Consider the following 144,179-nt stretch of genomic DNA (forward strand, 5'->3'; position numbering starts at 1 on the left):
ATGGAGCCCTGCCTTCCTGGGAAAATCTGAACACCCACCTGTCCATGTGAAGGCTTGAATCAACTCCTTGTTTTGCTTTGCTCATGTGCACAGTTTTGCTTTACCTAGTAAGCAGTCTTTGCCTCAGTCCACACAAGATTTCTCACTTTAACATTTCCTGTTCTTTCCACCATCCCATCAGGGAGGGCTGATTGCGTGGCTGTGTGGGACTGAGCTGCCAGCTGGGGTTAAACCATGACACTTCCCCACCATCTGCTGAACCAGCAGTCCTGGGCAGGTCTCAGAAGTCCCCCAGTGCATCTCAGCTGTGACAACAGGACCAGCAGGGTCTTGCTTGGGCCTTGTCAACAGCTGAGGGTCCCTTCTGTGTGAATGTGCAGATCAGCAAAACCTCCAGTCACTGGTTTTCCTCCACTCCACAAGTTCCCAGAAGTGGCAAAAGTCCCAGTGAGAGCTACTGAGAAGAGAGGATCTGCTTCGTTGATGCTGTGGATGCTTCATGGCTAATAACCTTTGACTAACAACCTTTTGGCAGCCACCTTTTCCTTTGCACCACAGTGGACAGCAGTTGTCTATTCTTGTTGAAACTTGAACAAATTTAACATATTTCTGCAGCTGCTGTTACTTTGATGAGCAATTTATCCCAGGATCTTTTCACCATCAGTTTCCCTCTTCCGGCTGTTTGCTCACATCTCTTGGAATGATTTCATTAGATCAGCTTCAAGCTCATAGTAGTCAATACCCCAGTTTCTTTTACAGGTCATTGAGATGTGGTTCATTTTCTTGCTTGTAGCTTTGGAGACTGAAATTGAGATGCATCAACATTCCTTTAATTTCTGATTCTTTTCTACCAATCTTTTCATTTAGGGACATCCTACCTTTTCTAGGCCAATAATAGACCATTTATCCCCCTTCTTTTTATGCATTTTTTCATTCAAAAAATTGCAGAACCAACTCATAGGGCTTATCATCTACAAGTACAAATATTCAGCTCTGGCTAGTTGTTTTGGTTCTGGTTCAAATTAAAAAAGTACCAGATGTAAATATGATACCTGTAAGGCCTGGGAAATCAAAAGAGAAAACCAGAATTTTTTCTGAGAGTGCACACAGTAAGTGTAGGAGCTTCCTCTCTAAGATATGAAGTTTGGACTGTGCAGCCTTACTTTGTACTGGGGCACCCGTCTTGGAGATTTCTGTGAGCAACAGTGAACAGAAAGGGTGCTGAGAAAGAAAAAATCATGCTACAAAAAACATGGGCAACAAATTGCAAAGTTCAATAATAGCATCAGATAGCCGGGATGGAAAATGCCCTAAGAATATATGATTACTTTCTGCAGAGGCTTGCAGTTGAAATCTCAATAAACTAAGTGGACTATTTCCTTATCAAATGTGACAGAGGGCAGAGCAGACTGTACAAATAAGCCATTATTTAAAGTCACCCTACTGAACAGTCTGACACCTGAAAATTCATCTACCAGCAAGATACCATGCCTAAGTCGTTGTCCATGCCTAAATCATATTTCTGAACCTTTTCTACCTGTCAGTTATTAAGTCAGAAATCATTATGAGATTGAATAGTATGTTACCGGAAAAATAAATGGTATGAGGAAAAGGTCATTTTCCTCTACTCAGCTTTGTTTTCCATGCTGCTTTCTGTGTTTTTCCTCTTTCTATGTATAGGATGGATTCATCCTAATCTGAAGAGTCCAGTGGGCACTTTTATATGTGCATTTCTGATTCAAGGAATCACAGAATCACAGATTCAACTAGGTTGGAAAAAACCTTTCAGACCTTATCAAGTTCAACCTATGACCAAACATCATCTGTCAACTAGACCATGGCACTGAGTACCACATCCAGTCTTTTCTTAAACAACCTCCAGGGATGGTGACTCCACCACCTCCCTAGGCAGCCCATTCCTATGCCCAATCACCCTTTCTGTGAAGAACTTCTTCCTAATGTCCAACCTAAACCTTCTCTGATGCAGCCTGTGTCCTCTTGTCCTATCGCAAGCTGCCTGCAGCTGCCTGACACAATAAACCAGCATGGTGGATTTTATTGAAATGGATTTTATTGCAAAGAATAAGCAAGGGAGTTCATTTTTAAGGCAGCAAGGGTAAATCTGCTACAATTTTTCAAAGTTAATTAAAAACTGAACAATCTCATGATTGCATCAGTGTTCCTATTAAGACTAAATCAATAAACCAATGGGTTCGAATCACGGAATTGGTAAATTAATGCAGTGAATAATCAAACTGGAGGTTGGAAGTGAAGGAATTACTTTATGTTAGTCCTGTTTTCAGTTCTCATGACAAAAAGGAGCAGAATTCAAGGAAAAGGCAGCTTCCTTTCCATCTCTGGTTGCAGGCTGCAGTCTAACCAACTCATGAAACTATTTAGTCAGTGAGGAATCATTTTGGTTTCAGGGCCATGCCAAGGAGACATTGCAATCCCATCCTGTTTCACTTTGAGCAAATCTGATTTAGAGAGTTCTCAGAGGTCCCTCTTTAACACGGCCTCTTCATGCTGAGCTGCTGCCAGTGGTTTTGGGTTAACTGCTCTCACAAAAGTTATAAACTTCCCAAAGATGAAAAAAGACTCCTTCCATGACTTGCAAAATAAATGTTACTAAGAAGACCCACTGCCTCCAGGCTATCTGCTCTTTCCACTCCCCAAGCACTTCTTCCCATCAGCAAATTGCCAGGTACTGCTCTCATGACCCATCTGCCTTGTGGAAAGGCTATTCCAGCACAGAGCTAAACATGTCCTGTAGCAATTATTCCAGCTGAGTGGCTTTGGAAGTGGAAAAATTACCTGTGATTAAAGACATTTTCCTTGATTATATGCATGACTCTGAATTTGCTGTTCCGGTACAAAATGTCCATCTAGTTATTTGCAGCACATGAAAGCCACTCACATGGATGTCACAGAACATCCTCCCTCCAGACCTGGACTAAGTGCCCCTGCATGGACCTGCTGTCCCTGCCCTCTGTGCCAATGATGAGCCAAATATGTGACAAAACTTCAGAACAATTTGAAATAATGACTTTGTTTTATTTAAAGCCCCTTTAAAACTCAAGCTGTCTTATTTCTCAGAAGAGAGACCTAAGCCTCCTTGCTGTGTCTGACTTGCTGCCCTGTCTTTATCCAGGCAATTTCAGGAGGCTATACTCTGTAAAACTAGATGCCTTGCTATTTTCCAAACATTTCATGCACTTTCTTGTCAATACAGAGTAATGCAAGGAAAACAGTGAATTTTTCCTGGTGGAGATTTAATTCAGGCTTCACTGGTAAAAACTGAAGAGACACATTTTTAAAGATACTTCCTGACAGGATTTTTAGCACTATCTTCACGTCTGATTTGTAAGCTTTTGAGTTTCTAGCTCTCACTCAGATGAGCTCCTTCAGAAATCAGGTGTAATACCAAATTACACCTGATGGTGTGGGTGGTGGGTGCTTTGAGAAAACGTAAAATTGTTTTTTGTTTTGGTCCTATTTGTTTACCCATGTTTCAATCCTTCTGTTACTCAAGCATGCTACTGTGCAAAGTGTCTCTGTAGATATCTTGTCCTATGTTTGTCCTTTTTGGTGTATTGCTTCAGTTGGGAGGGTGACTGTCAGATCAACACTCTCTTTAAGAAAGGATTAGGATATTATGATCAACACAAGACAAGGAGACCAAAATGCTGTAATTCTTATCCCTCACATGTGAAGTTGAAAAGAGACTTCTGCTTTTGTTTTCTTGTGTATAACATAGGGTCAGGAAAGGTTTGCCTCCCATGTCCATTAGCGCAGGCTATTACAGAACAGAGGGTCAAATCCCGGTCAGGGTGGCTCTCCCCTGATGCAGTACTATCAATATTTTTCCTGTCCAAGTGCAGTGAAGTCCTCTAGGGTCACTGGACCACACCAAACAGTCAGTATAACCAAATTATTTCCTCCTGCTGAAATCACTGTTATGGTCTAACAACTGAGGGTTCAGCCTGCTGGGCACAACCTCATCACATCTGGCAGGGCAGCCAGGGCTGTGCCACCACTGAGTAATTCCAGAGAGCTGGGTAGGCCATGCTATTATTGTCAGACTTCTGTGGGAGAAGGGAAAAACATACAGGCAGGTTAGTGCACTTCACTGGATTTGACATATTTTTAATAAATTGGAAAAAATGCATGGTAAATTCATTAAGACTTTTCTGTGGGGGTCTCTAACCAGAATCCCCTAGCTGGGATTTGAAGGACTTGAGACAAGATGTAGTTTTCCCCTTGGATGAAGCCCAGAGAACATACTGGAAATATAAATACATGCTTCTCTCCTCATCTTTTCTTTCTCTGTAAAACGTTTAGGCTTAGATCTTCCCCGGAGATAAACTGGCACAGTTTCAGTCGTTGCAGCAGAGCTGCAATAATTTACAAAGGGCCTGTGCATTTTAAATCACGGCAGTTATGGCAGAGAGGGAAAATCGCAAACCGCGGTCACTCCTGAAGGACCACGGCCTCTCCAGCCCCGGTCCCTCGGCGGCTTTCCCCGAGCTCACTGCGAAGCTGGGCTCGGCGGAGTTTCCCTCATGCACAGCACCCAGCAGTGTGAGCAGGGCACACAAGTGTGTGTGGACCAGAGCTCACCAAGGCCAAGCCGTCCTCTCTGACTGCGGAGCGGAGCCCCGGGACCCCAGCCTGGCCCTGAGCCGCCCCCGGGACCCGGGGAATCCGGGCTGCCCCTCTCTCCTTCCCCAGCACAGCGGAACGGAGCCCCGGGACCCCAGCCTGGCCCTGAGCCGCTCCCGGGGCCGGGCTGCCCCGCTCCCTTTCCCCAGCACAGCGGAGCGGGGCCCGCCCGCGGCCTCCCCGCATCCTGCGCAGCCCTCCGGCTCCCCAGTTAGCGTCCTTCACAAGTAATTAATGCACAGGGCCGTATGCTGATTCCGCAGAGCCCATTAATCACTTTTGCTGAGGCACGGGGACTGTTTGTACAGAGTTTGCAGAGATTATCGCCCTGGCTCCGGGATTTGTCACGCTGCATTACAAATGGCGCTTTAGTGAGCTCCAGGGATCCCGGGGGACATAACCTGTCTGAGGCAAAGGCAAATATTGTCAAGCAGCCGAGGTTTCCCAAGAAGGGGCTTATCTGTTCCAGATTGCTTGATCATATAAATAGGACTTCAATATGAGATACATATGCAATTAATTCCTCAAGGGTTACATTTGATAATGGCACAGAAATTAATCTTCAGTCACAGAAATAACACTAGCTGTTTCAGAGGATTCAAGTAAAAGCCTGTAGAGATATCCACTATCAAGAATATTGCTTTATATTCCCTTTTGATAGAATATTGTTATTATTATTATTGTAACCTGCTGAGATTTCTGTTTTGAACATGTTCTGACAGGGATTAGTTCATTAGTAACCAAAGGGAAGGGCACAGCAGCCACAGAGCAGCCAAGCCTCAAGCACTGTCCCCCATGAGAGTCGTGGCTTTGAGATCCAGTCTCCTGTCCACAGTCTGGTAGAAGGATGACACAAGATGGGACACACTCAAATGTACAAAAAAGGGGTGCTTATCACTAGGCAGGTGAGCACAATGCCAAGAGAAATGTGCCCAGGGACTGGGATGTACAGTTTTGGACTGGAAAAAGCCATGCTGAGAAATCCTTCAGAAAAAAATGTGAAAGCAGGGCATCAGCCTTCTTCTTCAGCATAATACTATCAGATATGTTTGTGGTGGAGGTAATGTGTGTAACTGGAGGGTAGTTGAGAAAGCCTTAAAATCAAGTGTGATTTTATAAAAGTATGCATGAAAAAAAGTTTTGTTACTTAGAAGTTTGGTAATTATGTATTGTGAGCAATCCTAGCACCTGCAGCTCGAGTCAGCTAGCTACTTCAGAGAGTTCTGGAAGGCACAAGTGAACAGATGGTGTGTTTGTTGACACCATCAGGTAGTGGGCAGTGAATATTTGTAAACTGGCAAGTGCCCACCAAAAATTATTCTAAAGCACATAATTAAATAAGTTATAAATAACAACAACAGCAACAACAACCTTAAAAAATAATAATTAAAAATCTCATTAGTTGAAAAGGAAGGAGTGAGGGGAGGAACCAAGAGTTTTTTCAGATTAATTATACAGCCTTATTTCTTACCTTTTCCTAGTCCATTACACAGAGAGACCAAGTAAAAATCTAATAAATTAAACAGCCCTCAGATACTATACATAGCTGAAGCTAATTGCCTACCATTTTTATATTGTCAAGCATATGTAATAACAATGTTCTAGTTCTCACTATCATTAAGAAGTAAATACAGACTTGAAAACAAGTCCCCCAGAAATCACAAAAGGCCAAATACATGGAAGAAAATTCCACTGCCTGGCATAACTCAGTGATTTGTATGAATGCCATATCCCCATTTTAATTTTACTATCTTCTCAGAAGTTTGGCAGGCCTGCCTGTGTTCTGATAGCACCAGTCTTGGTGCAAATTTATCTCTGACTCAAGCTTAACACCAGTGGTGTTGTTTGTGTTTAGGGCAACAATAAATCTGACTTCTTTACTACACAAAGAAAAAAGAAACACTGCAGTTCTGTGGGCATTCTAATGATGATGCAGAACTCTTTTTATTTTATATCCAGTTTAATTAATTAAAAAAATCTAATATAAGTAGGCAACTCATATTTTGAAAAGTCATAATGGATACTGAGAGGCAAGGCCTACAAATGGGATGAAAATACAAACATGGGACTTGGGGGAAGATTCTGGCTATGGACATGCAGACATGAAGCCTTTGAGGACTATGAGAAGCATGGCAGGGCATGCAAAGAGGCAGTCAAGAAAGCTAAGGCTTGGCTAGAGCTGAAATTGGCCAGAGATGTCAAGAACAACAAGAAATTAATATTCAGACACATGACCAATAAGCAGAATCACAGGTAAGACATGGGACCGTTGCTAACCATGGCAGGGACATTAGCTACTTCTCAGTGCAAGGCCATTGTCTATATTAATTGAAAAGTCACAGAAATCAGGGGTGGATCCCCCAGGGATCAACACTGGGCTCCATGGTGCTGAACATCTTCATAAATGATCTGAATGATGGGACTGAAAGCAGCCTCAACAAGTTCACTGATGACACCAAACTAGATGGTGAGGGGGACACATCAGAAGGGAGAGACATCTCAGAGAGACCTGGGCAGGCTGGGAGAGCAGGAGAACAAGAACTGGATGAAGTTGAACAAGTGCAAGGTCCTGCACCTGGGACAGCGTAACCAAAGAGCCCAGAACAGGCCAGGATCTGTGCTTGGGGAGCAGAGTCACTGAAAGGGACCTGGGGGTGGATGACAGGCTGACCACAAGTCAGCAGTGTGTGGCTGCAGCCACAAAGGTAAATTGGGTCTTAGGCTGCATCTGCAGGGACTTAACTTGCAGTGGTGGGGACTTCACCATCCCACTCAGTGCTTGTCAGACTGCACTTGGAGTAGTGTGTCTTGTTCTGGCCCCCACAATTCAAGAAAGATGTGAGCAGACTGAGGAGGGTCCAAAGACAAAGATTATCAGTGAGCTGCAGAACCTGCTCTGTGAAGGAAGACTGAAGGAGTTAGGGCTTTTTCCCCTGGATGAGGCTTAGAGAGAGCTCATCAATATGCATAAGGGGTGACTACAAGAGGACACTGCCTCTTCACAAAGATCCACATGGAGACTACAAGGGGCAACAAGAACAAGTGGCACTACCAGAGGTTTCATATCAACAGAAAAATAGACATTTTTTACACAAAGAGCAATCATTCAGTGAAACAACCTCCCCAGGGATGGGGTGGAGTCCCCATCACTGGAGGTTTTTCAGACATCATTGAACAGGGAGCTAGATAATCTCATTTAGGTTCCCTGTTCTGTGAAAGGCTCTACCAAATGATCTTCAAGGTCCCTTCCAACCTGGGCTGTTCTATGATTCTTCCTTATTCAAGTTATCATTTACATCTTAATTTTAGGGTACAAGGACACAATCCTAAGCCTAGTGTGCCGCTGAGTTATATTTAGGGTTTATTGTGTATTGGCTGAAGACTGGGCTCTCGGAACAGTCTAAGCACAGTAGCCAGCTGAGCTGTGAATGCCAGTCTCTGGAGAGCTTGGGAGCCCAGGGAAGTGCATTCACTGGCATTCCATGGGCAAGAAGCCCAGACATGTTCAAGGACAGTGGCATTTGGCTCAAGCATCCAGGGAGTCTATGACAAACAAGAAGCTGAATGCAGAGTTCCTGTCCTTCACCTTTTCTTACAAGACTCTTCCTGTCCACACTCTTCCTTGAAGAACATCCATCTGAAGGCAGAGACTGGTTTTCTCAAGTGTGCCTGACTAAGCTGAGATCTGCTTTTCTTTTAGGTACTGCTGCTTGTGATGCAGAAGATACTTCAGCTTGGAAAAGAGATGAATGAGGGGAATATCACAGATGTCTATTCAGGCACAAGTGGCATGGGAAGGATGACTAAGGAATGACTCTTAAACTTTTACCCATTATAAGGGCCAGCTGGTAAGCAGCACATTCTTTATTGACACATGAAAGTATTTTTCACAAGATGTGTTCAAGCTATGCAACTTCTGGCCACAGAAAATTAGATGTTTAAAGTTTACATGGTTTCAAGGAGAGATTGAACAAATTACTGAAACAGAAAATCATTGTCTGCTGTTAAAAACAAAATATTTTTCTTGGGTCAGGAACTCCCTAATAAATTGTCAAAAGTTGGAAAGTCATTTGGGGAAGCACCAAGAAGATGTTTTGTCAGTTTTCATTCTACTCCTGAGAACAACATTCAGCCACTATTGGAGGCATGATGCTGGCTGAGACAGATTTTTGGACCATCCCAGAACAGCCCTGCTTGTATTTTTCAAGCTGAAAGAGAGGTCAGGGTGGAAAGGGGAAGCCAGGAATTCCAGAAAAGTGTTTGTTCTCTTAGTTTTTTTCTGAAAACCTGGCTGTCAAAGAGGATGCCAATTCACAAAGTGAAAAATCTCCTGTGTTTCTCCAAGTCATTCTGAAAGAGTATCCACCCTGAGGAGTCAGATCAGTAGCATCTTTGGCCCCAGAGGAATTAACATGGCAACAAGATCATTCTGGATCAACCGCAAGTCAAGACTGCAACAAGAAACTTTTGAGGTCCCCTACTGAGTTCTTGGAAGGAGATTAGACTTTAAAAGGAACCCATACCAAGCCAGAACTGCTGGCTGGCTATCCCAGAGCATTGCTGTGAGTACCCTCAGGAGCAATTAACCCTATCAGCAATGGCATGAGTAGGGTTGCTCCTGGATGTAATATCTGCATGCTGGGCAGTGAGCCACGAGCAAGGTCAGGCAAACTCTACAGCAGAATGACTTGGCTGCTAACCTGCAGTGCTGCAAAGTGAGTGATATTGAAAAACCAGAAAGAGACAAAGGGTTTGGTGGCATGAGACTGACATTCTGCAGGACTTCTTGGGCCATCAGCACAGGATCTGCGAGCAGTTTAGTCAGTTCAGCTTGCTGTTTTGAAAAGGCAGAAACTAAGCCACAAAGGATAATGAGGTTTTCTTAGGGTAATTAGAAAGATTTTTTTAAAAAACTTGTTTATGTTGTATTATTGTGTTCTCTACTCTCCTTGACTGCTGAGCCATTTCTGGTTCACCTTTCACTGCTGACCAATTCTTTACTCCAGTTAACACTGTGAAACCCTCATACATATTTTTTTCTCTCTTCCTTGGTTTCTTTAAATCTCAGTGACTAATATATTGTCTTTTTTCTTTCTTCCAGCTCTTGGCTCTGGGTTGTTTTTAATTGGACCCTTGTTAACAGCTTCCTTGTTTCCCGGTATCCATACACAAAGCACAGCTGCATGCTCTCCCTCTCAACCACAGGAGAAGAAATCAGAAAACAAAGTCCCCCCGAGGGAGCCCAGCCTGTCTCTTCTATAACAAGCTGTAGCAACTTTTACAAAATGACTGCCTCTGTGCGCAGACAGCTGAGCTCTCTGAGACAGATCTGGGGCTTGGAGTGCACAGACATAATAATTACCAGAAATACATCACAAGCCCCTTTCCTGGCATTAGTTAGGCCATTCCTAAATCACAAGGTGCAGTCTCTCTCTCACTCCTGACTCTCTGGGTACAAAAACTTTTGCTTTCTGTCATTCTGTCTCGGAACACTGCAATTTTTCTCCCTTAAATTGTAAATGATAACACCTGCTGGGGCTCTTATTTGTTCATTCCCGTATCTCTGGCTGCTCCCTGTGTGAGATATTACGCCCACACAGAGGTATGAAATATACAGTAGCTGTTTGTGAAACTTCTATATGAAAGATGCAGTGAATATAAATAATGGTATTGTTCCGATGTTCTTCATCTTGTACCTGACAGAACATGTTCAAGAAACTCCAGAAGCGCTATAAAGCTGATGGAGAAGTCATTCACACTGTATCAGTGTAGCTGAAAACAAATGAGCAGGACTGATCTGGACATCCTATTTTCCTTTCACCACCAGAGTGTATTTATTCCTCAAGTCATACCATATTCATATTTACTTTAATGATTCATAAACATCCCAGGTTCCAGAAGCTTCTAATTAACTCATCTATTTAGTGTCATTAACAGATGCCCAGGGAGTGATTTATTGTACACTACCGGATCACACTAACATATAAATCCAGCCAATTGAATTGGCAGGCAGTCTAGGTAAATATCTTCTGCTGCTTGTAGATGAGACTCCATCCTAAATTCAACATTAATGCCCTGCAGACTGTGGCTGATGTGTTATTGTTTTCTTCCTCTATTACTCTGCACATGTAGCATACAGTGTATTGTATAACACTGGTTATTTCCCTGTCTTTTTAAAGAATAAAAATACTTAGTGAGCTGCTGCCTCAGATTTGGGGTATATGTTTATACTGTCTGAGAAGAGAGGAAATCAACAGCCTCAAAGAAGTTTTTGGTCAAGCTCCTTTTGATTTACCTCTGGCTTCTGTAATTTCAAAACTGAAACCAGTCTCTCTAACACCCTAGAGCAAAACAATCCTAAACTTCATGAGGAAGTTATATTGGGAACCCTGCCTGTAGCAGAGTTGTGGCCACAACTCCAGCCTTTTTATTGATAAATAAGGCAGTGACTTTTTGGGCAGTACATGGAGTGAACACCTATGACAGCAGAGTTGCTCTGTGAGTGCTCCCACAGTGATGAGCCTAGGGATGCTCCTAGAGATTCACATTGCTGAATTCCTAGAAGGACTTACCAAGGCTCACAGCCGGGGCCAGCTAAACCTCGCTGAGCCTGGCAGGCAGAGGCAGAGGGACGGCTCAGCCGCAGCGGTGAGAGCTGCGAGAGCCCAGCCGGGCAGGGCCCGCCCCGCGCCCGGGGCTCCGTGTGAGTGCTGCTCCCGGGGCTGCTGCCCGAACAGCGTCAACACAGCCAGTCAGCTGGACTTGCTTCACTTGGAAATTGGCGGGCTTCTCTTTCAAATTCCAACCCACTGATTGACTGTGCTTGTTGCCTGGGTGGGAGCTCTCTCCCAAAGCTCACAAACAAATTACTTACCACGCAGGAGGAGAGTTGCACATATGTGGCAGATAAATTTTACAGTTTTTCTCTTAAGAGCTCACTCCCTTTGTATTCCAGTTCTCTGCAATGGCAGCGCCATGAACCAGTTTGTGTTCAAATGCTAAGGAAACACAGAAAAATGCTGTTTTAAATTCTTTCAGGTAGGAATCATTAGAGGACTGTTAAAATATTATCTTTTTTAACAGAAATTATGTTTGTGTCTGTTCACAGTCTTTAAAAAAAGGTGAATTTAAGCTTTGTGTTTCAATGACACTGAAAGGGATTTCTGTAAATAATCAGGGTGTTTTCTGTTCTATTTTAAAAATATTTTTAGTAAAGTGACTGGATTTTAATATACTTTTGACTCAGAATGAGATTTTGATGGCGAACCAACTCTGCTCCAAATTTTACTTACAGCAGTGATATCTGTGGGGGGAGTTTCAGGAGCAGGAAGAAATATAAGCAATATTTATAAAATGGGAAGTAAAACAACATTAATATGGGACTGTGCCCAAAGAAGTGAAGGTATAGGGACTATGACAGTTTGAGAAAAGTGTCAAACAAATATGCTGCATTAAGGTATTTCTAGGAGTTACTAAATTTCTCCTCAGGACTCACCTCAGCAATCAGTGTGAGAACAACACCACAATGAGCATGACTGTTTTAAATTTCAGTTAAAGCTTTCATCTTGACTATAGTACCCTTCTGCCCTGCTTCTGTCTCTCACAGTCTGTTCCAAAGATGCTTATGGTCTCAAACAGAACAGTGCAGGCACAGCCTGCTCCTAGCAGCTGTGTTGTGAGGAAGGCCTGGGCTGGGGCTGCAACAGTGTCCTGTGCCATGAGCACAGAGCACACACACCATGCATCTCCTGTGCTGGGCAGATTCTCAGTTCTCAAACTCTGTGACACAACTGTCTATATAATTTGAAAAGCCAACAGAAAGCGTCATAGATGATAGCTATGTGCTCCAGACATTCAAGAACCTGTGCAGACAGTGCACAAAACTACTTTGCAAATGCATGATAAACAGGCTAAGGAATTGTCTAGAACACACAGCTTAAACCCATGTAGGTCAAGAAGGAGAAAGGTTTCCTTCAAAGAACATCTCAGTTAAGAAGAAATGCATTGATAAAAGTTAAAAATTTGGCCACAGATGACAGGAACACTGAGAGCACACTGATGCCACAGCACGTGTTATGCCACACATCTCTATTGTCATTTCGGTCACTCACTTCACTCTAATGCCACCAAACATTTAAGGAGGCACAGGAAGCAATAGCTATTAATGAAAATCAGGTACTTGAAACCATTTTAGAAACTCTCTCCTTGTGTTGCTTTAGGTTGGGGTAGTTACTTTACTTCACAGTAGCTGTGTTTTTGGATTTGTGCTTATGTGTAGGTCAAGCCATTTTCTGCTTCTCCCCTCACCAGCAAATAGGCAGGGGGCACACAAGAAGTTGGGAGGGGACACAGGCAGGGCAGATCTTTCCAACTGACCCAAGATATTCCATAGCATATGGCATCAAGCTCAGCATATAAAGCTGGGAAGGAAGGCTGGAGGACATTTGGAGTGGTGTTTGTCCTCCCATGTCACCATTACAACTGATGGAGCTCTGCTTTCCTGGGTGTGGCTGAACACCTGCCTGTCCACTGCAAGCTGTGAATGAATTCCTTTTTCTGCACTGATTGTGTTTTGCTTTGCTTGTGTCTTGCATCTTAACCCACGAGTTCTCTCACTTCACCCTTCCGATTCTCTCCATCCCAACGCAGGGGAAGCTGAGTGCGTGGCTGCATGAGGCTGAGTTACCAGCTGGGGTTAAACCACAACTCTCCTCCAACCCAGTTCTGATCTGTTCCTAACCTTACAGAACAGCAGAACAGTCATCAGGGCCCAAGTCCCATCACCCCCCTCAGCTGTTTGTATTCCAGGAGTCCTGCACAGCTCTGCTACACTGTGATGGCATTGGGTGCTACCAGTGCTTTGATTCAGCAATTTTAAGTTGCATTTTTCCTATTAAAAAAATAATAAACTACAGGTGAAATAGGTAAGACTGAAGATGCTTTTATAATGTCAGGAATAACAACACAACTGCACACCCTCCATGATTTTCTTAATAAATAAAGATCAACATCAAGAGAAGTATTGGTTCACATGGTGCTTACAGAGAAATTTAGGCGGGACAGGGCTTTTGAGGGCATGAAGTCTATTTGCAAGAGTTAACTTTTGTATTCAAACAGAGATAAATAAGCTATTGTATTATATTAGGTCAGTTTCATAATCTCTAACAGGCCAACTGTAAAAACTAGTTTTATGAAGATCAGCAACCTTGATTTAGAAGAAGTCTAATATCCCACTGAAATCCATATCAAGGCCAAGAAGCATTTCTAAAAAACTTCTACATAGCATGTGAATTTTAACACAAATCATGATGCTGGAGAGAATAATGAAATATAAGGGCTCTTAAATATTTTGTTACGAACCCAATACTAAATAACAGAATAAATTATTACGACAATAACCTACAAATACCGAGATACAGTAATAAGCAGTACCACCTCATAAAAATAAATTTTAATATTAACATCTCAATTTCATATGATTGCATATTAATCTATCTTTTTTTTTCCAAAGTTCAAAAAATGTTTGAGTTCTGTATTGTCTGCAAAGATGGGTTTACTCTCCTTCATTCTTCTGCACTGACTGCGTGGCTTCTGCTTTAATTCTATTTCGTTTTCTTTTTCTTCTTTTCTTCTTTTCAGCAGAAGGCTCCTGACCCTCCTGTGTTTTCTTCTTTTTCTTCTTCAGACAGCTGAGAGGATTGGGGCCTCCTGCCCTTTTGCGTTTTCTTCTCTTTTCACCTTCTTGCTTTACTAGTCCTTCTTTTTCTTTAAGCTCCACAATACTTTGTTTTTGGTACTCTGGAACAAGCTGATTTGTCTGCAACTTTTGAACAAATGCCAAAGATTTAGGAGAAGGTTTGTCTAGCACCATAGTGTTCTGAATAATAAAGAGGAGAGGAATGCCAGGCTTCCTTTTCACTTTGTTTGATAACTCCTGGTCCTGCAAGATTAAACACTTTAGTCAATATTTTCAGATGGAATGGTATTTGCAATTCAAATGCACCTACTTTTAATACAAAACTATGAAGATAAATTACATTATGAAAAAGATAAGAAACTTAATCTAGCAGATATACATGGCAGTGCCTTTCAGATCACCTAAATTACATTTTCTCTCCTGATTAGCTGTATTTCTGATACAAAATTTACCAACATTTTCCCTTTTCCTGCATGTATATGCATACATACATTTTTTGAGGAAAAAGTCCCAATTCACTTGTATGCAGACCACCACCCCACAAGAAGTAACAATTTTTTCTGTAATAAGTAATTTTTTAACTCTTGTAACCTACCCAACTATAAAGAATTCTACTATAAACTCTTTTATATATATATTGTATATCATTTATACATGCAGTGCCAATAACAAACCAAAGAAAAAAAGGCTTTTTTAATTTGTATAGTTATTTATTCTTTAGTTAGTTCAAAATGTCTTAAAATTGAAGCTATATGGATGTTAACATTTAATTTCATTTTTCAGACGACTGTGCAAAGCAGTTCACGGAAGAGGATGCACACACAAACAATATGCAAATTAACATTTATGAGTTGTTTTTTACATGTCAATAGGTAGTCAGTATGTTTCCATACTCTTTTACCTAAAGTAAGCAATATCATTACAAAGTAAAAAAAAACACCTAGTTGTTCAAGTAGGAGAAAAGAGTCCCTGCTTTGTAATTAGGAAATACATTAAAGAACAAGTAAAGCTTTTACATGATTAATTCCCACCAACTATTTAAAAACCTCATAATCAAAGTTACTGTAGGCTTCTTCATCCTTACGTATCAAAACATCACTTCAAAAGAAATGGAGCTACATTTCCCATGAGCTTTTACCTGTGTGGCAATAAAGAAGTGATGAGGGTTGCCATCTTCAATCATGGAAAGTAAACAGGTTGAACCACTCACAGGATTCTTATGGTGAGAACAGCTTCGAACTTGAAATCTCTGGGCAATTAATTTTGCTCCATACAGTGCTTTCCCCAGTGATTCAAGTTCTTTTATGACACATCTGAAAACCAAAAGAGACAATTTTTAGGCAGAAAAAACCCTCATATTTTTTACAACAGCAAAAGGCTGATGTGAGTTACTTAGGAATAAGCAATGCCCAGTTGTTCAGGCGCTGTGATTTGTAAATGGCACCCACAACTCCGAAAGCAATAGACATCAGCAAGGTTTCCTTGGCTGTAAACATGACTAACCAGTAATAACATTAAGATATATTCAATGATTTAAAAATAATTCACATCAGTGACAATGCTGAGTCCTTAAATTTATGCTTGAATACCACCAAGCGTATGAACCACTACCTAACAAATAAAATTATTTTTAAAATTTAATTTATTTTTAAATTAACTTATTATAAAACTTGAAAATGTAATTTATTTTTTAAAATGGAAATAAAAGATCTGGGGAACAACAGGCCAGTCAGTCTCACCTCTGTGCCTGGCAAGATTATGGAGCAGATCCTCCTGGAAAATATGTAAGACATGAGGAAAACAAGGAGTTGACTGGTGACAGCCAACATGGTTTCACTAAAGGGAAATCATGAAAAATCTGTTGCCTGCTGTGTCAGAGTTACAGTGCTGATGGATAAAGAAGGGCTGGACTGGACTTATGCAAAGCTTTGCACACTGTTCCACACAACATCCTTGTTTTTACACTGGAGGCATGGATTTGACAGATGTATCACTGGGTGGGTATGGACTGACTGGAGGCTTGCATTGAAGAGTTGCAGTAAACAGCTCGATGTCCAAGTGGAGACCAGTGACAAGTGTCATTCCTCAGGGGTTGGTATTGGGACATTTGGCGTCTTTGTCAGTGACATGGACAGTGGGATCCAGTGCACCCTCAGCAAGTTTGCCAAAGGCACAAAAATACGTGGTGCTGTTGACACTCTGGAGGGAAGGAATGCCATCCAGAGGGGCCTGGAGAGGCTTCAGATGGAGGTAATCCTTGTGAAGTTCAACAATGCCAAGTGCAAGGTCCTGTATATGGGTCAGTGCAACCCAAGCACAAATGGACTGAGATGGAAGAGAATGGACTGAGAGCAGCCCTGACAAGAGTGACCTGGGAGGTGTGCTGGTGGACAAGAAGCTCAACATGAGCTGGCAGTGTGAAAGCCAACTCAAAAGCAGTGCAGGCAGCAAGGTGAGGGAGAGGATTCTCCCCCCCTACTCTTATTGAGACCCCACCTGGGGTCACAGCAAGCCAGCTCATTGCCCCTGCAAGGCTCTTTTCATAACATTGAGGTGCTGTCTCAGCAGCTCAGTATTGTGACAGCAGAGAAAACATGTCCATTCACCTGGCCTCAGTGGAAGCTGTTGGTCAAATGATGAACAGATACTGCTGACAAAGAAGCAAGAAGTGATGTTTCAACATGACAGGAGTAGTTTGGATCACTGCAGTTCCCAAACCTTTCACACCAAACGACATGACTCAATACTTTATACTGTTTAGAAGTGCAGGCCAGTTCCATACACTGTGCAAGAAGGTTCAGTGTGTTTTTTGAGCCTAGGATACACCTCTTCCTGGTACTTTCACTACATGCCTCCATAGTGGGCAGTTGGCTATTCTGTTATGGCAGATATGCAATGTAAGTGTATTTTTGTATTTTAATCTATACAATATACCTAATGAAGTAATAACACAGGCAACTTGGAGGCAACTTCAGTACGTAGTGTGCATGTTTTGCATGACCATATCTTTGTCTAGCTCATCCTTGTCCTCCCTTGCGAACAGCAGCTTCGGAAACAACCCAGCACTGGCAGGCTGCAGCTGCGGCCAGGCAGGAGCTCCCTCCCGGCCCACATCTCCGCTTGCCCCTGCTGCTACCACCCCGCCAAGCAGACGCTGCGGGTGGGAAGAGACCCAGCGGGCCCTCCCTCACACAGCGGGGTCACCGCTGGACCCGCAGTCCGTGCCGCTTTCGGGACGGCAGCTGGGCCCGAGGATGCTCCCAGTCTCCTGCAGGTCACCCCCAGCCCTCCGCCCCCGGGCGCCTTCGCTCCCCGCCGTACCGCGTGGTGCAGAGCTGCGTGGCGCCGCCCAGGTACCCGGGCAGCTGCTCCCGGATCTGGATCTTGTTGCGAAGCGCGGCCTGGCAGAAGGTGCCATCCAGCAGCACCTGGAAGGGCTCGCGGAACTGGAAGCTGTGCTTGTAGAAGCCCATGATCTTCTTCGCGTGCTTCTGTCTCGTCACCCCCATGGCGCCCGCGCCGCCGCCCGGAACGGCCGCGGCTGCCCCGGAAGCTGCGCCAGGCCCGGGCGGGGCCTCCCCGGAGAGCCGGGACCGGCCGGAGCAGCGCCAGGGCAGCACCCGGAGAGCAGGGACCGGCCGGGCCGTGCCGGAAACTTGCCCCCGAAAGCCGGGACGGGCCGGGGCAGCGCCAGGGCAGCACTCGGGGAGCCGGGACCAGCCGGGCCATGCCGAGATCTTCCCCCGAGAGCCAGGACCGGCCTGGGCAGCTGCCCCGTCCCCGGAGGGTCCCGCCTGCCCGTCCCGCCCTGCCCAGGGGTAACCTGAGGGATGATTCACTGCCCCTTGTTCTGCGGTGCTGTGCTGGCTCCTGCCGTTTGCTAAGATAAGAAATGCCGAGTTTTTTTTTTTTTTTTTGCAGTTCACTGTACTGATAAAATTATAGTTGCTGTCGCAGAGACTGTAGTTTAATCACACCTCAGCATACAGAATCACAGAATCCATTTGGTTGGAAGGGCCCTCTGAGGTCATCGAGTGCAACTCAGGATTCAGCACCACTTTGCCAAGCAGACCACGGCACTGAGAGCCAGGTTCAGTCTCAAGCATCTCCAGAGACGGTGATTCCACCCCTCCCTGGGCAGGCCATTCCAGTGTCTCGTGGCCCTTTGTGTTATGAAAGTTCACCTAATGGCCAATCTAAACCTCTCCTGGCACAGTTTAACACTACATCCTCTCATCCTGACACTTGTTACCTGGAAGGCTTAGGAAGGCTTAGTCAGTGCCCATTTATATTTGTGCCTATATTGGTTACATCAATCGTCAATGTGCACAAAACCGAAGTTGAAAAGCACATATTCTACATTTTATTTTTTTTCCAAGACAATTTAATTGCACTGCAATCTGGGGACACAGCTGTCATTGACAAAGTGCACAAACTCCTCCCTGTCCAAGACAAAACATGAACACACTAGGCATCTGGCATTAAGAAACCAAACTTAATGCCCCTGTTTTAGGCAGGCAAGAGGATGTGATACCTTAACACTATCAAAATGAAAACTGGAGACATCTGTCTTACTATGCAGGTTCCACAGGAGACATCTTTCTTCCTGGGACAACTGTACTGCAAGCAAAACCATGGCAAGAACCTTCCAGTTTGTTGTAATCAGTCAGGCTGCTCTAAGATCATTTAAGCAAATACTCAGATGTCATATTGGCCTTTTTGCTAGCAAATAGACATGGAAAATAAGTGCTTCCAAGTAAGTTAGTTAGTGTCAAGAGAAAATGAAAAATAAAGGATTTGTTTACTATTCTAGGAATTCAAATGTTTACATGGAAAAGTATTTTAAAGCACTTAGGATGAAAAGTGCATAGAACAGGTGATTAAGAATATTTTCCATGGATCCAATTGTGGTGTTGACAGTATTTTCTGCCATTAAATCCTTCTTTCCAGCTGTCTTCAGGGGACTGTTGTGCATGCTCCTGAGTATCATGGACATACATGGATATATGCCTTATTATCCGCTAAGTGACAGGTTGAATTCATTATTAGACATAGTCCTATATATAAAAGTCTTCATTAAACTTCAGTCCTGTAGCTGATGTGTTTCCATAATGCCATGCTGATTCAGTTCTCCTATCTAACTGCACAGTTTAATTATTTAAGATGTTAGACAAAAACACTCAGCAAGACTCCAAAGTAAAACCTTACTGGAGAAATTATTTTTTCTTCAAGTAGGTTTTTGCTTGGTTGTTTTTGTGTTCTGTGTGTGTGTGATGACAATTAAGTAACTGCCCAAAGACAGACACTTATTCCATGATAAGAACACTTTCCACACCTTGCCTTAGAATGAGGAATCTCCAGTGATAACAGCTGCTATTACAGCTATTACACACTGGAGATAAAAATTTTAAAAAAGGAAATAAGAGCTTGAACTAGTTTTTGAACAAAGGGCAAAGTAAGATATAATCCAGAGTAGGGTGTTAAATACCATTGTGATGAGATACTGTTCTCCTGGTAAATAGTATGATCACAGACAAGTTGTAATGTAGCTGGTATATGTGGAATATGTTCCAAAGGCTGGCTAGCAGGCAAAAGACAGCACAGATTTCTCCTTATTCCTCAGAAGATGGCATTAATTGGATGATAAACTACTTTCAGTACAATTGTTTCATGTGTATGCAATTCTCTTAAAAAATTTTTTTAATAAATTTAAAATATTAAAAATAAGGTCTATAAGACTACTATAGCAGAGAAGTACAGTTCTTTCAGCATTTTCTTTCATATTTTGACAGTATTTTTCATAAACTAAAATTTGCCATATTCCTTTCAATTTCAAATCTTGTACTATTCCCATGAGCCATCTGTAAAGTGGATTTAAAAAAAAAAAAAAGTAAGTCTAGGGATTTTATGAGAGGTGTTGAATCCAGACTTCTCTGGTACCTGTGGTTTGTTGCTTCTGGCAGCTGAAATCCATCCATGTACAATCTCTGGACCCAGCAGGATTCTTGTGCTCCCAAGGGTCCTGGACAAGCGTGGCACACACCGAGGGCACTAACAGAGCCAGCACACAGAGCTCTGCCAGAAATGACCCAGGATGCACATTCAGGGAGTGAAGTGCTGCTCCCCCAGTCCAGCTGAGCAGGACTGAAATGCCCAGGTTATCCTCACACACCCTCACTCCCTTTACTCACCAGAACCCCTCAGTCACAAATCCCCATGGCCCCTCGGTCCATCCCATGCCCGTGCCTGGACCCTGGCCCTCCCATACATGTACGTGTGTCTCCTGCTCACTGCCTAGTCCAGTTCAAATCTGATAGATTACACATCCACAGAATTAAATTCAGTGAGGCAGGCTATTTAGGTGCAAAAGAAAAGTTAGAAACCATCTTCATAAAAAGATAGGACTAGTTGCTGTGATCAGGCAGAGAGCTCAGTAAGACAAATGTACTGAATGCTGCCAGCTCACATGTGAGTCCCCTTACATCTCATTTTCCCATGAGTCTTCCTAGATCCTCACTTTCCCTCTCTTTGGCCTGTTCCGTGAACACCCCATAGAAAATTTTGCAGACTCCTGCTGATACACCATAAGAAATTTTGCACAAATATCTTGTGGTACTCATGGATAATCAGGTTTTCCTGTTCTCACCAGAGACAAAGCTCAGACAAACCCTATTCAAGGTGTCTTCCTGAGCAGCTCCTTTAATGGCCTCCAAGCTTCTGCTCCCCACTCTTGTCTTTGTTACCACCTACTTACTCAGCAAATTTTGTGCACCTGTGTGTGTTTCATAGAGCACTTGCCCTCTTGTCTTCATTTATACCGAACAAATGCAATGAACCAGGTGCTTCTGCATTCCACATACCCTTCAAAGACTGTCAGTAGCACAGCAAAGCTTGTCATAGAGCTCGGGGGAAAGTTATAGCCCTTGTATTTCATTAAGAAGTCTCATCAATTATCTGGCTGCACCACCAAAAGACTCTGAGTTTGGGGTTTTGCGTGTTTTAGTGTTTTGGGGGGTTTGGTTTTTGTTTTTGTCTTTTTTTTTAAGTGAGCATTTTATTGAAGCACTCACAAACCACTTGCATCTTCAGTAGGCTGCCCAACAGCAGTTCCATTGTGCAAGGGAGCCTGAGAAGGAAGATGGAGGTTGTTTTAACATTACCTTTATTAATGTGACTTGCTTTGTCCAAAGACAGGAAACAGAATTAGAAATGGGGAACTTACTTTTCTGAAATACAAATCCTTGTTTGCTGCCAGACACAGTACAGGTTTCTGGGTACAGTTCTGATAAAACAGTTCCTGTGTCTTTATCAATAACATTAATACCTTGAAGGTAAATAGACATTATTTATGAAAAAAACATGTCACCGAAGAAGGAGCCCTTTCTCTGTATCCAAAGTGGGAGGAGATGTTCATGCTGAACTTCCCAAGCCTGTGCAGTGGTGAAAACCAGGCATCACAGGAAGCTGGGCTTCACCAGACACACTGCACACAAAATCTGCTCCAGCAGAAAATTAGCCCTCTGCAGAGCAGACTATCTCTTGGCATAAATGAGTTCAGCTCTGGTTTTGAGTGCTAGGTAATGCAGTAGTAGAATTAAATAACAAAATTGCTGTGACATGGATTACTTGAAGTGAAAGCTGTTCTTTATCAAAGAAGCTTTGATGTAGGCCTAGTAACAAGGATTTCCCCTAATAGCTGGCACTTGTTAAATGCTTGTAGCTTGTTGAGAAAATAGCTTATGATTCTCCCAAAGTTGTCCTGTGTCAGACCTTTTTAATCTGAATGTGTTGCTTTGGGCAAATGTGCTGGGTGGTTATCTGCAGTAAGTCTTAGCACCATGCTTAAATATGGGAAATGAACTGATTTACAAAAATAAGAAAAGGCTAAGGTTTTCAATTTCAATATTTAAAAATAAACAAAACTGTAATAAACACAGCCCATAAATCATTGTTTGAGGGTATCTGAAAATACTTTCCTAGGTGTATTTTTTATTAATTTTTCTGAGGTATGTATAGGCCATAGAAGAAAATTCAGATGCTTTTACTGCTAAATTGTATCTGTCAGAATGTATATTATTCATTGCTTGCCCCACCTTTCATTACCTTGAGGCTGGTATTGAGCTTTTGAATTTTAGTCTTTATCATGTGCATTCTTCTTTTACAGTGCCTATTTTTCTGATATTTCATGGGAATGCAGTATATGGATTTATAATAACCATGGCTGTGACAAGTTCTGTTTTTCCTGCATGGGTTAGTATTATTTCAGCAGATGAAAATTTTGTGTGTGACAAAGCTTTCTGCTTTTCTGGCTCTACCATTACCATAGCTAGAAAATTATTTCTGGCTTAAATACCATAACAGCTCATCACAGTATGTCCCACATAACTATCTTTTAAATTGTGTATCATAGGAAGCACACATTTAATGTAGAGATCAGCATATTTAGTTTCACAAGGGTAGGAAATAAAATACAGAGAATATCAGTGCAGGTTTTAAGTGACTGCTTATAGTAGCATGTATTTTGAGAATGCTCTGGAGACCAAAGATTTTGCAGGCAACTTTACCTTTCTTACTAGAGCTGAAAGAAATTACAGAAATGAAAATAAGCAGTGGGATTCTTGACAGTTTCTCAAATGTTAAGCCAGCTTTGCTGTCTTTTTTGACCTTGAGCTAAATTCACATGAAAGATCAGAACAGAATCAGATCTTATCCAATGTAACTAAACTTTCTGAATAGACACACATCTCTGATGCACATAATTTAGTTTATGCAGCATTTTTGATTGATGCAGCTCTTTATGATGTACATGTTAAACAACTGGCTTCATACTCCTGTAAGGACACACAAGGACATTGTTTTGGAGCAGCCTTCCCTCCCTGCACTGTTCCTCAAGATCTGCACCAGCTAGCTGCCATTCTGCACCACGTGGGACATTCTGCAGCGCTGCTCCTTCTGTACTCACTGGTAGAAGCCCTTGAAGGATGTAAAAGTGCCATAATGTAAGAAAATAGGAAGTCTGAATGGAGTATTCAGGACTGGAATTGTAACTTCAGTTTGTGAATTGTGAAGAACACAGGAGACAGGAAGATACTTTGCCAAACCCTGACTATCCTACACCTGATATGAAAGGTAGGTAGAGGGGAATAACAAGAGTGATGCTTTACACATCATCTCCTGTTCTGCCTTCATTTTGAGCAGAACATCCCTCTCCCCCTTTTACTATTTGTGATACAAAGTAAATATAAGTCTAAGTTAGATCTCTTAAACACCTAGATGGTCTTACCTTGGAGATGACAGGAAACTCAGAAGACATAAAACATTTTTGATTTTTGGTATGCACACTTCCATTTCCTCAGTTCTTGTTCTCCTTAGAGAAGGTTGTTATATTCATCATGGTAGGGCTTGTGTGTCATCAAGAATTAGAAGGGTCAATTACTTGATTGATTAATTAAGTGATTATGAAGAGAAGGCTGAACAAATTGACATCAAAAGAGAAATTATGTGAGAAGAATTCTCCAACAAGAAATTAACTTGTGGCCAAAATTCTGATTTATGCCAGAGAACTCACTTCAGTTGCCTGAGATACGATATGTATCTTTTCACCTTTTCTTTGATTTCAGGGAGAAATCAGTTTACTGGGAACAGAGAAGTAGAATTTTTACAGTGTGGTAATAAATCATACATGCTCCCTACACTTACATAATTTTCTATCTTGATACTCTAGAAAAGAGTTTAGCTCTGCTTAGAAATATACAGTAACTCTGTGAAATACCTTGTCTTTGTTTTACAGGCTAAAATTAGCACTTAAAATGTCTGAGTTTGTTTTATCAAATGCATTTTCAATTAGGCAATTTTTTCATTAATTCCTTTGTCTTTTTTTGTTCCTGTTTGCTGTATGCTAATGGGTTTGAGATGCAGTAATAAATGATCCATTAATAGTAAAAAATAGCTATAAACACTGGAAACATAAAAGTTAATAAGAATAGAAGGTAACTAAAAACACTTATGGGAAAGCATCTATTGAAAAAAGCAGAGAAAAAAGGTTGAGTGGTGGAAAACCCCCAGACTTTCCCAAGGAAAGAGCTTATATTTTTTAATATTTCCTTCACATACAGAAATACCTTATTATGCTACTGCCCATTTTTTAAAATATAATGCTTATACTTCTAGTCCAGTAAATGCTAAAAGGTTGCCTGTGTAACAGCATGGCTGAAACCTTCCATGGCCTCTGAAACCTCCATTCTTACAGAAAAGAAATTGAATTTTCCAAGTTTATATTCTAGTCCCGTAGTTCCTTATTGCATTTGATGTTTGTCCCTGGGGGGTTCTGTGCTCTTGCAGCTCCCACTTTTACAATTTTTCTCTCTCTCCTACACCTTATTACTTTCCATTTCGTACTTCAAATTAAAAAAAACCCTCAAACAGCAACAATAAAACCAATTCTTTCACTTTGATTGTCTTGAAGAAAATTAGAAAAAAAACCGTGGAATGGATCTGAGCATTGGTATCATTAACTTCTAAAATCTCAAGTAGCCTCTTGAGAAATAATAGTAATGAAAAATCCATCTGCACAAAATGCCTATGCATTTATGTAGCCTGATCTTAAATTTTCCCATTGAGCTCCTCTGTGGAAAGTAGTAAACATTAGATGAATACCTGACACTTCAGAGGGTGATTATTTATCAGTGAAACAGAACCCTGTAGATGCTGTAGAAATAAGTATGCAAAGGTCCTGACTTCAGTGGGTTGCAGCTGGTGGTCAGTGATATCTGAACAAACTGGGAATGGAGTGCTGCCTCATTTATCAGGGAGAACCTACCTTAACATGGGTTGGTATGCCGGGTGATATTTGATTTCTTTGAGTCTTAAATTGCTGTGGTCAGCAGGACACAAATAGCTGAAACTCCTGAATTTCACAAGGCTTATACACAAAGCTGCTTCCTGAGGCTGGGGCTGGAATTTGGAATTGCCCTGCACGTGGCAGACAGCGCTGCTGAACATAACTGCAGCTATGGGTTCTGTACTGTTACAGAGGCATGCACCTGGCTAAACTTCATCTGCTGGTGAGACATGACGGTCCCTGAGGGTTCCCTCTTTTTTGGGGGGAAACAAAAGTAAGAAAAGAATGAGCATTTAAGAGATCTTGTCTGTTCCATGGCTTTGGAAATGTTACTCACAGGTCTTCTTGCCATCTTTCTATTCTCCCCCCATGCTGGGGGATGAGAGCTGAGTAGGTGTTTGGCTGCTGGCCAGGGTTAACCCACCACAGATACCTTCAGATACACAGAGGGAATTCTTGTCATTAGGGTTTTCACTCTCCCAAAGGGATGTGACAGTGGCATGTAAAGGAGAGGCTCCTATGAAAAGATAAACAAGAAAGGGATTTCAAAAGGAGCAGAGGTCATGCCAAGCACAGAATTATTGTAGAATAGCTTTATACTTGAACATGAGGATTAAGTACAGCCTTAAAATCACTATACTCCTCCCAAATACAAGCCTTGCTTTACATGGGAAAGGTGTTGGATTCTTACTTCATTTGTGAGCAGTGCACTGGCCTGCTGAGGCAGTGTAAGAGCTCATTCCCTTTGTGGCACACTGAAAAAGGTCACCAGTGTAGTCATACAGAGATGGGCCACAAGCCTTTCATGCCTTTCACATGTGTTTCCCCATGTTTGAAAGCTTGAGCCTGAATATATCACCTCTCTCAGAATACCGAGATTTTCTGAACTTGAAACTTCTGTAAACTGCAAGACATTACAAGGTGATTTTAAGTTTGTGTTAGTTTTGCCACCTAGTTTTAGAGATTATTTTACTGGAAGCAATTATTTATTTTTTTAACATAATTAATGTTTTTTTAGGCAACTCTAGTTATTTGTACAAGTTTGTATTTGGGTGTTGTTATGTCTCAGTGCAAGTACAGACTGCTATGTGAATCTTAAGTGATTCTTCCCTATTCCTCTACACTTTGTGATAATGAAATTAAAGTATTCATTATGCCTAGAAATATTTGGAATTGCTGAGAGGGCCGGGAAGAAAAACAGAGATTTTAGACATGACCTATTTCCCAAGTGGTAACAAGTCATTGCAGGCTAGCCCATCTCGGGTGCATGGTCTTAGCCTGCAGCATACACAAATGAAACTCAAGTTGGTTTAGCCCTTAAGGTAAAGTCAGTCTGATGATTTGGAAGGGATTATATCTTTGAACCATAATCAGATAATTTCTGTTTAGCAACTCTAGTTCTGCTTATAGCCCTGATATGGTGCAGAGGTGCTTTGGGGGATATGACACATCTCAGTTTCACCAAGGTTTTAACTTAAAGAGGACTGGGGTTTTTGGTTGGTTCCAGCTGTCTTTTGATTTAAGAGTATAATTTAAAAATGATTAATGAAGATTGTGCACTACTTGAATTTTCTAAAGTATTTTGTGATGAAAGTCTTCTGTTTTGTGGTTTTCCTGAGTAGCTTGGGCAACATTTCTAAATTCTTCACACTGACATCCTTTTTGTGGCCTCCTTTTCAAGAATTCATAATTTTCAACGGTGAAATTTTTTATGGCCTCTTGCCCCCAGTGATTTGGTGAGTTTTGTAAGGTAGAAAGTTGATATTTGCTTTTCATTTTTCATGTTAATCATAATTATCAAAATTTACTCAATTATTCTGGCAGTGCATTAAGTAGTAAGCCCTATGCCAGTCCCTTGAATAGGGATATTTTGGGTGCCCACAGCAATATCTCTGAACATGGTAATGTTCTGTGCTGTAGTTACTTGTTGGGGTTTTTTGGTAGTTTTTTTTGGGTTTGTAGTTTTTTGGGTTTTTGTTTTTGTTGTTGGTTGGTTTTTTGTTTTGCTTAGTTTGATTTTGTTTGGTTTTGGTTTTGTTTTTTTTTTTAATTAGATTGATTTTCTGTTCAGAAATTTCATAGGCCAGGGTAATACATCACATTTGTATTATCCCAGGAGTTTTCATTCTTTTTCAGATCCCTAAGAATTTGCCAGTGTTAAAGCATTGTGCATTTCAGAAAGTATGTTCTCCTATTTAAATACCCTTCAACAACATCTTTGAAATATTCCACACATCTCCAGCAGTCCATGGATGGGAGTTGAAAATCACTGTATTACCACAGTACTGCTTCCTACTCTTTGTTTTCTTTAATTAAAACTATTTGACCAGATTTAGTTTAACAAGGGCAAGTGCTGGATTCTGCACCCAGGACAGGGCAGCCCTGGCTGTGCATAGACAGGAGAATGAGAGGCTGGAGAGCAGAGCCATGGAAAGGGACCTGGTGGATGGCAAGCTGAACATGAGCCAGCAGTGCCCTGGCAGCCAGGAGGGCCATCCCTGTCCTGGGGGCATCAGGGGCAGCATCGCCAGCTGGGCAAGGGAGGGGATTGCCCTGCCCTGCTCTGCTCTGCTCTGGGGAGCCTCACCTCGAGTGCTGGGGGCTGTTTTAGTTACCACAGTACAAAAAAGATATTAAACCATTAAAGAGCATCCAAAGGAGGACAACCAAGGTGATGCAGGGCCTTGAGGAGATGCTGTACGAGGAGCAGCTGAGATGACTTGGTCTGCTTTGCCTGGAGAACACTGAGGAGAGACCTCACACAGTTTACAGCTTCCTCAGTGGGGGAAGTGGAGGGGCAAGTACTGATCTCTTCACCCTCATGACCAGTGACAGCACATGAGGAAACAGCATGAAGCTGAGTCAGAGGAGGCTTAGGTTGGATATCAGGAAAAGGTTCTTCGCCCAGAGGGTGTTTGGGCACTGGAACAGTCCCCCAGGGAAGTGGTCATGGCATGAAACCTGACAGAGCTCAACAGGCATTGGGACAACACTCTCAGGCACATGGTGTGAGTCTCGGGGATGTCCCGTGCAGCCAGAGCTGCACTCAATAATCCTGAGGGGTCCCTTCCAACTCTGCGTATTCAATGATTCTATGACTCTTTATATTGTGAGTTAAAACTGGATATTCATGTTAATATAACAGCTAAGTGAAACAATAATATTGAATTAAACAACTTCATTCTCTAGAAAAACTTCAAAAGGCAATGCCAGTAGGAGTGCAGCCTTCAGTCATGGAAACCTAAGGGCAGGACTCAAATGTTCAACACCTACATGATGGCTGAGCTTGCTGGCCACAGCACACTGCCCTGAAGCTCAGGGTTGTTATTGCATCAGCCTCTCTACAAACTGCTTGTAGAAAAAACCCCCAATCCCACTGCACATGCACTTCAGTCTCTTTGGGGCACAGGCCCTATTTACCTCAGTGATGCTGCCATTGTGAACTTCCCCTTCAATCTCCATTTAAGAATTATTTTCCCAATGGAAAATGTGAAGTGAGATTCATCATACCCTCCTTTAGACATCTATCACAAGGTGTCCTTAGCAGAGCTGGGTGTCCAGATTTCTTGCTAGGGTCAATGCAGTTCTAGTCAGTGATATCAGTGGCATTTAGGATACATTTTGCCTTCCTTGGATGATTATTATACTGGATTCTTTGCTTGAATTTGTTCCAGCAGCAATGCAAGGAACTGATACGGACTATTCTAAGTGATGTTAGAATTGTTTTATAGGAATAGGCAAATGTTGGGTCTGTGGCTGCAGGCAAATACACATACATTTTAATATTGGTGTTGATAAATATGTTCCTCACCCTTAATTAGAAATGACTGTTAACTACATTGTTGAAAAGATAAATTTTTATGAAGTCACATATTTGGCAAAGTGTCTGAACAGATTTGGGGGGTTTGGTAGGGCTGCCTTTCACAGCGCATTGCATTTTTCTGAAGGAATATGAAGAGTAGAGTTTGAAATTAAATTAGAAAAAAGCACACAAAAAAACCCCTAACCTCAAACAAAATAAAGCAGCAAAAGCAACTGTTTTAATGCAACACAAACAATTCCCGAGAATTGCATGTGAAGTTTATAGTTCAGAGATTAGTGTAATGTTAAGAGTTTGCACTGATGCCTCGCTATTCATGCTCAGGACAGAGATTCACGTCACTCCACAGCAGTTTGGTTTTTGTAAAGGTAATACACAAAGCCTTCAAATCTCTTAGAAGTACATCTCCCTCAACACTTGCAGGTTTATTAGGTGAAAATCCAAGACTAGAGTCTCCTCAGCCATGCTGGGGAGCCCTTACTGCAGCCCAGGGCTGGGAATTCAGGCCCCTGTGGCATCAGAGCTGCCCGCTGTGGCCATGGAATGCACAGATGGAGCTTCCTGGGCTGCCAGAGATGGTTTGCCAGGGGCCAGCTGGCAGCTGGACCAGGGCAGTGACCCTTCCCCTCCCCTCAGCACTGGTGAGGCCACACCTCAAACCCTGAGCTCAGTTCTGGGCCCCTCACTACAACAAGGACATTGAGGGGCTGGAGTGAGTCCAGAGATGGGCAATGAGCTGGGAAGGCTCTGGAACGCAGGGCTGATGAACAGCAGCTGAGAGAGCTGGAGGTGTTTGGCCTGGGGAAAAGGAGGCTCAAGGGAGACCTTATTGCTCTCTACATCTCCCTGAAAGTGTTGCTCAAACAGGTTCTTTCAGCCAGTGTGCAAGAGGCCAATCCACACAGAGTTCAGGTATTTGATTTATTTACAGTTCTATGCAGAAAAGGGTGCTGGGTGGCAAATCCACAAAGCCAGCACAATGACTACCAAAACTTTTCACTATTTATACATTTTAGCAAAGACACTAATGTTCATTTGTTAGAAGTTACTTAGTTCTCTTATTAATTAGCATCCTATCTTCTATTGGTTAATGATTCTCTTGCTTCCCACGTTAATTAGTCTGCATGCTAAGTCCTTATCTTCCTTTGAGTTGGTGGCTTTCTTGAGTCATGATTTTCCACTGCTGAATTACTTTTTACCCCATGGGAGCTGATGCAGCACAGTTGCTGAGTTGTCCTTATTAGTTTCTTCCTTATCTTGGGGGTTCTGCCAAATATCCTTGTGGCCCATAAATTCCACATTCTTTGTGTCCACTGCCAGTGGCACATCCTTCCCAAGCTCTTTGTTAACCTCCCCCTGGGTCTGAGATCACTGAAGAATATCCAGCACTAAACCTTAACAAGGCAACAAGTATTTTTTCTTTCTAATGCCTGGACATTGCTTAGACCTTGTTAGCTGCTATCTAATTCACAGAATAAATCTCCTTTTTTGTTGATTAGGCTTGAAGTCAAACAAAGAACAAATGTCAAAGAATATCCTTTCTTAATTTTTTTTTTTACATATTCCACATTTTGAAACCAAAGAAGGTTGTAGCCAGATGGAGGTCCATTGAAACAGGTCGACCCCCACAGCAGGGAGAAATGATGAGGAGGACTCCATCTTATCAGAAGGCTAATTAATTACTTTATTATATTAAATTATATTATATTATTCTATATTATATTACACTATATTGACTTACATCTAAACTGAATCTGCCAAGCACTCCACTCTGCACCCCAGCTGCACAGAATCTCGTGACTGTGGCTAAACAATCTCCATAGTGCATTCTACTTTGGCACAACACAGGCACAGCAAATGAGATAAGAATTGCTATGATCATTCTCTGAGGTTCAGAGAATGTGAATCTCAGAAATATTCTTAGGAAGATTGCCTTGCTTTTCTCTGTGAGGACAAATGTGGCTACAGAGGTTGGCCTCATCTCCCAGGTAAATAGTGACAGGATGGGTGACAGGAACAGAGGACATGGCCTCAAGCTGTACCAGGGGAGCTTTAGGTTGGGCATCAGGGAGAATTCCTTCCCAGCAAGGGCGATTAACCACTGGATGGGCACTCAGTGCCATGGTGTAGGGGACAAGGTGGTGTCTGCTCATAGGATGGACTCGATGATCCTGGCGCTTTTTCCAAGGTAAATGATTCTGTGGAGAGGAAAGCCGGCAGGGAAAGGTGTCTCGGCTGTCGCATGCCGGATGAGCTGGCACAAGGTCCCAGACCCAGTCTCTGCGGGCACACCCGGGCCGAGCCGAGCCCGCAGCCCTGAGCCGGCACCGCCGCCATGCCGGACCCCGCGCTCGCCGCTCCGCGTTCCCGCCCGGGGCCGTTTGGCCGCACAGCGCCCCGGCCGCGCCGCCGCTTCCGGGGTGGCGCGCTTCCCTTTCCGGCCGTGCGGGGCAGCCATGGCGTCGCGCAAGGAAGGCTCGGGCGCTACCGGCGGCGGCTTCGGCGCCTCCAAGGGCAAAGGCAAAGCCGCCGCCGCGGGGGACTCGGCCGTCAAGCAAGTGCAGATCGACGGGCTGGTGAGCAGGGGGCCCGGGGCCTCCGCGGGCGGGGGGCGGGCGGGATCGCCGCGTGGAGCCGCCGGCGGGGCCCGTGCGTGGGGCGGTGCCGCGGCGGAGCCTCGTGTCCTGCGGGGAGCGGCGCTTCTCGAGGGGCAGGAACGGCTGTCTACCCCTGTCCGGCTTCTCGCCCCTGCCCGGCATCTTACCCCCTGCCCGGCTTCTTACCCGTGCCCGGCTTCTTATTTACCCCTGCCAGGTTTCTTATCCCTGCCCGGCTTCCTGCCCCTGCCCGGGCTCTCCGTGCTCGTCCCTGGTGTGTCAGCCAAGGCCGGGCCAGCGCAGAGTGATTTGACTATAATGTCCCATTCCCCCGTTCAGTTCTGCCGTCCCTGTGCCCGGAGTTGCTCTTTGCAGCTTTCATAGCTCACACTCGTACCAGTTACCCGGAAAATGCCGCAGGTGTAAGAGCTGAGAAGCACGGTGGGTTTTCTCTCACTCTTTGTGCTTTTTGCCTTCTCTGTCAGGACTGTCAGAACCTCCTGCCTTTGCTTAGTGAGAAATAAGTTGAACTAAAGGGGTGAAGTGGCTTAGCAGAGAGTAGAGCCATCCTAATAAAGACAATCCATGCAGGCCAAAAGTGGAAGAGCATCTGCTAAAGTTGTTTCTTGGCTTTGCTGCTGGTTCTTTTCGTGTTGGTTCAGGCCTTAGAGATTTGGGAATACTGTTAGTGACACAAGGAGAAAAAGTTACTTCTTAAGGATAGGAACATTGTTTTATTACTTCACCATCTTTGCCAAGTGTCAACAGAACACTGTACAGCTGGAGTGTGAAGGGGAGAGTTGGCACCCTGGTTATGAGAAAGAAGATCATAGTTTTGAGACAACCTTTGATGCTTGCTTGACACTTCTAGTGGTAAACTTCTGCACTTATCCTGGAGATATACAGTGTAGTAAATATTTGGGAAGATGAAGAATAATTTATTTGTGTGTAGTAGGTCTTGTGAAAGAGGAAATCTGAATCACATTTTTGCTGCCCTGTTGTGTCCAGCTATCTGTGTGCCTGTGGCTTTGGGGTATGGAGCGTTTTCAAGGAGTGGTGAAAACTGACCACTTTTTTTGAACTGTGAAATGTTCCAAAAAAGCCAGCAGTGGATAGCAGGCTGCTCCTGCTGCAGGGTGGTGCCATACACTTTGATAACAACTGGTAAATTTGATTCATTTTGCTCCTGGTTGTTCTCTGTCAGGCATATAATCTGCTTTGTGAGCTGCTGTTGATTCAGATCAGCTGTGACCTGATGCTCTGCTTCTGACAGTCCAGCAAATGCTTATGATTTTGTTTTGTTTCATGGTTTTTTTTCCCTCTCCTTGTATTTTCTTCTGGTCCAGCACAGTGGTGCCTCTCAGATGGAGTCAGTACAGAGGGAGGTGATTTATTGAAAACTATGAAAGCTTTCAACTTTCCACCTCCTGCAGATGTCTCCTAGACAGAGAAAGTGTTCTCAGGATATTGGCACTGGTTCATAAAGTTCTCTGACATCTGTGATGGAGAGAAATGTTGGCATAAATTGGCATGCAAACAATGTGAATTGTGTTATAAGTCCTTCAGATGTCTAACTGAAATTCTTCTGAAGTGTTCCTGATACCTCACTGGTTTAAATGTCTGCTCTCACAAAGTAACAGCACTTCTTCCTCATCTTGGTGATGGCCAGGGTGATTGCACACCAAGAGTTGTGAATTCAGGAGGGCATCAGGGGAGTTGGTGATCTCTTTCTCTTCACTGGTGTCCCATCTCCTGGCAGTGTCACAATTAACCCTTCAAGTGGGGCTGCTTTGAAAGCAGAGGAATGTGTAGGTGCCTTGCTTTGGAGTCTGTGAGTGCAAAGTAGAAGATGCATCAGTAGTCTCTCTGCGTGAGAGTGTGAAAGTATATTTAGAAAGTTTGGTGTTTCAGAGAAATAATAAAGTTAAAAAACCTCAGTATTTGTAATGAAAAGAAGTTCTGAATGCCAGGATGTTACCATAATGTGTAATGGTGCAGCAATGTCTGCTTCTTGGTCCTCTTTTTAAAATCTGGTACAGAAAAAGCATTCTGGAGTCAACTTCTTTCTTATTTTAATCTGTTCAATTTCTTAAATAAACTTAGAATGAAAATGGATTCCAGTGTAGGTGGTGTGGTCTTTCTAAGAAATTAGAAAATGCAGGATAAAAGATAACCCTCTATAAGCACGTTATAAAATGTGCTTTTTCCTTCAGGTGAGATGTAAGAATTCACATATTTGTTTTTGACCATCCTGACAAAAAGATCAGTTTAAGTGCCACGTATGATATCCTGTTGTCTTTGCTTCCTGCTGTAGAAATTTGAATGGATATTCCATCGTGTGTTCTCCAGTCAAGGAGCCCAGAGAGAGCTTTTGTTTGCAGCAGTGCACAGGCTTGGGGAAGAGTGACTGCTCCTGGGGGTGCTGGTTGACAGCAACCACACGTGCCCAGCGTGTGCCCAGGGGGTGCCCCGGTGTCCAGAAGGAGCAGTGGCATCCTGGCCTGGGGCAGGAGCAGGGGAGTGACTGTCCCCTGGACACAGCACTGGTGAGGCTGCACCTCAAACCCCGTGTTCAGTTTTGGGCTCTTTGCTACAAGGAAGTCCTTGAGGGCCTGGAGCTTGTCTGGGGAAGGGTCTGGAGCACAGCTCAGGTGAGGAGCAGCTGAGGGAGCTGGGGCTGTTCAGCCTGGAGAAAAGGAGGCCCAGGGGAGTCCTTGTCACTCCCTGCAACTCCCTGAGAGGAGGCTGCAGCCAGGTGGGGGTTGGTCTCTTCTCCAAGGTAACCAGTGATAGGACAAGAGGAGATGGCCTCAGGTTGGTACAGAAGAGGTTTAAGTTGGATATTATGAAACATTTCTTTACTGAAAGGGTGGTTAAATATTGTAACAGGCGGCCCAGAGTGGTGGAATCACCATTCCTCAAAAGTCTTTGAAAATACATGTAGATGTGTACTTAAATACGTGGTTTCATGGTTGATGGTGAGACTTGATGATCTTAAGAGATCTTTTCCTAAACAGTTCTCTGATTCTATAATTACTACAAGCTGTTAGAAATAATTATACAGAATTTGCTTACTATAATTTGCTTACACCTTTTTTTTTTTTTTTTTTTTGCAAGAGGTGGTGTTGGACTGTGTTTTGTTCTATTCTGGAAATTCTGCAATGGGAACCAAATATTTGGTAATTCAGCTGATAAAATTAATCAGATTTGGTTCACTGATATTATAGTATTTTCCTTCAGTAAGAAATTTCATCTATAAGCTGATGTATTTTAGGACAGAAGAAATAATTATTCCTTTGAATGATTTTTGGGTTAACAGAAAATTCTGGATTTCCATCAAGTCTTGGAGACTTCTCTAAAATGCTTCCCTGGTGAAACTTCTAACCCTACTACACTGTCTAAAATTGCACCTAAGGAGGATTCCTTGGCATATTTATGCATTTCTGATGATTTTAGTAGTGATATCTGGCAACATAGAAAACTGTGAAGGCAGAAGTGAGCTGGTGTGTCATTCAAAGGCACAATATGATTGGTAGGGTAAGTAAGTAGCATTTTTACATGATGAGCATCAAGTCTGTGTCACTCAGAAATTGAACTAATATCCAAAACCAGATACTCCATGTGGGATTGCGGGTTGTGTCAGACCAATAAAGTGTGGGTGATGGATTTATGGAAAATTTCTTCTGGAAAATAGCAGCTGTGGGATGGGAGGTGGGGAACTCTTAGCAAGGCAGGTGTGCTGCTAGGCCAGATAAGTGTTATTATTAATCACATTTGCCTTCGGAGTAGTTACAAGGGACTGTGTTTTTACTACAAGGGAAGGTGTTTCATTCTCTGCAAAGCTTCTGCATGAGGTTATTCTAGGGAAGAAGGTAAAATTACCTAAATTCATGTAACTAAATTCTTGAGCTCCAAAATTACTTTTTATTTTTAAATCTTGCCCTTGCATTTATTTACACATTCAAAAAACTACACACCCAGAAATGCTTCTGAAGAACAGTGTTACCTGACTGAAGAAGGTTTGCTTATGCATGGCTCTTGCAAAGTAATATAACAAGATCCTTAGCTCATGCTAAAGCATTCATATGTGCATTGCTTCTATCATTTCACTAATGGCAATGATGGTTCCTTCTTTACTCAACCACTGCGTGTGATTTCTTTTTACACATATGTCCATTGCACACAATTTTTACATATTGTAGGAAGTAGCAAAAGTTATGTAGGTTTTTATTCTTATATCTTCATAACTGCTGATGTGCAAACCCCTCAATACGAATAAGAAATTGCCACTACACCTTAAGATATCTTTGTAAGTTTGTTTGGAGTAAATAGAAACATACATTGGCCAAAACATAAATATGCCGAGGGGATGGTTAGAAGTTGTAGGCCTTGTCTGCCTGTGTGCAGTGGGGCTATAGTGCCACATTCTCTTGTGTCAGGTATGAGTGATTTAATCAAAGATTATTACTTCAAGCTTCATTACATCATCCCTGATTTGGTGATGCTCTGGTGTGCCTAGTGCTCTGTATTCTTATCTGTGGTAAGTATATATAGAGGATTTATTTACTTACTTACAATAACACAGATAAGAACATATGAGTCTACATGTTCCAAAAACCTCTCACATAATTTTGGAATTCTTTTTCAGTAGTTGCTCTGTTCATAATTGTGATATTTAAGTTGCTTGTGTGTCACAGACACATTTTATGAAAAATCCTTTCCCTAGAATTTTTTCTTCTGAGAAGCTGAGAGGCCTCAGGATGTAACCAATGGTTATCTGCTGCTGTGGAATGCAGCAGGTGCATCTGTGATTGGTCTCATGTGCTTGTTTCTAATTAATGGCCAATCAGTCAACTGGCTTGGACTCTGTCTGAGACACAAGCTTTTGTTATCATTCCATTCTTTTTTTATTCTTAGCTAGCCTTCTGATGAAATCCTTTCTTCTATTCTTTTAGTGTAGTTTTAATATAATATATATCATAAAATAATAAATCAAGCCTTCTGAAACATGGAGTCAGATTCTCATCTCTTCTCTCATCCTAAGACCCCTGTGAACACTGTCACACTTGTGCCTTTTTTTTAATTACCATCCATTTTTGCCATAAAGGGGTTGGATACATTGGACTGTACCCTCAGCTGTTTGTAGGGAGGACCCCTTCAGGATGATATGTTTGACCACAGTAAATGAAATAAGGTACCATGATTACTGAAAATCAGTTTCTAAGACTTTTCTTGTAAATGCTTGTGTAAGGACTTTTTAAAATGACAACTTTTGACACTATAGAAAGAAAAGAATCAATTTCCATAGTAAATTTTGTAATTTTGTTGTACTGGTGAAGCCTGTATTGAGCTGGCTGAAATCTCTGACATTTCTTGAATTGTGAATGTTGTGCTTTCCCTAGCATTTCTTGTGTTTCTTTTTTACCTTCTTTACCCTTTCTGAAGACTTTGCAAGAATGCACAGTGGTGGGTTCTGCCTGCTGTCATTTGTAGCGTTTCTGACATTGCAGAGCTGTAGAGGAGTATTTTAGGATATAACATCCTTCAGGCTGTATTGTATTTTGTGTTTCTTCCAAAGGAGTTAAAATGGAATTTTAATTTGAAGTTTAATCTTGTTGACTTTTCCTTGACCTGTTTCCCTAAAGACTTAGATGACATTGTGCTGGCTCTGAGAGTTGGTGTGTGGATTGAATACTGGCTTGATGTATTCATGGATACCTTGAACCATGGAGAAGGTAGTAGAGCTTTGTTTTATATTCTATTAATCTTCATGTATTAACAATGAGTTGCATGAATCTAACCCAGAAGGGAACTTCTGACATATAATCTGTGCTTAAATTCAGAAGAGAAAGCATTAATATGTGCTGCTAAGTTAAAAGGGCAAGAGCCTCCTTGGAATATAACAATTTTCAGGCTTAGTGAAATTTCTTGAACTGCAGTGGGTAAAGTACCCATATCATGATGTTCTGAGAATGCAAATTTCAGTATTTTGTCAGTGGATAGGAGGGGATATGTGCTAGCAGAGCACAAACTTTAAATGATTTGTAAGAGTGCAGTGGTGCACTCAGCATCTCCTAAGTGTCATGGTAAGTGGACCCTGGTGAGGCATTTGGAACTGCAACATCTGGTATCGCTTCATGCCATCAAACTTGTGTGCTGACAAAAGGAGTTACTCTGAATGTGGAGGTGCCTTAAATGTGTTCAGCAGTGTTACACTTCTAAACTTCAAGGGGAAAATCTTAGTTCAAAACAGGCTTTTCTTTTGCTGCATGCAGGGAGGAATAATGTGTTGCGCTTTACATTGCTGTCATTTGCAGTTCAAATTCTCTGATTTTTGGCCCTCTTATGTGCATATCAAACTGGTCTCTGGCATGGTAATTGTGAATTCATAGCTCCTGTGAAAACAGCAGATTGTGCTCTTGTGGTTCCTGTTTGTTTGTCTTGATACTGAGGACGAGTATTTCCATCATATATCTTTCAAATAAATTCCTAACTTTTAGTGACTAAAATGTTACATCTAAAATGCAGCAGGTAGTAATCATGGCCTTTTGTGCTGATTGGTGTTAGCTTTGACTTTGTGTGCTGGGAGGTGACCAGTGATGGTTTTGTTGCTGAGTGCAATTCAGTGCATTATGTCTGCTTGCACACTGAACATTGTGAAATGTTCTCCTTTGGTTTTCAGTTTATTGTAAAAAAATCTGAGCTTTGCAGCTGGCATTCAGTGTGATGTGGGTGAGAGAAGTGTACACAGAACTGCAGGCCCCAGGGAGAGACCCAGCGGGTACAGATACTGAGAGGCCCTTGGTGGTGTGTATGGAATGAACACCTCCCAGACCCTATTCAGTCTCTGGACTTTTTCTTCCACCTTTTAAATAAATCTTACAGACTGTATGAAAGATCTTGTAGGAAGAGGAGCAAACTTTTTTTGGTCCCCTAATCTTTGAAAAAGGATTGTGTATCTTCAGGTTATTGTTGCTATAGTATTTTATCATTAATCTTTCTTTGCCAGAGATATTTTTTGGATATGGTTCCTTTTGGATGTTGTTTTTCCATATTTACACACAAGCTCAGAATACCTTCTCAGTGATGGTATAGTTTTGAGCATACTTTCCTTTCATATTATTTTTAAATTTCCAGCAGCATTAAGATTGCAGAGATGTGATACTGACTTTACCAACAGTGTACAACAGTTTAATTACATTACCACATAACAAAATTATACCAGCTTAATGGAAAGTAAATTAATTGTTAATGTACCAAATGGAAAAAATTTAGACTCATATAATAAATATTCTTGTTAGTATTTTGTATGATTATTCAATAATCCAAAACAAAGGCAGTAGAGCTTAACTTTGATAATGTCTTTTTTAATGTGCATACACAAAGTTACTTCAGCATAAGTGTGGGAATATTTTTGAATGACTTGTGTATGGATATTTATTTCAGATAAGCATTCTATTAATTTCTTTTGGCTTTATCAAATTTTAAAGTTAATAGGCAGGCTTATTTACTCACTGGAGTTTGAAGATGTGCCTGAATTTTGCCTTGTGCATGCAATAACAGGCTAATTCTCTTTTGTAAATATTTGGGTTTTTTTCTGGACAGAGAGTGTGTGGATGTTGCTTTGAGCATGTAAGTCTTGTTCGTCTTTGTTCTGCTCACATGTTGTATCCTGCTTTGCAGTGTGTTAGCTGCACATCCTTCCTGTTCCTTGGAGCCCATATCTGGGCAAGAAGCAGTGTTCATACCCCTTCCTGTTTAGCAAGTTTTTTGATGTTTGGGAACATGGAGGTGTAAATCACTTATCATTATTTGGGGGTTTTTTGTGCATACCTGAGGAAAGTATGGAGTCTGACAAAATGCTTCTTCAATGTAGGGCTGAGTTTTGAATACTTGGGTCTTGGGATTTTTTACTATTACATTATTATCAATGCAAAGAAAATTAGCTGTTTTAAAGCTTTTTAAACTTTAGATGAGACCTAGGATATTTACTGCAGCTGTCATCACTCCTTGGAAGCAATTTGAAAGCCATACTGCCTTCTCCATTGGCACTCTCAGTGATAAAATTTAGAATGGTTGTTTTTAATCTCTTTGTCACAGTAGCTGTTATTAGAAATGGAACTCTGCTGGAAGTGATTTTCATGTGGCAGTGTTCAGATGATGACACAAAGGCAAATCTCTGTTCGAAAGATGGGAAAGCTGAAGCAATAACTGACGTTCATGGTTTGGGCTTTTTTTTTTCCCCCTCAATTTTATACTTTTAAGTCAGCAGGAAAACTGAGACTCCATGCCGGCTTGGTTCTCTGGATTGCACTGGCTGTTACTAGGAGGATCTGTCTCTGTTGCAGCCCCTTAGCACATAACCAAGTGTTTGCCAGGAAGGCTGAGTGTTTCAATGTGGAAAAAATCATTGTGCAAAAAGTTATAAATTATTAAAACGATATGGAAGTCATTCCAGTAGGGATTTTACTGGTTACTTGGAAGCATCTGTTGAATGCATATGGAAGTCATGCTTTAAAGACACACCCTTAAATAGCATATTCCAGTTTTGTTGTGCAGGGTATGTTTTTTGGAAAAGATCAGTAGTCTCAGATGAACTCCTACTCCCTCATCCCCATCTAGGTCTGCCTTTGCTGATTTTTGAAGGTCAAATAGATAAGAGTAACTGTCTTGCAGTTTTTCTTCAACTTCAAAATGGTAGCAGTCTGACACAATCTGATTAAAGAATAGACTGTTAAATAAAATTGCTACTGCTGCTTTTGGCTATTATCTTTAAATCTTTTTGTAGGAAGCTGCTAGAAGTTGATGCTGAAGAAAACCTTGTACTTGCAATACACTGCTTGTGCACCATGAATGTGAACACTGGTATTCACTAACACACAGAACATTTTATCCACTGTGTGCTGAAGGATAAATACAAAGTTCTGGTGTTTCAAGCAGAAAATGTTGAAACTGTGCCTGTCTATACCACTTGTATATAATTTCCATATGTTGTGCTCTGAAGGAATATATTCCTTAGCTTTCATTCTTGAAATGATGGCTAGATATTGAATTCATTAAGAATAATAAATATGAATTGTATTGGCAATTTGCAAAAACTGCCTGAACTACTGAATGTTTTCAAAAGTGTTTTGTTCGCTGAGATTTGGGAAACAGAAGAAATAATATACTAAGTAGTCCTGGGGAAATGCTCCATCCCTCTTGCAACCAGCAGAATTTTGGATGCTAATCTCATCCCATCCCTACCTCGGCCTCCTGTCAGTGTGCTGGCCATGTCTAATGCCCTGCCCTTGCACCAGGAGGTCTGGGGCTGTCCTATGGAAGGGTTTCTGTGAGGAAGTGATTCTGCAGTGCCCGTGGCCTTGATGGTTTCCATGGGAATGTGCAGGAATCCATGTGCTGTGAAATGTGGTATGAAACTTTGCATTGCAGAGAACTGTGTTTTACCAGCATGTGAGCACAGCAATGGCTGTGCACATGTAATTCTGCATTTTTACTTACATTGAGGCAATATTAAAGTGTGCTAATGGCTTGTGATTAACCCTGGAGATGGTTAGATGGTTGTTAGCCTGAACTACTGTAAAACTCAAATGTAGTGGGACAAAAAGGGAGAAGAGATGGGTCTATTTGGTAACACACACCTTGATTACCATTCAGTATTTTTCTGTTTTAATAACCTTTGCTTTTCTCCACTATTTAAATAGTTTTTCCTTTGATGTGCTGCAGTTTGTGTTTAACTGCTTCCTTTTGCAAGAACAAGCAGCTCACTTGGACATGAGTAAATAAATGACTTAAACAGATATTTCATGGTACCTACAAGACATGATGAATGTAAATTCCTGGCAGAGTCAAGGAAAACCACAGCCTATGAAAACCCAACACGCCTCTAGCCAAAACCCAGTAATCCTCCCTTCTAATGTTTAACTTGTGCAGAAACAGCCTTGGTGTCTGTACTATTTCAGTTCTTCAGTCTGAACTCCACCTACCTGTGGAGTCTTGTCTCAGTTTGTCTATTCCATTTTATATTTTGGATATTAACCAGTTTTAGTTCTAGGTATTGAGAAATGTTTCATGTTCTGTGTCTGGTTTTACATGAAATCAGTAAATTTTGTAATTTGAAGTAGCTTTTTTAGTAGGTTATGATTTTTTAAAAAAATCTTTATGACTTTGCAAGTGTCCCAGTAATAGAATGAGGGAGCAGCTAGCCCATGTTTGCAGCAGCTCAGCTTGCTTCCAGTGGGTGAATAGCCTGTGTGTCAATGACTTGGCAGTGCCTGTAGGATCTGGGCTTGCACTGTGGGAACAGCCACCCTGACTGGAAGTGGGGTGCTGTTGGCAGGGGCAGCCAGGCTGTGTCCCTGTAGGGAGGCCCCCTTCTTGGTAGAATGGTTTTCCCTTCTGCTATTAGGGAAATTCTAGAGCTCTCGAGTCACAGCAGTTTGGAAGTAATTCTTCTTAAAAAGAGAAATAAAGCAACTGAAAGAGCAGGTGCTTTACAAGTGTTTTCTGTGGAATATTTTGGTGGTGATTGAAGCTTTGCTTGCAGTTTGTGTTGAGCATGCTGCTGAGCTACACATAATCTATGCAAGAGTGTTCAGAAAGTGAAAAATTAACAGAATGTCTATTTTTTCTAGACTAAGCTTCAAGATAAGCAAGGTACAGCTTTTTCAGCCATGCTACAAACAGTGCACATAAGCAGTTAATGTTCAGGAAGAATGACAAAATGCCTTTTGGCCAGTCACTGACTAAAAATTGTGCTTTGAGTCAGCCACTTACTGAAATAAAGTGACAAGGGATGTTATATCTGATTTATTGCTGTATATGGGTCTTATCACCTTCTTTGTCCTGTTGGAAAGAAGCCCTAACCAAATGCTGAAGGAAAGTGAGATGGCTATAAGCAAGAGGTGGTCTGGAAAACCATCTAGATTCCTGTCATTACAGGGGAAAATGGTTCCTAAACCAAGCAGAAGTGACAGAAAAGACTTGTTACATCAATAATCTGTTATGATTTGGGTAGTTTTCTTTAGCCTCATGTAGATATTGTGGAGCAGAAAGGTTACTGATATTCCCTCTTGCAGTTAAATAATTTGAAGTCTTGAGGTTTACAAACTAAGCAAGTGTTATGGTACTAACTGATGTCATAAGACACCCAGAGACCAAAAAGCTTTGGATGCTTCTCATGTGCTTCCTAATACTCAAAAATATTAATGTAGTACAGAAGCATGTAGTATCATCCCCCCATATTCAAGGTGGACAATTTTCTGTTCAATTTAACCTGGGTTTCCAGAATGGTTTGGTGCTGAGCACCTACATGAGACAAAGTTGACAAACTCCTATAATTTATAATTTCAGTGTAAAAAAATCTATGTAGCATTTTCTGCTTGAGGCCCACATGAGATCAGTGCACATTGTTCAGTGCTGGTGAATTTAGGCTCAGCTCCAAGAAACCTCTGCTCATATCAAAAGGATGTTTTGCTATTTGCACCCAATTGAGATGGTATGAAATTGCATGCATCGTTCTGTTATGCTCCTATGTAATTATTGTTTTTAAGCCCCAAATTTTTGTCAAGTTCAGAAATAAGATTTTAACATCTGGTGTTGAATTAGGTGTTGAGTGACATAAAATGTAAGCTTACTATTCCAAGAACTGTATTTACAAAGATTTCATAAATGTTGCTGTTTTGACTCTGGCAAGTCAAGATAAAGGAAAATTATTGTGGAGTGTTTGAGGTCTTCTGTCCAAAGGATGACTGCTACACTTGCTAGATAGAACAGTGAGGGCTAAGGCTTGTTGTTTCTGAAGTTGCTGTTCAGAGCTACATTCTTCTGAAGTTACCTTGCTTTTAAGTCTACTCAGTCTTGGCCTTAGGTTTTTCAACAGAATGTTTAGATTAAGTAGATTTTTTTTTGGCCACCAAACATAGTTAGAATTGAAGATATCTGCCAAAATAATTACTTTAAGATGTTGAAGGTCTTAATAGAAAATTATTTAAAATTTTTTTTTCTTTTACTTCTTCTGAGATAAAATTGGTCTAATAGCTTTAAGAACTTTTATTCTAAAGTTGAGTATGATGAAGAAAAGAAAAAATGTCTAGACATCCATCATGTCAGGAATGGTCAAAAATGCAGTCCTGTTCAATAAGAGAATCTAGAAAAATTCAAAGATCTCTGCAAATAAGCTGGAATATGCATTTAAGTGAATTCTGTGTTTATCAGTAGAAATTGTCATATTTATTGAGATTAGTATAACATGCAAAATTCAGTTTCACCTCTAATCTTTAGTTTCATACAATGGTTTGGGTTGGAAGGGACCTTAAGAATTATGTAGTTCCAGCCCCCCGTCATGGGCAGGGAAACCTCTCACAAGAGCAGGTCACTCATAGCTCCATCCAACCTGGCCTTGAGCACCTTCAGGGATGGGGTGTCCCTGTGCCAGTGCCTCACCATCCTCACAGTTGAGCATTTTTTCTAGTATCTGATCTAGAACCACTCTCTTTAAGTTTGAAGCCATTCCCCCTTGTCCTGTCACAACATGTTCTTGTAATTCCTCTCCACTGTCCTTGTAGGCTCCCTGCAGGTGCTGGAAGGCCACAGTCAGGTCAACCCAAGGCCTTTTTTTTCCAGGCTGAACAAGCCCAAATCTCTCAGCTTTTCCTCTCAGGAGAGGTATTCCATCCCTCTGAGCAACTTGGTGGCTTCCTCTGGATTCACTCCAACAGGTCCCTGGCCTTCCTGCACTGGGGAGTCCAGAGCTGGACCCAGCACTGCAGGTGGGATCTCATGAGACTGGAGCAGAAGGGACAGAGTCACCTGCTTGACCTGCTGCCCCCTCTGCCTTGCATGCAGCCAGGAGCTGTCGGCTTTGTGGCCTGGGGCTGCCCAGTGCCAGCTCATGCCCGGCCTCACATCCAGCAGCGCCCCAAGTCCTGCTGGCCAGGGCTGCTGTCCGTGTGTCCATCCCCCAGCCTGTGCTCTGAGCCAGCTGCAGCACCCTGCCCTTGCCCTTGCAAAATCTGATGCAGTTCCTGTGGCCTACTTCTTGAGCTTGTCCAGATCCCTCTGGATGGCATTCTGTCCCTCAGGACTGTCAGCCACTCAGCTCAGCTTGGTGTTGGGCTCATGCCATGACTTTATGTGGTGGCAAGTCTTGTGCCATGAAGGTTCATATCCAGCACTTCTGAGACCAGGGTATCAACCTGTTGATTCTGTACTTACTTCTGACATGTTATCTGTCACAGTGCTTTCTAGAACCCATTTCTGTGCACTGCCCTGATTAAGGTGGAATTTCCAATGTGTGTGTAAACATCTGTCTCCTTAATCATGTGGAAGAGTGTGTCGTGTATCAGACATATGTTCTCTTAATGTTAATCGTTGCAGTAATATCTTTAATTTACTTCAGAGTTCCTTTTCTCCTGGCAGGAAAGTTGAGAGTCTCTGTTATTGTCTTATCAAATGGTGCTGTAGCCAGGAGACAAATCAGCTCAAGGCAAGTTTTTTTGGTCAGCTTCCAGAACTTGTCTTTTGTAACTGTAGGATAAGCACTTATCTGTAGTGTGTAAAAACCTCATCTGGAGCTATTAAAATGTTAACATTGCTCATGTTTCATGATATCTAGGGTTTTTGTATTTTTTCCCAAGTCTTGGTTTAAAAACAAAGCCATTCCATGCTTACTTGGGTATTTCAGAGCTGTTTAATTAAATTTCATTTTTGCATAGCTAATTGGTTGTTTCAGCACACCACCAGCTGTAGATTTGCTTTTGGTGTAGGGCTACCTGGAGAAGGAGACATGGACTCTAAATTACAGTAAAATGTGGTATATCTTCATGTGGATATTAATTGCTAAACAGTTCAACTCTTTATCCAGAGGTGGCATATAGGCCATACATATACACACCATTTAGGTATATCAAGAAGATGTTGATTCCAGGCAACTCTGGGGTTAACACAATTGCCTGAGTCATTGTTAGTCAATGACTAACATTGTTATGTGTCCATTTACAAAGCTGTGTTATCAGTTCTTTCTTGAATCTGGGTTATGCTAGGAGTTTAAGTAAAATATCTCATGCTGAAACACTGATATATAAAAGTTCATGGTTTGAGTTTTAAGGGTTTGTGTGGAGAAGGCACATGTGTGATATGGATGCATTCAAAGTGTGTCACACATGATTGGCAGTCACAGCTTTGAGACCCTTTTGCCAAGCTGACTGTGGGTCACAGTGTCGTGGTGTTAAGCACTGAGAGCAGTGAGCCAGTCAGTGCTGACGCCGGCTGCGTCACCCAGAGTTATTCAGACTCTCCCCATCCTCTTCCCCAGATGCTGGCAATTGATGCCAGTGGTTGTGACCACAAAGCTTTCTTGGGTGGCAAAAAATGTTAAGCATTTAAAAAGATATAAATACTTAGTTTAAGACTGTAGATCAGTGTGCTATATCATGTATTCACTGGGCTAACAGGAGCTCTTTCTTGTTTGATTTCACATGTGCAAGGCAGGGCACAGGTACTGCAATCTGGTTTCAATGTGGTGACATTCAGCTCTCTGGGACACTGCTGTAAATGAATCCTCAGTGCTTTGATTTGCTGTTGTTTCTCTTTAGATAAATGCAGAAATGTGCATCTTGGTATATTCATGTCCCTACAGTGGGATCTTCACAGAATTTTCCCCCAAAGACTCGTGATACTTCAGCTGTGGGTTCCTGTTACATGTATTTCTGTAGTGAATTACAAACTTTTGAAATTAGCAACTATGATGTTGGGATGTAGCCCAATTTAAAATTTGGCAGTATGCAGTTAAAATATGTATCTTTGATGTTCTTAATAGTTTCAGAATGGCTTTTACATTTTTTTAATTTTTTTTTTTTAGTTTAACTTTATTCTTAATGTTTGAGCAGTGCTTTGAAGATTTAGAAATTATAAGCACTGCAGAATTGCAAAGTTGGTTTTTTTTTAATTAAGGATTAATGGTCATTAAAATCTGATAAGTGGCTACTCCAAGTGATTAAATTACTTTGGTGTTTTGAACACTAAATGTACAAGGCTGGGGGGACTGTTGAGTTTTATTTAGGAATTACTTGTATATTCTTTTCTAAAGAGTCATTATGTACCTGAATATTTCTTACATGCTGATTTACTAAATTGTGCTGCATATGTTTATTGACTTGTGTTCAGGGTATTAGAGTTTAGAAATCGGAGGGATTTTTTGTTATTTGATACATTTTCTCCTTAAAAACATAACCTTTCCTGGCTGGCCAGCTGCATTGCTTTAGTAACAGCAGCAGTTGAAATGGTTTGGTTTGGATAAATGTTAATTTTGTGTAGCTATGGCATAGCAGTGAAGGGTCTATGGGTATTTAAAATAATTTATAGCTTGTACAAAGGAGCAATATCTCCTATTAGGAGAATAATTGGATGGGAATTATAAATGGTGTTTGGAAGGTGAGTCAGCATTGACTGAAAGATGCTTATACTGGTGTTCATTTAAATGTCTTTGGGATTTTTTTTAAGTGTTATTTGGAAAAAACTGATACTTTTCAATGTGCTGCATTACTTGCATTATTTATATTAACATTTACTACATTTATTTTCAGACCAATATAACTGCTCTGATTCTGTTCCTATGCTTCACAAACATAACATATTTTTCTTTTAGGAAATGTCTAGATAGAAGTTAGTGCTCATTTTTCTTGAGTATATGTGGTTTATTCAGTATGAAGTATTGAAATGTTATGGCATGGGTGTTTGCGTAGTGGTCAGCTCTTCCTGCTGTACCTAGACTAGCAAACAAATGGAAATTACGTTTTGTGTGTTGTAGCTGATGTTATTACTAGAGAAGTAGCTCTGCTTTACACCTGCAGATCTGTTTTTGGTACTGAAATACAAGTTTCAGAGCACATTTCCTGCTTGGTCATATGGTAGTGTTTTGGTGGCAGGTTTTTCAATCTGAGCTGAAGAGTCTGCTGTACAAAAGACTGGTGTCTTAAGTGCTAATAAAACTGTCCAGAACAAAGAACAAAACGAAAACAAAAATCCTGTGTCGTTGGATGCATCTTTTTATAAGTGATTTCGGTAGCTAATGTATTTTCCAGTGCAGTCATAAACACAAACTTCTGTAGTGTCCTAGTGGCTGTGAAATTTGGAGTATTGAGTTCATGAACTTCTCTGCTCCCTTTCTCAGACTCTGCTGGAAAATGAGGTTGCAGGTAGGCTTAAATCCCTGGGGTCTGTGTCTCCCTGGATAATGTCTGCTCTGGTCTTAGGCTGGAGATTGAAAAGTGCAGGCTTGTGTAATAACTTCATTGTGTATTGGGGTACGTGGTTAACATTTAAGAGCTTTGAACTCCTAGTTTTCTTCCTCTGAAAAGTCATTGATACTCTGTGACAGCCCATGCTTGTTTCATTTGTGACTGCTTTCTGTGAGCAATTATCATCAGAAACGCTGCAGCAAATTGGCATTGTGTCACAAATGCTCCTGAAATGAAGTCAAACAGGCAAATAATACATTAACAGGGACACTCAGTGTGCATAGAGAGCTCAAGAGAAAACGAGAAAACTACTGGAAAAGGTGAAGCTTACAAGACTGTGAAGATGCTGAGAGTAGTTGAAGACAACTGAGTGCCCTCTGTGCTGTGTTCTGGCAGGGTAGTTAGGGATGCCATGGCTGTGGAAGACAGGGCTTATGGCAAATGTATAATTAACCTTAGCTTTACACTAAATGCAAGCTGAACATTATTTATGTGCTGACTCATTTATTCATCTGCTGTGCCCCGGTGATCTCAAACTGGTGGTTGCTGTATTGTTTCCATCACTGTTAAATACTGCTTCACTGCCCACTGATCCTAATTTCCTTGCTGTTTTCCCATGAAATAACATGTATATAACCAAAGTATCTCTTTGTGTCTCTGCTCTGTAGACCTGTTTTAGCAAATTGAATAAAAAGGTGTGGCTGCAAAGGATTTGAGTGACAGATGTGAATGAGTATTGGAGTGAAATGTTATCTATGATTGAGAAGCTTCACTGCAAGTATATCTAGATTAAAGAGGAAGCACAAATGAGTGATACTGTAAATGAACAAGGAGTCAGTGAGTGTTAGTTCAGTTTGATACTGAAATCCAACTTAGTTGGAAATGGGTATTTTTTTCAGTTTTACCCTCTCTGCCCTGCCTCCAAGTATGAAGCTCGTTTTCCCATTTTAGCCCAAGAAGGCAATGCATTTGCAAATATCTTCTACTCTCCTTTTTCTTTCATTTAATCTCTGTTATGGTACTGCAGTACAGTAATGGTGTTTTACAAAGAGTGACATCTGCTAATCAACAAAGGAGAAAGCTAGCTACAAATATATGCTCCTGATGTGTAAGTACGAGCTTAACTTCCTCCCCCCCCTCCCCTGCAGAATGTTCTCTAAAAGCCAGTACTTGTACAAAGCCTGTTCTAAGGGCAGTTGAGCTGAAATCTACTAAACAAGTTTGTTTGCCAGCAGATGTTAAAGTAGTATTGCTTTAATGAAAACAACAATCATCAGGCATTTTCTGCTGGATTTTGAGTGGATGGAGTAGGGTTTAGTAGAATAAACCTCTCTTACACTGGAGAAAGCATAAGTTCTTTCAAGTCAAGGTTTGTGGTTAGTGTCGTACCTTATTGTAGTTCTGGTCAAGTATAAAATGTTATTCAAGTATGAAGTGTTGCTAGCAAATGACTGACTGTTTTTGAGTGGTTTAGTTCATACTGTTCCAATTTACAGTATCATCTCATGAGAATTATTCATTGTAGAGTTCAGATTTAAGGAAGGAAGTGGAAATTATGTTGTTAAAAATATTATGAGTAATTTGTGCATATTTTTTTTCTTTTATCATTGATTTTCCTTAAATACCCTATGACATGCCATTCACATTATATAACTTGAACTATCATCTGAAGAAAAACTTCAGTGAGATGTACTTTAGAAGATTAATGCAATTGAAATTTGATGGGATCTGCACCTTTTAAAAAATTCCTACCAGTTTCTGCATAGTTTTTTAAGATGTTTTGTTAGTTATTTGTGCCCTCTTTCCTTCAAGAGGGGCTTATTGGACCTGCAAGATACTGTTAAAAGCTCACAGTTAAAGCAACAAGCTAAAGTAAAAAGGATCAATATTTCATTTTAGAATGGTGTTTCAGAAAATTGATTTAGAACTGCATTTTGATGGTTTATTTAATGGTCTTGTTTTTTCCCTGTAATATTAGGATGGCTGTCTGTTCCTCAGCCTGTATTAAAATTGCTGGTGCTTAAGCTCACTTGGTTTGCAGCTCTAAACCATGCAACAAATTTAAAATTCCAGATACATAGGTTTGAGGACAAAAACAATGCATTGCATATTATGATTTTATCATTTTGTGTTCTAGGTTGTGTTAAAGATCATTAAACATTACCAAGAAGAAGGACAGGGGAATGAAGTCGTTCAAGGCGTGCTGCTGGGTCTTGTGGTGGATGACAGACTGGAAATCACCAATTGCTTCCCTTTCCCTCAACATACAGAGGATGATGCAGACTTTGATGAAGGTAATCGTTAAAGTTTTGTAAAACTTAGACTAAAAAGAAGATGTCTATGGGCTGTAAAGGCCTTTTTTCCTTCACAGTGAGCAGAACCTTGTATGTACTCAGATTTTTTACTCTGGGTTGAAGTGTCAATGTTTAATTGGAGTGCTGTCCTGAAAATCCAACTTAAAGCTTTTCTGTATAAGGGAAGTTATAGGGGATGAATACTGTATGATATGGACATTTATTTTAGGATGAGACTCCACAGAGGAAGTTAAATTATTTTCCTGTCTGTAATTCATAATCACTTTGAAGCTTTTTATGGAAATGGCTGTGTGTACATGTGTGCATACATACACATCTGGATGTAGCTTGGCACATAGATTGCCTCTCTGTGGATTTAATTGTATGCATTAAGTACTCATTGGAAATCTGGAGAGCAGAGCTTTGTGAGTTTTGAGAGGCTTTGGCTAACTTGAAGTCTGGATGATCATTTTGCTAAGTGAGCTAGAATGTAGTATGGATGGTTTCTGTCTGTCTCGGTGGTTTTTGCTGGTCCTAGTGATGTTTTGTTAGTGACACTGTAAGTTAGTGTGATTGGCTTGGCACAGAATGACATCAAATTTATAAAGCCAACTTAAAAGGCTTACAGTTCTAATATTGATATCATAAGTATGCATGTGTGTATGTAAGGATGCTATTAGAAAAACTTTATTAGGGCATAATGAGTCAGTTTAACTTCAAGAGTAACTAAAGAGGCAATATAGTCAAAGTAGTTGCAGTTGCTTCTGTTTTGATAACTCAGTTTGAACAAGATCACTTAATCTGTATGTATAAATTGCTTTTTCTTGCTTATAATGAAATTAGGTATTATTAAATTATTATTTTATCTTAAAAGAATCTTGGGCTCTGCTTTTATAGCAGAGATAATTTTAAGAAGTCTTTGCAGCTTGGTAAAGTTTCGCCGCTGTTAATTGTCTTCTTGTGGGATTATACCGTTAGGTCAAAGAAAATAAGAGTGCAAAAACAAAAAGGAATCTTAATTGTCCAACAATAACGTGGTGCTTGAGTCAGAACTATATTTTACTAAAGCCTAAGAAATATTTTAGCTCCTTCTAGGCTCCTTCTCTTCTGGAGCTCTTCAAAGGATTGAAGCAATCAAAATTCTTAATTGGACCCCATGCTTCATTTTTTTCTGTAGAAAATGGCTGAATTATTTCCATGTAGCTGATAGGAGAGCAAGTATTGAAAGGGATTTCTCAGTGTCAGAGATGGATTCAGCTCACTGTAGGATGGCTCCCATGCTGAGCTGTAAGCCTGTGATCTGGTATGCAGGGTTCAACTCTTTGTGTTTGGGAGAAACTTCCTTCCAGGGAAGTGAGTTTTGGTGCAAGTCTTTCCTTTTTTAGCAAGTAGGCAATAATCCTGACATTAACTAAGGTCCAAAGGCAAAGCTTCCCTCACCTGGACCCCTTTAGCTTTTCAGCTTTCTGTTCCCATGCTGTGGCACAGAAAGCAGAGCAAGCTCTGGCCAGAGAGGGAAGTGAGCCTGTGGCAGTGAGGCTGGTGCTGCCTCTGGCAGTGTGGGGAAGCTGCAGCCTGGTCAGGGAGCTTGCCTGTGCTCAACCCTGTCAGGTAATTCCAGAGAATTTCCTATGGGTTTCCGTCTTTCCTAGCCTGTACTTCATGTATCACAGGGATGTTGCCTCTGTATTCTTCTCACTGAAATGCAGTTAAATAGACTGAACCACTTAGAAAATGCCAAGTGCTCGTGTTCAGTCTGCATTCCCTTTACTAGGGCCTGTTGGGATCTTTAACCTATGTAGTAGAGCCTAGAGAAGATGAAAACTTAAACAAAATGGCTGTTGGGGTTGCTTGCTTGAGCCTTTGGTATCTTTTTAGGCTCCTCAGAGTTGTCTTCTGTCTTACCAATGTGAAAAATAATAATGTTTTATAAATGGCCCCTGTTTGTTTTTCCTGGACCTGTGTTTCCCTATGTAAGCATCCTGCCAGATTTTCAAAAGATTCTTTTTCTTCTAGATGCAGATAATTCAAGTAGAGAAATTTCTTGTTATGTGCCAGAATATTAAAATGGAGGATGCTAAAAACCAAAGAAAACAAGGCACCTCCTTCCTCCTACGACTTGTGTGTTACTTCAGTACCCTCCCTGGCTTTACATATTTGCACAAATTCAGGTCCACAGATATGGAGGGGAAATACAAAGGCCTTGGCACTTCAGTGCTGCTGTCACACAGAATAATACTTAACATTGTGCTCTTTTGTCAGGATGATGTTGCATCATCTGCTGCCTTAGTGGTCTCGAGGTGACTGTTGTTAAGAGAATTTGAGCTTTTGTACGGGAGGGTGATATTTGAGCAAATAAACTGTTGGGTTATTGGCAAGACACATTCACGTAAATGTTTTCCTCTTTTAAGCTGTGCAAACCTAATACAAAACACATTTTTGAGGGTGCTAAGAAAATATCCTTAAATTGAACTTGAAATAGGTATGCATGACATTTAAGAATCAGTTTGATAAAGATGTATTTAAACTTGCTTACAGCAACCATTGCTTTAGATATGCTTAGTTATGCTTTTGTTATGGTGCCATTTTGTCTCTTGCTTCTAATGCTTGAGATAATATCAAATTTTGACTATTTGCTGTTACAGAATTACTTCAAAAATTAATTAAAAAAACCATATCTGAACTTGTTATTTTACTGCAAGAACATTTTTTAATGCAATTCGAATTGGACTATTTCTGAAACTACAGAAAACAGAGAGAGGTTTTTTCAGGTAATTCTTATTTCCCATGTGGGCAGACTGTCCACCATGTATGAATCTGCAGGTGTTTTTCATCATAGAAAGTTTCTCCTGAAGTGTTGTCTTCCTGTGATTCTTTTTACAGAGTGCAATTTTTTTGGTAAGATTTCCTGTCAGGGAAGTCTTAAACACTTAGGCTGGCCTGCTGCAGCATGAGATTTTTAGTGGGGGTGAGAGGGTTCAACCCAGCTCTCTGTTAGAAATCTGTAGGTGAAGTTTGGTTGATGATGTGTGAGCTAATAGAGTAAAATTGCGAAATTGTTGTTGAGTCCTCAGCAAAAGATGCTTCAATGTGAATGTTCAGTATTTTAGGGCTGCACTTTGGGCTTTTGGTTAGGCATTTACTTTTCACATAATTTTGTTTCCTTTTTGCTGGTGGACTTAAATCCTCATAGGCATTGGCTTTATTTTTCAAAGCACTGATCTTAAATTTCATAAAGATTCTTTCAGTGATTTACATGTACAACCCCTATTCCTGTGCCCCCTGTCTCCGCTTCCCCACATCCTTCACCCCACAGACTGAACTCTTGTTTAGGGAAAATCAGATTTCTGCTGTAAGGGTTTTTGGCTTAGGTACTTCTGTGAAAAGTTGTAGTATTCCAGCTTGTCTTACTGAGGGTAATTTTCTGAGAAGTGCTTTCACTTTAGGGCACTTCCAAGCCTTTGTCTGAGCATAGTTTTGCTGTCTTTCAGTTAAGGTTTAGTAAAAGCCTTATTTTCTCTATGTTCTTCCTGATAAATAAATGTACTTTTCATGTCTGTCTATTTCTAAGCAACATGTTAAGTTCAATCCTTTGCACTTTATTAACTTACTCTTCAGTCCTTTTCACTGAGTAGCTTTTCTCACAATTTAAAGGAAATTTATATTCCCTTCTTGGAAATACAGCAGTTAAAAATGAAACATACCTCTTGTCATTCATTATAGATATTGTGAGACAGATTATTTCATTATTTTGAAACAGATTTATTTGACTCTGATGTATTTTAGTAACTTAGTTACTAAAGCAAAGATGATAAACCAGGTCCTGTAGTAAATTTGCCAGTCCGAACTTTGAGACAGTTATATAATTATATATCAAAATAAGTTCTGTATGGTTGTAGCCTTTTCTTCTTCTGTTAGATTCCCTCTGAAATGCTCCAGAAGGAAAGCTGATACCTTCTCCCCCTATCCCCCAACATTATTTTTACTTTGTTACTTAGGAGGATTAATTTCTGTTTTCAGGTTAGAATTAGCTAGATTATTAAATATTCAATTACCTGTGGTTTTCTGTGTTTTAGGTTGTATTTAGTTGTGTAATCATTCAGTAACAACTAGAAATAACATAGTATGATATTTCCACAAACCCACCATTTTGTTAGCCTCAAATGGGTGCAGTTTCATGTGGACAAAGGTGTCATAGCTCATAAATGGTGTTTATTCAGGGTTTTACTTGGCCAGGGCCAGCAGCAGTTTGAGCTACTGAGCCTTGCCTGCTCTGTTCACTCACCTGTGATGTGTGGTCCTTGCAGAAGCAGAGGGCTTCAGGTAGAATCACAGGATCATCAAGATTGGAAGAAAATAAGAAGATTATCAAGTCCCACTATTGCCCAGTACTATCACTGTAACCCCTGAACCACATCACCCAGGACCAGATCCAGATACCCTTTAAATACTTCCAGGGCTGCTGAATCTGCCACCTCCCTGGGTAACTTATTCCAATGCCTGACTACCCCAACACTGGAAAAAGAAATTCCTTCTGCATCTTCCATGTCTCAGTTTAAGGCCATTTCCTCTGGTCCCCACTGCAGGCACAGCAGAATAGACTGGCCTGCACCTCATTACACCCTCCTTTCAGGTGGCTGTAGAGAGAAATGAGGTCCCTCCTGAGCCTCCTCTACTCAAGACTGAGCAGACATAGCTCCATCAGCTGTTCCCTTAAGACATGCTTTCTAGACCTCTCATAAGCCTTGTTGCAATAGGGTCCAAATGGACTCTGTTATTGATTGATTGATTTCTTTTGTTAGTATTGCTGTAGAAGTCCTGGTGTCATTAAATCACTGCCCTCCCAGCAGTGTTGGTTCATCTGCTTTCTGTAAAGGCTTCTGTCCAGGTTAGATTTAGTCAGTTTTTCTTGTTTTATTCTCATTTTAAATCAAAGGTTTTATTATTGTATTTATCATCTTGTATTTCTCTCGTATTGGGTGACAGACCTTGAACATGCAGTGACTGTAACTATGTTCTGAATAGGCAGATACAATTTTAGCTGGTTTTTTTCTTCTTTTTTTTTTTTGTTTGTATAGGTTTATTCTCTTTAGATATAACAGTTGTAGCTCATGTCTTTTGTTGTTTACTGTAAGAAAATTTAATGCTTATGAAATGAAGAAATCAGGTTACATGATATTTGAATTTTATTTCACTAAGGGCAGGAACAGATAACACAAAAGCTCCCTAATCACAGCCTTGGTTCTGGTTCCAGTTGTAGTCATTTATGTAAATTCCTCATCTGTGTTTTTTGTAAGGCCTGTTGTAATTTAGGAAGAAAGCCATACTGTGTAAATGTTGACTTTTCAATTACTGAGTGCTGGTGAATGCCTGTCAGGTTTGTCCATGCATTTTTGAAGTTACATTTCGTTCTCTATGTAAAAAAGGACATAGAATTTTATGCTTGTTTGTTTGTTTTTATTTCTTTCTTTATCATTTAGGTATAATAAATATGGAAATAGTCCATAGGCTCAATAAGGTTTAATTTATATAAGGAATTTAGATGATTATGACAAAGGGTAGATGGTCAGTTGTTAAGCATTCAAAATAATGTCACCTGGTCTTTGATATTTTTTTTTATGGTTTGCCAGAACTGATACTGCAATATAATGATGGACAAAAACTTTATTTATTATGTGCTTGTCATCCTATAAGATGTATCACATCTTCAAGGTTTTTTAATAAAACTTCTAATCACACCCGAATTATTTTGTACTTTACCTGTCCCTAGTGCAATCCCTTGATTTGTTTCCTGAAAGGAAGCTAATATTGACATGGTTTGTGTAATTGTGATGGTTCAGTGGAGTAGCAGGCATGCAGCCTGTTAAATGTTTTGCCTAAGTTTTCATACTGTGCAGGCTTACCTGTAACGACTGGAGGTTTTTGTTTTCAATAAGTAAGAAAGGAGAAATCCCACTAAAAGGCTGCTTTGCCGGGTGCGGGCTGAAGTGTGCTTGTCTCTATCAGAGGCGGCAGTGAATGGCAGAGGATGCTTTTGTGATCACGAGTGCTAAGAAACAGTGCATTTACTGCTCGTGCCCGAGGCGAGTGAATTGTCCGGGTGTTCCCGCCATGGCCCCTCGTGTATCCCCCCCCGATGGCCGCATGTCCCCCGCCGTGTCCGTGTGTCCCGCCCGTGTCCGTGTGTCCACTGCGCCGGGAGCCGCCGGCAGAGGGCGCCCGTGGCCAGCGCTCGGCCCGGTCCTCCCGGCCGGGTGTCCCGGGGCGCGCGGCAGCGCCGGGCGCGCGGTGCCTTCTCTGACGCGGGGCGTGTAATGTTTTGCACAAACGAACACAGAAAATTTGTGAGAAAGTGCATTGACTATCCTGACTCAGTGTTTACGTGGTTCTTAAATAAGCCTAAATGTGCTGTGTGCTCTAAGGCTCAGTGTAGAAGGGAGAATTAGACGCAGACTTCCATGTGTGTGTATCCTAAAAGCAGGACGGAGCTCGCTTCTTCTGCGGGTTTGCTTCTTTGCTTCCCAGTTCTACCACGCTGTCTAAGAGAGAGGAGGCAGCAATTGGGATGGAACTCAATGGTATATCTAAAGGGATTTACACTACTGGACTGTGCAGACATAAAAATTGCACATCAGCTATTCCTCTTCTGACAGTATTGCTCAAACTGCCTGAAATGCTTTGTTTACTGCATTTTTGGATTTTCACGTTGATTTTTACTGTAGGGGCAATACTTTAGAGTGGTAGGTTAATCCTTTTGTTCAACATCTAATTTTATATCAAAAAAGAGAAATTATTTTGCTCTTTAAAGTACCATGCATATTAAGGTTTTATTTAAATCAGTTTCCATTGAAATTTTGCTGTAAAATAAGTTAGTGTAATATGATTTAAAATGCAAAATGTTCTACTAGCTCTTAGCTTTTTTGGTTTTTTTTTTAAGAAAACGTATTTAATGGCATTTTTCCTTGAGCAATTTTAAGCAGAAAAACCTAGCCTAAAATCTGTTGTAGGTTGCTTGATTTTTTTTTCTCCGTAATTTGCAACTGCAGGGATATTATTATCTTACTTAATAAACTCCCATGTTGTACTTTACTTAAAATTGTATTTAAGAATATTCACTTACTTAGCCTGAAAATGAAGTTAGAAAAGCGTCTGTTTTAACAGATAGGTAGTTAGATGTATATAACTGATTTTTAGCAGCATAAAAATGAGCTGGGAGATTGTATCCAACTCACCTATTTAAACATTTTTTTATATGGAAGATTTCATCTTGAAGCCAGGAGTTTTTACTTTGTAGCTTGTGTTCTATCTTAGCTGTATTCTTTATTTATAATCATGATATACAATAATTTAGTTTGTTATATGGATATTTAATATAATCTTGTAAGACTTGCAGAAACTCATTAATTTATATATGGTCAGCAATATGAAAGCCCAGTTTCTTTTACCTTCAGTTTTGATAAAATAGTACAATGAGATATTCTGAATTTAATTTTTTTGGTGCTAATATAATCAGCTCAGCATTGACTGAAGACATAAAAGAGCACAGAAGCAGATAACCAATTAAATAATGAAAGTGCATGTGTGTCTATGTTTGTATATACACCACACTTAGTATCTGCTCGTGTCTACCTCTGTGTTTGTAGGAACTAAAGCTTCATCCAGAAGGAAGCCCAGTGTTGTGAGGACAGCATTGTCAGTTCTGCTAAAAACGTTCAGCTTCTTCATCCTTGATGGTTATTCCTTGGTCTTGGACAATGTGGTACAGGAGGGGCTGTTTCAGTAGGACTGCCTGGATCTCACTCTCTGTGCTTTTTGCATGTCTTGCTTGGGTCTGTAGCATGTGCTTTCTTAAGGGACCAGTTATTTGTGGACCTTGTGGTTCCCCTCAGCCTTGGCCATACATTTGGACTCTACACTCATCTGTTCTTTTCCCAGTGGGACTGGACCAAGAGGAAGAGAGAGTTCTTTCAACACCTTCTTATTACCTCTTTCCATTCCCCCTCCTTCCCTTTTTTGCTAATGCAAGTATTTAGCCATTTCCTTTCCCAAAGAAAGCTGTAATAAACTTGAGGGAGCTGAAGGCAAGCACAGCAAAATGAGCAAATCCCCTATTTTTTTTTTCTGAGAGCTAAAATTAAGGAAATGCCTATAGTTCTATTGAAAAGCAGTTCCAATCAATACGTCTGTGTGAGAGGTAATAGAAACTGATTGAAATAAATAGTAGTAGTAAATTATGAAAAATCATTTTCATTCTTATTTCCTGTTCAATAATGTTTTATGGACTTATCAGCTGCATAATATGGAAAAATTATGTAGCATTATTCTCTAAGAAAATGTTCCATACTCAAGATACAGTACACCTGAAAGCTAAGTTGCACCTCTTTTGTTCATAGTGTTCACATTTATTTTTTTGATGTAAAGGTAGAGACAAGAAACTGGCCTGAGGTTCAGGACTGAATTTGGAATTAAATAGTTGAGGAACAGACTCAAAATCCATTCTGCTGGCAGGAAACCCACTCTAGCAGTGGAGTTAAAGAGATATAAGAATTTTTTTCATAAAAAATTAGAGAACTTTAAGATGTTTTAAAAATGCTAGTCTCTGATAGAAAATAGAAAAATCTTAGTAAAGTTTATGTTTGTATCTTTATTTTAGCATTAGTTGTTTATGATTAATACATATTGTGAAATCCAGTGGTACAGTCAAAAATATATGGAGAAACTGAGAAAGTTCAAACTGAGCAGATCTTGCTTATTTCTGTAGTTTGAAGGTAATCCACTGTATAGAATCCTAATATCAGCAAAATTTAAGAGAGTAAAAACTACTTTAAAGCTCTAGTGAAGATGAGCAGGGTGTGCATAGTTGCACATGTAATAGTGTACAGTAACTTAAATTTATATAATTCCTTATTGACTGCATCTGCAAAATGTTTTTTGTTGCAGATAAGGCTCTCACCCATCTGACTGAAGAAATTCAGTCTGTTTTGGTTTGTGGTGTGTCAGTTGATAACTTGCAGTAGTAGTATGTAGCTTGTAGTATGTAGCTTGTAGTATATATCTTGCCTTTTGTTTCCCTGTGCTGAATTCACAGTTTGATTTCTCTTATTGGATTACATGCTTCAGTACAGTGTAAATTCGTGCAGTAGAAAAATACACATGAAAATAGGTTTTTTTACAGTAAAATACTTACACGTTCTTGTAAGTTTAGTGTGATAAATCCTCTGTACATATTTATAGCCAGCATGCAGACATGTGGAGTTCTAGTTAAAAATAAAAATGGAAAGATTTCTTAAAACTTTTTTAGAAAACAAGACAGGCATATTCTTTGTGTGATATATATAGGTCATAAGGGACATCTGCTAAGGATAATTTTCTAACACTTGCTAACAATCCTAATATAATATGGCCTATTCATCAGTCATATTGTTCCTGACTTGGCTAGCGTGGATTTTAGTGATTCCCGATGTGCATTTAGACTCCCTTAATTGCTAGTTTCTTGCTGTTCTATCTTATTGTTTTGTAGGACAATGCATAAGCGGGCACAGAATAATCAAAATGGTTTCCCTGGCCATATTAGGCACCTAACAAGAGATGTATTTGCTGTGCAATGTATGCGTGTTTTTGCAAGTAGAAGTCTCGTTGAAACAAAATAAATCTTACCAGGGAAGTAATTCAAGGATTTGAACATGCTGTTCAGTGTCTGTGTGTGTATATATATTTATATACAAAAACCTGATCCATGTGGGGTGTACTGCAGATTTTATAATGCTCTTTTATGCAGCAGAGAAATCGGAGGGGTCAGGGAGGAGCTGCAGACTCTAAACATCATAATTTTGAAGTTCTCGATAAACTGTTAAATTGTGCCAGTTTTGTGTCTTTGGTTGAGAAACAAAAGCTTCTTTAGAGATATTTGCAGTAGAGCTGAGATCTAATCTTTTAGGTTTTAATCAACTCAGAATTTCACTTTGCTGCAAGGCATTTGACTCCTGAAGAGGTGCGTGTAATGTTCTTGCAGCTTGCACACGTGAGGCAAATAGTGCTGGGCTTCATTGTTTGAGGGGAGAGATGTTATGGTGGGGGTTAGGTTTTGATATTAGTGAAAAAGGAAAACTGACCAGGTGAAGCTTGGCAAAACTACTTAAAGGGGTGTTTGCAATTTGACTGTAGATGGAAATAGATTTTTTTTTTTCTTTTCCTATTTTTTGTTCTTTTAATTTTTACCAATTTATACTGCTCCACTGTTCCATACTGTGCTCTTACCTACAGATAGAATAATAGCTGTTTAATGCTTTAGGATAATTGTTATAATAATTAAGTGTTTTATCTTGATCTGTTTTCTGCTACTCTGTGATAATGAAAGAGGAAAAAAAGCTAGAAATTGTAGCTTTTGCAGCAATTTGGGGGAAGCTTTCTTTATAACTTACTCTCGGTGCTGAATCTTGTTTAAAATTAAGTGTTTTCCCTCTGATCAGTTTTGGGAAGAACAAAGCAATTTTATTTTCTAGATTTGTTACTCTCATTTTTACTCAGTTGTTTTTGCCAAGCATGGTAGATGTTCTATAAAATCCCGCATAGCTGCAAAGCAGGAAAATTGTTTGTTGGGGCTTTGTTGTTTTGGGGTTTTTTTTCCAATTCTATTAGTGATTTTTACTTCTGTTCTAACAAAATGTGTTTAGGAAGACTGGTGTGGACTATTAAAGCAGTGCCAATGATCAAGAATAAATCAGCCTGGGACTGTGAAGTCAGTTGTTGAGTATAGTTAAGACCATAGTCTACACAAATGTTGATTTCATTCACAGTTTAAATCTGTATCTCTGTGGCTTAATTGAAGTATTTTACAGGACTTAATAGTTGTTGTCCACATTGAATAGTTGAAAATTTCATTCATCAGTGCACAGTTGATTTAAACAGTTTGGCAAAAATTGTGTGTAAACTATTTTGCTTAGAATATATGTACAGTTTAAGCAGAGAACTGCTGATTTTCTGTAACTGCAGCCTGGGAGAAAGGAACAAGGAGGGACTGAGGAGGGAACTGGAGACGCCGTTGTAAGGATGCAGTTTGGACACTGGGTGCCACTCCTGGTACATACTGAGCCTGAAAGGCTTTCTCACACTGTGGAACAGCAGGCACTTGTGAAAATGGAGGTCTTTGTATACTCAGGGAATTCTGAAGGCCTTCATCCCCTGAGCCTAGTGGTTCTTGTAGCTGAGAAACATTGTCCTCAGTCCTACCAGGAGTAACCAAAGATACAGGGGCAGGATTTTTTTTTTTTTTTCAGTTCTTCTGAGAATGGTTTTCTTGACTTGGTATGTTGCTGTCTAGTTCCATACCTCCCATCATGTGTAAGAGAGATAAGAGTGCAACACCAGCTGTTCAGGAACGGGACCAAATATGACAATTCTCCTCTGAAATAGAAAAAATAATTGCAAAACTAAAAAATGTTAATGAAATGTCTGCCTGCAAGCATATATATATTTATAAAATATATATATACATATATGTATATGTATGTATGTATTTTTATATATAGTTTCATTCTGCCATGTGCTTTCTTTTTAGATCATTTCAGTGTCAGATTCATTTGGTGGTGCGTTACTGGTGGAAAACCAGAGGAAAGGACAGTTGAGGATGGGTTTGGGATTGGTCAGTTTAGTGGACTTGGAGGCAGTGATGGTTTCCAATAGGCACTAAGTGTTGAAGATATGAGGAATGCTGAGGAGATGGAATAAGGAGTGGGAGTAAGAAATGTTTAGATGTAAATTGGAGTGAGGTTAGTGCTTCCACCCTGAAAGCTGTGTAGCTCTCAAACTAGGAAGCGTGACCTGATTTATGCTTTACTGTGCTCATGCCCAGAGGCGTCAGCTGGCTCTGGGTGTCCTGAACATTATACAAACACATACTTGCTCAAACATTTTAGAAACAGCACAGGAGTTTAGGTGTCCAGTTCTTAATGGCTTTCAGTGGAATATTGTTGGCATCTCTATGTGGCTAATTTGGAAACTGAAATTTCAGTTATAGCCGAAAGGCAAGTGGGGGTTTGGAAGGTGAAATACCATAGCATTTTAGAAAGATTAGACCTCCAAACCTTATTTCCATCCAAAAATTTTGTCTCTTTTGTATGAAAAGAAATTGAAATAGTGGGTCAGAAAATAACATGCACTTGGAGAGGAAGCAAGACACTACTTGAAATGATGAATGGCAGGGTGAGGGATGAAGAAGCACCTTGTAAAATTCTACTTTGATGCAATGATGTAGAATTAAAAACAAAACATCCCTCTATCGTCAAATGTAGAAATTGGAGCTCTTGGTTTTACTTTTTAAAATGACATTTGAAAAAGGTTCCTGCTGTTCACAGTGCTCCATTGTATGATACTTGACCAAATCGTCCAAGGCATTTTTCTTGTAATGATGTTTCAAGTGAAAAATTAATTGATGTATTCAAACACATAAAGCACAAAGTTAAATGAAGAATAAATGTCAAATCAGCTTTTTTTCCCTCTTTATCTGCTTGCTGTCAGAGCTTATAGTAATTTTAAAGGTAATGACTTCTATAAGTAGGTAAAAATTTTGACTGTGTTTTTACATGAAACTTTCAGATTGAATCTAGTAAAGTTGACATGAAATTTTTAAATTTTTTGGACTTTTTTGGACAAACATATTGGCCCACAGAAAACTATGGCAAACATGAGTCATTTTGGTATTCCTCTGTAATTAGCTGTGCTTTATGTAGATGGTGAATAATACAAAGACACGCTGGTTTCTGTGGTTTTGCCAACTGTGGTGAAATGCCTGATTTTAAAATTGGCATTTTTAAACTTTTTTTTATTTTTTCATATTAGACCTTCTTATCGAAAAGCACCAGATATATAAACAGAGCCAAAAACGAAAGAACTGGCACAAACCTTTTGTTGCCACCTGGAAATCTATTAAATGGGACACTTTAAATAATGAGTATGGCATGTGATAAGCTAGAGCCACCTGGGTTTTATTGGGCTACTCGATGCTTTGATCACAACTTTATTTAAAGAGGTGTCTGTTTACAACGTCAATGTTCCTTGTCATCACTGTGATTTAGATTTTAATCTGACACAATACAAAGAGGAATTGCAAAAATCAAGACAGCACTCAAATGGTAAAGTGGTATGGGAGAGATGCTAGTTCAATGTGTCAACCTGGGAACAGAAGCACCTGTTTAAGCAAGACCTGTAATCTGGAAGAGCAGTAGATGGCTTTCAGGAGATGTGGGACACATCATGCCGTGGAGAGAGTGGTAATAACTCAGGCTTGCTGGCAGCAGGCAGAGGAGTTTACATGGAATGGGGTGCTGTCATCTTGGATGGAGGGATCAGGGCCAGTGAGTGAGGCCATGTGTGTGTTGGTTTGGTGCAGCTGTGTCCCTTAGGAGCTGGTGTCACAAGGCAGCACAGCTGTAGGCCTGGTGCACAGCTCTGCAATGCACTTCTGGTCCAGCCTGGGGTTCCCAGCACAGCCCTTTGCACAGGGCAGACATGCTCCTCAAGATTTCTCTTTCTTGCATTTAAACGACACTTTAACATGAAAGGAGGAGTACTCGGGTCCAGCTTCTGATACTGCTCCTACTTGCTAACCAGTTAATAAAATCTGATCCATCTTAATAACTTTGAATAGGGGAAAGATCTACTTTTATTCTTTCTATTGCTAAAATTTTGATACAGTTCTGCAGCTATGAAATAAAGCCATCACTGTATAGAGGTTGTGTAGGTTATCTTTTTGAGGCTTTGCTGATTGACAAAGGTAGGAGAGCTCCTTGTTTGGTGGTGTCTGGGTATTGGTTTGGTTGTGGATACTTGAGCATATTATTGAGCCAGGAACAACACTGCTTTTCTTGCTGAGTTGCCTGCTGCTGAAAATGCCCTCTCCCCTGCCTTCCCCCCTTTTTAGTATTACAGCTGTGTAGCAGCTAGTGTTTTACAGTAATGGTGACAGGAGTTCTTAATTGGGATTGATTCTGTTATGTGCTTTTGCTTTCTTCAGTGTAGAGAGGCTGAAGGGACATTTGATGAAATCTCTCTAAAGAAAAATGGTTTTGCCTGATACTTTTCCTGCGTCCAGGGTGGTTGCAAGAAGAAGCAGAAGGTTCAACTTGTATTAGGGTGAGTCATGAGAAGAAAGAGTACTGTAGCATAGGAGTAGTGGTACAGTAGGGCAGGTTGAGTGGAAGTCTGGGGAGGTCGTGAAGGATACGCTAGCCAGATGTTTGCTGCAAACAGTGTGTAATGGGAGGAAACGGCTATCAGATGACTTTTAGCTCTGTCCCTGTGATTTTGATATCCTATTTATCCTGAATTTGAAAGAGGCTTTTAAATTACTGAAACTGATGCATTTCAACTACTGTAATTTGATCAACTCTTTAAGTAATTTCCATACACCTTCCTGTATGTGGAAGTCTTCATTTGTGCAAGGGCTGATGTGAAGGTGGTTTGATTTCATTGGAAATATGTACAGTTATGAAATGGGAACCCAACATTTGCATGAAAGCATCTCAACTGATGTAGTTTAAGTATGTCAGAATAGTATAAAGAAGAAATAATATTTTACTTTTAATTATTTGTCATTTTACTCAGTTGCATATGTTGCAGGTTTTTCCTTTTTAGCGTAAAGGAAAGTAGTTGATGTGAATATGGTAAACATGGAGTAAAGACCAAATGTCTTTTAAGATCTGCTACTTTATAAAATAAAAACAGGTAATTTTAGTAGGGAATAGGGCAAATTTGGGGGAATCCTCCCCATTTGTAAATGTCTGGTCTTGGTGGCTTTTCTGTTTTTAAATTGCATACAAAAGTCAAAGCTTCCATATAATTTTTGTATTGGAAATTCTGGGTTTTTTCTTGGTATTTTTAGCAATTATAGTGTTAATATTAAAATTCATTACATATGTGCAAGTAACTGTTTCATTAGTCCACATTTTCTCTTTCAGAACAAATCATGTTTAATAATTAAGCTAAATTTTTAATAACTTTTACCACTGACTTTTTTGCATTCAAGGAAATGCTACAATCTTAGTTAAAATGGCAGCAGGTCTGTATTTTCAGGCCATGAGCATGCACTCTGTCTCTAACCTTCCTGCTTATTTCACTTTTCCTTGCTTCAGAAGTTCTCATGCTTGTGTCACTATGCTTTTACTCACTTTCAAAGCTTAAGGGAACCTCTAAACGTGTCCACAGGAGATGCTGGACTGCCTTGGTGGGCTGAGGTCCTGTCACTCCTCCTGGTGCCCAGCTGGTGTGTCCCTGGTCCTGCTCTGCTTCACCCAGCTGCGCTCCAGCCAGACCTGTAGCCAAGCCCTTGCTGGTACAGGTGGGAGCTGGAAGTGCCATATAAATAGGGACAGATGGTCACTGCCTGGGGTTGTCTGGACCTAGCCTGTGTGTTTAAGAGACTTTCAGTTATCTCTCATCAATGGGTTTATTTCTGTCCGGATCAGGTCTCAAATGTGCTGCTCTTCTTAAGGTTAAAAAGGTATTGGTGGAAAGAAGCAAATGTTAGTGGTCAATTTTTATATTCAAGTGTCAAAGCATAGTATTAATGTACACTCCCAATCCCCATTAACTCATTAAGTTACTTCCACCATACTTGTAAGTCTTGCAGCCAAATATGTGTTAAATATGGGAATACATTGATAAAATTATTTGTTTATTGTAAATTTGGATAAAAATAGTCATTGTCACTTCTAAGAGCACATTTTTGGATAGGCCATTTTTAGGAAAGGTATTGCTGATGTTCTGGGCCTCCAGCTCAAGTAGACTTTTTTGGTTTTATTTCCTTGTCACATATTGGAGATCCTTGGCTCAGGTAAAGGCCTATCTCTGTGTTTTTGAAGATTACAGCTAACAATTAGTGTTACTGGACTCTCCAGGTCACAGGGTGCCAGAAGAGCTTGATACCGCTTCCTGAGGCTGGAGCCAACCGCTCTTTTGCAGAAGGTGTGCTGTGGTTTGAGAGCTGTGTCACCAGGTGAAGGAGCTACAGGAGGAAGTGGATAGGTTACGCAGTATTTCAGCCAAGGAGCAAGAGATTGACCAGTTCTTTTCAGAGACACCGCGGTCTCAGACTCCTGGGACTCTTAAACCTCCATTGCAGAGGAAAAGCAGGTGGATTCAGAGCCCTGCAGGGTAATTAATTAGTCAGAGGACTGTTAGTCAAGGGTCTGTTCACAATGAGGGCTGGAAGCAGGTCACTGCACATAGCAGGAGGAAGGTTCCTCCTTGGAATTTGACAAGTAGGACTGGCACCTTCTGCAAAGGTGTGAGGCTCTGGAACTAGAAAGCCGGACAGCTGATGAGGTGAGTGAAGGTCTTTCTGGGATAGTGGGGCCTCCTGAAGCAGTGCCACCTCTACCCTGTATCACAACCTCCTCTGTTAACAGAAGAAGTGGGGTAATTGCCATAGGAGACTCCCTCCTAAGGGGTACAAAGGGCCCAGTATGCAGAGTGGACCCCACTCCCAGGGATGTCTGCTGTCTTCCAGGGACTCAGGTAAGGGACATTACTGAAAAACTCTCCAGTCAATAAAGCCCTCTGATTACTGTCCACTTTGGTTGTTCAGGCTGGTGGTGAAGTAACAGAAGTCTGAGGGGAATCAGAAGAGACTTCAGGGCCCTGGGGAGATTGGTGGAAGGATCAGGAGTGTGGGTCGTGATTTCCTTGAGCCGTCTGGTAACAAGGAATAATATTAATAGGAATAGGGAGGTCCATCAGGTCAAGTTGTGGCTCCTAGGTTGGTGTCAGTGGAAAAACTTTGCAATTTTTGACTGCAGGATGGTATACTCAACATTTACTCTAACACCTGACAGGATACATCTGTCTCAAAGGGGAAAAAGAGCTCTAGGACAGGAGCTAATGGGGCTCATTGTTAGAGCTTTAAACTGGCTTGGAAGGGAGAAAGGAGCAAACAAAGCTGACCTGTGATGAGTAGTGGGACCATGTGCCAAAACTTAAGGAAGGAAGGGAGTACTAGTGAATCCCCTAATTTGCATTACCAGGTATTGGATACAATCTACCACACTCAGAATGTTTCTACACTAATACATGCAATGTGAGGAACAAACAAGAGGAGCTTCAGACTTTGTCCCAGTCCCAGAGATTTGACATTACTGGTATAAGTGAAACCTGGTGGGATGAGTCCTGTGTCTGGAGTGCCCTGTTGGATGGTTACAGGCTCTTCAGGAGGGACAGGCAGAGCAGAAGAGGCTGGGGGTTGTCATTGTTATGTAATAGAAGTGTTCAAATGTCTGGAGCTCACAGTTGGCAATGGCACAATTGAGAGTCTCTGTGGGAGAATCAAGGGGCAAACAATTTAGATGTCATTGTAGGGGTCTGCTGTAACCTCCCAGCCAGGACAATGATGCTGATGAATTTATTCTTTGAGGAACTAAGGGACACTTCCAAGTCAACTGCCCTTGTCCTTATGGAGGGCTTTAACTTGCCAGAAATTAACTGGGAGCATCACACAGCTGGCACAACCTGCACCAGAAGATTCCTAAAAAATCTGGATGACAGCTTTGGAAGAGATCCTGAGGGAGCTGGCAGGGAGAGGTTCCCTCCTTGATTTGGTGCTTGTCAACAGAGTGGATCTCATGAGCAAAGTCAAAACTGGTGGCTGTCCTGGCCACATTGACAACAGAGTGATAAAGTTTAAAATCTCTGTTGACAGGAAGAAAAGTCCCAGCAAGACCCCAGCTCTGGACATGAGGAGAGCAGACTCCAGGCTGCTCAGGGAATTAGTGAGTCAAGTCCCCTGGGGAAAAGTTTTTGTACATGCTGGGGTCACAGTTCAAGCATCACCTCCTAAGGGCACAGGAGCAGGCAATTCTCAAATGTTGGGAGTCAGGCAGGGGAGGCAGAAGGCCAACTTGGCTGAGCAGGGATCTTCTGTTGGAAATAAGGTAAAAAAGGAAGGTGTATGCCCACTGGAAGCACATGAGAGGAATACAGCAATGCTGATTGCTTCTGTAAGGAGAGAATTTGTGTGGCCAAAACTCAGTTGGAGTTGAATCTGGGCAGAACTGTGGGGCACAATAAAAAGTTTTTTCAAATCTGTTACTGGTAAAAGGCGGTGTAGGAATAAAATTGGCCTGTTACAGGATGAGGATGGTCACCTCACAAACAGGGGCAGACACAAGGCAGAGATGTTTAATGCATTGTTTACCTCTTTCTTCAACACAGAGGAGGCTCCAAGGGGTGCCCTGAGCTGGAGGACCATGACTGGGAGAATGATTAGCTCACAGTTGACCCTGAAACTGTGCAGGATTTGCTACTTCAGGTGTATCCTTACAAATCTGTGGTGCCTGGTGAGGTTCATCCAAGGATCCCCAAGGAGCTGGCTGATGTCATTGCAGAAACCTCTCTTGATTTTTGAGCTGTCTTGGGAATGAAGAGAGGTCCTAGCTAACTAGAAGCTGGCAAACATTATCCCAGTTTTCAAGAAGGGCAAGAAGGAGGAGCCCAGAAATTGCAGAACTGTCAGTCTCACTTCAGTGCCTGGCAAAATTAAGCAAAATATTATTCTGAGAGATATTGAAAACACCAGGAAGACAATGCAGTTGTAGGTCACATCCAGCATGGCTTCATGGGAGGAAAGTCCTGGTATCAAACCTGATTTCCTTTCATGTCAGGTAACTCACCTAGTTGATTAAGGGAAGCCAATTGTTATAATTTTTTTGGATTCCAGTAAAGCTTCAGCATTCCTGTCTCTCACAGGATCCTTCTGGACAAAATGTCCAGCCCACAGCTGGACAAAGACATCATGGGATGGGTGAGCAACTGCTGATGGGTCAGGTTGTAGTGAATGAGGTGACATCAGACTGGCAGCCTGTCACTCCTGGGGCTCTGCAGGGCCTCATCTCGGGCTCTGTGCTCTTCAGCATCTTCATCAATGACTTGGACACGGGACTGCAAGGGGCAGGGAGCAAGTTCCCAGATGATACAAAACTGGGAGGGGCTGTTGGCTCCCTCAGAGGCAGGGAGGTCCTGCAGAGAGACCTTGACAAATTAGAGGGCTGGGCAGTCCCAAACAATGTGAAGTTCAGTACGGGCAAGTGTCAGATTCTGCACCTGGGATGGGGCATCCATGAATGTAAGGAAAGACTGGGGAATGAGAGGCTGGAGAGCAGAGCCATGGAAAGGGACCTGGGGGTCCTGGTTAATGGCAAATTGCACCTGAGCCAGCAGTGCCAGAGCCAGAGGGCCATCCCTGTCCTGGGGGCATCAGGGGCAGCATCACCAGCTGGGCAAGGGAGGGGATTGTCCTGCCCTGCTCTGCTCTGCACTGGGGAGCCTCACCTCAGATCCTGTGTGCAGTTTTGAGTGCCACAATATGAGAAAGATTGTAACTATTAGAGAGCATCCAAAGGAGGGCAAAGAAAGTCTTGAAGGGAAGCCATATGAGGAGTGCATAAAGAGTTCCTCCTGAGGGGAGGAGGAGGGCCAGACACTGATCTCTTCTCTGTGGCAGCCAGCAACAGGACCTGAGAGAACAGCCCGAGGTTGTGTCAGGGGAGGCTTGGGTCGGATATCAGGAAAAATGTTGTTCACCCTGAGGGTGTCAGGGACACTGGAACAGGCTCCCCAGGGAAGTGGTGACAGCACTGACAGAGTTTGAGAAGTGTTTGGACAATACTCTGAGGCACATGGTGGGGCTCTTGGTGATGTGCTGTGCAGGGCCAGGAGTTGGACTGGATGATTCTTGTGGATCCCTTCCGACTCAGCTTATTCTGTAAAGTGGTAAAATAATACACCTTCCAGTATCATCAGAGATCAGTGTCATATCTTGATTAACACAAGGTCACCATTCTCATTTTATCAAGTTGTGGCTAAAAGTGATAAAATAATTGTTGACATGGATGAGAATAACTACAAGTTTCATACAATTTATTTACTAATGCTAAATACATTTTTTCGTATATATGCATTCAAACTCTTACAAGACCACTCTGGCCTCTACTTTTTTTATGTAGATAGGGAATGAATATAGCATGATGTGAAGAACATACTTGATCAGGTGTTTTTAAACACATTAGTAGTCTTTTTAATTTAAAAATTATTAACTGTTTAGAAGTCCTGTTGATATTTTTCTTCCCAAAATGCTTTTCTCTTGTCAGAACTAGTGTAAAGTTATATGTGTGCTTCTTTCTGTCTCTGTGTAGAAGAGAGGTGTCTAGCACACTGAACATCTATAAAATGCTATTGCTGTTGGCTCTGTGAGAAGGGAAAATTACTCAAAAGAGACTTGGAAGAAAATAATGGAAAGGGACGTAGCTTTCAGGCTTGGGGAACTGCAAAGCACTTCTGAGCTGTGGAAGGAAAAAAAAAAGACTTTGTTTATGCTAGTAAATCATCAACTTGAAGCTATAGTGAATGCAGGACTAAAGTGGATTTAGCCAGTGCTGTGTAACTTTGATCATCATTATGGTTTGTTTTGCATTTCCTTCATAGTGTCCCAGGCTATCTTTGAAATGGCTTTGTTGTCATCATGTCATCCACACGTGCAGACTCTGAAACTGCTCTTCTGTCCTATCTGGAATCTTGCAAATGCTGTATTTTCTTTAGCTTTCTAAAGTATTTGGTGTCTTATTCCATCTTTTTGTATGGAATATCACTCAATGATAAATTAATTTTTACTGTCACCTCGTTTTTAGGAAGTCTCTCTTTTTTAAAGTCTCTCCCATTCCCTTTCCAGATTATGGCATTGGGGTTACATTTGATTTATAGTTCTCTTGTCTCTTGCCTTGATCTTTTTCTGTCCTTCCCCCAGCTTGTCCTGTTAACATAGAACAGAACTGCCCTTGCGCTGCTGCTCTTTTTTCCCTGCACTTCCTGCTTGGAAACCTTTTTTCTGCTTGATCTTCTGACCTGCAGACCAGGCTGATAAAAGCACTATCTCTTTGCTGCACAGTCCTTTTTGCTATCTCTGCTGGATCTGTATCACCAGCGATCCTGAGTATAAATTTTCCAGTGTTTATGTTACTGCCTGTTCCAAAATGAAAATTGTGTTATTAATTTAGAAGGAAGTCTCCATCTAATATATTGGTTAAATAACATTATGATGAATGAAGTGTAAACATTCAAGCTGGTAATAAACCAATGCATGTTTTGAAAAATATGCAATTACGAGTTAAATTCGCAAGAGGGCTGGTGGTCCTTTTGCTGCTTCTACTTTACAGCTTTTATGCTCATTAGATGGTATCTAGCAACATACATTACATTACATGCAGCTGACAGAAGTTCCATGGATCTTGTAGCACTGCAGCCAAAAACACAGTCTGTGTCCAGCTTGCACTGGGTGTTTGGGCAGTCTACCTGAAGCTGCAGATGCCTTGAAGCAAATGCCCTGTTTTATGTAGGAAAGTGTAGGTAGCTGAACCACAAAAGTGCACTGTGTCTAAGATGTCTGCTGCAGGGAATCGAGCCAGCGTGTGTAGGAGAGAGTTTTAATGGTTGTAAAGCTGCCAACACTAGGTAAAAGGTGGGATAAGAGAATGATTTGTACCTGGAGTGTGAGATTAATACCCTGCACTTGCATAGCACCTTTCATTTGACGATCTTGGCGTGCTTTATGATCAGTTAATTGCCTCATAACCTCTCTGTGAGGTAAAAACTATCACTAGTTTATGGTTAAAGAAGCTGATGCATAGAAGAATTGAAGTAGCTTCCTTGGGATGCCTGGGTAGTTGTAGCAGAAATATTTGAAGTTCATCTCATGCTAATTTTGGGATGTCTAGCATCACAACACTTAATTTCCGTACACAAAAGGCAATAATTGATTCTAGCCCTTTTTGTTCCTCCAGCTTTTCAGTTGTGTGAGCTCCTTCCTTGTGCTTTTGTTCCCCATGGTTCTTTGAACTGTGGTCTTAACAGGTGACAGCTGTTGAAAAGGGAAATAAAGTTCTTTTAGCTGAGTTAGAGCAATGCAAATTGTCTGTCTCTTTTAAAAGTGAAGACCAGAGTATTACCATGGAAATAGTTAAATCTTGACTTTCTTCCCACTCTTCTCAAAATGCAGGTGTCAAAATACATTCTTCGTATGTTCCCTTTTGTTCTTGTCACTTAAGGAAATCATAAACCAGTAATCCTGTACTGCCTGAGTTGCCATGCTTGAAGCTAAATATGTATTTTGCCCATGGTGGCTGGGCAATTCTGGATGAACTAAAAAGTAACTAGCAATGCTCCCATGAAGGCATGGCTTTGTCTCTGTTAGGATTTACAAGCATTAAATAAAATTGCATTTCCCTTTTTGTGTATGGACACACCTCTCTGTTAACCAAAGTAAACTTCTACTTAGTTTTTTCCTATTCCCTTTTTTTTACGTTATGCATAAAATAATCAGAGATTTTTTTTATTGTTTTAACCATGTCGGTGTAAAATTCCTACTTGTCCATCCTGGTTAGGAGAACAGGAGTACCTGGAAGTTACATGTGTCCTGGGAAAGGATACCTCAAGTCATTGTTTAAAGAGGCATATGAAAATGAAATTTGTGTATTAGGGGAAACAGTGCTACAGGCTGCATCCTTTGTAGTAGTGTATGTGAAAAGCTATCTTCAGAAAGGTGACTCAAAGTAGTAATTCTTAAGGTAGAAGTGTACTTCAGAATTTATTTTGAACTATGACTGTATATATCCTGATTTAAAGTACACAAAAATAAAAATGGACACTGCTTGCATACCTTCCCACATCATGAAACATGATTTCTATATTACATGTACCAGTTATGAATAGTGACTTCCTTTTGGTTTTAAGAGAGAGAGTCAAAGATAGTGAGAAAAATAAAATAATAATCATTAGCTCAGTAAGTAGAACACATTTTTTGACCTCAGCTTTGTAGAGGAAAAAGGAAAAAGTAAACAGGATTTTCTGTTAAAGTACTGTGGACTTGACAGAACTGGTAATTGGTTTTAATCTTTCATTTCAGCTGCTTTGCCTCACAGGATGAAGTAGGGTTTTTTCCTACTTCTTAATATGCCACAGTGCATCTCATGCTGCAAGGCAAAATCATAAAGTGAAGTATTCAAGATAGATGAAATTTTTTTACTTACTTTTTTTTACGCCATACCTGTGGTTTGTCTTTTATTTCTGATCTGCATATCATTTAGGAAGGCCATACAGTATTTCTTCCTTAAAAAGAGTGACTAGGGCTGAACATTCTTTAACTAGTTTCTTAAAGAGAAATATTTTGAAACAGATGTACAAACCTTGTCTTTGTTACAGAAGACAATCTTAGAAACTTTTTAGGTGGCACAAGGTGATTTCTGTGATGAGAAGGGAAATGGATGGTTTCCAGGGAGAAAACTTAACTTAAAATCATTAAGGTTGGAGAAGACCTCCAAGATGATTGAGTCCAGCCTTTTACTGAACACCATAGCCTGTGGTGCCACGTCCAGGCAATCCTTGAACCCTTCTGGTGATGGTGACTCCGCCGCTTTCCTGAGAAGCCTCTTCCAATGCCTGACTGCCCTTTCAGTGAAGAAATTCATCTTGATGTCAAACCTGAACTTTCTGAGGCACAGCTTGAGGCCCTTTCCTCTTGTCCTGTTGCTTGTTGCCAGTGAAAAGAATTTAGCAGTTTTAAGTTCAAATGACAAGCTGAGAGGTTTTGAGCAAAGTACACTTGCTGATGCTGTTTTTAAAAATTTTAGAATCACAGAATGGCCTGGGTTGGGAAGGACCTTAAAAATCACCTAGTCCCAGTCCCTCTGCTGTGGAAACTGATTCTGTCAAACTGCTGTAATGTATACAGGTAACATTATATATTACAATGCATACAGGTAACATTAACCAACTCATTCCAATTCATCCTCCAGCTCCAAGAAAGTTAATTAGGTCACAATTAGAGCATTACAACTTTCAGAGGTTCATACTGGTGATTGTTCAAACTGGCATGGTAGGGAGTGGAGCAGAATTCATCTCATGTAAGAATACCTGCAAACCTTCCAACGAGTGTTTGGTACTTGTTCTGCATTTGGCAATTTAATTAAAGAGCAGACATTGCCTGTTGATGTAGCCTGGGTAAAGTTATGGTCATGCTGAAGAAAAGCAAACCCCTTTGGTTGTTTTTCTCTTCTGTGTAGTACAAAATGCATGGTGTTATGGGTGTTTTACTAATTTCTGTGCTCTTCCTGCATGGAGTTTCTCTCCTGCCAGATTTGCACACGTTTTTCATTGTTGAAATGGTATTGATGCATCACCCATTTTCAGTGCTCAGTTCATTTGTCACACAGAAGAGAACTGACTCTGCTGCCATAAAATTTGTTTTATTGCCAATACATTTAAACACTTTTGATTAACTTTTATTGGGGCCATTTTATTAAATTTGATGCCTGTGAATATCATGCTGAGGTAAAGATTGCTACTTCGGATGCCACAAATTTTATTAAATTATTATCTCAGAGCATGGTGGTTCTTTGTTCCTGGCCTGGGCATCAAGTTGATTTGGAATCTGGCAAAAGAACATGTTGTTTCCTTCTTTTAAATTGGCATCCTGCTAAGTAGTAGGGCCTCCTGGTTGCTTTACACAATTATTTTTAAGATATTCAGAAAACTCCAGAAATATGAAGAGACTTCTTTTAAAAGCTTGGTGTTTCATTGAAAGATACATTTATTTTGTTTGCCTCTTCTACAAAACAGTTTGTAAAATAATAATGCCCAAGAAAACATAGCTCTTACATGCAGTGTTATTGTCTTTACAGAAAATAATCCAGCTGACCTATTTGAAACACCTATTTACTGTTTCCCTTCACAGTGGGCTGGAAATGGAGTTTTTAGTATTTAATGATTCAGCCCTGAAGGAAGAGATTTTATTTTTATTTTTAAATTGAGTTGACTACTTTTAGTGCAAGTTAATTAGACCTTACTCCCAAGAAGAATAAAACACTAGTAATCTCACTGCAGGTCAATATTGATTTGAAGATTTCATTTTATTAATTTTACATTTTAAAAATTAATACATTTTCATTGTTTAAGAAACTTTGCTGTGTAAAAGTAGGTGTCCTTATATTTGTTGATAATAAGTATTTTTTACAAATGTAATGGATGTCATGAGATTCTGTGTAATGGAAACGGTGTAGTAATTAATTTATATCATAGTACTGAAATAGTATTATAGGTCCATTTTGGTGAGGATAGAGATGTGCCAGTTACATCCTGGGACTTGAACAAGCCAAGTGGATTACTAAATTTAAGTAGCAAATGGACTACAAGATAATGTTTGCTTACAGTTTTAACTGGGGAAAGAATGTCTTTGTCATGTTTTTTGAGAAAAAATCAGATTAATTAGCCATAGTCCCCAGTGGTAAATAGGCAAAGAAGGATTGGCAAAAAACATATCAGTGAGAAATGCAGAAGATGATAGTGTACCACTTTTATGTTTATAAGATGGTAATTTACTAGTTTTGTAATTAGTGAGAGTTGCATAAGTAAGCAGGCAAAGCTTAAGAATCAGGGACAGTGGAAAGAAATATGGGCATTAAATTGGCTAAGAGTGGAAGGAGAGAGGAGAATTTGTACATGAAGAAAGAGTATATTTACTATAGTGGGAGTTGTAATTCTGTGTTACTGGGAGTGAAGTGATGATGGGAAGTAGAAGTTAAAAGGCAGGGTATTGTTTTTTTGGTAGAGTCTCTTTCTGTAAAGATAAGGCTAAAATGGGTAAATTTATTTTCTGCATTGTAAAAATCAAAGGGTTTGATTCAATGCATAAAAACCAGCATTTGAGAAATTTGATGAACTGTGTGCTAAGTGATTATTTTACCTCCACCAGAGACCCTGAGGCCTGCAAGTTTTTTGACACTGAGGGAAATGTGTAATTTTTTAAAATAACTCCTGCTGTTAACCTAAGAGAGAACTTCCATATGGAAACCTAATATATGTTCCCTTAGCCATGCCAGAAATGCAGATATGGTGTTTCATGTAGGCTTTTCTGTGGCTCTCAGGCTCACAATTGCTGAACATGTGACAGCAAAGAATGTATTTCACCAGAAATTGGTAATAAGCTGTGTTTTGTATGAAAAGAGGATAATAATCTTTGCCTTGTGCCACCTACTCTGATAACACTACAAAACACTACAAAATGAAAATATGGGCATCTGTTCTAGAACATGTGATGTTTTCTTTTTTAATAGTAATTTCTACTTTCAGTTTATGTCTTCTGTTCAAAAAAGATTTTGAAGCTTTTCCTTTCCCCAGCCTTCCAGGGACTAATCCTCTGCATATGAAACTATGGCTTTCCTCTCCTAAAGATGAAGGAACTGGATATGAAATGTATAATTTCTTGAGCTTTAGGTGGGTCTTCATGTGGAGGGCCAAACCATATCACTCTGCTCCCTTTTTGTCAGAGGAACATGCTTTGTATGCTTTTAAAAACTTGCTAAAGTACTTTATCATTGTGTATTCCATTATGGTATTTCACAGTATTTCACAAAAACCACATATAAAAGACATATTAGACAAATTTAGTGTGCTCTGTAGATATTCTGGAAGGTGATCTGTCTGCATACCAGGAAAGATGTTTGCTTCAAACATACTCAAGAAAACAAGTTCATTTTCTTAAGCAAGCGAGCTGTTTATACAAAATATTGTCACTTCAGGACACATATGAAGTTAATGACTAGAATCTGTTTGAGGTGCTGTCAGATGGTAGTATATGTTTTTGGCACACCATTCTTACTAGTATTCTGATGTTTCAGGCTAGATTTTATTTAAAACATAATTTATCTGAAAACTGGGCATATAAATAGTGCTCTCCTTCCTCCCCAACAGAAACATTCCTTCTAAGAATTTTCCTTGAGATTTTAAAAATGTGTCATTGTAAAACCAACTGGGGAACAAGACCTGAACAGTTACAAGAGCCACAGTATTTGAGGTCTACTCTGCTGCTTATCATAGGTATATTGTTTTCTTTAGAAGTAAAAAGAAAATATATTTCAGTAAATTACTATAGCTGGATGGCCTTCATGGTAGTTGAAAAAGAAAGAGAAATAGCTGACTTGCTAATAGATTGTGTAATTTGTTATTGAAAAAAGGATACTTCACATCTATTAGAAGACTGCACAATATTATAACCAGCTAGAAAAAAATGGATTCTAAGTCATTCCAAAATAAATAAAGCTTGTGGTTCTTACTGTGATACTGGAAAGGGGGAAAAATAAAATCTTTAGAAATATTTTAACATGTTGTTTTTCTAAGTATAATTAATTAATGGGTCCTAATTTTTTTCCTGTCTAATTTGTATAAGTCAATTATTACCAATGGGAAAAAGATTCAAACAAGCCAAAAAGATTTTCAGTTACTTTTTTATAACAATTCCACAGAAGATGAAGTATGGTAACTTCACTGTTCCGTGCAATGGGCAGATTAAAGCAGGATTTTTAAGCATTTTTTTAAAATAAGCTAGCTACTTACCCAGTTCTGAAAATTTCACTAGTCTCATGTAATTGAGGGAAAAGACAATGACAAATTGAGTTGACCATCATTTAGTCTCACTTAACACCTAACATCACAGGCACAAGGAGTATGCTGTTTTTCAGACACATTTTTGGCTATTTTAAATAACAGTAAGGTAACATGCAGATTTTTCTGGTTCTCCTAATTTTTTTAGTTTCTTGGTAGCTGCTGTGGAAATGTGGGGCTATTGCAGACAAAGGGAGCGGTTTACAAAGGTGGAGGAAGTGTGGAGTAGAAGCTTGGGAATGTCCCTGAACAATATTTCAAAGGCCAGATTTATTCTATTGAAACAAATCTCCTTAGGCTTATTTTGTGTTTATAAAATTGTAAATTTTCTCTCTCTCTCAGAGAGTAGCAAATTTGGTGGCAGAGGAAATCTCAATTGGCGTTTCACCCTAGAATGAGAAGGTACCTGTAATCTGTCCATAAAAAAAGCACAACAGTGATCAGAATTAAGCAACAAATGGTAAAACCCAGATATGTTAAATGTTTCAACCTGTTAAATGTTGAAAGTATTTACTGGAGGAGATGATGGTTTTTCATTCCAAGTTTATATGGCAGTACTATGTTACACTCTCCCAGAAATATGCAAGTAAAGAGATGATAAGGTGAGATATCTTCCATTTTACTAGACACAGAACTACTTTCAATGTATAAACTTCAAGGGTGACACATTTGGTTTACAATAAGGTGCATGCTTTTAATCAAGTTTTTCCTGTGCTTTAGCTGATGCAGTCTGTTTTTTTGCAAAACCTCTCATGAGTTCTTTGTTTGAGCACATTTTAAGCTGTAATTGCACGCAGTGTTCTGGTGAGATGGAGGGGCCTGTATCCCTGAGTGTTTTGTTTGTTTTGGTTTGGTTTTGTTTTTAAGTATATGCTGAAACAGTTTTCTAAAAATCATTCTGGTGTTTTGACTTTTACAGTACCTCAGCCTTTCAAGTATTCAGTTTAATGAACTGTCTCTGTTAAAACACAAGCATGTTTTCTCTGCTGGGTTTTCATGTTCCTAGAAGTTGGGTATCTCAGAGGATTTTTAGAGTGCTTTGTAAGCTACTCACTAATTTTTCATGGAACTCAGTCTTTTCCCATAGATTTTATTTAAGTGACCCAGAAAGTGTAAATGGGTTCTTCAGTTCCTAGCAAAGTGTCCTGCTTGCTTGCAGCATCCATTTGATGGTGTAGCAGGTAAAACCAGCTCTAGAATAGTGGCCCCAGAAGGGTTGCTGTACATTTGCTTATTTCTGTCAAGGTACCTGTAAACCCAAAGGTGGTCATGTTGCATTTGTGTAATGCACCAGCTGCCATGTTCCCTTGCTTGGAAGTGTTAGCAAGTTGAGTGTTGAGATTATGAAATACACCTGATAAAATAATAGATTTTTATCAAGCTTTCTTGAGCATCCTGACAGAGGAGTGGTTCCTCAAAGAAAAGTGAGAATGATTTGCAGCTGGTTTTGGACAACTCTTCGTAAGCAAAGTCAGCAGTGTTTGTGCTTTTTGTAAAAATGTAGCTGAAATAATGCCAAAGGTGATGGGAAGTGTGAGAATAGGAAAATGGAAATGAACCCTTAGTATTGAAGGAGTATTTACATGCAGAAAATGGAAAGCTAGACAAAAGCTTAAAAGTAGAGAGATAAACTTACATTTGTTGTAGCAACAACAGCTTTTCCTTTCCCCTCTGGCCTTCTTTATTAATGTATTAAAGCAGTTGAATAGGAGAACTGTCTGTATTAGCTTGGTGAATTGATACGAAGAAATTATCAGTATACTGGTCAAAACTAAAGGAAGGCCAATTATAATAATTTTTAAACAGAAGAAGATAACCAAGAGACTGGATTGTTTATTTGTTGCTGTGTGGATCCTATACATAGGCATGGCTGTGTTTTAAGTTGTAATTGACTTCTTTTAAGAATGTGGCTAGGAGACAACTTGAGAGGATCCCCACATTTTGACTGTAAGCAATGCATTTAGTGAGCTTTATGCATCAAAAAGAGCAGATGTGTTTCAAGGTGGGATTTTCTATGCAACATGAAGCTTGCTTGGATTGAAAAGAAAATGAGCTGTAGGGAACGTCAAGCTAAGGAAGAAAGACAGCTGGAAATAATAAGAAGGAAATACACTGGCTAGTTTTTATCAGCTGTCCTACTCAGAGAGGAAGTTGAGAGATTTTGTGAAATGGGTAAAAGGTGATTCAGTGGGTTGGATAAAGCCTGAGCTGGTGAAGTGGCTTTCATTGAAGACAAAGATGCCCAAGAATGTCAGTGCCTAGTAAAGGGTGTGGAGGTGTTAACTGGTGCTGTGGGAACATGCTGTTGTGATCCAGCCTGAAGGATCAAACTTAATTCCGGGACTTGATCCTGCATTTGCTGTAAAATTAAACATACGCCTCAATGCTTTTAGTTATTCTGCTATTTTGCCAGTCTGCCAAGAACAGAAATCTCTGGTTTCTTTCCCTTTCCCTTTCCCTTTCCCTTTCCCTTTCCCTTCCCCTTCCCTTTCCTTTCCTTTCCCTTTCCCTTTCCCTTTCCCTTCCTTTCCCTTCCCTTTCCCCTTCCCCTTCCCTTCCCTCCCCTTCCCCTTCCCTTCCTTCCCTTCCTTTTTCACAGTTGAAATTTGAATAATTTTTTTTGTGATTAATCTTGTCTGCATAGCATTCTGCGGAGAGGAAGACCCTTTCTTTGATGGTTCCTGTCTTGACTTACTTCATGTAGTTGTTAATTGGTCATAGATTGAAATACAGTATGTACCATTATTTCCTCTTCATAACTTGATCTTACTCCTACTTGCCAATAGCACCAGAGATGTGTGTGTATGGATGGGGACAGTGATTTGCACACACTTCAGGGTAGAGAGAAGACTGCAGAATGACTTAAAGCAAGATATGTCAACGTCTTCAAGTCCTGCAGCTCTGCTTGGCAATAGAATTTTCAGAAACTATTTCCTAACTTAATGTTATGTAAAAATACTCAAATCAGTAGTTCTAACACCAGCAGCCTCTGAAGACCTTGACTGTTAATGCACTGTTCTATTGCATGTTTTTCTGTCTCAAACTGGATTGGATCTTTAATCATTAAAATACTTTTTGTATTGATACATGATGCCCTCTTAAATGCCTGTTTTCAATGACAAAACAAATGCTTACTCTTTAGACAGCTTTCCACACAGAAGTGAGGGGTTCTGTGGTTGGTTTTGTTTGTTTTTTGGTAAGAGAAGATATTTGTTTTGGAATTCTGGCACTCCTTTTTAATCATTTGCTGCATAAATCCTGTGTTGGTATGTAAGGCACTCTGACTATGTATTTATCCTTCACACTGTAAATTCAGTGAATTAAAGTTTCCAGTTAATGACACAGAGCCCTTACTTTTAATTTTACAATATTTTCTCAGTTTCTCAAATGTAAGAAACAAAGTACATATGTATTATTTGATCAATTCTGTAAGTTCTGGATGACTTAAAATGATTTAAATATTATTTAAGTGTCTTGCTCATGTTTTTCCTAATGTGTTATAGCTCTTGTTAGGGCACTTATTGCTGGGAGCAGACCATTTCATTGCTCTGCAGTTTCTGAAGCAAATGATCATTGCTATAGGAAGACCTTTATAGGTAGAGTTTAATTTAAATATGTTCTTGGCTGTTAAATTTTGTAATTTAAGCACCCCTGGCAAAGCCGCCCTTACCTACCCAATGCAGTTGTATGGTGGCCTGAAAGCAACGGTGTATTGATTAAGTTGGATGGCTTCAAGAATGGTGAATTAACTGTAACAAGTAATTTATCCCTTCTTTGATATTTTTAGGACAGTTTTTTTAAATGATGAATAGGAGAAAAAAAGAATTGATTGGGTATTTCTAGTTACAGTGCTGTTCATTCTAGGAGGAGTGATTTGTTCTCTGCAGTTGAACTTTTATAATACATGTGATTTAATCTATCAGCTGAGGATGGGAGCCATCCCAGCTGTCCCTCTGCGCATTTGGCTGCCTGGTCCTGCCTCCTGCCTTGTGCAGGATCTGGGGCTTGCATGGCCACAGAGCGAGTCAGATCAGCTTGTTGATCTACTGGACACTGAATCCAACAAATTGATGAAGCTCATGTAGCTGGAGGAAGAGGAGGATTTGGTATGGACCTTCCGTTTCAGCAGCAGTTGAGCGTAAAGGATTGAGTGTGACATGAAACGGTCTGATTTTTTATTCTCAGCTAAATATGCAGGTAATGTCAGATACAGTAATTCTGAAATAAGCCTGAGCAAAGTATTACCTGTTTGACTGCTGTAGACTTGTCAAATTCTGTAAAAAAGCTGCCATGACTCTCATTAAGGGAGGAACTACATTTGAGCTCACAAAGACAGACAGGTTACTTGAGCATTTAGACAGTACTTGAGATTCATCCAAACTGCTCTACTATGTTCAAGGCGGTGTAAATGGATAATGATTTCTAGAGCCTTGCATGGAAGCTTCACAGGGCTCTGTGCATCGGATTGACATTTTGGTTCTTCGTGTTGGTTTGAATTTTTTGGGAATATGGGGTGGGTTTTGCTTCGAGTTCTGAAAAGCTTTTGCATCACGCTTGTCTTCAGAGTATTCCAAAGTTACATTGCAAGGTGGATTATGTGCCACAGTTATTTGGAAGAGAAGCTGGGGCTTGCTTGTTTTTTCTTAAACCTGAACAAATGCCAGTATCCCCACCATGCCTTGATTCTCCTTGTGTCAGAAGCAATCCTTCTTTGTCCATTCTTCTCCTGCAGCCTTTCATCCCTTTTCTGCAGGGTCAAGGACCAGGACACAAGTAGCACCTAATAATTTTATGTGCTTGGTGTTGCAGTTCTGTTTCTGCATGATAGATTCTTGGTATTGTGCATGATTTATATCATGACACTGCTGGCCGGATCATGTTTTCTGTGGCCAGTTTTTAATTTCTGCTCCCTAGATGATCACATGACATTTATATCTTCCATGGTTTTCTCCCATGTCTTGCATTATATATATATATAAATATATACCTTTTTTATTATATTATTACAATAATTGCATTTTTGCAAATTTAAGTGTGAGAAAAGGGCCCTGTACTGAGGGAGTTTTCTGCAGCACAGTTTGTGTTACCACATAATCTATTTTTTAAAAAAGTTTCCATGTTCCTCTGATTAAGCATCTTAATCATTTTCAGTTCTACTATGAAATTTTTGTCCAAGAAAAATAAGTTTGGATGTGGATATTACTTCTTCATCTTCTGACTAACCAGATGCTCACTGGGTATTTATGCTTTTTTGTCCCTGGTTTGATGTTAGAATTGTTTGGTGACCAATTTTGTTGCTCACCAAACAATGTGTAGTGATCAGTTCTGTTTCCACTGCCTGTAATGTTCCTGCCATTTATAACACTGTATAAAATCCAGTCTCTCTTTCGTCAGTACTAATGGAAGTGAATGATAGTATGAGGTGATGGAAACATTTTATTTCCTAAACACTTCCCAGTTTGCCGTTGATTTTGGTTTCCCTGGTGGACTGATCTTTCACAGCTGTTGCAGAATGTAAGTGCGTTTTTTCCCTGCTGTGCAGATATCTGCCTTTTTCTAAACTCTCCATGGCACAAAAGGGTCTTTTTAAAATGTCACAAATATAAAGCAATTTCTGTTGGCATTAAATGTAAACATTTTGCGGTCATTGTTTATGGAAGAAATTGAAAGTTTAGGAGTGAATGGGTAAAAAAAGATAAATATTGAGCAGTCTCCATATAGAAACGGGAATGTGAGTTACACATAGTTTGTTCCTTAGGAAATATCTTACATTCAGTTTTATCAGTTACTGCTTGAAAATACTTGGGGCTTCACTTCTGTATAATTGCAGTGACTATGCTGTCTGTTGTCTACTCTTGGTTATTTTGCCACTAAGTTTTGTCAAATGTAATGATATATGGATGAATTAACTGTAAGTTTGCTTACACTCTAAAACTAGTGAAAGTATATATATATATATATGCACATATCCAGTTTTAGCTATATATATTTATGTATATAAATATGCCTAGATAAATGGTTTCATATGTTTAAAACTGCCTAAAACCCCTTATGAAATAAAATAATAGGATAGGTTTTAATTGAGATAACTTTACTTTTAGAAATTATTTTCCACTGAGGGTTAGCACTGGGCATTAATGCATACATATGGAAGCATAATGTTGATTCAGATGGAAGAGGAAATATCAATTTAGATTGAGGAATGTGTTCCTTGTAATCCTCCCTGTTCTCAGTTATTCTTGTAGGGCTTTGCACAGAGTTTGTAGCCATGGTGCGGGAATACTAACTTCAGTAGCAGATGTGAGCCTGAAGCTTATTACATGTTCCACCAGATGTTTCATTTATCTTTAGGGCAACCTTCTGGTTTGTTTTTTATATCAAACACTGTGAGAAATAAAATTCAGAATATATTTTAAACATGTTATGAATATTTGGAGATAAAGGAAACCTTTTATAGCTTGAAGAACCATTGTAATGTCTCATATTAAATATATTTTTCTTTTTGATTGTATTTCAGCAAGATATTTTAAAATTTCCATTTGTATAATGATCCAGTCTTAGACTAAGCTTGCCTGTAAAGATAATGTAACACTAAACAGAGCAGATTTTGTATGTTTATGTAAGCTTATTGTCTACTTCTATATTTATTAATAGTTCACGTGATTTGATATCTTACATATTTACCGCTAGAGATTCTTCACAGCATAAAGTAGCCTTTTGGATGAAGAAGCCTCAGTAATTTCAGTAATAATTCTGAATCTCAAGAAGAGATCCCTTGGGCTGATGCAGTTGATATTTCTTGAAGGAAATTAATCTTTTAATTTCGTCTTTGAATAAGCGAGCCACTTGTGTGGCTCACTGGTTTTGTCTTTGCACAAAGACTTTCACCTCTGTGCAGAATGGGGTATCAGAAATCCAGCTTTTGTCCACCCTCAGCTACTCCTGTGCTCAAATCATGTGCCACCCTTGCCATATTTCAGTTACAGCATTGTTTAAAAGCTGATGTGTGTCTGGTCTCTGTGAACAAAAAATAAGTGTATCACTCCCATGTCATGGAAAGTTTTGCCAGGGAAAATTGTAGAGGATAGCAAGTGAAATGTTTATTTGTGTTCAGTGGATTTTGTTCATCAGGCATGTTTAACAATGTGAGGACACGTCAGGGAATTTGGAGGTCTGTTTTAAAAGCAAATTACATGTCTTTAAGTCCAGGATGGTATTCCTGACCCTCCTCATGCTTCCAAAATAATGCCTAAGAGAGGAGGCTGTGAGAATAGACTTGGTTCACCACATGGCCTTTTAATGAGAGAGGAGGAGAGGAGAAGAGCCTGGCCTCCTTCTCTTTGAAGGGCAGCAATGGAAAGGGCAGAGTTTCGGTTGTGTTGGGGTGATCATACAGCTCATTTTGCCAGTTGCCTGGAAATCTCTCTGCGGGAGTGGCTGTCCATTGCAGAGGTGGGATGGGTCACCATGGGCTGGGTTATGCTGAGTCCCAGGTAGGCATCTGGATTTGTGAAACCATTGTGAATTCAGCTCTCCCGCAGAGAAGTTTCAGTAGGTGCAATTGTCAGTTTCTTGTGTGTTTCTAACTCTTAGGACTTTGGCAAGGACATTCTTTTCTGTGGAATCTTTTCTGTGGATTCTTTTCTGTGGAATCTTCCACTTGCTAATAGAGTGGGACATGGTTTCAAGACTCCTGAACTCCTTATGTGTGAGACTTGAAGAAAGATTATTTGTAAAAAAAACCTGTATTTGACTCTTAGCTAATCAGCAACTGAATGTATTGGGCAGTGGAAAAACTGTTATGCTACCAATCAGCATGATTTTGGTTGGTGTTTTATGGCTAAGGCTCTGTGCCTATACACCACAAGCTCTGTGTCTGCGTGGATACATTAAGGCTCTCTAATAAGCATCACTGACTCAGTTCCCACAGAAAGAAGGATTTTTTTTCCAGTCCCCTTGAGTATATTCAAATGATGAAAGATGGAGGAGGTACTTAAAACACAAATTGCAGGTTTTTAAGTAGTTGTTTAGAGACTCTTGAGAATGATATAAACATCTTTCATCTAAGGAAGGGTAAACTTCTTACGAAGTTTGCAGATTCCCTGCAAACTTGTAATTGTTATATGTAAAAATAAAATACATTGAGAAATTTAAAATAATTAGGTAAGTATAAATTGAGGTTATTCTTGCTGAATTGTCACCTTAACAGATACCTCAAAGTTGCCAGTTCCACTCATTAAACTTGTATTATTTTGAACTGTTTTCTGGTATAAATGTGTAACTGTGACAAATGGAAGTTTTTAGTTTTTTCAGTGAAATACTTCAGGAAATAACATTCTTTGTAATATCTTGAAGAGAAGGAGTCTTCAGCAGCCCATCTAGGTGTGATTCTGGTTATAGTGATATTAAAGAGAATTTACTGAGTCTGCTCTTGATGGCTGCAACACTATTTTTAAAAAATTTAAATGCAACTTTAAAAATAGGAAGTCATTTTCAATGTACTAAAATGCTTTTTAATTTACATTTCTTTCTGCCACGTTTCTCTGTTGAACAAAATTAATTCTCCAGGCCTTTATTTTCAAGTCCTCTTGACATTGGAGTTCGGTGTTATTCAGTCCTTGGCTTTGTTTCCTTTTTGTCCTTTGACAGTTCTGTATTTTTGTATTTGCTTACCATATTGAACTGCAGATGCAAATCTAAGCACAGTTTGTGTAACAAAATATTTTCAGACTGGCTTACCCATGTTAATTTTTTGAAACAATTTCTGTTACATTTTTGACATTCAGTGAGACTGTCTAAAATAAATATAGTCTGTGGCTGTTAACCAGAGATTTTGCACCTATTGTGACTCATGTCTTGTTTGCATTTGAAAAAGTATTTAGGCTGAATCCTCTGAGAATTATATAGTCCTCTGTATAATTGCTTTTAACGTTTTCAATAACTAACAAAAAGATGAATGCAGAATGAAAATAATTGTTTTTGAAACACAAAAAATTTCCTTCAATGAGATTTCACACTATGGTTGCTTGTTTCTAGAAACCTATATTTTATTCAAGGCAAACTTGGTTTACTTATATTGTGATATTTTTATTTTAGCAATTAGCAGAGCTTTGTGATTTTGGCCCTTCAAAAAAAAATAATGTTTTATGTGGCTGAAATTAATGTTTGACATTTCTTTTTGTTATTTTTCTTTACTGTATTCTAACTTACTAAGCCATATTTTCCAGTCAGAGAATCATTGAATTGCTGATCTTGGAAGCAGTGTCTGGAGGTGTCTGGTTCAATCCTCCTGCTCAAAGCAGCACAGCTAGAACAGGTTGTACACACGAGTTTTAATTGTCTCCAAGGCTGGAGGCTCTACAGCTTCTCTTGACAGCCACTGGAAAGTTTGCCCTTCCTCAGAGTTTGAAAGCAAGCAAACAAACAAGCTATTTTGTCATATATTGAAGTTGAATTTCCAAAATCTTCATGCACATGGATAAGATCCTTCTCCCTTCTCCAGCTCTCTCAGCCTCTCCTTGAATGACAGATGCCCCAGTGCCAGTCATCTCTGTGGCCTGTCCCTGAGCTCTCTGCAGTAGGTGCAGGAGCCCAGCACTGGACACAGCACCCCAGATGTGTCTCACCAGGGCTGAGCAGAGGGGAAGGATCAGCCCCCTCAACCTGCTGGGGGTGCTTTGCCTAATGCCCAAGAACTCCTGGCCTGTCCATTGATGGCTCAACCAAATGTCCATCCAGGACTCCCAGTTGCATTTTCTGCTGAGTTTCTTTCCACCTACTCTGCCCCAGCATGTGCTGGTGCCTGGAGTTCTTCCTCCCCAGGAGCAGGACATTGCATTTGCCTTTGCTGAACTTTTTCCCAGCCTGTTTAAGTCACTCTGGAAGTCAGTACAAGCCTCCTTCTGGTTTTTATCATGGCAAACTAGCTGAGGGTGCACTCTGTCCCATCATCCAGGTCATTAATGAAGATGACTGAAGAGTATTGGACCCAGTATCAATCCCTTGGGCACACAAAGAGTGACTGGCATCCAGATGGACTTAGTGCTGCTGCTCACAGCCCTGCATGGCTCATCATCTTTGTGGCTTTTTTCTGAAGTGTGTTTGGATAGTATTAATCTTGTATTCTTTTTTTCCCCCTCCAACTATAATTTAAGTTTGTAAATACAATGTTGCAAAGGCATTTTGGCATTTTGACAGTTAGTGAAAAATAGGTACCACCAAGTGATTTGATGATTCATCTCTTCCTCAAATGAAACTGTTTTGCTTCAAGGCTTTGTTCAGAATAAATGGTGAGTGCTGTCCCAAGGGTTTGTAGTCTTCAGAGAAAAGCGGGAGTGGAAAGAATTGACTTGTCCAGCCCCCATCAGGGAGTCCTTCAGCTGAGCAAGCAGTGGAACCACAGCCTACTGCCTCCAGCTCTGATGTACTGTGCTTTTTCTCTTACTCATTAAGGAATTGATTGCAGTGAATCTGCCCCTCTGCTTCCCAACTTGTTTCCAATGTAAAAAACCTTCTTTAAGTTTATAACTTCCTTCTTGGCACAGAGCATTTTTTCTGCCTGTTCAAACAGGGTGTGAGTTCAGTTCTTGGCTACTTTAAAAGAACAAGCCACACTTAGATATAAAAGTTGCAAGTGCTATGTTGCTGAAATATTAGCTTTGGCTTGCAAAATCCTGCCATATGATGTTACAAGCCCTAGAAAGAGGAGGAATTCATCCTGACTGTGTCTTGTGTAGCTTGATCTAAAAGCCATGAGCTTTATTTTCTAAATTAAATATTCTCAGACTGTTGTGGGTTTTAGTTTTGTTTAAATTATTTGGTATCTTTGCATTGGAACATAGTGCACAATCTCAAATTGCTGTGTGCCAAAGGCTGCTCCTGCAGAGGCATGATTGTCTTTTTCCTCAGGTATCTAACCACTCCTGGTTTTATTGTTCCTCTTGCTGGGCTGTGGAACAGACTTCGTGAATCTGGCCTGAATTCATTGTTTCTTTGAGGACACATTGAAGAAGTAGAAGTGGTACTGATGCAGGCATTGCTAGTGTTAGCTTGGGCTTTAGAAACTCCACTGAGCAATAGCAATGATGATGCCATTCAGTAGATGCTATGCAGTGTTGTAGTTCTTTACTGCAGGAGTAATGCTCAGTGAAATGGGGATTTCTGTTCTGAGTTACCTTGGCCTGATTTTCCCTAACCATGATGTTATTATCTGGGCAATGGTGAGAAATTATAAGCTGAAAATTTTTTGGAGTGGGGGTAAGGATTGAGATGAACTTTGTAATACTGGAAACAAATGCTGTCAGCCTTCATTGTCTTGTTGAGAAGTTGCCTTTACCTTACCTTTTCTGTGTATTTAAAAGCATGGTCATGTGCATTAACATTTACTATGGAAAATACACCTTGATTAATGGTTAAATATCTGTTTACATATGGGATGTATATATGTATATGTTGTATGTATGTATGTATTCTTTCCTCTCTCCCCCTTCTTCCACCCCCTCACATCTGTATGTATGTATGTATGTATGTGTACATATATGCACACACATGACTGAAAATAAAGGAGGCAGTAAGTGATGATGCATCTGATTTCCATGGGAAGAAAATGGAACATGTAGTAGTTGACTATGCAGGTTGTTCAGGACAAGGTTGGAAGTCTGGTATAGAAATAGTTTGGGGATTTGGAAAATGTTAATGCAGTTAATGCGCAGTTAGTCTGGTCTGTCTTGACCAGTTGAAATGCCATTCTGGTGTACCTGGTTTTACTTTTTTTACATCCACATAGCAGGCCTCTGAAAGCTGACCCATTGTTGTTTAGGTGCTGCAGTAGATTCATTCCTGTGTGTTAAAGCAAGATCTGGGGTGTGTGTGTATGTGTGTGTGTGTGTGTGTGTCTTCCTAACTGTGGTGCTTCTTGTGGGAAAGTGGCATGGTAGCTGCCACTGAGCCTTTCAGAACTGTACTGCTGGCTTTCCATGGCACCTGGGCTGTGACTTGCTAACCCTGTTTTAAAGCATTATTTTGGAGTTATTTAGAAGTCTGTGCTGCTATGCCTGAAACTGTGACACTTTTAAAACCTTAAGTACTGTAATGTTCTTTCACTAATTAAATGTTGCATACGCTAATTAATTGATAGATGCCGTGGTAGTAGTCATGTAAGGAAACAGTACAATGTATTAGTGATGTTCTTGAACATTTCTGATTTCAAATTGGCATTAAAAGGTTTTACCTAATAAGGCATAACACTGGCTTTTTTCTAACATCACCGCTTAGCTGTATGGGACGAGATGTGGTGAAAATTTGGATGCCATCAGCTCTGGATGATGATTTTTTGATCAGTGTCATATCTCTCACTGTAAGCTCTTGCTGCCTGCTAGCATATGTGGCCACCATATAATTTCTTGCATCTCCAATACCCTTTTAATGCTATCACCTGTCATGTTGAAATGCACATAATATTATATGTAATATTTAGGGAGCAAAGGAGGCTGAGTTTCACATGCAGGAAGGGACTGCTTCTATGAGAATTTGATTTAATCTGTTGTTTCTTGGTGCAGCCAACAGCTTCCAAAATAATTGTGCTGTGACTGTTGGTTGGCAGGGAAGACTTAATAAAAAAGCAGAAAATGTCTTGTGATCTAATTGCAGTAATTTAAGAGTCTTTCGGGCAAATGCTTTCACAAGGTTTGAACCAGTAGTCTTATTCTTCCTCCAAAATTGAATATTTTTCCTCAAGCTCCCTAGAGAATGTTGATCAGTGTCTTTTACTTTTGAACCCATCTAAAAATCAGTTTCCTTCATATTATTTCACAGACTTAAAACTATCCTGAAGAAAATTGCAAGCAGCTCTTGGTAGCCGTCATGCTACAATAAAATACTAGTGTAAGATGTGCCCCTCAAAAAAGGGAGTTGTCTGATGTACTCAGTTCTGGCTCTCATTAGGCATCATCTCTGTATGGATCCGTGGCCTCCACATGTGCAATGCAAACCTTGCACTTCATCCCGAGAAATCTTTAGGTGGATGGGTTGTTTACTTACCCTTTTGTAAGCCTGCATGTTGAGAATTTTTTGTGTTAAGAGTTTGGATAAAAAAAGCTGAGTTTTCCCTCTCTTTTGAAGAGTTGCCTAGTGATAAGAAGTGGTGTTAAATATGTGTGTCTGTTGTGTAGTGGCAATCATTAGCTCAGGAACTAAACCAGAAGGGAACCTGTCACTCTAATCTGCCTGCAAGCTAAACAAGGGCAGAGATTTCTGTTGTGGCAGGGATTGCAAGCAAAAGGACTTGACTCATTTTATCTGGAAGTCAATGCTTGGCAAAGCGAATGTCTGACCCTGGATCTTGTAGTGAAGAGATACTTTGTCATCTGTCTGCTGGGTAGGGCTTGGCTTGAATTTTGACTTACTTGTACCTCCTGTGAATTAGTGTTGCTCATGGCTTGAAGACGTGGCTGGCAGCCACGAGGAGCACTTGTAGATGGTCCTAGAGCAGAGATCCAAGTGAAGCTGCCCTTGGTTAGAGCTTTCAGCTCAGTCATTGCTCTCTGAGCTGGTCAGATGGGATGTCTCAGGCTGTGTCCTGGACTGCTCAATGGGATGTGTTCCTTGGAGGTGTAAGTGGGGCTCTAAGAATGTTGTTAGAGGTGTGCTGAAGTGTCCTTGTGACGTTGTGTTCATCTAGGTATTAGACAAAGCTCCTAGTTGCTATGTTAAATGAGGGGTGATAGTTAAGTGCTGCTCTTACTGAAGAGAAAGAAGTTAATGTGGCATTTCATAGCTGTTTGCTCAGCAAGTGGCAGCACCTGGGCTAGACAAAACTGGTAGACTGTAAAACCAGTTGAATTTTGGGGGTTGTGTGGGGTCCGTCTGCCTTCCTGGAAGGAGCAGTAGCTGCTGACTGCTTCAGGCCTTCCTGGTGCATGGGGACGTCCTGCCCTGCACAGTAGGCCCCCAGCAGAAGAAGCAGTAAGGGCAATGCTGAACATATAATAATATTTTTATTTTTTAATAAAATACCTGTGTAATTTTGATTCAAAGGATGAGTTTATGGTGGTGGCTACCATGGTCTTTTGTTTTGCCAAAAATTGGAACTTCACTGAGTCTCACTGCTAAATGTTTAGTAGTGTTATCCCTACATGATGGGCTGATGGAGGTCACAGAAAAATAACTGGTGTAACTTTCAGCTGAAAAAATAGGCAGTAGCAATGAATTGCTATAAAGACAATTCAGGAATATTGCTGTATGGGGGCTGTGTGTGCTTCAGTGCTCAGACCGTGTTTTATGAGCTTGAAACTTAAGAACAATGTGCAAAATTCTTGAAAGCAGACTTGTGCATATTTAATACCTAGCCATCAGAAAACCACTTGCTTCATTGTATCTGGTAACACAAGAAGGGTGTCTTGACTTTAAATAAGCTGTGGAATATGTCCCTCCACTTCCCATTGCCCTTTGAATTTCAGCAGTGCAAACAGTTATTGGTAGAAAATACCCAAACTTTGAAGCTTTACAAAGAAGAAAAGTGGTTTTTTTCTGTGTTTTCAGGGAGATGAGGAATTTAAAAGGGCCAAAACCCCTTATGTGAAGTCATCATTTTTCTTCACTTACTGGAAAGTTATTAACTAAATGAGACTGACTTTCTTGTGATGCATGCTGTATGAAATTACTGATTTTCAAAATGCAGTGATTTTTGAGTTGTTTCCATTTCAGTCTGTTCCTGTTCTGCTTTCAAATTGTTGAATATGAAAATCTGTGTTATATTAAAGTAAAAGTGACTGTGTAATTCATTAATCTTTAAACATTTCCAAAATTTTCCAGGTAATTGAATAACCTCTTTGTATATTTATGTAATATAAAATTTCATAAAAAATACATTAATCTGATTGACATTTATGTAGGAAAAGAATTAGTTTCACCACACATTTTTGTTATTGTGTGCTTAATTGCTTTGTAACTTAGAGCATTAAGGTAGCTATGTTGTAAAGAATATGTTGATATTTTGTAAAGAGAGAGCTTTTACCTGTTAATGTATCCCCACTAGAGTAAACAAGCTAAAATCAATGGCTGTTAAACAAAGTTAAGGATATCTTAAGAAACTTTAAAAAAACATTTTTTTAAAGGGTGTGCTTTGTTAGATATGAGGTTTCTGTAACACAGAGTTGTTTTTTGACCATGCTAATTCCTTTTCATGCCTTTAATCCCACTTTGCATGTTAGCAGCTAGAATGACACTGGACAAAATTGGTGTAAGTAAAGGCTTCAAGGTGCTGAAGTCCATGGGAATACACTCCTAATAGAAAACAGTTGATGCTTTCATTAGGCATGTGATGTTTATTAGGAAATGAGATATCATCTTCCTGCCTTCTTACAAGGAAAGCAAGCTTTAGGCTGAACAGATGGCATTTTTAGTAGTACAATTTACTGCTGTCATGACAATGTAGGCTGACTGAAACTTTTTCTCTGGATAAAGATTTTGATCTCATATCAAATTTCTCTTCAATCAATGTAGAAATAGTAGTGTAGTAAGCCAAATGAATGCTTGGACAAGAATAGTGTTTTCCTGCCCTATAGGAGGAGATGGAGGATTAATTGCCAAGTGTTTGTAAGATGCTGTGAAGATGGATCTTTCTAGATAAATGTGAAAAAATACTCCAAAGATATGGCAGAAAGCCTTCAAATATGTTGCTTTTTCTTTTGACCATTTCTTCTTGATAATCATTGCCAACAAAATAGTTTAATTATATTGCTTGATTTTAACATTATTTCAAGATGCTAGTTTGTAGTGAATTTCTGAATTAAAAATGCTTTTTGAAAACTTGGTGTTTTAATATTTCTGAAAGATAGTATTGTAATGCTTTTATCCTTTGGAATAGTGTTGCATACATTAGAAGACAATTTCACAAGTTACCTTGACAGTCCTACCCATCACATTTAGAGTTGTCTTCAGGCTTGAATGTACTTATTTAAAAACAGGACAAGTTTCCATTATCGAGAATTGTGTGGTCAGTGAGATTTAGCTTGTCCAAAGGCTTATCTGAGTGTTTTGCTCATGTGTTAATAAAATGTTAATAATAGGTTGATGGCTTTGATTGCCTCCTAATTCACTGATTGTGTGCTTAGACCAGAGTCCCAAACCCACTGTCAGAAACCCCTGGGTGAGTGCCAGCACATGTGCAGGAAGTGGTGTGCTTCCATTTTCTGCTTTCCCCTTGTCCTGTCACGCACATCCCCGTGCTCCCCATCCCTTGTTTTACTCATTTGCTCTCCAAACTTGTCCTCATCCTTTATTCCCACCATGACAGAGCCGCCCTTTCCTCCCTTGCCCTGCTTGGTCAGAGCTGTCAGCTGTCCTTGTGCTGGCCTGTGGCTTGGAGCCTCCTCTGTAAAGTAGCAAGGTAGTCATGGGCAGTCCCTGCTGGCTCTGCTGGGGTGTCCCTGACCCCGGGGCAGTTCTCCCTGTCCCTGATATCGGGGCTGTGGTCGTCAGCTCTGCTGGGCACTGTGCTCTGGCAACTGCTGGCTAAAGTGGTAACAAAGAGCAGTCTGGAGGTACATGCTTGCACTTGGGTAAGTATCTCCCGACAGAAGCGCTCCAAATGTGGCTTTTTATTTTTATTGTGTTCTGTTACTTTTCACTGTTCACCTACTGATTGTGATATCTCCTCTGGGTGTCCTCTACTTTATTCTGTTAGCACAATTAATATCACACAGTGCTGTCATAAAACTAACATTGGGTTTTGATCACGGTTAAAAATGAATGAGTTTACTGAGTGTACATAATGAATTGGTACTGAAGAGTCTTTCCTCTTCTGTTTCTCTTATTCTTTCTCATAAAAGCAAGGACCATTTTGTTGTAGAAAAACATGAAGGTACTAGCAAAGCCTCAGTTGTTTTAATAAGCATTCACTCAGAACAGGTTGGCTTTTACTAGAGCAGTAGTGTTGGTGGCATAGATGGAGGGGATTCCTAAAGATTTGTAGCCAATTTATCTCATAGCCTGTACAGAAAATGCAGATTTGTGAATGTTCAGTTTTTCTTCCTCTGTTGTAACTCATTAGAACACAAAATTCCTCAAAAAAAAAAAAAAAAAAAAGCTGGTGAGGGGCTTGGAACACAAATTCTATGAGGAACGACTGAGGGGGCTGGGGGTGTTTAGCCTGGAGAAAAGGAGACTCAGAGGTGACCTTATCACTCTCTACAACTCCCTGAAAGGTGGTCATGGTCAGCTGGGGGTTGATCTCTTTCTCCAGGCAGCAACTGGCAGAATCAGAGGACACAGTCTCAAGCTGTGCCAAGGGAAAAATAGGTTGGATATTAGGAAAACGTTTTTTTACAGAAAGGGTGATAATGTACTGGAATGGTCTGCTGGGGAGATGATGGAGTCCCCATCCCTGGATGTGTTTTAAAAAAGCCTGGATGTGGCACTGGGTGCCAGAGTTTAGTTGAGGTGTTGGGGCTGGGTTGGACTTGGTGATTTTGAGGGTCTCTTCCAACCCAGTGATAGTGATTCTGTGATTTGGCCACATAGGTTCTACCCCTTTTTTTCATTCTTCAATTTAGCAATTAAAATAGGGTTGAATTAAGTCTTTCGACTTGCTTTTCATTTTGTGCTTTTATGACTATGACTCTTGGACTTTTGCCTATTTTCATGATTTTTTCCCCCATCCAGCTACCTACAGACCCTGGTCTGCTTAACTTCCAAGTTTAGACGAGGTCAGGCGCTTCCAGCCCTGTATAGCAAAAGTGCATAAAATAGAGTACTGTTTTGTAACCATGACTTGATATTTCAGAGGAGGAAATTAATATTATTGAGGAAGGCAATATTTACTTTTAATTTTTTTTCTCCATGAATAGGGAAATTGTTGAGTTACTGGGCTTGTGCATTTGTCTTGGGAGAAGTGTGTATGTGTGAGGTGGTTGGATATAGATAAAAATCTGTAAATATTTGTATGCATATGTGTTGCACACTTTAGACAGAGAAATATATTTCAGCAGCATCTAAAGGCTTTTTCAGATGAAACATTGCCTTTGCTGGAATTAATTCTGAATTCTGGTTTCTCTTTTCTCATTCTTTTTAGTTGTATTTTTTAACCATAACAAGTTGGTTGTGGCATTCCTTTTTTTTGTATCTTTACAATTGGAATTGTTATCAATAGATGCAGTTATTGTGATTCATAGTTTTTTAGACAATTAATTGAGATTGTGTGTGTGGAGGGAAACAAATTAATCTGTTGTCTCCAGAATTCTCTGTGCTAAATTAAATAAATCAATTTCCCTTCTTTTCAAATGCATATGCTGGTTCCTTGAACTAGCATCTGCTAACTTGGTTTAGTCATTGAAGATACTGTCTGAAGCATACATGTGGTTTGGCAAAGTTAATATGTATAGAAAACCCCAAATTTTTCTGTGCTGCGAAGTGTATAGCACTTGTTCAGTACGCATGCTACCACATGGTAGCACTTCAAAACAGATAAATTATTGCATTAAAAATACAATCCACATTAATAGTGGTGCTATAAAAGGAATATTTTGGTTGTTTTTCAGTATATTTTGACCAGATTAACCAAAATTTGCTATGTTCATGTTGCTAGTTAACTTCAGAGAAGTGCTGGCACAGAAACTGGGTGCTGTCTCTTCTGATGGACTTTTGTGTCCCTTGGACAGTATGCCTAATCTTGAGTAAATTTTAGGTAGTTTTACTTCATCTGTCTTCTGGGTGCTCAGCATTCTTTGGGGAAACAATATTCATCCTGAGATTCATTCTCTCAACTTAAGTGTCTCTGTGAGGAGGCTGTAGAAGGTGAGGGAGCAGTCAAGGTCCTCTTTGTTCTTGAACCAGTGCCCTGCCCTCTTGAAGGCATGTACAACTTCTGCTCTTTGAGCACACTTAAAGGACAAATTTGGGACACATGGGTTGAGGCAAACACTGAGTTGTGAGTGGCAGACCGAGGTGGCAGAACAGAACACTATACAGGTGTTAGTGGTTTGTAGCTTAGAGTTGGTTGTTACTTCTTTTGCACAGGGCCCACTGCAGCAAGCTTGGCGATGAACAGCATAAAACCAGTCAGTCTGTGGCAGCTAACACTGGTAGAGTCCTTCCATTTCAGTGGGGTGTGGCTTTTTAGGAGGCATGTGGATTGCTGCTCTTAAAATCAAATTTCTTAAAATGTATCAACTTGAGTTATCTTTTGGAAATTAAGGCCTTGAGCCAGTGAGGTGTCATCAAATATATTGCCTCCAGGCCACTATTGATCACATGGGTTTCACGTGTCACAACAGTTACTGATAGTCTGAATGTGGCCAGGCTGAAATGCATCTCCTCTGATGATAACAATCACTGTTTCAGTCAGCAACATGCATATGTGATCCCATGAGAAGTGATTTCTAATGAATTTTTCTTGGTAAAGAAACAGTTCAATAATAAGTAAACTTGCATCATTTGCTGGTTGTTTTTGAACTCTAGTCTTTTAGATTTGTTTGCATTTTAGAATAATGATGGACCTTTTTTTCAGTGCTTCAGCTGATTTGACCTATTCTGAAATTAGGCTTTCAAATAGTGAAATTACTGACCAGATATTTTAAGTTATAGAAAACATGGCTGAATTGTCACAGTGTTGAATGGGCCATTACATCAAGGTTCAATTCTTTGTCTTGTATCTGATATATTATGTATTTTTTTTTCTTTGGTTGTGTTTTTTTGGTGTGGTTTGGGTTTTTTTGAGGGCTTTTTTTTGTTGGTAAGGTAGGGTATATATCTCCTATATGTTAAAAGCCCAGATAAAGTTTCTAATATTGGCAGTACTTTCTAGAAAAGGAAAATGTCTTTGTTATTCTTTTACAGTATTTGTTAAAACAAAATAAACTGCTATAGTAGGGTTTACTGTCAAGGTTTTTCAGTCAAGGCATTTTGGTAATACAAATCCACATAAGTCAGTCATTTTTAAACAAAACCCCGTATTGTATAGTTTTGCACTTTTGTTTGCTTTAGACAAGTTGTAGTAATGCTTTCTAGCTTCCCTTATTCCCTATCCCCACCCATTTGGTTGCAAACTAACAAAAAACTGCCCTTTTAGAGGAAGGAGGTGATGTTTTTTAATAATAAGAAAAGTGAGAATCTTTTAAAAAACTTTTAAAATCTAAGAATCTCAGAAAGGTGCTCAGGAGGCAGAGTTTGCACGTTCTCAGGGCAAGCAGCGCTGCTGGGAAGTGCAGGCGTGGCTGTTGCCTTTCCTCATAAGGACATCCCTGAACAAATAGTTTGTTTTAAAATGCAGGTACACTGTCTAAATGTGAGGGAGAAGGAGGCAGCATCCTGGTCTGGTTCTTCCCCTGCCCTTTTCTTTGCTCACCTCAGTTCTGGGAGCCGTTAGACTAAAAGGCTCTTTCAGTGTCAGCTTTGCAGAGTGGCTTGGGTGGGACTGTGACACAAAAAAGTGCACAGCTGTCCCAAATGCTAGCAGATTGAGCAATAAATAGAAGGAAAGGAGAGAGGGAACTCTTGCCCAGTCTGTGCTAAGCTTCTAGGTAAAAAGATGACGTTCTGTAGATTGGGCAAAGGATGTAAAGAAACAGTGGTAACGGTATCAACAAAAGCAGCTTGGGGGCTGTTATCCATTTGTGCAAGTTGGCAGCTTGTTGGAGCTATCTAGCTACTAATACATGTTATAAAATATATATGTTTGGTTAAAAGAGTTTCCATTTCTCCCTGGTGGGGACTGCATCATGTTTTAATTTCTGCAGTTGTTTTCCCAAGGCAAAGATGTTAGCTATTGATGCTTTATTGGTTCTTTGACATTTTTTCCACTATTGCCTTCATTATCATCTAACTGCTAACAGTCATGAGAGGAGGAATTGCTGACATGAAATCTGGATGGTTTTCAGTGAGTCCTTTTTCTTTTGGATAGTATGTCTTGCATCGTATCTCTTGTGTCGTGTTACATCTCTTACATGTAGCTGGGTGTACTGTGTTTAAGAAAAGAATTTGTTCCTGGAACTTGGCTACCAGTTAGCTCTCAGAGGAACACTTTTGAGAGCATGATATGCCTTTATTCAAGTTTGTTAAAGACCTGGATGTTTACCTGCTCTTGAATATTACACTTCTCAAAGTGGAAATTATCTGGATGTATCAGCCACATGATTTCATAGGAATCTATGTCTAAGTGTCTTTTCCCCATCATTACGTGACCATCTCTACTTTGAGAGTGTCCAACATTACAAGAGAATTGCCACTGCAAGAAGTGTAGCTCAGCTATCTAAAAGCCCGCATTTAATTTAATTAAATTTAATAATCACAAAATCCCTCCTAGTTTTTCCTCTTAATGACTTCATTTGGCTACAAAGGATCTAACTATAATTTCATTTTCTAGCATGTTGTAGCAAGTCATATGAGAAACAAGTCATTCTTGCTTTCTACACAGATATACCTTTGAAAAGCTTATTTTAACCAAAAGAGTTTATTCTAGCTACACTTAATAACTTGATATACTTTTCAATTCAAAATCATGCTTACATGAGGAGTCTTTTAGTTTGTTTTGGGGGAGGTCTGTTTTCTTGTTTTAATTATAAAATTTAGAAACTTACCATCTTCACCTCCAAAAAATCCACAAAAACTTTTAAAGGACTGAACCTCTTTAACAAACTAGATCTTTGCTTTTGAGCTAAACACTGAGATGAAAAAGCATTGGGCTCTGGGTAAGCAGCTGTGTTCAGCCTGGCCTCTGTTTCTGGAAGTAGCACAATGAGCTTGCTTAGGTCTGGCAAGAGGAAAGATTTTCTTTCTGACTTGGAAATAGCTGTTTGATCAATTGTGCAGGCTGCCCTGAAGACTGTAGAGGCATCTCCAGATTTGCCTTGGTTTAGAGACACCCACATCAAGCAGGCCTCTCCTTTGCTGGCTGTGTTAGAACAGAGCCCACATGGTTTTCCTGTATTGGTCGTGGGATGCTGGATTATCGTGGTGCCCTGGGTAAAACACAAATTTCAAGTAATTCCTGTTAAGATATTATGGTATAAAATACAATCACCAGCATGTACTGATAGAAGAAGTCTGCAAGGGTTTCTGTGAGTGTATGTAGGTTACTAGAATACAACAGTCAGTCAGATGTGGCGATTTAATGAAAAGGCAATTTAAGAAGACTGCAGAATGTAGTTTGTGCTGCAAGGATGAGTGATAAGTTGGAAAAATATTTGTCCAGTCTTGAAGAATGTCTCCTCGTATCTTTAAATAATATGTGTGGATTTTTTTCCCCTTTTGAAAGGATATGAAGCAGGGTCTGAAAATGAAGCACATTCCACAGCTAATTAATTTGTGTTTCTCTCTTTTATAATGAATATCATATTTGCATCAGTACAAGGAGAAGCCTTGAAAAAAATTACCAAAAATGAACACATGGGGTGTGTGTGTTATCTTTGTAATTTTTGCAGCTGCAGACAAAACTTAGGGATTGTGTAGTGTTTTTGCATTCGATTTCCTGTGAGTGGCTCCTAATGTTGGTTCATCTGATAATCACACTGATTTCTCTTTCCTTAAATTTAACCAGCAGTCACAGTGCCTGTCTGTTTAAAAGGTCTGATAAGTGATAAAGTGTGTTGTTCTGTTTGATGGGATTGTGTTAAATATTCCTGAACGGAACTCTGTTCCGTGAAGGTGGTTGTTTGAATGAAGCATTTAATAGAAATAGAATTTTGTGTTGGTACAAGGAAACATTACAGCTGCTGATGTAAAAAACCTTACAAAAAGTATGTTCTCTATTGTTTAAGGTAACTTGCTGTATTTAGATACATGTGTATTATAAACAATAATATGTACATGCATGCATCTTTTGCATTTATACACACCAAAAAGAAGAAACAGTGTTGAAAATTGGAAATAAAATGCAATCAAAAGTATCTAACATCTGTAGCTGGTTCCCCAAGCTCTGATACTGAAAATGTAGTTTTATGTTGTGAAAAAGACAGTTTATAATCAATTTCATATATTCATTAAATAATTCTCCTTTTGAATCCAAAAGTTACCTAATTCCAGACAGCATTGCTGTCTATTACTTAAATCACAATAAGTCTTTGTTACTAAATGGTAAAATGTTACTGCTTAATGAAACCCCCAGTATCAGATATTTTTTTTATGAATGTGGAAGGTAATGCACACTGTAAATGACGTGTAACAGTTTGTTGATCACTTAGCAATTAACTGCAGCTGGAAAAAGTCTGCTTACTCAGGCTGGTTTTACTCTCATTCTCTGAGAAACTCTGGGTTTTAATGAAGATAGTCCAGTGAGTAAACAAATTTCTAGGCAGTTGCAAAAATGAAAATAAAATACAACTGACTCATTTAATATCAATTTTTCTCTTTGAATACTACCGATTGTGTAAGTTTACTTTTTTAACACGCCTTTTATTTAATCCAGTCCAATACCAGATGGAAATGATGCGAAGCCTGCGCCACGTAAACATTGATCATCTTCACGTTGGCTGGTACCAGTCCACATACTATGGCTCTTTTGTCACCCGTGCCCTCCTGGACTCCCAGTTCAGTTACCAGCATGCAATTGAGGAGTCTGTAGTTCTCATTTACGGTTAGTATGAGGTTTCCTTTATTACTCTTTTCCCCTCTTAATATTATTACTACTATTTTTGTATTCTGTCTTTTGCCTGTAAGAGTAGCCTGGCAGGCCTTTTCGAGTAAATACCAACCCTGTGTCTACGGCAGCCTCAGCAGCAGCTAAGTCTAGACAGGGTTTCCTTCTTTCTGTTTATTTTTCTTGCTATCAGAGCCCTGATGTGTACGTTTTGGAATGCTGGAGTAGCTGCTTCATTTTTATTCCTTCATCTCCCCTCCCTCGTGGAAGGGGCTGGTGGAACCCGACCAGATGTCTAACAAACCCCGCTTGCTAGCGTGTCTGGCTCTGTACGTGACTGACCAATCATCACACGAATTGCCAAGTTTTTTTAATACCTCTGACAGAAGCATACAAAACCTGGACTGTTTCTTAGCACAAAGATTTTTTTCTTTTCTGCCTATTTAATGGTGTTTCCTCAAGCTCTCCAGACCAGATGTTCTGTGCTGTATCAGAACCGTAGGCAATTTAACAGCTTTATAGCCTCCCCCTCCCCAAACACTCACAGTTTGCCATATCTGGCAGACTTGCATATAGTTTCCAGCTGAGAAGTAAATGTAACGTCCTGAGTATCTGTCAGAAAAAATACTAATGAATACGATCAATCTTATGAGCTGCCCCAAAATTGTTTCAGTATGTTAACAATTGGATTACAGTAAAGAACAAGTTGTTAAAGTATACTTATATTGGCTGGAAACATTGCATCATCAGACCTTGATGAATTTTCCACTTGTTTCAGTCTATTTTGGTTTTCATTTTATCACCGATTGCTATAAGTTTTACTGTGTTAAGTTTCAGACAACATGAATGTTAACACAGCTTTTATTCTTGTGTTGGCATGCTTCAGCTGTTATCATGCTGCAAGTGTTAAGCTTCTTTGTCCAAGGAATGTAGCAGTTTGTTTAGAAAATTTCCGCCTAAATTCAAGGCAAAACGAATCTTTGTATGTACCACTTACATTGTCATGCACAAAGTGGCATGGCAGCTTGATCTGAATGAGCTTATTGCTACTCTAAAATTAATTTTTTTTCATATAAAATGCTGTTTAATGAATATTTTAATTTACTGCAGAATGACTGGAAGGAAGAATCTTTATTTAAATGAGGTCACTTTTACATAAGTTCTGTGGATAATTCATACAAAAAAAGGAAATGTGAATTGGACCTTTAATGGGGAAATAATACGAGTAGAATGGATCAAGATTCCCCCCAAGTTCTCCAAGCTAAGTTTACTACTTGGCATCACTTTATGTTGTTGGTTGTATTTTACATAGCAGTGCAGTAGAACTGCCTCTGCTATGGTGTCTTTTCTGTGTTTGTTGTCTTTAATTTTTTTTCACTAGGACTACTTAGTAATTTTTCCTCCTGTTTATGTCATTCAGATATTTAAAAAGAAAAAGGCAGTCTGAGTTTGGTAATAATAGGCTTCCTTCCATATTTAATAATAGATCCCATTAAGACTGCCCAAGGGTCTTTGTCACTGAAGGCATATAGGCTGACTCCCAAATTGATGGAAGTTTGCAAGGAAAAAGACTTCTCTCCAGAAGCGTAAGTAACTTGAAATAACGTTTTCTCATAGGGTTTGCTGAGTTATTGGGACACTGAACGGTACCTGGGGTTATGGAATGCTGTATTTTAAAATCTCCTGTAGCAGTGTGTGCTGGGGAAAAGGACCTGCACGGGCTGTGACAGTCACGCAGTGGCACAGTGGGCTGAGGAAGTGTGAGAGGCTGGCTGGGCATTTCCAGAAGTGGAGGCACCCAAACTGGGTTTGGGGCTACTCAGAGGCTGGGCTGTAAGGCCCATGGGGTAGATAGTCGTATGTGGGAGCAGAGCCAAAAACAGAAAAAAAACCCAAAAACGGAGAGAGGGAAATAGCTGATCTGTCTTTAAGCTCTTTTTTTCCCCCAGAATTAAAATAGAACAGGTATTCTGGAATAGCTGTCCCAGTGTATTTGTTCTAAATTAACTCCCCATGTGGACACCATCTTCTGGAGTAAAGTAGAATAATTACTGTGTTTCAAAATATTAGCTACTTGTTACAGATGTAGGCCTTAGCATCCTTTGCCTCCAACTGTTTGGTGTTCAATAGCAAAAGCACAAATAACTTGTTAAAATCACTTTGTTGAGGAAAAACGTTTTCATTTAATTTCTTGGTGTCTTAAACTGTAATGATGAGCAAACAAATCTGTGATCAGTCAGAAAAAAGGGGGGTGGAGGCAAAAAGCAAAAGTTTTTGTTCCAAAATCCAGTATGAATATAAAGAAGTTAAGGCTGTATTTCCTTAGAGACTTCTGAATCATGCTTTTATATCCATATTTTATGAAAAGTATTACCGTCTGTTTTATTTTTTTTATTATAAAGGAACAGCAATAGTTTTTTATGTGTATGTTGTAAAAAAATACACACTAAATTTTATGTTTTAATATTCACCACAGAATTTAATTATTCCAAAACATACAATATTTTGTGAATCTACTTTTTTGGTCAGTAAAAATTTTACTTGTTCAGGTATTGGGAAAATTGTTCTTCATGGTAGTAGTTATGATATTTAAAGATATTTTAGCATCATGTGGTAACTAACTGTTTAGTTCTGCTCAAGAAATGCTGATGGCAGGAAAACCAATAAAATATTTTGGAAGGGGCAGAGTTAATCCTGTCAGTACAGTCTCTTGCTGGAGGCTTTTTCACGTAGGTAATCTATTAAAAAGCAAGGCAGCTGCTTGTCTTCTGAGAATTTTTCCTAGAGAAGCTTTTCCTAGTCTGTGTAAATAAACGTGAGGTTTTGCCATGCAAATGCTTTCTTAACAAAACTTGACTCTTGTTTAATTTTGGAAGTATGAAAATCAAGAATTTTTACAAAAATGTTTGTTGGAGCAACAATTCAACAAAGAGAGTAAGAGAGATACTGTTTGTATTAGTATAATATTCTGTAACTTTTTTCACAGCTTGAAAAAGGCAAATATTGCATATGAAAACATGTTTGAAGAAGTGCCTATTGTCATTAAGAATTCATACCTGATCAATGTGATGTTGTGGGAACTGGAAAAGAAATCTGCAGTAGCCGATAGACATGAGTTGCTCAGTCTGGCTAGCAGGTAAGTACTTGTTACAATAATGGATGTACTTTTATTCGCTTTCCCAAACCACAGTTTAGCACCTTGGGTGAAATCCCAGTCTCATTACAGTCCATGGAAGCTTTGCCTTGACTTTTAATGGGGTTAACACTTTACCCTTCATTTTCTTTTGCTGAAGGAAAAACTGCATGGTAAAACTATAGCATTAGATTCAAGGGCTAAATTCAGTCTCTTATCCTCATACACTTGCAGTGCTTGAAATGTATAAATGTTTCAAAAGAGTGTGTTTTTTCAAGAAAATATGGGCACTCAAAAATTTCGGGCAAATAGATCTATTAAAAATAGGTTTTGTTAAATATTCTGTTAGTAATTACATAAACTATTTTAAAGAAAAAGAAATCTTCAGTAGCAGGATGAATTTTAAAATAAAATAATAAACAGTCTGATAAACTGGCAAAAATGCCACTGATGGTTATGACAGACAGCATTCATGATGTTGGAAATTGTTTTAAGAGTTTCTAAAATGATCTTCTCATAACTTTGTCTAGGAATAACTTTTTCTTCTTGTAGTAGTATGATCAAAAATTTGTCAGTATTTAAATCTTACACAGCACAATCAGTTGGATTATTATTGGTCTGACCTAAATAGCAAGATACACAAAATAATGTGGTATCTTGCTGCATGTAGAAGCTAGGTTGTATTCATGAATAGGGTTTTGGGGTAAAACACTTCACTTTGGCATAGAGATTCTGATCCTAGTGGCCTTTTTACTTTTTCCTTTTTAGTCCTGCTCCCCTTCCCTCCCCCATCATGTAAGGCTGAGGTTAATGGATATGTATTTCTAGTGGTCCCTGTGTTGCCTAAGTTAGTAGAAATTTTCCACTTTCTCTGCTTGAGCTTATGTGGATGTTCAGAGGGATCTGATAGCTTTTAGAGAAGTGATCAAGAGAGAACGGGAATAGGGTTGAACTCTGCTGGGGTATTCACAAATGGCACAAGTAATACTTAGTCAGTAATTCTGTCCAGTAAAGTTGTTACTTTGCACATTGGAATTACTGAAGTGAAGAATTCTTGCTGAGATACTCAGTGTGTTTACTCTGCAGGTGTTCTGTAAGTCATTTTCTTTCCATGGTCAAAGATCACAGAGCTTTTCCCATTTGAGGATAAGGGTGAGGGCTGGATGTAGGAGATGACAATGGTTTTATTCCTTGTGAACTCTATCACTGTGGTGAAATTGAGGAAGGACCATGCTGAGGATACAGAAGGTTCCCAAGTGGCCTGGCAGCATTGCCCTCGGTTGATTCTTTGGGTTCCCTCCTGTGTAAAGGGCTGGGACTAGCTGGCACCCTGGATCTAGTAAGGGCTGCTGCTAGAGACACAAGACAATTCTGGAAATGGAAAGTAATTTGAACAGATCACAAATCACAGCTTTAGGTCTTACCTAGTAACTGTTCTGTGCCACTATCCTGACTCAAGATCAAAGATAAGAAATGTACAAATTACTTTCTGTTCTGGTGTTAAATGTCTGGTGCAAGACAGGCTTTTGTGTTGGTCTTCGTAACAGTAAAGGGAATGAGAGGTGAACAAGAAAAGAACCAGCCCAAAACTAAAAACAGACTTTCCTGGCAGATTTCTGAAGCTCACCTGATCTCTCTGAGGAACGTAAGGTGCTTAGTTTGGTTTGAAGGAAAGTTTGGGAATTACTCCAGTAGGTTGTTTGGAGGTTTTTGTATGTGTCCTTTGTTTAATATTTGATAGCTACTTTTAGTTACCAGGCAGGTTACATTCAATGATATCTTATATTGGTATAACTGGCAAAGCAGGTGGCAAATTAAAGCATTTTAATGCTTGTTTATTCAAGGTTAGGTGACTTGTACTGCCTGCTGAAATGTGTAGCTAGTTTTTACTTGAATTCAACTATGAAGATTACTCTGTCAAAGCATGCATTACTTGAAGTAGGGAGTTCAAAGCTCCACTAATCTGGAGTTTTATTTTCATATTTCCTTATTTTTGTCTTTCAGCAGTTTAGGCTAAAACATTTCAGATAACAACTTTTAATTTTGGTGCATATCTTCCTCACTTAACTTTGCTGTTGTTGACAGTAACTTCAGAGCTAGTTTTTGAGTTGGACCTTGTTTTTTGGTTTTTGTCTTTGTTTTGTTTAATTGTGGCTTTTTTTTGCTTTGGTTTTTTGTTTGGGGTTTTGTGATATTTTTGTTTGTTTCTTTATGTGGGTTTTTGTTGTTTGTTTTATTTCTTTGGAGTCTTGGATTTGTTGGGCTTTTGGGGGGCTTTTTTGGCTCCTTGAGAGCATCCCTGAACTTCTGTACTCTCTGAAGCAATGATTTTGGCAATAAAATTATATACCCATAGTTCCTCTCTTCTGAAGAGTTTGCTTCATCAAGATTTTCACATGTTCAGCCACCCACCTTGTCTGAGTTTAAACTTCTACCTATTTGAGACACTTTGCTTGCACCTTAGTATCTTTCTCCATTTGAAGTATATTTGTGATAATTGTATATAATAATTTACTTTTTTGGATATAAAGTTGTGTTTCTCTTGTGAAATACAAATTGACTCAAGTACTCTAGGCAAAGAGGTTGAAGGCAGACTAGCACAAGGTTAGCAAGTAATAGCAAGTAAAGGCCTTTTACTCAAACAGTTATCCTGCTACCCTTAAGGACCAAAATGTCTTGAAGACCTTGGAGTACTGCCAGTCTTTTGATAGAGACTCAAGAATTAAAATCCTGTCAGATAATGTTCCAGATCTGCAGGGAAATAATTACAACCAACTTTCTCATTCTCATCCATCTCTTCCTTATTCTATTGATGATCTAGTTTAAATTAAAAAAAGCTTTTTTGTGGTCTAGCTTCATAATAGGGTTGTTCTATAGTATCTCAATTTGTCTCAAACAATTTTTCTAATAATGTGCGTCAGTAGAAGCAAACATGTGCTGAACATTTACTGCACTAACATCTACTTGGCAGTTATATTTTTCAAACATCAGATGCAGTATTTTTGCAGAAGTAATATAAGAAGGGTTGCTTTGGCTTTTAAAAACAATATTAACCTGTACACATTGCACTGCTTATTCAAAACTCTCAGTGTGCTTAACGGATTATTAAGATAATTATGAAAATTTGCAGGTGGGGGAACCTGACACAGAGAGAGTAAATGTGTTGCCCAGAGGTACACATCAAAGTCAGAATAGAAAACAGAATGGAACTCAAGACTATTGACTTACATATCTCATTCAAACAAAATCCTCTTAAACAACACAGGTTGAACTCAGGCTGAAATGCTGAGATGTAAACAAGTTCTGCTAAGTAGTGGGAACGTACCTTACACATTTTTAATCAAAAAGATGTGCTTTGCCCAGCAGTACTTCTCTAATCCACCCAAAGCTGTTCCCACTAGGAGGAAAATTCTGTACAGGATGGCACCTGTCCCAAAAAGCAGTGGCTGAGAGGGGGCCTCAGTGGAGTGGTGGAAAGTGGAAAAAATGAACAGCAGATACAGCATTTTCCAGCGCTTCCACTTGCTGTTCCTTGCTCTCATCTTCCTTAGCCATGGTGCAAGCAAAATAAAATTAAATAAGTGACGGGGTCCAATAATGGCAATTAATGGCAATTGTAGGCAGGTTTAAGGGGCTGTCTTTTTTGCACATCTCCAGCTTCAGGGTTGTTATAGTCCAAACTTTGGTGCCTGGGTGCAGCGCCGTGACCTGGGTGTCAGAGGAGCAGGAGGACACGGCTCGTGGGGCAGCGCTGTGCCAGCTGTGCCCAGCTGTGCCTCCACACAGGCAAAGGAGTGAGCAGCACATGGCACTGGGAGCCATGGGAATTGCTGCTTCTCTTTGAAGCTTGGCTGTCTGACTTGAAGCTTCATTTTGGATGTTTCAGACCTTTAGCAAGTGTGTCTGGAGTCCTTTTCTGATTAAAGATGCTGAAGTAAATATGGGCTTCATGTGTAGTTCCCCATTATGAATGCTACAGAAGCAGAGCCAGTTTGAGGTTCCAGTCCCAGCTGTTTGTCTTGTTTCTCCCCACTACCCCCATTTCATCTCTACATCCCTCCCACCCTCAAAGATTTTTATTTCCTCATCTGTTTCAGAATATGGCTGTACAAATAGCTTTTGTGGTATAGTCTGATGGAAAAAGTCAGACTAAAAATTCCCACTCCTCCCTTCCAGCCTTCCCCTCTGCCTCTCCCCAAAAAACTAGAAACCCCAACAGGGGGTGTTTTTGCATTTAGAGTAGACTGTTTGACTGAAGGAGTTTGAAGTGTGCCCACACAAACAGCTGAATCCATACAGCTCAGAGTGCTGTAGGCTGTGGGCAAAGGGAGAGGCAGGCAGATGCTGATGGTGGAACCTCTCAAACTGCCTTTGCTGGCAGCAGTGAGCTGGACCTTTGCTCTCCTTAAGATACATCTGCAAAGGGAGGTTTGGTGGTATGAGCACTCACTCCCTTGGGAAGAGCAACACTTACATTCAGGTCTCTTAGGCAGATCTGTATCCTACAAGGATGCCCTTGTGCAGTGAGTGATCTGTGAGTTCAGTTAACGTGTTGTTGTTGCTTTCTCCTTCTGTGGGTGCTGGATTCCATCACTGCCAACTGCAGGGCTCACCAGCAGGAAGAACAGGACAGGAAAGACATCAGTGTTATCTGCAGATTAGGCTATTCTGCTCACAGGTTTCTGCCTTTCACCCTCAGAATTAATTGACCCTTGTATTTGATCATTGTTAAACAAGAAATCTGTTAAACAAGGAATCTCGTATGTCAATGACCTGATTTTATATCTGCCCTTGTGGATAAACAATTACATCCCGTCACACATAAGGCTGTTACAGAAAAAATGCACAGCTCAGGAAACTGCTTTCCAGACTATAGTTTCTAGTGTGTTTTATGATATAAAGAGGCTTTGACAATTTCCCTTTGTCAGTTTGTATATGTTAGTCATTTTGGGGCATTTTTGATTATGCTATCTAAGCTACACAAATAAGTCTCAAATTATAAATTTCCAGAAGTTCTATGGGTCACTCCTTGCAGGTCCATGATTCTGGTAACAGTTGTGGTGAAGGAATGTTCTCACATTAGATTATTCTTCATTAGATGTGTAAGAATCCACATGGCAGGTACTTTTTCTGATTTTTAACTTTCTCCCTCTTTTCTTATCTATATTTCTTCACAAAAAAGAACACAGACCCCATGTGAGAGGGGGGACTTTGTGATGAAAGCTGATAGTTTTCTTCAATGAAGATTCACTGTACCAGAGGAGTGGTGGTCTCCTGGTGCTATCTTGAGGTGGAGCTGTCTTCTAGCTCAATTCAAGAGTGCCTTCAGGTCATCGTGATCTCAGACCTGATTTGTTTCAGATGAAACTAAACTGAAAAGAGGCTTTGGGAGGATAATTACTGTGCCTCAGCCACTTGCAGATCACTGGACCATGTCAGAAGCAGTGATAAGAACCCCCCCAAACACATGTAGCATGGCCATTGGTTTCTCAGCACCAGCTGTTTTGCTTTATAGGTCTGTTCCTGTTGGTCTGCATTACTCACTAATTTAAATGTAAACCCAATTTAATTGACTCTTTTGCTGAATCTGCTGACTGAAATGCAGCCATTGAAATAGCAGTTTCTTTATTACTGATCCCCCCAGAACAACAACAAATGCAAGTGCTGAGCTCTGCATTGTCTACACTTGACTGTCACAGAGCACTGTAGGGAAATAAGTCTAGATAAGGATGCAAGTAGCACTTACTGGCACCACTTTTTAATTTTTTTTTTTTTTTGTATTGATGCATAGAGGGCCTTTAGGTACCTGGCAGTGTGATCTTTGAGATCTGCTGTAGGGAATGCACAATGGATGGAGGTGCCTAAAGCACCCTTTGAGCAAATTAGGTGTATGATGAGTTTTAGGGGCTGAAGCAGTGTGACCTAACTTCCAAAGTATCAGCAGAATAAACTTCAGCTGAATAAAACTTCCTTAGAGATGGTATGTAAGCATTTTTACAAACTGCTTCCTATTTGTCTTTCTATTTTTTTAAAAGATGGAGCAAAAAAGGGTATCAGCCACATGAGAACTGAGGGAAAAGCTGGTTCTGTATTTGCAGCATACTTATCACTTCGTGTCTCAGTTCACATCTGTTTAAGTTATCTGTTTTTTGTTGCCCTGGCAATGAGAGCAAACACTGTGTTACTGCAACTTCTGACAATAACTCTCTGTTTCTGTGCTCTGTTGTACTAAGCTGGTCCCAAAGAGATTCACATAAAATCATTCTTTGTAACCAACTATATTTCACAGGGACACTATCTGTAAAATAATTCTGTATTTCTGTTGTGCACATACCTTACAAAGCTATTACTGTGTACCTATACAGGCATTTCTGATAATATCCAGTTCTAACACTAACTCCATACTATATAAACTCTGTAAAAAACTGAAAGCATGCATGCTCCTGGCCATGGCAATATTCCACAGTTCTAAATATCATGTGCTTGAAATGCTCAACCAAAAAAACCCAAGAAGTTTAAAAATAATTATTATAGTGGCGCCTTTCTTGCTGCTGTGGAGCTGAACTCCTCCACACCATCTGCCTCTGTACGCAAGTGCGATTTAACTCTGGCTTGTAAATAAATTGTGGTCTGAGGTTCCTGATGCAGGCCTTTGTTCAGTGAGCAGCCCAGTGAGTGAAACAGCTGTCCTTGCACTCAGAGATAAGGGTGTCTCCTGCTCTCTTCTCTGCAGATATTCCTAAGTGCATGATCACCTTCTGTCTCCAGCTATGAGTTCTATGGATTCTGGAAATAATTTACACTTAGGGATGTGCACAGTATTACATGTATGGTTCTCTTTTGACTTTATGCCTTGTCTTCCAGTTAGAGTTTTTCCAGTCCATAGGCTGTAGGATGATAGGAAAGCATTGTGAAAGAAGAGAGAATCTCAGATAACATGGTGAAACAGTGATTGAAGGGTGGGATTCTGACATTGAAGTGCACCAAACTTTAAATTGGAAAGAAACTCTCATGATTGTTAGATTTCAATTGAGGAGGAGAAAGATGGAGTTTTGAGTTGTTGGTCATCAGCCAAGTAGGACAACAGTGCCAACAAAACAGCTTCTGATCAAAGAGATCAATAGTGAGCAGAAAGTGTCCTTCTTCTACTGCTCTGCCCTGTAAACACAATTTAGGAGAATGTCTCCATGGGCACCAACCTAAAAACTTCCAAAACTTTGACTTGGAAGGTATACCTTAAGTTGAACATTCCTGCAAAATACTGAATGCATTGCTAAAAATGGTAACAATAAAAGTTGTTTAACAGACTGCATTTGTCTGGCCAAGGCAGGAGATCGCGTGGCTGGACACGCCCAGCCTGCTGCTTCCATGTTGCCTATGGTATGGAATGTGGAGCTGGCTGGACAGGACACAGACTCCCTCTCAACAGCTAGGATCAAACCATGTCTGCTGAGCTTCCAGGCATGGTTAATGAGATGGAGTTCTGAAGAATATTTAACTGTTCTTACTCAGAATAATATTTAACAGAGAGATAATTAAAAATTTGTGCAAAACAAAATAAAGGTAGTGAATTTTAAAAAGTAATATGAAACCAAACATTTTGAGCAAATCTCCTGGAATGTTGCTTGGGTTACATGTCACAAAAACATCAGACTTTTTCTTTTAGTTGTATGCCCTGCATCTCTAATAACTGTAAATTCATGCAAGGTACTGTTTTTTCATTAGTGGGAGGTTCCTAGAAAGACCAAAACACTTAAACTTGGTATTTGCAGTGAGGCAAAGATGCTAGAGGAGGAGGTGCCATGTAAAGTATCATCAAATAAATATATGAACAAAGATAATCAGGAACTTAAAAATTTGCAAATGGTGTCATTAGTGCAGAAATACTGGTCAAGAAACAGAATGAATTTTTAATTTTTTTTTTTTTTGTAGTAAATTTCATCTTTCATGAATGCTTCTCCTTTTTCAGTAATCACCTTGGGAAGAGCCTGCAGCTGCTGATGGACAGAGTGGATGAGATGAGCCAAGATATTGTTAAATACAATACCTACCTGAGGAATGTAAGCAAGCAGCAGCAGCAGAAACATCAGGTTGGTAACATGAAGAAACTTAAATGAGAGAATTTTTTTTCAACAAAATACAGTTTGGGTTGTGTTATTCAAGACAGAAAAATTGGGATCTAAGCAAGATCTATCAAAAATACACCTGTTAAGCAGTGTGATGGGTTGACCCTGGCTGGATGCCAAATTGCCCAGAAAGCCAGTTTATCACTCCTCTCCTCAGCTGGGCATGGGAGAAAAATTGCAGAAGTCTCATGGGTTGATCTAAGGGCAGGGAGAAGTCACTCACCAATTACCATCTCAGGCAAAACAGGCTCGACTTAGGGTAACAAATTTAATTTATTATCAATCAAATCAGAGTAGGGTGATGAGAAATGAACCCAAATCTTAGAACACCTTCCCTTCACCCATCCCCACTTTTTGGGTTCAACTTCAGTTCCAATGTTCTCTCCTTCTTCCCGTCAGTATTGCAGGGGGCCAGGGAACAGGGGCTGTGATCAGTTCCTTCATACATCTCTGCTGCTCCTTCCTCAGGGAGAGGTCCCCTCACATTCCTCCCCTGCTCCATGGGCTGCAAGGGCACAGCTGCTTCACTATGTTCTGCACCACAGGCTGCAGGGGAATCTCCTTCCTCACTGACCTTGGTGTCTGCAGGGCTGTTTCTCTCACATACTCTCATTCCTCTCTCTTGGCTGGCATTTTTTCCCCATCTGAAGTGCTTTATCCCAGAGGTGCTGTCACTGTCACTGTTGGGCTTGGCCTTGGCCAGTGCTGGCTCCATCTCAGAGCCGGCTGCTGTTGGCCATATTGGACATGGAGGCAGCTTCTGGCAGCTTTTCACAGAATCCATCCCTGTGGTCCCCCTGCTACCAAAGTCTTGTCACAAATCCACTACAAGAAGATTTCTTAAATGGGTTAGTCAGTGGGCAATTACCAAATGAATTCACTTCTAGTGACATAGGGTATGGATTTAGCTTTCTTCACTATTTTACATGTTTATTAGTGATTTAGGATTAACTAGAATAATTTATAAGTACTCCATGGACACAAGAATAAGAGATTCAGTAAATGAAAGGGGTGAAACTACAAGTTTTGTTGCAAACCAAACTGTGTCTTAGTACTATCACATGTAGTCATGCATCTAGAAATAAAGAAGCATAGTCCAGTGGACTGTCAGGAAGTTGGACTGTTCTCTGATTGAAAAGGACATTTGAGTCATATTTAGTATCAATAAATAGTGATGCTGATTGGGTGATGCTGACTTTCAGTTCCTGGTGCCAAAGGGTCTCTTTAAAATCCAAAGCATTAGAGAATTAGAATTAAAATCCATTGATTAGAGATTGAGTGTGGAGAGCAGCACTAGGTGACCCTGCTTGAGCAGAAGGGTTGGACAAGGTGACCTTCAGAGGTCCCTTCCAACCTTAAGTATTCTAATATTTGAAGACAGTGTTACTTTCTTTGCTCTTGCTGCACAGATAAAACAATGCTCTGTCTGACTGTAGGAGGATGGTGGTAAATTGGAAAAAAGCACCCTGAGAATTATTTGAAAGCCTGGAATGAAGATGTTGGTGAACAGAATTCACATCATGTGCTAAGTTAACAAGTTACTTGCTTACTCAAGAGATACCTTCATGATGAATAAATTGGAGGTCTTTTATCTAGCAGAGATATGATAAGATTCAATATTGGCCAACTGAAAATGGACCAGATCACATTTAAGATAAAATGTTGTTGGTATAGCCACACACAGTAAGTGATTATTAAAGAGAGCACCTGTTGTTCATGTAAAAGACTTCATCACTGACTGTTTTAAAATCAAAATTGCTTTTTTCCACACAAATATAGCTTGGACAGGGAATATTTTAGGGAAGCAACAAGCAATATTTTAGGGATCAGTGGTCTGTCCTGGCCATGGAATTCCCAAGGACATAGAAGCTTCATGCACGTTATCTTCAGAATTTTTTTCCCTTACTGCCTAATTTGAAAAGAATGATGGCATCTACTTCAAAGGTTTTGTTAACAACAAGGGGATCTATTTATTTTGAAAAGCAGAGCAAAGAAGGTTCCATGGTGTCTCACTAATTTCTTTACTAACTATAGCTGCTTCAGTAGTGGCTCATTGCAGCATACTTAGTGGTTGTAACTTCATTTCTAGAATGGAGCAATTGTGATTAAGAGCAAGCCATTTCAATAAAGAATAATAGGCAGACTGCTGAGAAGTGAATGGGGTAATGCAAAGAAAGAACAAACTACATGCAATTCACATACAAATATGGGCATTTCACATTTTATTTTTAACGTTGTCCAAAAACATGTATTTGTCACTACTACTGGAAAAAAATTACTTCATTTGATTGTGCCACCAAATAAGAACTGTTTTCAAACTCGTTGGATCACAGATACATTTAAATAAGCAAGAGAAAACACTCTGTACTCTTTGTCTCCTTAAAGACTTTTTTCTTGTGTTGAATGTGAGGACTTTGAAGACAAACTTTATAACTAAATCCTCACTGCCACATACAATATGAAATCTCACATAGTTCCTGAATTTATGAGCTTTGCAAGAACAAATGTTTATCTGATAGCTGCAGAAACATTTGTCACAATTTTTTATAAGTTTGAGTAATCTCTGTGGCAAAGAGAAGTATGGAAAACAAATTTTTTTATATATATATAGAGCAGAAAAACTTTTACAAGCTGCTATTCTAGCATATTAATGCAGAAATGAACCATTGTGCTTGGTTTCAGCCACCACTTTGTTCTCAGTTTGGAGTTAATATTTTTTGGCTTAAAATACCTTATTCAATCAGGTTCTCTTCCCCTTTCAAAATTATATTATTTTGACCTTTAACTTACATAAAATGCAGAATTTTTGGTTTGTGCAACTAGCTGAGGTAGTGACTTCTCTTACCTACATATTCCACCCCTGCTTTTCTCTATCGTGTGGGGCAGTAGAGGCCTTTTCCAACCATGCTCTATTCTTTCCATCAGATACAGTGTTTATCTTTGAAAAATTTTAGAAGCTAACCCCACTACCTCAGTACTGTATGATTCTCCATTATCTCACTTATTTAAGGTGCCAGTGTGTGGAATGGGGAATGCCTTGTTGCCAGTGAATTGAAATAAACTGTGAATTGCATTATATTGTTTGTAGTAACCTGAATTGCATTAAAAAATGTAATTTTTAAAACATACTTGCTGGTTTCTTGAAAACATCTGAAAAATTTTTCTGCAGCTTTTAAGTCCTGCTGCATTTTGATTCTGTTGTTTTATTTCAGTATCAGCAGAGACGTCAGCAAGAAAACATACAGCGTCAAAGCCGAGGAGAGCCCCCTCTTCCTGAGGAGGACATCAATAAGCTTTTTAAACCACCACAACCACCTCCAAGAATGGAGTCACTCCTTATTGCAGGTGATGTTTAACAGTGCTTTCAAATTGCCTTTTAACATAAGAATGTCTGCTTGGGAAAAAGCACATTTGTATCCTTTGAAAGCATTTTAAGTTTTCATTACTTTTGCCATTATGGTATGATATTTTAGCTTAGTAGCATTCCACATCCTATCCTTGATTTTGTAAATTTGACATTTTAAAGGAGAGATGGGGAAATTCTCCATGGGGCAGGCTTTTTCCATGAATGGGTGTAACTGCTCCCTTCACTGATGCCCCAGCCTCTCCCTCAGCTCCAGAAGTTCAGGAGCTGTACAGACAAGACCCAGGAGTAAGCTCTTTGGGCTGGAACTTCTCATTCAGAGCAGTTGACAGCAGCCCCAAGTTATTGATAATATTTATAGGTTTAAACTGATTGTTGCCGCAGCTGAGAAGGTTTTGTTTTTAATTTCAAATAGAGTGGAGATAATTTCTTTGTTTTGTATGGCCAGAGGTTTAGGGAAACTGTCCCCATATTGTTGCACTGCCAGGAGAGAGAAGATAAAAATCGGAATAAAGCACAGATAACTAGAGATACCACCCCCCAGTTTCTTCAGTTCACTGGTGGGCTGCAGGCATAGCCACTGTCAGTGCCTGTTCTGTGCCTCCTGAAAGGATAAAAACACCTGGGGCCTCACAGAGCCAACAGAGAGCAGGCAACCTAGGTGCCCTGCTAAGTAAAATAAGTTTGGAAAATATAATGAGGAAGCAAATTGTTTAACTGTAGCAGGCCTTTTGGATCAGATAGCTATCGCCTTGTTTTATACTGAGAGAAAATTCAAAATCCTGGTAATGTTCTGTGCATCAAAGGGTGCTTTGGCATTAAAAAAAAAAGTGGATTTGAATTACCTGAATTTTGAAGTGACCAAGAGTTTATTATTTTGATATTTAATAGTTTCACACTGATAATAAGTGCTGTGTTTAGCAGAAAGAATATTCTTGATTTATTATTCCTTACAGAGTCTTTTAGAAAACCCTATTGTTTTTATAGTTTTTAGCAGTTACTGAATCCTAGCAGCATTAAAGTATTTAAATATTCAGCTCTAGCAGAGCTTATAAATGTAACTGAAGAGTGTATATGAGTAATGTGTTTTTTATGAAAGTGAAAGCTTAGGATGAATCACCCCTTACGAGAGAAGGAATTGAAAACTATTATACTTAAAGGAAAAGACAGTTTTCAGCCAAAGCACTTTCTTTGTTTGTTCTTTTACCATAGTCAGGGGAAGAATTGAAAGCATCCACTTCAACTTAGATGAAGTAAAGTTTGTGGATAAAGAATAAAACTTAGGTCTTTGTCTCTGAGGCACTGAAAAACTTCTCAAATAGAGTTTTCTACTTCTCTTTAAATCGAGAGTTTATTGGCCTTCTAAACAGCCTTAATTTTGATTAAACTGGCTTCAGGTTTTGCTACTTGTAGCTAACAAGGGAAATAACTTGTAGCTGTAAGAGGGTAAAAATGTTTTGATGGGCACATTTGTTTGTAAAGCACTGACAAATCTTCATACCCTGGTGATTTTTGAAATAAAATGAAATGTTAGGTAGAAAAAAAGGCTAGCAGAATGTCACAGAGGAATGGCACAATTTTCAGTATGCTGCTGAAAAATACTTCTTGCAAATATTTTAATAGAGAGGGCATATGCATAAGAAGAGAACTGAAATTCAGTCTTGTCGAATTTTTAGAGCAGCTAAATTGAAGAATCAATGTGATTGAGCTTTCAGTCCAGCAGCAATAATTGTTTATTCTTTTTATTGTCATATGTATTTTCAGAAATTGTTTGTAGTGTTGGAAAATTAAGGGGTTTTTTTAGCATATCAATTTACCTGTTCTCCTAATTTAGTTTCTTCTTCTTCCCAAACATATTTGAGCATCCTGAAAATATAAAATTCTGAAGTGTGGAGTAGTTGAGCAGAGTTAGTGGCTTCTCTGTAAATCCTCAGTGATTCATACATTTGGCTTTTGAAAAACTATGTTCTGGGGTGCCTTTCTGAATTCCAAAACTGACAGAGGTTTACTCTTTCATTTTGACAGGTCAAATAAATACCTACTGCCAGAATATTAAGGAGTTCAATGCACAGAACCTGGGCAAGCTTTTCATGGCTCAGGCTCTCCAGGATTACAACAACTGAAGAAACTTTGCTGAAGCCCTCAACAAGAAGTGTAATTTACAGCTTTACACTGTTCATGATCATCTTGAAAATTTATTATATTGGGAGGAAAGTCTTGTAAAACAGAGTCAACTTGGTTTATGTAGAATTCCCTTATAATAGAAAAATAAAGGCACATTTTAATGATATTTTAGTATTTTCTTACTTGTTGGCCGAATTGAACTGGAATTTTCTGTGGTCACTCAGGTTTTATAAATGTTTGGCAGTTATTCATGTTTAGTCATAGCAAATAATACAGGTTTTATTTAACTTGGAGTCAGAAATAAAAACAAATACTACAAATGTTCAGTATAACTGACTTAGAGAAGAAATTTAAGATTTCCCAGTTTTGGTTGAGAAGTTACAACTGCAATGTGCTAGACACTTGGGGCAGTTGCTCATTTTTATTTTAATCTGTTTGGACGGTCTGGTGCCATGCTCCTTCTGTATCACAAATGTTTCTTAGACTTCACATTCAGAACATACAAAACCAGTGGGATGTGGAGACTGGTCCCCACCATATTTTGTTGTGTTCCCATTTCCTCTTGCTGTCACCAACTGCATTGAAATCAGAATCTAGAACCAAAAGCTGGAATGAAAACCAGTTAATGGTTGGACTTGGAGATCCCAAAGGTCGTTTTCAACCTAAGCAATTCTGTGCAATCCAGTGATGCTACTGACTTGTTCATGACAAAAAGTCCAGAAGTAGCTGGAGCAGCCAGTGTGGTGTAAAAGAGCAGCATTTGCTGGAGCTGTTCATGTGGATGAGTCTTTATTCCTGATCTTGCTCTACTTATCTCTTTAAAAAGAAAGTTAAAGATTTAGTACATGGCGACTCACACATGTTGCTGTCATGATTTCGTCTTTTTTTCCTCTTTAGTTCTTGCATGTCATTGTGTCTTGAATACCAAGAGCCTAAAATGGCTGAAGAAGTGTGGTTTAGTCTTTTAAAATAACATCCTCTAAACATGGATCTAGCATGGAATATTTCAGTCTGAATGAATATTCAGGTGAATATTTTGGAAAGTCATAAGTGTGTGAAACCTGGGGTTTAGACTAAGTACTTATTCTTTTCCAATCTAAACTATAGTGATTGCAATATTTATGTAGATATGCATGCAAATTTTGATCAGCCCTCACATATCTGTCAAATTGCCAGGCTGATATTTTACTTTGGAAACTTTATGCACCTTTTTTTTGTGTTAGCTTTCACACAGTGAACTCCTCTGAAATCAGAGATCACTAAAGTATCCTGCTACAGTGCCCCATGATTTTAATTTCCTATACAAAAAAATATTCAAACTGTGTTAATTTTTCTAGTTTCTCTAGCACCAAAATAACCGCCAGGGAACAGAAGTAGGAGCAGATAATTAGGCTAAGATGAGATATTTGAGTGAGAAAAAATGATCTCCTGGATAACTGGGAATAGAAGACTGACTCTGTATGTGTATGGAAGGAAGCAGCAGTAACATTACCCATACTAGGAGGTCTGCAAAGTTAGCACAACAGATACTTGGAACAGGTTAAAAACAACCTGTGTGTCCTGAATTAGTTCTTTAGGATTGAGGATGTAAATGGAGAAAGAAGGCAGTAATATTCTGCACTCAGTGGATTTTTTTTTTTTTAGCTAGATTAAAAATGTGCTAAATGTCAATTAAAGTCCATTAAGAAATAAGGAAGACTGTAGTAGAGATTTGTAGCCTCTAAAGGCATAGACCTGTGTCAGAGAGGGAAATGAGATACAAAAGTATGTGACGTAAGAAAATTTTGGAGATAGTTTAACTGTTCTGAATTACACTTTGGTCTTCTGTCATGGTGGAAATAATTCAGAGGAAGCTTTTTTGGGAGGCAAGAGAGGTGGAGTCACTTAAAGATGTTGATCAAGAAAAGAGAATCAACATCTGTGGGGATTGGAGATTGATAGGGATGGGACTGTGTCTTCATACTGGATTCAGTGTGGACTTTCCCCACTATCTATGTATTTCTGTAGCTTTGCTTTTACTTGTTCTTTATGTAAAGTAAGTGAGCTAGCAACTCATTCACCACAAGATATGTCCTTTCTATTTCTGATTATCGTAGCACAACCGGTTTTTTCTGCTTTCTTGTCTGTGAAAGGCTTTCCTGTGTACCAGTGAATATGTAGTGACATAGTGTCCTTGAGAAATGCATATAAAGAATTTAGAGCTTCTTTTTGGTCAGCAAGCCATTGCAGAGGCAGGCATGGCCTCTGCCCCGTGGTTCCCTCTCCATTACATATCCTCAGGTAACACAGATACCCACAGAGACCAAATGTGCACGCAGGAGAAAACCTGCCCTGTGGTTACAGTTACACACAGGGTCTGCATCAAGCTGTCATCTCCTGTCAGGCTCCTAACCAGGCAGGTTTGGGATAACTGGCTTGTAATTGATTTTTTATTTCTGCAGAACTGTAATCCTTGTAAGAGAAAGTGTTACTATGGTATCTGTCTCTAATTGGTGTGAATCTTACAGGCTCTTCAAGCTAGATGTGCAAGTCTTTCAAAAGTGACATTTGAAAGGAGAAAAAAGGGGACAATTATCTTAGTTTTGATGCTGGAGAAGAACAGCATTTCTTCTAGTTTAATACTTAGGATCTTCACCAGTATAGCTGGTGAGATTTTGCTGTGAGATTTACTGCCTCTGTTCCACTGCTGTTTATGAAATATGTAACTCCACTGACACTAGGAGCAAATGTGGATGTGAAGCACTGTCTCCCTTAACCACAGCTCTAGCTCAGGTCCCAGTGCCATGACTGCCACTTACAGGTGCCCCTTTCCCAGCCCCTTGTCCTGTGTAGACAGAAAGGCTTTGCTGGTGAAAGGTGGGGTGGTTGCAGCTTGGTATTGCATAAAGAGGCAGAAATTCCATGCTCTGGTCATTTGAGGTAGTCACAGCAATGGATGGTGCATGCTCCTACTCAGCTCAAAGCAAAGTGGAACAGGTTAATCTCAGCATTTCTAACAGTCTGAAATGTGTCTGGTTGGACCAGCATCCCAGTTATGCTCAGGACAAGCCATAGGAGAAGGTGCTAAACTTTGGACCTTCTATTGTTTTAACTAAAAAAATTTAAAAAATTCTTTAGATACAGTTAACTGCCACAGGTGTCAGAACCTAGTTCTTAACATTAATATTTAAGGAAAATGAAACTAAATGGGAGAACTTTTCTGTAATCGGAACATGCTTGGTGTGACCTTGCCTTGACATCATGATATGATGCACTGTTTCCATTCTCTGTTTGATATTCTCAAAGTTGCACCAGACTTCATCTAGGCTGTAAAGCATTTTGCTGCTGACTGCCCACGTAGAAGAAACATAGGGTACTCCCCCACTTCTACCCAGATTATCATGTCCTTTTTTCTTTTCAGCTCCACATGATATTCTCCCAAATACTTAAACATTTCTACTCCTGTGTGTCCTGTTGAAGTCTGGACCTGTATGCAGAGCTGACCAGTGTGGGTATAAGGAGCTGCCATGTAAGAATGGGTAGTGTTTGTGCAGATGTAAACACGTGCACAGAGGGCAGAGTAGAGAAGTCTTAGTGAGGTTGCAGATGTCCTTTTTGGTGCTAGCAAGGATACTCGGTGGGATTGACATTGGCAACCCAATAACACTTTAAAGAACATTTGACATCTTTGTGTTTATGTTCTTTGTACTTTGCAGATTTCTGCGCCCGTGCATTCATCTTGTTGGTCTGAATTGCTCAGTTTTTTGCCTTCTGACAAATCTCTGATATGACAAATCATGGGTGACAATTTGAGGCATCTTTAAGAAGCAAAAACTATTTAATGGTTCTCACTTGGCAGCCAAAGGACTCTCAGTGCTCTGTTGAGACATCGTTAGGAGCTGGTGGTGCAAATAATATCCCAGTCAAAATAAGTGCAGTGTGTGCAGCAAGAGGAATTGAATTGCTGTCTGTAGAACTGCTTCTCATCCAGATTGACAGCCTTGGCGTGAGAGATATGTCCCTCATGATTTTCCATGCCTGTGCATTTCTCCCCTTGAATTTTATACTGCCTTTTAATTTTCTTCAGATTTTGCCCACAGCTTGTTGATTTTTAAGCAAAACCAGCATGCTGCTCTAAAACCCATGCCTTCTGTCATTATATTTACTTTTCCATGAATTCTTCTGGAAAGCTTTGTCTGCAGTTGGAATGACGCTTTAAATTTTGTGATCTGAACATTCCGTTTATGGTGGAGGTTTGAGCTGCTCAGGTGTCAGGTACGATCCCAAATTCAACCTTCTCATGCCCCTGCACTTCAGCTTGGCACAGCTCAGGAGATGGTGGTGCTGCTCTTTGGGCTAGTCCCGAGGGACTTGTTCAGAAGCTTTTCATGTCAGCTTTACTACTGGAAGGAGGTTTATACAAAGTTGGGCTTGTGTTTTATTTTTGATCTTTTATTGACAGAACAGATTGCTGTTGACACAACTCATCATATGCTTAACAGTAGTGAACTGTGCAGAGCTGTGGAGGATGTCTAAAAACAACAGCTTTGCAAAAGGCTCCTTACTGAGAGAAAAGCAAAGGACTCCTTAATAAAAGAAAAGTTAATGTCTTATTCAATTAAAGCAAACATTTATATGTGAGGAAAAATGGCCAGATCCATTTTACAATGATATTAAAAGGCATTTGACTCTCAGTAAAATAAACAAGGAAGAGTAGCAATGTATTCATCTATCAGAAACACAGCTGAAGCCTTCCAAACTTCATAAGATGAGAAGAATATGTGTAACAAGGATTGCCATTCTGGTTTGAATGATCAATTTATTCAGTCTCTCTCCATTACTGAGGGTGATGTTGCTTAAATGTCATAGAATACCTCAATTTTTTTTCCCCCTTCTGGATTTGACCAATACATGTCTAGTTTTATATATGTCATGTTTTCATTACCCAGTGTGTGATTTCATCCCTTATCTCTCAGTAAAACTTACGGAGAGCCATATCCCTCAGGTTAGAAAGTTGAAATCTGGTTGAAAGTTTCAGGGGTCTCAACACATGAAGTGTTTGCTTGCCTTTGTATCCTGATGTTTGAAAACAAAGCACTTAAATAAGGTTTTCTCTGTCACAGAACTGATTGTTTGTTTTTTTTTGTCCCCAAATCTTTCATTTTGCTTCTTTCACATTAGCACATTTAATTATTAGCTCACAGATTGCATTTAAGGCTGAAAAATGTATTATATAACTGGAACTCCCCAGTTGCAATATACTTGCCTTTTTCAAGATGTGGTAAAAAATGTGCTTGAAAGGGAAGTCTTGACTAATAATGACCAATTTACTGACTAATAATGACCAATTTATTTATTTTAGAAGTAAGTAGATCAAGGCTAGTCTGTCTTGCAAGAATTTTAACACATGAGCAGTTTCTGGTTTGGACCAAATGTGTGATTTCCACACAGATAGTTTTTTATTTTTTTCATTGGGGGAAAAAAACCCAACCAAAAAGGCATGATCATATTAATTGCTGTGCAGAAGTCTGGCAAATCTGTTGTTACTGACTATGAAGAAAATAGTTTCCAAAATGATTAGCAATTACAAATTCCAGTGATGTTAACAACTTCTTTACATGGACTTTAAGGTCATATTAAAGTTAATTTTTCACGTGACTCCTGAAGTCATGTTCTAAGACATCTAAGTTTCTAGTACTGCTTGGGGGAAAAGCCCTTTCAGTTCATAGAAGAGCACTTTCTACAGTTATATATGTGAGCACCAGCAATCATGGGCTTGGTTTCTTGTGGCTTTTTGGTCTTCTTAGTTCAACCACAAATAGCTGTTCACAATGCCTCCTACACACAGCTGCCACATCAGATGTTCAGTTTCTCTGCAGGAGTTTCTTACTGGTGAGTGAGTGCTGGTGCAGCTCCCATGGCCGTGTGTCCTGCAGGTCTGCTCGGGACCTTGGCAGCCCAGCCGTGCTCTGTCTGACTGTGCTTGGCCAGGGAGCTTGGGTGGGATCAGAGGAGCTAAGAGACGGCGTGACTGTGTCAGCTCTGCCTCAAAAAAGCTCAACATCATCCTTCATTAATGCTGACACCACCAGCTGTGCACAGCACAGAGTATGTGCAGGGGAGGCTGTGCAGATCGGCGTTCACAGGGACCACCAGCATCCATTCGGGGCTGGCTGACGTGGAGTGCAGTCAGACAAGCTCTTGGGAAGTGAAGAGCTCCCATTTGCAAATTGATTTTTTGTTAAGACTTCCATGAGCATTTAATTAATCCCTACACTCCAAGGAAATAGGGGGATACCCAGACATTTTAATTTTATGTATCTGTAGAAGGGAATCAGGTAATTTGAGAGGCTTCTGCATCAAACACCAAACTACTTCCATGGCTGTAAAGTGACTGGTTTGTGTTTGTCTATAAATTAGACATGCTGGCAGAAAAGTCAGCATTTGTGGGTGTGAATATATCTTAAATCGTAAGAACTTTCATTAGATCATAGCATTATTAGAAGAGACTCTTTTTGTTTTTATATGGTATGTATCATCTCTTTTAAATAAGTGGCACGAATCAGGCATCTATCTGAAATTTCTCATCCCCTTCATAGGCAGCTGCTGCTTCTTCCTCTCTTGGGACAACCAAACTTTGCTTTTCTCCTACAAAACACAGAAGGGCATCCTCACTGAAGGATGTGACAGAGGACCTGTGCCATGGGCTTAGCAATCCCAAAGGAGGAAAATCCCATTCCTGGAGAGAAGCTTGTCCATGTCTTGTGGCTCACCAGGTGCGAGCTCTGCCTGCCACCAGGCCATAGCAGTGAATGTGCCACTCCAGGCACTAGAGTGGCACTAGTGCTGTTGATAGACATGGGTGAATAATTTCTTTATGTAGAGGGCAGCTCTTGATTTGAAACATATGAGCTGCTTCTTCATTCACATCTGCCTGGCAGCATAGACATGATCCCAACAGGAATCCTATCTAAACCCAGATACAATAGATCCAGATAAAGGTCCTCCCTGAGAAGGTCCTTGAATCCCAGTGCTTCATTCCTCCAGTACAACAAGTAGCAATTCTGTCTTTTGTATTTTCTGAGTGTAAGCTCCTTAAGACAGATGCTGTCATCTGTCATATGCATTTAAAGTACTTCATGTGCTCAATCCAGCCCATGCTCAGCAGGCCCTTGATATCATTTGGAGAATCTAAGTATAATTGCCTTATTATTATATCTTATGGAGAAAATAGTACATGATTAGGCTATTAAAAGGTTGTGTACTGAGTAACAGGATGAAGATTGCACTGACAATTCAGGTTTTTCCTGTCTCTTGAGGGCTCAGATTTCCAAAGTCTAGTAAAGCAGAAATTATTGTATGAATTTGTGTGGACTGCTGTGCCAGCTGTATTTGAGGCTGTGTTGGAGACACAGTTACTCTCTCTGAGAGCCAGGAGAGTGGAAAGCAGCAGCCCAGTGCAATTACCTGCTGTGTGTACCTGACAGCACAGAGGTGTTAATGAGCTGCTTTGCTACCTGCTGAACAGCAAAGCCGTGTTGAGGCAAAATGCATAGATGTGATGAACCCTTCTGGGCTGGTAATGCTACCAGCCAGACAAGGTTGTTCTGCCTCCCCTCTTCTTACCACCTGATTTTAATTTCTTATGTTTCTTAATTCTTTAATTATGCCATCATGTTACTTACTGTCAGCCTTTATCCTTGGTCATTCTTTGAATTATAAGATCAAAACTCTCATTTTCCCTTATGGAAGTGAAGGGAAACTCTAGTTTTCCTTCTCTCTTTTTTTTCTTTTTTTTTTTTTTAATTTTTTCCCCCTTTTCTGTAACCTCAGCCTTGGAAATAGCTGAATCCCTTGAGCTAAAGCTTCCCAAAAAAGATCCTATTAGTCAGACAGCTAACATCAGGAATGTTTAGCCAGAATTGTTCAAAGTTATCCTGAAGCAGAGTATTACAATGGAAAATGTTAAGTAGCTTCCTCATAAGTGTGGCTACTTGTGCTGCCAGTAATATCCTTGGCCTTGTAGAGAATGTTCTTGTGCTAGCTAAATTAGATTAGCTAGGAAATTTGCTCATTCTTTAATGTCTATCAGATTTGAGACTTCTAGGCTTAAGCCTGCTGCCACTAAAGCTGATGGTGAAATTGTTGGATTCTGTGTGAACGTGGACTTTTCAGGGGTGATGTGAAAATTCTGTACTGTTGAAATCTGTAGTATTAAGAATATAAGAATATAGGCATTACAGTGCAAAACTAAAGAGAATAGCTTTCAGACCAGACTTAAGTGTGAACAAGAATGTGTATGACAATTCAGTCAGTTTTAACATTAGCTTGTAAAAATCTATAAGTGTATTAAGAACATAAGACTCCCCATGGCTTCTGGTAAAATTACATTTTTAATATTGTATTAAAAAAAAAAAGTGTGATAAAGGGTTCAATTCATTTTTCTGAATGCTTCATATATCCGAAGAATTACAACTCTTGGGAGAGCATAATATAATATCTAAAGTCATATTGGTATTTAATGTTTTGTCATTGTAGTTCTGCCTTCAGCCTCTGCACCTTATTCCATTACCTTCAGATATGCTGTGGCATTATTCAGATTTAAATAGCTTTTACCTCTCTCTGGCAAGAAAGCAATTCTGAGTGCATTATCTGCATTGTTTTCTAAAGAAAGTGATAATATAAACTGCTGCCCTTTTCAGCTGGAGATGGCTGCCTGGTGGCACTATTTAATAGCAGGTAAACAAGTAGGGTCTCAGCTGGCATATTGTCACTGGGGTGTATAATATGTGCTCTGCTCCTGAGAACAGTTGAGACATTTGCAGATTTAATATACTGAGCCATTTTGTCCTGTATTTTGTATGTGTTAGGCATTTTTTTTTGTCTCCATGAAAATCTATAGAGTATCTTCAATGCTGTCTTATGTTGATTTTGAATCTCCTGAGGCTTTTTTTTTCAGAGCTAAATACCTGCTGTGCCAGGGCATGGGCCAGCCCAGAGCTGTCTTTGGGAGCAGGTAGTTGAGAGGGATGAATCCCTGCCTGAGGTAAGTCCTGTCCCTGGGCTGTGGTACCCCAGCTGGCTGGAGCCCTCTCTGTGTGCTGGGCACAGCCAGCCTGGGGCTGGGAGCCTCGGGGCACACACTGAGCTGTGTCTGTGAGCTGAGCCGCTGCCCAGCCTCTGCCATTCCATGCACTGTGCCAAGGAACCGAGCGGGAGGGAGGCTTCAGGATATCCTCTGTGCCAGCCCCTCCCCAGTTTGGGGCAAGAGTTGATGGTGACTGAAGCCAACAGTTTTACTGGCCATTCATGGAGAGCAGAAGCCTGTTCCTGGCAGAGGAGATCTAAAATGTCCAGGGGCAGGAGCAGCATCCAACCCATTCATATCCGCCATGCAGAGAACACAGTAAGTTCTCCTGCTTGAGCACCTTGCAAAGTGATCAGCTCAGCTACAAGCGAGCTGCTCTCTTTTGGATCACTCTGCTGAGCTAAATGGGAGAACTTCTTTGAAGCTTGTTCATGGCTGATTTTAATAGCAGCAGTCTCATCTCCTTGTATGGGGCTTTAATTGTGTGCATCCCATCAGTGCTAATGGAGTTATGCACCTGAAGTCCTGCACATGAAGATGGGACTATAAATCCAGGGCTGCAACCTCATTAAAGTTGTTTATTTCACATGTAATAGCCCTTTTGCCACCAGGATACCTTAATTCATTGCTTTATTTGTCCCTTTGAAAGAAGTCTTCTCATCTCAAGATCATAACTACTTCTGTGCTGTACCCTTAGATGACCACTCATGCTTTTCTCCATCTTTATTGCTCAGCATGGAAAACAATAGCACAGACCCACCTCCTGTGAGACCCTGACACAGATAATTTATTTTTAAAAAATCTTTTAGGCTTCACCAACTCCTACACTGTTTTTCATTATCAGTGCTGGGAGGTGCTGCTAGGCCATGCCATTTCTCAGTGCAGTTTCCCAGTGCTTTTGGTGGCAAAGCTCTGCTCAATACTTCCCTGCAGCTGGGGAGGGCAGGGCACAGTGAAAGCAGGGGCAGCAGTGCTGGCTCGTGCTGGAGAAGGTGTGTGTGCATCAGGGAATGAGGTGCTCTGGCATTTGGGCCTGAGGTAAAGGCAGAGGAAAAAGAGAAGGTGGGAAAGCCAGGAGAACTGGGGTTTGCAGAGCTGAAGAGGGCTAACTTTAGTGAAGGACAAGTGTCCACACCTAGTGGAATAAAAAGATGGATTCCCCCAAGTGTCAAAAGCAGGCTCAGGTGTGACCATTTACAAAAATATGGTGGTTTGTGAGCAGATGGAATGTGCTGTTGGCACACAGCCTATGTGGGCTGCTGGGCACAGATATTTGCTGTAGTCCAACAGGAGGAGACACTTCTGAGAAGTAGGTACCTTGGTCTTCTGCTTTTTTGTGGGCTTTCCAACCTGAATCCTGTTCATCACTGAAGGGTGATATATGCAGGAAAAACAAGGTCTTTTCTGATTCATCACAAATTGTGGATAGCAAAAAAAAAAAAAGTTATATTCTAATAGCCTTTGGTTGAACTTCTAAATCTTCTTTTGCAAGAACGATTTTATTCACACTGGTTATGAAAAGCTTTGTCATCTCCAGGCCAAGATTTTCTCTAGTAGTTCACCAGCTGAGCGCCCATCACAGGCTGCCCTGGCTTGCCAAAGACATGAATTGAAGCCTGAACTCTCCAAAGGGGGTATAACAAGAGTAATGGCTATTAAGAATATGTGTAGTTTCTGACATGGAAGGGTTGAAAAACCTGCTTTAGGTCCATGTTTCTTGATTTGGATTTGTATGAGTGTTGTGGTTTTGGCAGGAGCATGCTGAGGTTACAGGGAGGACTGGGGGAAGTGAGTGCCTGTTCTTGGTCCAGCCTGGCATGTCAGAGGGCAGTGGATCTGGGGCCAGCTTTAAAACAGGGTGTGTTCAAAGACACAGGTAGGAAGATGATCACTAAGAGGGTAAGCAAAGGGGGGATCATTTTGCAATATCTTGGTGGGGAGAGAAAAGGGAAGGAATTAGGAAGACACAGAGCTATTTACATGCCCTAACAAATCAGCTGACTTGAGGAAATGCCCATGTGTGAGGGAGACATTAAGGGCAGATGCAAAGGTGGTTTTTCATATTACTGGGTGGGAAGATTTCTTCAAACTAAGTATAAATATGAATGTGAGCAGACTGATGCCAGTGGTGAGACTATGCTGGTGACCTGGAGAGAGTAGGTGTCTGTGTAAGGCAATGCTAAGTGAAAATGGTCTTGGTGGACAAGAAACTTTTTTCTCAGGTATTAGTTCACAGATGACACTTTATTCTGAAGAATTGGAATGTGTTCTCACCACTTTTGTCTGCAAATCAGAGCCTTCAGCAAGGCTCCTGAACCCATCACATTCCCCAGCACCATCTTGCTGTTGTCCAGTGGCTGCCATTTCTGTTTGTGTGTGAGTCTCTTTCAGAATGAGCTTTACTGGCATTGCAGAGCTTCCCCTTCACTGCTGCACTCTGTTTGCAATACTTAGCTCACTGAGTCAATTTGCAAGTGTAGTTACCCTGATTTGAAACATCTCATTTGGAGATGGATCCAGATGAGACAGCAGCAGTATTGAACTCCATGTTGTGACTCAAAACAATGGCCAAAATGGAACTCCTTTACACATTTATGTCCATTTCCATTTTATTTTCTTACTTATTTAAGTGAATAATTAGGATAGAAGTTGCTTCCAATATGTGCTTCACCCAAGGTTGCATGGTACTCTGGGCAACTGTATCCCCCTTAGAGAAGTTTCAGATTAAAACTAAAATTTCAGGTGTGCTGAATGCTTCTGTCTGCTCCACTGTGATAAAGGCACGCTTGCCCTTGGCACACTGTCAAGCTACAGCATTGCAAACATGGCCAGTCTCCAGGCACAGCTTTCCCTCTCCCCATCCATAACTGAGACCATAATTTCCCAGACCATAATTTCCCCACCGTCCCTCTGTGCCCTGCTGGCAAGGCAAGCAGCTATGCCAGCAGTGCAGTCATTCAATTTGTGCAAGCCTAGGGAGACCATGAGGACCCTTCAGTCAAGGACTCTTCAGTGAAACTGCTGGCTCTACCCCTTTTGTGATAATCACAGACATTTATCTATTAAAAGAAACTAATTCAGACACTATCAGTTTGTACCAACTTTTTGTTCTTCCGCTCAGATCTGGTTTTTTGTTCCAGAAGCTGTGCAGGTTTTTGTAATTTTAAGAGGTCTTATTTTTGACCAAATCAGCACAATGTATCAGTGACAGTAAAAATGAGGCCATTTTATTTTAACGTGATTCATGTTTGACATTGGCAGGGAACAAATAAAGGCATTCTGTTGTTTCCCTGTGAAATGAGGGGGGGTGTGTTGGGTTTTTTTGGGGGGAGGGAGGAGAGCGGGGTGTTTCTTGCTCTTTTGTTAGAGGTTTTTTTTGTCATCTAGGTCTGTAGTGTGCTATGCAGAAGGTGCACCCCATGGTTCCTCACAAAACTCTCCTGATTGTGCATTGGTAGGATAAATATTTAGCAATCAGCTTGGCAGGGGAAGCGCTGCTGGGAGCCACCACCCAGGGAGCATCCCACTACCTGCTTCCAGAGCAGATCCAGCAATACCACTGAGATCCTGGCTGCCATGCCACCTGGATTGCTGGTTGCTGCCCTTTGATGAGACCACACAAGCTGGCTTTGATCTAAAGGCTACCACCTGCCAAGGGCTCTTGTGTATCTCTTGCCCCATAGTGGTTCATCTCAGCTGTGTTCTGCTGCCTGTGTTGGACCTGTCTTCTGGTGCCTCTCTGTGAAGTGTGTGATGCCCAGGGACCAGATGAAGGCATCTCCTTTTGGATGGGATGGTTGTGCGCTGAGCTCTGCCCTCTGCAGAGGAGGCACAGGGGTACCAGCTCAGGTGCATGCAGAGTGTCAGTCAAGTGCACATCCCCCTGGTACCTCCACTGAGATCACACTGCAGTGGAGGGTCCCACCTCGTTTTTCCCAGCTCATCCAATATCTTTTGCGTGCAGATGAGATCTACCTCTTCATGCTGGGCATGTGATACTCTGAAAACCCTGAATTTGCACCTGGAAATGGGGATTAAGCAAGTCTGCATGCAAGGAGTGCTCTTGCTGTGCTGTGCCACCCTCCCCTGTGTCTGCCAGCAGGTGTGTGTGTGCTCCCATGTGCTCTGAAAGTGGAGTGAGTCCCCACTGATGATCAAACTCTGAAATCCAGATCGTGTCCATCTCAGTGAAACAATTGTGTTGGTTACATGAAGTGTATCGTGCCTTTGTCGATATTTTTTAATAGCTACAAATATTTTCTATCAAGTTTTATTAAGTGAGACCCACATACTTCTCCCAGCTGTGACTGCGGTCTGTTCCTACATAGCTGCTCACCCCGCCCTTGCTCAGCAACACTTCACAGTCATGCTGTGGTGCAGATGAAGAATTTGGGTTTGAAGTTGGCAATCTGATTCCCATTAAAGCTGTATGGAAATTTGCCACACACCTGCCTAGGAAGCTGGAATAAATAAATCAGTGCTGTACAGTGATACCCAATAGCAAGCAGATAACTTGAAAAACCTTGTACTTGATTCAGCTCCTCTGTGCTCTGTCCTTTCATGGCAAAAGAGAAAAGGAGAAAAACCCCAAGATAGACATGGAGAGTCTAGAAAGGGCTGTGGACCTTCTGAGATGGACAGGGAGAGGTTAGAAAGGGCTGTGGACCTTCTGAGATGGACAGGGAGAGGCTAGAAAGGGCTGAGGACCTTCTGAGCATGAGCTTTTACCCTTCTGAAGGAGGGGAAGGGACTGACATCTGGTAGAGCTGAGGAATGCAGTGAGGGGAGCACACTGTGAGTGGGACCCACTGACACTTGCTGGGGAGAGAGGCAGCAGCAGGAGCGCGGCCGAGTTAATTGCTACAAGTTAATAACCATACATGGCAAAAAGAAGAGCATGAAAATCTCTGTGTCTCCCATTTTCAGAAATACCTTTGCACTTTAGGAGCAAGTGTCATAAATAGAATTTAGACTCTTCATTGCATGCATTATTTTGCAAGGAAGGCCACCTTTGTTAGATTCAGAATCACAGAATATGCTGGGTTGGAAGAGACCCAAAAGGATCACCACACTAATCTATTACTGCGGGAGACACTCTTGCTACAAGCATGACTGATTTGCCCTCACCAGATGCAGCTACATAAAGTTCTGGTGAAAGCTGGCATGAAGGAGCTGAGGGCAGAAACTTCCAGGTTTAGGTCCTGTGCTGTTTACAAATTGGTTGATCATATTGGTTTCCTTTGCTCTCTCACCTTTTTTGCTGTCTTTTCTGCATGCCTATGGACACCTAGTGATTAGTATCTGCAGTTAGAGCAAATGTCATCAAATCTAACTGTTGTTTCATTATGTATTTTGTGGCTCTAGCAGTCTTGGCATCTCAGATGAGAGATGAAGTCATAGTGTTTTCCTTTAGGAGTTCACAAGCTTTATTTGAGAATATAATCTTAACAAATATTGGTTTGCATTTAAAGAAACCTTGATTTGCATAAAATCGTGTTAGATTTTTTTTCTGCAACATCTTTTAATTACCATTCTTTCTTATTATTGAAATCTAAGTGATTCGTGCCTCCAGGCTGCTGGTGATCTATAAGTTACATTGGAGACAATATATCTAATTCAGCAAGAATGATGCACTGACTCCAAGACACAGTGCAGCCTGTTAAAAGAGATAATCTAATCTAAATGCTAAATATGAATAGATTAAGGATGTAGTCACTTTCAGAATTGCAGTTTGTAACTGGGTTCATGGGCTTTAATGACAACTCCCTGCCTGTTGTCAAACCTCCATCTGCACCTGAAGCACAGCAGAATTGCATCTGTTATTATAATGAAAACCTAAACCTTATCAACTGCATAGACACCTGTTAATCTTCTGCAACCTGTTTACACGTAGACTTGCCCTTGCAGGCCTGGTCTTGAAAAGGGGGCACAAAAATTACCTCTTGGATGGCAGCAGATAAGCCAGGCCAAGCTGAAGAGCTGTCTCACTGCAGCCCTGCCTCCCCTACTCTGGTGCCTGTGGTCTCTGTCCCTGCCACGCTGCCCCAGGTGAGGAGGAACTGGGGGAAAAGGAATAACCTGTATCTGCAAACACAGTCCTGCTGTCACAGCAAGGAGGGCAGCTGTGCTGCAGATAGGAAGAAGATTTGCTGCACAACAAGGTGTCATTCCCTTAGTGTTGCTTCCCAGTGCTGTAAACTCCCTGGGCCAATGTAAATAATATATGTGTATTAAACAGAAGTGGTTTCTACTATTACATAGTTATTGTAACTATTTCCAAGCTGCATGTCAAAGAGATTTTTCAGGCATGTCTGTGCTCAGGGGGAAACTGTAGGTAGATCTGTGTGCTCAATTTCAGCATTAATCTTGGGACAAGTAGGTAACAAGTAGTCTCTCAATGACATTACAGTATATTGTGTTTACGATGTCAGACTAAGGCCATTCTGATTTTTTTGACTTCTATAAAACACCCCATATACTGTACTAGGAAATAGTCACTTTTTACATACGATGTGCCAGGTTGGTATGGTTAGACAGTTTTGGTACATTTCCAAAGAAACTAGACTTCTGGGATTTTTTATTTCATTCCGCCCAATGCAATCTGATCTACTGCTGGTCCCATGTGAAGCCAGTTTATGTACCATTGGCCACACAACTCCACATGATTACTAGCTGACTTTCTTGGCTCATAGAAAAATTGTCAGGCAATTTTTTGATGTTAGCTCCCAACAAGAGAAACAGGGTGCTTGCTGGTAATTCTTTAAATACAGGGTAATTAAAAAAAATAAAATCCCTGAACTACATTTTTCTTAAATTTGGGCAGTTATAAGATACTGGTTTCTTTATTGGGGAGAAACAATGTTCTTTTACTCCTAGCTGGAGACTGGAGCAGACTTTGTGACAGAGAAATCTGCTTTTCTAATAAAATCTATCAATCAGCTAAATGTACATACCCAATAATTCCTCCAGGGTCATGCAAACTGCTCACTGGAAAACTGCAGAGTCTGTCATACCTGGAAATATTTCTAGATGTTATTATTTTTCAAGTTTTGGTGCTTGTCAGGATATGACCCTTTCACCTTTTATTTAGCTACTGGATGAGCTGCATCTCTCAGTTGTAGCTATGTTTTAACTCCATTTCCCTGTAGGCTCTTCAGGGTCAGGCATTTCCTGTCATGCTCCTGGGGTGGGGTGATCATGGGTGGGGTGGTTCTGCAAGGACAGATGAAACAACATCACTTCTGGAGTGGTAGCACTGCCCACCCAGCACCCCAGCACAGTGGGTCCAGTCCTGCCCCTGTAATGCTGCTAACAGAGGGTTGGGACCATGGCCTGGGACCAGGGTAAGACTTTGGAGTGAATTTGAGAGGCATACTTTGCATGTTACTGGCCAGGGAACCTTCTGCTGGTAGTTTCTGTGTGATGCAGGAGCAGTGGGGAGGAGGTGGCACATTCCAGATTCAGTGGGAGAAGACTCAGGCCTTGGGAGCCCAAGTCAGAGCTCTGCCCTATTTCACAGAAGCTAAACGAGCGTTTCTCAATCTTTTAAAATCAAAGGACCTACAAGGTTTTTGATCTGAGCACCAGCAGCCAGGGAGTGAGTGGTGCCTGTAGGCAGGCACTGACAGAAATGCCTGCCAACTGCGTGGGATGTTGTGTGTGTGTTTTGGTTTTGTTCCTTAATTATTTTTCTGCAATCAGTTCCCGGACCACCTTCTGGTGCCTTTTGGATTGTGGGTTGCCCATGGGCCCCACGGAGCAAGGCTGAGCTGGATGACTATTTAGAACTTGGCTGCACCAAAGGCACTGTGGATGAGGGATTTATGTGCTGTTACATATATTCCCTGAAATAATCACTTCTCTCTGAAGTACTTTGATATTGATAAGTAGCTGAGGTAGAATTTGTGTTCCTATCTGGTCCTACATGCCTTGTTTTGCAATTATCCATTTTTACTGGTTTTCTCATATAGACTTTAATTTAGCAATTATTTCTTTACAATGATCTACATTAATTCAGACATTGCATCCAAGGGTTTAATCCAATGTGTGCATTTCAGGTGAAACGTTAGAAACCTTTCAGCATCTGTAATAATTTTTCTGTATTAAATGTAGGAATTTTTAAATTTAACATTAAAAAATACACTTCGGTTGTACGGGCCAGCTTCAAAGTGGCTGCAGGCAGGAAATTGAAAGTTGGATTCTCTCCTCCAGCCCAGTGGAAGAAAAAGTTTCACAGGGGCTGGGCTTCAAGGCCAGCTCAGTGTGGTCTTGGTTTGCTGAGCTTGCTGCTTCACAGGGAACCCAAGCTCCTTCCTAGGGATGCATGAAACTGTCAGGAGACTGGTCAGCATCATTTTGCCCTGCAGAGGACTGTGTGCTGCTGCTGCTGCCCTGCAGCCCAGCAGTGGGGTCTTTCTAAGGATGTTTGTTTTCTGTTGTGTCAAATCAGTGACAGCTCATGGACACTGGGGCAGTGGTTAGTTGGTGGTCACAGATTAAACTCAGAATCCCAACCTGCCCTGAGGAGGAGCTGACAGATGCACTGGGTGTCTGACAGGGGAGTGCAGGGCTGGGGCAGAGCATGGGAAGTGACTGACATCACTTCATTACCCTCTCTTAATTCCTGTAGTCAAGGTCTTGGGCAAATGCTAAGAAAAAAGCTGCTTTGAAAAGATGTCATGTGCCAATATTAAATGCACAGCTCATGGCTTCAGGCTGAGATCTGCTGGTCCTGCAGCAGTGACAGGTTCCCACTTCCTGCATCCACCGGCGGAGTTCCCAGGGCAACAGAGCCAAAGGCACTCACCTAGGAAAGGTGAGTGATGATAGGATTAGGATAAAGCAAAGGTAAATCAATCACTGTCTGTGAAAAGGGTAATTAGTGAGCAGGTCACCACTTAGTAGCTGGGCTTTTGACCTGTTTGGCCAGGCCAGTGTTTTCAGGAGTGGCTGATGGTCTGTAGTACTTGATCTCTCCAGTGCATGCATCCCATTCTGTGGGCGACTGGCTGAGTGATAAATCTGGCTGTGCTGCAGCACAGCTTAACCCTGCTCATGAACAGCCACTGTAAAAAACATTTGGGGCATGTGCTGCATTTCAAACATTGATGTCATGGCTGTTTTTGTTGCTGTTTCAAAACACTGGAAGAGACAAGGCGACAGGATTATATAGTTTGCCGGCTCTCATTTGCTTGTTCCTAATCTTAAAGTGATTTTTCTTTTCAGTCATAAATAGCATTCTTTTCATTTTCTTTTAATTTTGCTGCTGCTTTGGTTGTCAGATCTGGTTTATATACTCAGTATATACACACACATGCCTTAAAATAGAGGGATCCTGCTGTTTTGCCTCAGGCACTTTGCAGCCCATTCCTCATAATAGCAACAGCAAATCTACTCAAAGAGCAAATCTTTCTGCCCTGCCAAGGGCATGACTTGCAGCAGGGTTGGTGGAGACAGCACAGACCTCTGTACTCTCCTCAGAGAGGAGACCTCTGTACCTTACATGTCCCACAGCTAAGGAAAACTGAATCATCCCTCACAGATGAGCAATTGGGATTTTTTTTTGTCGCAGGAGCAGATGAGAGCGGAGCCCTCCTCACCTGTCCTGTAGGAATGTGTTATTTCCTGTAGTCGATTGAAAAAAATGATGGTGCAGCAATTTTCTTGTGTGGCTCTTGATGTTGATATTTTCTTTAAGTATCATTTTCTGTGAGCAGAGAAGAATCTTGGGTTTCTTTTTGTGTTAGAAAAAGGAAATTTTCTAAGTAATGCACTAAGTTTATTGAAGAAAAACTTGAGAGTTTTTCGACTTCAAGGATGAAAACCCAAAAGGTGAACAAGAAGAAACCCACAGGATATTATTATCAAGACAAACAAGCAAGCCAACCAACTAACCAACCCAACAAATACAGACCTAACCCAGTTTCTGGTGGAGGATGGCAGTGGTGTGGGCGTCTGTCTGTTGGACTGATGATGCTGTCAATAATCCCTCTGTTCCTCCTCCTCCCCCTTGTCTTCTAATTTTGTGAATGATATTTTTATAGCTGCTCCTGGTGTTGGTCTAGTGGAGACACCAGGAGAAACACCATCATCTGATTTGCTCTGGCCTTGGCTGTGTTTTCCCGTGCAGGTTTCTTGCTTGCAGGCTCTGCTGCTGCCTCCCTCATTGCCCCTGTTCTGGGTCAGTGGGTTCAGCAGCTTGGGAGGGCATCATGTCCTTTAAGGCTGATCTGCTTGGCCAGGACACTTTTACAAATGTGTGTTACATTGATCTAATTGTCCTCTGCCCTGACAGAGCTGACAGCCTGCAGACCTCCCAGGATGTGCCCTTCCCTGCTTTGTGACTTTCCCTCCATCATTTTCCATATCATGTCTATCTTTCTCACTGCCAGAAGAGCTTAGGACAGACCTGGGAATGGAGATACTGTGTCTTTATTAAGAAGATCTGACATTGTTATTTATTTTTCCCATAGTTCTTCTATTAATGACCATTGCAGCTCATGCTTTTTTAAAATCTGACATTAAACAATTAATTTAAGAATTATGGATGCTTAATTTCAAGCTTTGCCTGAAAATACCCACAAGATTTATATTACAAGTTGCCAAAACCAGTAGCTCTGTAGAGGGGAAGCTGCTGCAGATCCACAGGCTCAGGCCCAGCCAGCAGTGACACTGAGCACGTGCTCCCAGTAGGACACACACCCCTGTGTGCACAGCCTGAAAGCAACAGGGAGTAAAGCAGGTAGAAATACACAAACACAGCACAAATGACCTAATCCTGCCCTCTTGTCCATCCTGTCCTATGCAGTACCCCAGAGATTTGCCCTGCTGCACTCATGCTCCTGGGTCTTTCCTACCCCCTGCGGCTGATGCTCTCCTGGGACAGCCTGGAGGAGCTGGGACAGGGTTTCTTGTCTCTGACTGAGGCGCCACTGGTGTCTCTGTGCTGTCCTGTGTGGGTGTGAGCCTTTCATCAGAGAACTGAACAGGTTATTTCTGGAAATAGAAATGGTACAGAAACACTAGAGATTACTCAAGACTTAGCATGTTCAGAAATGCCTGACTGACTTAACAGCCTTGTATCCTTCTTTGGTACTTAAAAACATTAAAACTCATCAAAAAAATGGCTGCTGTTTGTGGTCCCAAGTTGCTTTTGCATTTACTCCTGTTTTGACTAGTATTGCACAAGCTGTAGTTTTTGTACTATGAAAACTGCTCCCAGCATAACAATTTATGGTGAAACTGCAGCATATATTTTAGAAAGATAGAGACTTTGATTCAGGACTGGATAAGTAATGAAAAATGCATCACACCATTTAGCAACTTGTACAAACAGCAACTTTGGTCTAACAGACAGTGTTTTGTCAAAATCCACTGTCTAAAACCTAATTGAAATGTTGTGCTGATTGACAGAGCTGTAGTCAACAACATTCCATGTAGAAGAGTATATTTTCTTCCCTGTGTGCTTGTTAGATTAAAGAGCTCTCAAGGATCAGAAGTGTCTCTGTCTAAGGAAGAGAGGCATCTGTGAATGGTAGGGGTGTAATTTCCTACCCGCCTCCAGTTACACTCTCTTGTGATCCATCTGTCTGTGAAGCTATCAGGTATTGTGTTTTATAATTACTGCTTGTTAAAAATATCATCCTCATTGTAAGCTTAAAAAAGGAAATCTCAACAGACCCTCAAAAAATGAAAGCAAAGCTACTTCTAGGAAAAAACTCAACAACTTTTAATGAGAAATAGATGAAAAGTGTGAACACCTTACACAAGGATTTGATTTTAAAAAACCCCAAATAAGCCACATAGAGCGTTTCAATGATAAAAGAAATGTACGTGCGTATGAAAATGTTTCATGTCAAGAATGTGTGCAAGAGTGTTTAGGTGAGATGTCTCAGTATAATTGCAGGATCACACCAAGGAGTGTCCTTTGCCTGTTCAGGTGCAAGACTGAACTCAGAGTTTGACCTTCAAGGTAACAGCTGTGTTCAGCTCCCTTCATCTGGGAACAAAGTGGTGCATCAAATTGACAGGAAAGATGGATGCACTTGTTAATGGGATCTGGGTCTCCTTAATAAGTGCCTGATTTCCCTGTAGAGCTGATTTTAGGCAGGAAGAGCAGGTGCCTCACAGCCCTGGTTTTCCCTTTAGCTAGATGAGAGGGGACACTGCTTGTCCCCTTCCAACACACCCAGATTTGCTTCCCACAGAAAGAAAAGACTGTGGCTGAGTTACATGTCTGGACCTAGGACTGGGAAGCTCTTTTTAGGCTCTTGTTAAGGATGCAGCCAGGACTGACATTTTGGAAGTCTCTGGAGGCATGCAATTTCCATGATGAATATATTAGGAATTAGAAGAACCGTTGTACTGAGCATTAGAGGAGCCTTAATTAAGTGGATTGATCCTACCTGGACTATTTATTGCCTCTGTGACACTGAACTGTTAAAGCAAGAAAGACCATTATCAGGTAGAGGGACTGAAAACTCATGCATAATCCTAGTGACTGTAATGGCAAGGCTCAGTGTGTCTCTGATTTAGCAACAGAATTTACCCTTTTATTGATGAACACACATCCTATTCCATATCCTTGTTCTGATATCACCATTTGCTTCTACAGAAAACTAGATGTCCCCAGCCCAGCTGAGCTATGTGTCTGAGAAAAGAGACTCAGCTGATACTGTCTACTCTTTCCATTTTATTCCTAGTTGCTTCCTGCTTTCTTTTTTTGATTCCTGTTCACCCATATTAGGAATCAGTCATCCAGAAGTTGCAGAATTACATTTGCTTGCATGTTCTCTCTGAAAGGGGCTGATCTGTCTATACCAATAACACCCTGAGAGGCCGTCCCTAAATCCAGCTGGCCTTGTCCCTTCCTGCAATCCTGCAACGTGCCAAAGTTTCTTGTTGGAACAAGCAAGCTCACTCCCCATGTCCAGGCACAGACAGACAGACAGACCGGAAGGTGTTGGGCAGACCTACACAGCAGTGATACAGGGTCCTGCATGTAAGCCTGGGAGAGAAAAAAGTGAAATGACCAACTGTGGGTCATGGCCATGGACTCATTATTATTTTGGAACTAAGGCCATAAGCCCTGATGCTGCACATCTTCAGCCTGGCACCTTCAGTGAAGCTGTGCCAACTTCCACAGGCTGGTGAGTTCCACTGTGTCTTAGTAACTCTGTGCCTATTCCTTCCTCTGCAGGTGGTCAGCATAGCAGGGAGGAGATGGGGCAGATTTTCACACCAGAGTTCAACTTGACTAGCTGGCATTAGAGGAAATAACCCGAAGCTTGCAGAGGCAGGGAAAGAGTTAAAAACTGGAATTCCAGTTTGGACATCAAGAGCAATCATGACTTTTACTACATCCTTCTGCCCAGCAAGTATAGTAACAAACTGGGTGGATGACGATCTCTCTCTGTTTGTAGAGACTGAAAATTATGGTATTTGCATGGCAATAAACTGTTGTGGGAATAAAAACAGCTCTCAGATGTTTACTGCTGGCAAACAGGGGAACTCTGAAAAAAGGGATCCCGTAAGGATTTATGATTTGTGGTGGAGAAACTGACAGTAAAATATACATTTAAAAAAGCCAGTATTCTTACCTGGTACCATGGGCATGCTCTGCTTCTTCATGGTTTCCCCCCACTGGACTGTATTTCACACTCTGCAGAGGAAGTACACTTTCTTTGCAGAATGAGAGCGTGACAACTTCTCTCTCATCCTCTGCCCTGGAGGCTTGTTAAAAGGAGAAAGAATAATTGCATCTGGAAAGTGAGTGGCTAAATTACTCAGAAACCAAAGAATTGGAATAGTGTGAGGGGGATTGATGTACAGTTTGTGGATTACTCCAGCTATTATCTCAAATGGCTCATCCCATGGAACTATGATAGGGTAACCAGAGGGTTACTCTACTTTTAGTCCCAATTCAGGTGTTGCCCCTGGGGATCTCTGTGCACTGAATGGACTGTTTTTCCTGAGGAAAGACTGTAATTAAAATACTCTTTAAGCTCTCCTGTATGTATATTCAGTCCCTGGGGAACCTCCAGAGGCAAGTGCCCAGATGTAGAACTCCTGGGATTTCATCCACTGGGACACACACAAATATGTCTCCAAGGGTCATATGTGGTTTTTCCAATAAAAGTCTTCTGTGCCAAGGCTGTCAGGAGAAGAGAATGAGGAGGATGAACATACTGCCCTGGGGGAACACTGGGCATGGCATGGCCCACAGCCATTCTGGTGGTCAGGGTGCCTGAGTTGGGGCTGCGAGACCTCCCTGTGGCAGTGTCTGGACGTTGAAGGGGAATTTCTGCATCCAGAAGGGAGCCAGCTTTTCATAAGGAAATAATCTCATACAACAGTGTGATGAATTTGTGTGCATGTATATCCTTGGCTGCTGGAGCCAGTCCAAGCTACGTGTCTGTGTGCCATAGGCCCTCTGTGGCTCAGAGCAAACAGAGGATCCCTTTCAGCCTACGTGGTGGGGAACCGTCCCTCTGGCATGAGGCATCCCTCAGTCATGGGTCATTTCCCAAGCTGGGCGTTTTGGCTTAACAATGCTCAGGAAAGAGACTTTGATTTTTGCTGGTTTATACTAGTGAAATCTCTGGAGAAAGAATGGTTGATTTTGTGCAGTTATGCTTAATTAATTTAATTTGGTAATGGTAGATTTTTATTGGTGAAAGCTCTCTTTCTCTGGTGTAACCCAAAGAACCTGCCAGCACTGCTCTAGCAAGTCACCCCCTACACAGATAAGACCTGATGCAAAGCGGTGCTCAGGATCTGGCTGGTGCCCTTTGCTCTTTCATGGAAGGGTCTGGCAAAAAACATTCATGCACTTCAGTCCAGGAAGGCTCCTCGGAGCGGAGCAGCCTGGGGGTGCGTGGGTGCCGCAGCCGCTCCGAGCGGGCAGGAGGGAAGGGCTCCCTGCCAGCAGAGCTGCCTGTGCCCGGGGGCTGCACTGAGCCATCTCTGTTCCCACTCTGCGGCCACCCTGGCCTCCGGCTTTCCCAGTAGTTACGTCAGAGCCTGTGCACTTTGCCAGTAGGTTTGATACGACTGACTAAAAGCACCATTTTCCTGGTAAAACAAACACAGACTCCTTTTTAAAAACACCTTTTGATACTTTATGAGCAGGGCTGGTATATGTAACCTATCAAGCCCAACATATGGCTTATTATGACATTTAGCTGATTAAAATAGTCTAGACATAAACTTGAGATTTCAAAAATGTTTAAGCTAAGTCCGAAATACATTTTAATGTACAGTAGATGTATACTGCAATTTGGGCCACCTGTGTCCCTGTAGGAATTATGGAGCAGGAAGTACTTTTGACTCAAGAAGTGTGTCTGAAAATTGAGGCAGTAAATTAACAACAGCTTGTCTATTAGATTATTTCACCCATAAAGGAGTCTGTATATTTCTAAATGCCTCATGATTTTCAATACCTTGCTGTTGTTACTTTTATTAAAGAAGGAGGTTGGCAACAGTCTGGACATCTAGCTTGAGCACATTTTTAGAAAATCATGGAATAAATAGCAGCAGCCAGCCAGACGGTGGTGAAGCATAGCTGTGGCCACAAGAGGAGGAAACCCCAGCCTGGCCTGTTAGTGGGCACGGTGGTGCCGGTGTTCCCTGGCATCCAAGGACTCAGCCCAGCTGGTTTCAGACACTGGGCTGCTGCTTGTGGGTTGTTCTAAAGCCAAAGGCAGGGCACAGTGTACACACCACCCCTGACCACCTCTGTAAAAGGCCAGATAATTTACCTCTTTGTCATCTTCCTGGTCTCACTGCATAACTTCACATCATCATCATCTTGCCTGCCTTTCTCTTTTATTTTCCTTCCTTCCAAGAGTTTGGTCTGTTTATGGTTGTTCAGCTGTCTCTGAAAAGGCCAGAATAGGAAATTTAAAAAAAAAAAAAAATTCTGCTACATGATCTGTCCCAAGCTTCCCTGGAGTGGCTTTCAAAGAGGGGAGCAATGAATCCTAAACACCTCAGGGAGGGAGCAGTCTCCACAGACTCCTAGTAAGGGGCACCACGTGAGGCTGAATAATGGTCAGGGCATCTTCAGCAGGGGAACAGGGCTGGGGAGAAATATCTACAGAGAAATTTCCATGAGGAGGAAGTTATGGCATAGAATATGCATTCTATCCCCCATAAATTGTAATGTAATTCCTATTTTGCTGAGCAGTTCTGCCACATACGTTAGACCTAATGATTTGCACAGCTCATGAGACTGGCTTACATGGGGTGATTATTTTGGCAAAGAGCTGTGTTATGTTCAGTCTGGTCATTATGCAGGGGTCTAGATACATTACCCCTTTGTGGTTCATTGTCAGGAGAGGTGTGTGCCTTCCTCCTGGACACCCCTGTACTGCTGAACAGAATAACACATTGTCTGGGGTATGGGATAGTGTTTCAAGGACAAGAAAAATGAAACCACTGGGACAACTCATGGAAACTCCGTTCACTTGAAGAAAACAGGTCTGTGGTTTGGTAGCTAGTACTCTAATAGACTTGCAACACCTCATCTGCAGGGTGGGTCAGTAGGAAACTGGCAGGTGAAGGTGGTGGAAGATGCGTCCCTACTCTGGGTCTGGGCTAACAGACTGGTGTCACTGGTCCAGCCAAGGCTACTTGGTGGTAGAAGGCTCCTGTTCTGCCTGCAGGGAGGTCTTCCTGTGGCATTAGAGCTTGTGGCAAGTGTTTAGGCTGCCTGCAGCACAGATGCTCTGTCTAGCAGCCTGTCTGATATGCAAGAGCTAAGTGAAGAGCCCAGGTTATCTGAGGGGCTTCAGACAGAAACCTGCTGCAGCCAAGTCGAGGCAAACACACACACACAAACCTCAAACTCCTCTGAATCTCCCTCCTCTTCCCTGGTTTCTCCCTTTTGTGCTCCCCTTGCCTCGTTGGCTTGGCATTGCCCCATCTCTGTTCTTCCAGGCTTGGTCCATCTGGCTGGTTGCTAAATCAGGGCTGGGCAGCCTTGCCAGGATGCCGGGTTCCATCTGACCGCCCAAAGGCCTCTCTCTTGCCTTTAATCCATGAATGAAAGTGAGCCAGGCAGAGGGGAACATTCTGGCTTTGCTGCAGGATGCTTGGTGTCCCTGTGTCCAGCACATGATGTGGCTGCCTCTCTGCACAGGCAGAGTTGGGTGAGATGGGCCAGCGTGGGCTGC

General features: G+C 40.5%; 2 protein-coding genes across 2 annotated transcripts; one reads left to right on the plus strand and one right to left on the minus strand.

The window, feature by feature from the left end:
• Positions 1-13,583: 13,583 nt before the first annotated feature.
• On the minus strand, positions 13,584-17,918 carry UTP23 (UTP23 small subunit processome component). Its single transcript, XM_064703602.1, has 3 exons — positions 17,681-17,918; positions 15,498-15,672; positions 13,584-14,602 (listed from the first exon to the last, which is right to left on the minus strand). Exons 1-3 carry the CDS (start codon positions 17,866-17,868, stop codon positions 14,216-14,218), a joined length of 750 nt encoding a protein of 249 aa, XP_064559672.1. The 5' UTR covers positions 17,869-17,918; the 3' UTR covers positions 13,584-14,215.
• A 13,529-nt stretch (positions 17,919-31,447) lies between these two features.
• EIF3H (eukaryotic translation initiation factor 3 subunit H) lies at positions 31,448-118,104 on the plus strand. The gene is made up of 8 exons (XM_064706583.1): positions 31,448-31,595; positions 49,992-50,148; positions 101,021-101,188; positions 102,678-102,777; positions 104,178-104,327; positions 112,294-112,414; positions 115,663-115,795; positions 117,840-118,104. Exons 1-8 carry the CDS (start codon positions 31,476-31,478, stop codon positions 117,935-117,937), a joined length of 1,047 nt encoding a protein of 348 aa, XP_064562653.1. The 5' UTR covers positions 31,448-31,475; the 3' UTR covers positions 117,938-118,104.
• Positions 118,105-144,179: the final 26,075 nt, after the last annotated feature.

The sequence above is a fragment of the Zonotrichia leucophrys genome, chromosome 2 (assembly GCF_028769735.1).
Source record: "Zonotrichia leucophrys gambelii isolate GWCS_2022_RI chromosome 2, RI_Zleu_2.0, whole genome shotgun sequence".
Lineage (NCBI taxonomy): Eukaryota > Metazoa > Chordata > Aves > Passeriformes > Passerellidae > Zonotrichia > Zonotrichia leucophrys.

Coding starts and splice junctions, on each gene's coding strand:
- UTP23 (XM_064703602.1), bottom strand. CDS start 17,868: ATGGGGGTGACGAGACAGAAGCACGCGAAGAAGATCATGGGCTTCTAC. Junction 15,673..17,680: donor ACGCAGCTCTGCACCACGCG/GTACGGCGGGGA, acceptor TTTGGTTTTCAG/ATGTGTCATAAAAGAACTTG. Junction 14,603..15,497: donor ACTTCTTTATTGCCACACAG/GTAAAAGCTCAT, acceptor TTAATCTTGCAG/GACCAGGAGTTATCAAACAA.
- EIF3H (XM_064706583.1), top strand. CDS start 31,476: ATGGCGTCGCGCAAGGAAGGCTCGGGCGCTACCGGCGGCGGCTTCGGC. Junction 50,149..101,020: donor TGATGCAGACTTTGATGAAG/GTAATCGTTAAA, acceptor TATTTAATCCAG/TCCAATACCAGATGGAAATG. Junction 112,415..115,662: donor AGCAGCAGCAGAAACATCAG/GTTGGTAACATG, acceptor GTTTTATTTCAG/TATCAGCAGAGACGTCAGCA.